General features: G+C 39.9%; 1 protein-coding gene across 3 annotated transcripts; it reads right to left on the bottom strand.

The window, feature by feature from the left end:
• Nucleotides 1-36,396: 36,396 nt before the first annotated feature.
• Nucleotides 36,397-120,248, bottom strand: TEAD2 (TEA domain transcription factor 2). Of its 3 annotated transcripts, XM_063436258.1 has the most exons (14): nt 119,784-120,248; nt 119,314-119,433; nt 85,388-85,662; nt 64,513-64,577; nt 57,127-57,189; nt 54,114-54,125; nt 48,090-48,224; nt 47,472-47,530; nt 46,792-46,856; nt 44,149-44,282; nt 42,616-42,789; nt 41,793-41,933; nt 40,824-40,976; nt 36,397-38,244 (listed from the first exon to the last, which is right to left on the bottom strand). In XM_063436258.1, exons 3-14 carry the CDS (start codon nt 85,587-85,589, stop codon nt 38,131-38,133), a joined length of 1,317 nt encoding a protein of 438 aa, XP_063292328.1. In that variant the 5' UTR covers nt 85,590-85,662; nt 119,314-119,433; nt 119,784-120,248; the 3' UTR covers nt 36,397-38,130. The 3 variants fall into 3 exon arrangements, with proteins under 3 accessions (XP_063292328.1, XP_063292330.1, XP_063292329.1); XM_063436260.1 differs by lacking the exon at nt 54,114-54,125; XM_063436259.1 differs by lacking the exon at nt 54,114-54,125 and having other exon boundaries at nt 48,090-48,231; nt 57,128-57,189.
• Between the last annotated feature and the right edge of the window lie 23,931 nt (nt 120,249-144,179).

Genomic DNA, 144,179 nt, shown 5'->3' with positions numbered 1-144,179 from the left:
GAAGAAATGACTGGTGGATGGTCAATATCATGAGTATCATCAGGTTCAAATTGCTTAGATAAGGCATCAGTCATGGTATTGTTATTGCCTGGTCTGTAAGGTATGATGTAATTAAAATAAGATAGAAAAAGGGACCATTTCGCTTGATGAGAAAAAATTACTTTGCCCTCACTTAAATAAAAAATTATTGTGATCTGTCAGTATGATCACCGGATCCTAAAGCCCTCTAACTCAATTATTTAAATGCTAGTGTGATAGCAATGAGTTCTCTGTTGCTAATATTATAGTTCTGTTCAGACTCAGATATTTGTTTTCTTTTAATAGAAACCACAAAGGTGCAATGCTTTATTAGGGGACTCTTTCTGTGACAGGCTCCTACCCCTATCTCAGAGGCATCCACTTCCAAAACAAAGGAAAGAGAAGAATCAGGATGTCTGAGTATAGGGGCAGTAACAAAGGCATCTTTAGGACTGAAAAGGCATTGATGGCTTCAAGAGTCAATTCAAGAGTCTTTAAGTTGGTAATTGGTGCAATAATAGTGGAAAACTCATTTATGGTAATAACTGGCAAAGCCAATGTATCTTTGTATTGCTCTCAAACCTTGAGGCAACAGCCATTCAAGCAAAGTAGAGAGTTTCTTTGAGTCCATGCAAAACCCAGAGGCAGAGTTACGTACCTCATGAAGTAAACCTCAGTTTGGTCAAACAGACACTTCTCTAATTTGCAGTGCTGGTAATACAAAATATTTTAACCCCTAGTATTGGCAAAATTCGGGATACCCAAATTCTGGGTAGACGGCATGTCGTTTTCCGGCTTGAAAGTTCCCAGAGTATGGGCAAGGGACCTGGAGCAAGGGAGCCATACCCCAGGAATTATCAAGTCAGAAAGCGACGTTTGTGTTTTTCTTAATTTCTTTGCTTTTTCTTTCCAACACTGCTAATTTTGTCCCTGCTTATTTTACTCCAATAAAGTTATTTAAACTTACCTGAAATTCCTCTTCTCCATTTTCCTACTTGGATCAATCATCGTGAAGAGTACACACCGTAGCCTATATAGGCATCCTAGAGCTTCCTATACAGAGCCTGGTACGCTCTTTACTGTGTGAGTTCTATTCCTTTGGGTGTTTTTTGGGTTTTTTTTATTTGTATTTTATTGTAGCACATAGGGAACTGTACAAAACAGTGAAAGGCATGTCATGCTACTTTTTGTGTGCATTTAAAAGAAAATTATGAACAGCGACAATTGTCATATGAAATATAAAATATAGCGCAGTGAGGCCGACGTGCATCTAAATGTTATCAGTTTAACAATGCATTTTTTAAGACAAGTAACCTGCACTCAGAGACATTCTGCTTTCAATGGGGGTGGGGGGGATGGGAGGGAGAAGAGGTGGTTGAATCTCAGGTGAGAGCAAGCATGTAAGAACACTTGGTGAAAAAAAACCATATAACATTAAAGTAGATTGTATAAGACTAGAGACACAATCTACAATATACGGTTAGTGATATGAGCATCCAAGATTTGGTTGGAAGGAATGTCTCTGTGCCAGAAACGGATCTCAAGTGCTGGCCAGGTTCGGTTTCACCGCTGTTGGCCTGGCTTTCAGGTAGAAGGGTCGGACATTACTCACGTCCCACATCTGGGTCGATGGTTGGGGGTTTGCATTGGGAGTCGATGTCTGCAGGGTCTCTGGTGTAAGCAGCCCCAGTGCCTTGAAGAATTTCCCTGCGTCCGACTGTTGCTGTATCTGAATTCTCCTCCTGTCGTGAAGCACAGTGAGTTTGCAGCCGGGACCCCAGCTCGTGATCTCTCAAGTGCTGGGTGACGGGACGTAAGAATTGCCACCATACCATGGTGGACCTAGTCAGGTCGTTAAAGAAGGTGAGGTCAGCACCTTCAAAGTGGTACAAAGGTGTGTCGCGGACAGCTGCTTGTATCAGCTGCTTACTTCGCAGAGTTTGGAAGCATATCAGCAAGTCCCTGTGAACCCCGTCTGGGACCTTAGCTGGATCCTGAAGTAACTTTCCATCAAGATTGCTTTCACTTTAGATGGTGATAGTATGCTGCTTAGCAGGCTGCGGATGTAATGAGGGATTTCGGATTCTGTGACGTCCTCAGGGACACTCCGAATCTTGAGGTTGCGCTGTCGCTTGGAATCTTCAAGCACTGCAATACTGCCCCCCATGAGGAGATTTGCTTGTTTGAGCTTGTCCATTTTGGACTGCTGAGCATCCTGCCGGCATTGCACAATGTCACTAGAGTCTTCCAGTGATTGCAGTCAAGCTGTGATGACCCCCAAGTCCTTCTGGACCATTGCTATGTCCGCGGCAAATAGGGTTTTCATTTCCCTTAGCAGGTTTTGAATGTCAGCTTTGCTTGCTGGCATTTTTTCCAGACTGAGGGTGATTCTTGCCCATGGCCCTCTGCATGTTGGGGTGTGAGATGTCTTCTGGTTCACTCTCTTCCGAAGCACAGTCAGAGTCCCCCCTCGCAGGCGCCATCTTGGTAGGCCGTGGTTGTCGAGTCACTCTGAGCAAAGTGCTATATATTGTGAAGAAGAGGCCACATCGAGTCTCCTGAGTTTAGTCTTTTTCCCCATAATGTCTGGCCGTCTTTTGGGTGTTTATCGGGCAGTTTTACTGATTTTGTGTTGGTAGAAATCAGTGCTCTCGCAGGAGCTCTTTGCATGTGCGTCTGCTTCGATCGCTGGCTAGCTCCACCCCCATTCCTTTGGTGTTTTATGAATGTTTTTTGTTTAATTTAAACAGAAAGCACTATGTATTACATAGGAGATTTTTTAAAATGTAAACCAACTTGATTCAGAAGTCCTATACAAGATTTTGGGAGGAGGAGTATGACTACAAGTATTAGAAGCCTCCATCATAACAGGCATTTGCTGAAGAGGAGGGCTTGACTTTGAGGAGACAAGTAAGCAGTGCGCTCCAAGAGAGTTTGAAGTGCTTGTGAAACTGGACCATACAGTGGTCCTATTATTTCTCGTTGGTTTCACAAGCTGCTAACTTTTGTCCCTAGCCTGCAGGGTCTATGTCCCTGTCTAATATCAAGATGCTATACACACATATGCTGAATGTGGGAAAGTAGACAGAGAATTGAATAAAGTATATTACCAGACCATAGAGTGGCCCGGCTTAACATAAAATAGAGTGGAATTGTGATTAATAGATTAGTCAAGGTAAGGGTTACAGAAATACAGAATATCAAACTCTAGCCAAGGTCAAGGTAACACAGGTACAGAAATACAGATATAATAGCCAAGGTAAAAACAGAAAATCAGATATAAGCAAATATAATGCTCTGATCGAGAACCGAGACAGAAATTATGACAGGGCAATGGAAATTGGGTCAAAGGCATGCAATGTCTGGTCCACATCTCTCCAGTGACCCCAAAAAGTGCAGAAACGAGTTCTCTAGAGTGACGTGGTCATTCGCAGACTGGAAGTGACAGGGAACATTTTGGATCTATTTATTGACGAACTTTGTGAGCAGCCAGTTTACATTATAATAAAGGGAAGCGGGCCACGTGTGCGATCTACCAGATCGAAGTGCATGGCATACAGGAGAAGACTGGAATGCATGTCAAGAGGGAGAAGAAATCTAAGCCTATGCTTTGCATGTTTATTTGTATGCAATATCCATAAATTGCATTAAAAATGGAAATCTAACCCTTTAAAGGGCTTTTTTATAGGTATGAGACTCAAAATTCGGTGCCAATGCTATTGCAGTGCATCTTCCATGATGAGAAAAGGTCATCAAGCCCTAGAAAATTGCTCAAAATAAATGGTTCGCTGTAGCAATTGTGACATTCCTAATAGTAAAAAACACCTCGAAGAAGTGGTTTAATGCATTGCAAGGAAGTGTTTTTCTTGTTTTTTATGTTTTCTATTTTAAACTCTGTTTTGCAATAATTTCACCTTAGGCATGACAGTGTGATAAATCGAAAACCTGAACAGCTTTCAACTCTTGATCATTATTCAAAAAAACAATAAATACCAGCAAGGAATTGAGTTACAATCAGATGATTATTTAGTGCCTGGGGATTAACACAGTCAGGTAATGCTCTGTTTCTAATGACTGCAGGTTTGTGTATCGCTAATCCTTTTTTTTTTTTTTTTTTTTTTTCAGGTTTGTAGTGATTCTAACAGCAAAAAGAAGCCAAAGCAAGATAATGTATACTTTGTGTTCAATGGCATGTAGGAGTAGAGGAATACTGCAGTAAACCTTGGAGAATGTCCTAACGAAGATTATAAAAATATTTTTAAAATTACTATCATCCTATCTTTGTATTTTCACCCAGTAAAAGAGAACTTTGCCATTAGTAAAATATATATTTCTTCAAAATACCAGCTGAATGTGTAATTTTAAAGATCAGATTTTTTTTTTAATTAACATATGGATGGACCTTTTACAACAAAAACATTGACGACCAGTTGCAGGAAAAAGAGGCATGAATTTCGACAGGTAATATTAATTTTCACATATCACAAACTCATATTTGTTTAATATAGGGGAAAAGAAAACATTATATAAAACAGTCAGAGAAGTGTCAGTCCCCGCTTAAGTAAAATAGTAAAGTCTTTTACTCAAATATTAAAGGGACACTATAGGCACCCAGGCCGTTTCACCTCATTGAAGTTGTCTGGGTACATTGCCCCTGTCCCCCTTAGTCCTGAAATTAAAACACTGCAGTTTTTTACATGATGTACCGTGTTTCCTGTTGACATCATTAAATTTGCCTAATCTTTGTCATGAAGGGGTTAACAGTGGTGTTTGTTGACTATAGAGTTTATTGGAGTTTTGGGTCACTCTAAACATTAGTTTCCCTATTACAGTCTCCGGGCTAAGCTGACAGTGGATTTTACACAAAAGCCCAGAAAGTCCCCCCAGTTTCTAATCACATCTGTTATCGAGAACCTTTTAATTGACCCACATAGCCTTCACATCAATGTGGTTTCTATTTAAGGTCACTGAAACACAACAGGCCTCTGGGCTTGCTGCTGACAGATGCACTCTAACAGGTTTTTCAGGCTAAACATACATCATGCAAGAAAACACGTATTGCTTCCTGTGCATTGCACAATGCCTTTAGCTTTACCTTTCTCGTTAATGTTGATTTTGAATGTCTTAACCCTTTGAGTGCCGCAGTGGTGATAGAAATTCTTCAATTAAGGTCGAAATTAATTCCAAAGGCCTGGACTACCAAATGAATGTTAACCAAGTGTTTTTCAAACTACAATTTAAACTGAAGTTACCATGAACCACTACCAGCAAATGGCTAGTTACAGATTGAGGAGCATTATGGGATTTGTAGTTCATTATCACTTGGTGAGCATAGGATAAATAGACAGACCTCCCAGCAGTTTCACATGTGTAAGGGCTGTGTTGATAAGGGCAGAGGAGCTCCAGAGTCTTGGCATTATTTATTCAAGGTCTTGGCTTTGTATACAATATATATAATCACAGGGACATGGCTTTACTCTGCGAAAAAGACCTTACAAATGCATATTTACCTGGTACTATCGAGGCCATAGAGTATCACGACAGGATGGCACAGCAGAAAAATAAAAAAACAGACCAACCAGAGGGAGAAATCCGCTTTATTCACAGCATAGCTGTCGGCATCGCCAAGATGGCAGGGAAGAAGAGGGAGAGGAAACCTTGCCGAAATTGATGTGAGCTGTAAGGAAGGATATCCAGGAACTGGGCTCCAGAACATCCCATGAGGAGTCAACAATGAGTGAATATGCGGAGACACACAATGGCCTAGCAGATCGACCTTGACAAAAGGTCGGAGAAAAACAATCTCTGGATGAGTACCAGAGCTGATTTTTGCCCAAGATTCACCTTCATATTAGGTGGGGTATTTCTGTTTGCTGGTGTCAGATATACCCCTGGACATTTTGCTTCTAGGGTACATAGAGCTCCATAAGTCCAATCACCTCCCCAGTACCAAATCACGCAATGTCCTTCTGAGACTGCACTTTAATGACACATATAACATATAGTTACAAAGCTGAAAATAGACAGAGATACATCATGATCAGTCTTTCTCACATCAGTTTTTGCTGTTGATCTAAAAGAAGGCAACAAAAACACAGTTTGAAGTGCTTCCAATGATGCAAAAAAATAGTTCTTGGCCTCAGAACGGCAGTCAGATCTCTCATCGGATCAAGAAGCTATAATTTCAAAATGATGTTGCTGAACATGTGTTTTTGCAAGTATTCATCCAGTTGCTGTTTAAAGCGGCACTGTCATGCCGAATCCCGTTTTTTTTTTAACCCCCCTCCCGCCTCCACTACATCCAATCGACCCCCTAGTCACCCCCAAATGCCCCTAAGCCCCCCACATTACCTCTTTTTAATTATTTATCTTCTGCCCCGATCTTTATTCAGGGCGCCGCCATCTTTGTGTGTTTAGGTGAAGTCCCTGTGGGACACGTCATCTACCCACACTACACAGACTGTGAGATTCCCACACATGCCCAGTGAAACACCTGGACATGCGAACGGGAATTTCATCTATTCATTCATTCATCAGACAGACGAATGAATGAATAGAAAAAATCAGATGAACAAACTAACACTGTGTATCAGTGTTAGTTTGTTCGTTCAGTTTATTACAAGGAGGGAGCTACCGGCGTGCAGCTCCCTCCTTGTAATATGTAACTATAGAAGCGGCAGGGAGCAGTGCTCCTCGCCACTTCCTAAGCCCCCCATGTCCCCCCTCACTCTATGGGGGTCAATATGACCCCCATAATAGGACAAGGGAGATTAAAATTTCCCCAATACCCCTACTCGCTATACCGCGAGTAGGGGCATGTCCACTAAACAGTGAGCAGCCTGTGGCTGCTCACTGTAAAAAAAAAAAAATGGTAATAAGGGGGGGACCTACTGTCCCACCCCCCCGGCCCCCACCCCTGCGTGGTGGGTGGGGGCCCTAATAAAACAATAAGGGGGGGGGGACCTTCTGTCTTCCCCCCCGGCCCCCACCCCTGAGCGGTGGGTGGGGGCCCTAATAAAAACAATAAGGGGGGGGACCTATTGTCCTCCCCCCCTGGCCCCCACCCCTGCGCGGTGGGTGGGGGCCCTAATAAAACAATAAGGGGGGGGGACCTATTGTCCTCCCCCCTGGCCCCCACCCCTGCGCGGTGGGTGGGGGCCCTAATAAAACAATAAGGGGGGGACCTATTGTCCTCCCCCCCTGGCCCCCACCCCTGCGCGGTGGGTGGGGGCCCTAATAAAACAATAAGGGGGGGGGACCTATTGTCCTCCCCCCCTGGCCCCCACCCCTGCGCGGTGGGTGGGGGCCCTAATAAAACAATAAGGGGGGGGACCTATTGTCCTCCCCCCCTGGCCCCCACCCCTGCGCGGTGGGTGGGGGCCCTAATAAAACAATAAGGGGGGGGGACCTATTGTCCTCCCCCCCTGGCCCCCACCCCTGCGCGGTGGGTGGGGGCCCTAATAAAACAATAAGGGGGGGGGACCTATTGTCCTCCCCCCCTGGCCCCCACCCCTGCGCGGTGGGTGGGGGCCCTAATAAAACAATAAGGGGGGGGACCTACTGTCCTCCCCCCCGGCCCCCACCCCTGAGCGGTGGGTGGGGGCCCTAATAAAACAATAAGGGGGGGGACCTATTGTCCTCCCCCCCTGGCCCCCACCCCTGCGCGGTGGGTGGGGGCCCTAATAAAATAATAAGGGGGGGGACCTATTGTCCTCCCCCCCTGGCCCCCACCCCTGCGCGGTGGGTGGGGGCCCTAATAAAACAATAAGGGGGGGGACCTACTGTCCTCCCCCCTGGCCCCCACCCCTGCGCGGTGGGTGGGGGCCCTAAATGACCACCCCCATCAAGGTGACTAGGGGTCCCAAGCCCCTAGTCACCCCCCACCCAAAACATTCTATCCCCTACCTACCCCCCTCACCCTAAAAATAGTGAGGGGGGAATAAAATAACTAACCTGTAAAAAAAAAAAATTAAACTTACCATTTGACGTCTTCTTTTTTCTAAATTCTTCTTACTTCAGCCCCCCAAAAGGCCAAATAAAAATCCATAAACCCGTCGCACTTTAAAAAAAAAACAACAAAAAAACGAGCGCAAACAAAAATTAATCCATCTTCACCCATGGAGGGCACGCCGCGTACTGAGCTCCGCAGGGCGGGTCAAGGCTTATAAAGCCTTGCCCCGCCCTGCAATTAGGCTTAGAACACAATGATTGGTTGGTTTAAGCCAATCAGAGTGCTCTGTGTCATTTTACACAGCGTGGGAAAATTCAAAAGAACTTTCCCACGCTGTGTAAAATGACAGATCACTGTGATTGGATGGTTTTCAAGCCATCCAATCACAGTGCTCTGTGTCATTTTACAAGCGTGGGAAAATTCCAAAGAACTTTCCCACGCTTGTAAAATGACAGATCACTGTGATTGGATGGATTTCAAGCCATCCAATCACAGTGCTCTGTGTCATTTTACACAGCGTGGGAAAATTGAACTTTCCCACGCTGTGTAAAATGACACAGAGCACTGTGATTGGATGGTTTGAAATCCATCCAATCACAGTGCTCTGTGTCATTTTACAAGCGTGGGAAAGTTCTTTGGAATTTTCCCACGCTTGTAAAATGACACAGAGCACTGTGATTGGATGGTTTGAAAACCATCCAATCACAGTGATCTGTCATTTTACACAGCGTGGGAAAGTTCTTTTGAATTTTCCCACGCTGTGTAAAATGACACAGAGCACTCTGATTGGCTTAAACCAACCAATCATTGTGTTCTAAGCCTAATTGCAGGGCGGGGCAAGGCTTTATAAGCCGTGACCCGCCCTGCGGAGCTCAGTACGCGGCGTGCCCTCCATGGGTGAAGATGGATTAATTTTTGTTTGCGCTCGTTTTTTTTTTTGTTTTTTTTTTTAAAGTGCGACGGGTTTATGGATTTTTATTTGGCCTTTTGGGGGGCTGAAGTAAGAAGAATTTAGAAAAAAGAAGACGTCAAATGGCAAGTTTAATTTTTTTTTTTTTTTACAGGTTAGTTATTTTATTCCCCCCTCACTATTTTTAGGGTGAGGGGGGTAGGTAGGGGATAGAATGTTTTGGGTGGGGGGTGACTAGGGGCTTGGGACCCCTAGTCACCTTGATGGGGGGGAGTTCATTTAGGGCCCCCACAGACCGCGCAGGGGTGGGGGCTAGGGGGGGAGGACAGTAGGTCCCCCCCCTTATTGTTTTATTAGGGCCCCCACCCACCGCTCAGGGGTGGGGGCCGGGGGGAGGACAGTAGGTCCCCCCTTATTGTTTTTATTAGGGCCCCCACCCACCGCGCAGGGGTGGGGGCCAGGGGGGGGAGGACAATAGGTCCCCCCCCTTATTGTTTTATTAGGGCCCCCACCCACCGCTTAGGGCTGGGGGCCGGGGGGGAGGACAGTAGGTTCCCCCCCCTTATTGTTTTTATTAGGGCCCCCACCCACCGCGCAGGGGTGGGGGCCAGGGGGGGAAGGACAATAGGTCCCCCCCCTTATTGTTTTATTAGGGCCCCCACTCACCGCTCAGGGGTGGGGGCCGGGGGGAGGACAGTAGGTCCCCCCCCCTATTGTTTTATTAGGGCCCCCACCCACCGCGCATGGGTGGGGGCCAGGGGGGAGGACAATAGGTCCCCCCCTTATTGTTTTATTAGGGCCCCCACCCACCGCTCAGGGGTGGGGGCCGGGGGGAGGACAGTAGGTCCCCCCCCCTTATTGTTTTATTAGGGCCCCCACCCACCGCGCAGGGGTGGGGGCTAGGGGGGGAGGACAGTAGGTCCCCCCCCCTTATTGTTTTATTAGGGCCCCCACCCACCGCTCAGGGGTGGGGGCCGGGGGGGAGGACAGTAGGTCCCCCCCCCTTATTGTTTTTATTAGGGCCCCCACCCACCGCGCAGGGGTGGGGGCCAGGGGGGGAGGACAATAGGTCCCCCCCCTTATTGTTTTATTAGGGCCCCCACCCACTGCTCAGGGGTGGGGGTCGGGGGGAGGACAGTAGGTCCCCCCCCCTTATTGTTTTTATTAGGGCCCCCACCCACCGCGCACGGGTGGGGGCCAGGGGGGGAAGGACAATAGGTCCCCCCCCTTATTGTTTTATTAGGGCCCCCACTCACCGCTCAGGGGTGGGGGCCGGGGGTGAGGACAGTAGGTCCCCCCCCCCTTATTGTTTTATTAGGGCCCCCACCCACCGCGCATGGGTGGGGGCCAGGGGGGAGGACAATAGGTACCCCCCTTATTGTTTTATTAGGGCCCCCACCCACCGCTCAGGGGTGGGGGCCGGGGGGGAGGACAGTAGGTCCCCCCCCCCCCCAATCTTTAACCCCCGCGCAGTGGAGGGGGGGTGTTTATTAGTTGTTTTTTTTTTGTTTTTTGTTTTTTACAGTGAGCAGCCACAGGCTGCTCACTGCTTACTAGACATGCCCCTACTCGCGGTATAGCGAGTAGGGGCATATTATTTACTAATACTAAGTAATCTTTACTTAGTATTAGTAAAGTTGGCTGAAAGACCAATTCAGGTCTTTCAGCCTTTTAGTAGATAGCTCCCTGATACCGTGGGAATTAGGGAGTTATCTACTAAGCGGCTGCAAGATGCAGCCGCGGCAATGAATAGGATCGGAGTTTCATTCATTAGAATGAAATTCCGATACAAACAAAGTACCGAATTGCATCCTAACACCAATGGAGAATTCTGTTAGGATGCAATTCGGCAGTTTTGCCGGCGTTCTGTCTAAGTGACAGGACGTTTGGCAATACTGACAGGAAGCATTGTGGGAACAGGGAGGAAAGCTAGGGATCATGGGAAAATTGCTCTGACCAGCGGAAATGAAGCACACTTTGCTCCTCCGCTGGTCAGAGCTGGTCAAGCGGAGGAATCCCATAAGACAAAGAGTCCCTACTTTGTCTTATGGTTTTAAAGAAAACTAAAGAAGACAGGAAGAAAAGAAGAACAGATCCTGAGAGAGGGGTAGAAGAGGAAGAGATTGAGGAAAGGTAAGTTCGGCATGTCAGTGCCGCTTTAACATCTGTACAGACTCTGATAAAACCACCTCTTCAGGGATAGAATTCCACATCCTTATCGTTCTTACTGTAAAAAACCCTACCCTTTGCCTTAGATTAAATCTCCTTTCTTCCAGTCTAAATGTGTGAACTTGTGTTCTGTGTATAGTCTTATGAATAGATTTCCAGACAATCGTATTAGCCTTAATTAATTTGTATAATGTTATCATATCCCCTCTGAGGTGCTGTTTTTCTAAACTAGAGAATTAAAGTGTTAACCTTTCTTCATAACTAAGATGTTCTGTTCCTAGTATTCATTTTGTTACGCATCTCTGCACTTTTTCTAGTGCCTTAATATCCTACTTTAGGGCAGGTGCCCAAAATTGCACCGCATATTCAAGGTGTGGTCTTACCATTGATGTATAAAGAGGTAAAATTATATTTTCATCCAGAGAATGAATGCCCCTCTTTATACACGACAATACCTTACTGGCCTTAGCAACTTCTGAATAACATTGCACATTGTTGCCTAGTTGTTGTCTATATTTTTTTCAAATCCTTTTTGCGTGTTGTTATCCCTAATCCACCACAATTTAGGGTGTTTAGTTTAAGGTAATTTAGTTACTCCAATCGCCATTGGAGGGAATGCCCGCCTGCCAACGTCAAGGCAGACCCCCTTAGGTGGGTCCTACACGGACCTTTCACCTTGCTTCCTTGAGCTTCTGGCAATGATATCTCTAATGAGACAGAGAGGTGTATATAGGGGTGTATATAAAAAATACACCTCTCTGTCTCATTAGAGATATCTTGATATTGGCATCAAACATTTTTTCATCATATTTTATCATTTTTTTTTATAGTAAATTTTATAACATGACAGGAGGCGAGTATTTGCTTAAGTCTCTCTTTACTAGAACTCCACAGCAGCACAGAAAAAACAACCAATCAGAAAAAAGTTAGGTACTATAAAACTCCCCTCCCCATGCATCATTTCCTCTTTCTTTGCTGCTCCGCACCAGTACAGGTCAGAGTACCACTGCCTCCTGCTTTAGTGGGTGGCTTTGGGATTTATTGCTTACATTCAGTTTTTTAGACTCTATTTTGTAGATTGCACTTGTTTAATTTGGTCATAGATATATTTATCTTCTGTAATCTATGTATTTTTTTTTTTCTTGTGAGATTTCTTCTTAGGTATTTATTTATTTATTTAATTTTCTGCCCTTGCTGGATTTTTTCCATCAGGGTGTTTTATATCTTGTGTGATTTATTTGTCCCCTGCAACTTCGCCTGTAGTTTCCTATATATTTGTGGGGGGTCTTTGGCTTCCTTGCTGCCTTTTTCTTGGGCTTGTGCCCCCCCTGCCCGTTTCCCTTGTATTGTGCATGCCGGTTTTTGTTCATGCTGGTGATTCCGCCTTTTTCTGGCGGTGTGTGTGCCGCTCGGGGCGTCAGGAGGCTTACTACATCTGCCTCCTTCGACCCCCGAGCTCCGGGACCGCGGATTTCATCTCCGGCGGTCCCATGTACTTTGCCGGCCGCGGGGGTACTCGCGTGCGCTTCCCGCTAGTACCCAGCGGCCGGATCTTCTTTCCCCACGTGGCCGCTCGCCGCGGCCGCCTCCGCCCGTGGACCTCGTGTGTCCGACCGGGCGGGGGAGAGTTCGACCGGGAGAGAGTGCTACCGCACCCCCCCCCCCCCCCCCCCCGTCGGTACTTTTCATTACCTTGCTTGTTGGAGGTCTACCTCCACCCAGTTGGGTTTTCCTACTGCATGTCAGTTTGTTCTTCATTAACTGACTACATGCAGTTTGTGTCATAGGGGACAATGTAGTGATTTTTTCCCTTGAGTTTTTATGTCCAGATAGATGTATGTCCTTGTATATATGTATTTATGTAGATTTGTGTGTGTGTGCATGTGTGTGTGTATAGATGTTTAGCTGTGTATATTTATATATATTATATATATATATTTATATATTTAGATTTCTTTTTCTGGGGGTTCATGCCTATAGGCAGTATACCATATACTGCTCTGTCTGTGACACAAAACTTATTTTACCACTGTAGGCGTACTTCATACGCTTACTTCCTATGGGGGCCTGTACCCTGCATGCACCATATCTACTGTATTAGTGGCCTACGTCTGGCCCATCATCGCATGGTACACCAGGACCTATTATGTCACTCTGATTACTGTGGGTTTAGCTGTCATGTATATCACGGATTGCTGACAGTTGCGTGAACAGTGTATATCACAATTGCTGTGAATTTTTCCTGACAGTCTACGTCACAGATCGCTGTGAGTTTTCTACAGCGTATATCACAGTTTTTCTGCGAGTTCGCTATCCGTGTGCTTCGCAGTATATATTTTTTATTTATTTTTGTATTTATTTAGGTATTTTTTTCTGGCCCAGTTATGAGGACTCAGATGAGTCTACTCTGGTTTGGATATCCTGTCCATGGCACATATAGACATGACTGGACCGGGCTCTGACTACCTGGTATGGGAGACCAGTCTACGCTGTTACTAAACAATTTAGTCAGGTCCTTGGGGAGAGCCATTGAGTTGGCTACTTAGCCCTACTCCTGGGAGTTTCCATGGTTACAATAGCCTTCAGGGATATGATGTTGCTAACCTATAAGGATGCTAAAACTTTTCAAACGGACCCGTGTGGGCAGGTGCTTACCGATTCACAGTTTTAGGGAAGTATCGCTCAGCGTATCTTACATTCATGGACGTGAGGATCACTGGTACAACTGCCGCGTCTACCCACTACAGCTGGAATACCACGGTTTGCCTGCTGGGCATTTAGGGGCTGCCGGTCCCGGTTCAGCTTACCCGCACGGCATTACACTGTCTAATAGGGTTGGTGTCTAAGGGTCCCATGTCACAAGTTGCCCTGAGGATCTGCAAATTTTAGGGACCTCTACCCGAACGCGGAGGTCCCCGTTGCTCATTCAGTACCCATTGTAAGCGCTACGGAATTGGAGGGCGCTATATAAATACAGGGCTATAATAATATCGTGGTATACACAACCCATTGATTGGCCTGCTATGTCAGTGCCCATAAGAATGGCCTGCTATGTCTGTGCCCATAAGAATGGCCTGCTACGTCTGTGCCCATAAGAATGGCCTGCTATGTCCGTGCCCATAAGAACGGCCTGCTATGTCTGTGCCCATAAGAACGGCCTGCTATGTCTGTGCCCATAAGAACGGCCTGCTATGTCTGTGCCCATAAGAATGGCCTGCTATGTCTGTGCCCATAAGAATGGCCTGCTATTGTCTGTGCCCATAAGAACGGCCTGCTGTTGTCTGTGCCCATAAGAACGGCCTGCTATTGTCTGTGCCCATAAGAACGGCCTGCTTTTGTCTGTGCCCATAAGAACGGCCTGCTATTGTCTGTGCCCATAAGAACGGCCTGCTATTGTCTGTGCCCATAAGAACGGCCTGCTATTGTCTGTGCCCATAAGAACGGCCTGCTATTGTCTGTGCCCATAAGAACGGCCTGCTATGTCTGTGCCCATAAGAACGGCTTGCTGTGTCTGTGCCCTTAAGTATGGCCTACTATGTCGGTGCCTTTTGCTTGGCCAACTATTCTGTATCCATTAGTTTGGCCTGTTGGGCCTGCTCTATCCCCTTCTGGCCGCAGGCCTGGGGGAATATCACTGAGGAGAAGCCAGTGCCCACCAGTGACATGGAAAGGGGCGGGTGTCCGGACAAGCACCATTATCATACTACCCAAGAGGACACCAATATACGGCCATCTGAATATGGTAGGTAGGGTGAAGGCCCTAAACCTCAGACCTGAAGGGCAAGTTTTCTTATTAAGACCCCGGACACACTTCCGCGGTTGCGCCAGTCCGGCGACGGCACTCCTCCGAGGAGAACTTTGCAAGGACAAGGACCGGTACTCAGACACCTTCAGGAGAACGCGGCGTTTTCCTTGTCTTTATCAACTACTCCGTATCTGTCTCCCGGTGTCCATATAACTATCGGTAGTTATTCCTGCGTAAGGTTAGCTCCTGGCCCTGTTCAGTGGGGCTTACTTGTCTTGCCTTCCGGCCTGCCTTTTGCCTTCTAGCCGAGATGGAATTTGCGTTCTACTCGCATCTACGTTTTTGTTGTCTTTTTCGTTTTCGTGACTTCCTTTTCCTTTCGCTCGGGTCGTCGAGAGGCCTGACTTGACCTCCTCCGACCTCCCGGGTGCTCGTGGATTGCGGAGAACGTCTCCAGCTTTCCTCAGACTACCAACGGTTCGCCTGGACCCCGCGCGCGCGCACGGGATCCGGACGGTCAGTTGATAGTTTTTTTCCCATCGTTTTCCCGTAGATTGCCCTCAGCCTTATGCTGATACTCGTATTTGGTGTACCCTTTAGTTGGTCACCCTGAGTCCCTAGGGACCCTAGCTTGGATCACAGGAGGGTGCGGCCCTCCATCTCTTCAATCCGAGAATATTTTATCTGCTGGAGCAGAGAGCGAACCCCTCTCAGAGACGTTACCGGACACTGATTTGTTATTAGAGGGCGCAGCCCCCCCTCAACCTCAGCCGGAGACTGAGCTGGATACAGGGGTCATGTTTGGAGGAAGCATTCTCATAGAGAGGAACGGTCACGGATGCTGACTCTACTGTTTGGTTATTTACGGGTGCGGCCCGCTCAGGCTATCAGCCGGACGTTAGCACGATATTTGATCACATTAGTAGAGGGCGCGGCTCTCTCATGCACTCGACGCTCTACGGTGCCATCCATTTGTTCATCACACAGGCTTGTACCTGTGCAAGACACCGATGTCTACAGGGAGGGGCGTCCCTCCTGCATTCAAGTAGTTCTGACGTCCGTGCTACTGATTTCGATATAGAGGACTGCCTGGTCATGCAAGATATCCATAGGTAGACTGGTTCCCTCTAGTCTATCTCCTGTAATGGAGGGATATTCTCACAGTGGTATAACGAGGGGTGACTCCCACTTGTTTATACACATTCCTGGAGATGGTACGGCTATCGGATGGAACTCAGGTATTATGTGAGTGCAGGTTTGGATATATTCTGCACCATAACTAGCAGAGGATTGCTTTCTGTTTTTGGATATCCGGACCATTGTGAACAACTGCTCAGACAGTTTCTCCCGTATTTAGGTGGCAGGAGATACGGGGACCTTCAGGGAGCAAACGGGCTCTACCTTGCTCGGGTAACAGGATTAAGGAGAGCCTTTTACCCGCTCTGAAGGTAAAAAGCCGTACGTATGGTTCACAGGGTACGACCGGAAACCCCCGTTTTGTCTTGACCTCCCCGGTCCTCAGATCTTGGGATAAGATGGCAGGTCTGCCCCGTCTCCTCGAAACGCATACCGGGTGATCAGGGTTCGGAGATGGAAGACCCTCCGTCTATACTCTAGTTATCCCTCACGGGAGCCATCTTGTTGGATTCGCGCTACCCTACTTTTCAACTATCATCGAGGAGACCTACGAGACCTTATGGTGGTACCTGGTATATCCGACTCTCACACAGACATCTTTCACTCTTGGACGAGGGCATTTCAGGATGAAAATCTGCGTTCCTGTTTGCACTTCCCATTCCTTTGAGGTTTTCTGGGATTCCCTATTCCCAGAATAGTCGACCACCGTTCCTCCACTCAAGTTCAGTTCGGAACCCTGAACGGACGTCTTCTGGAGCTTTTTCTCTACGGCGCCCGAAGTTTACACGGTCCGTTTGGACTATTGGAATCACTTTGTATACGGCTGGTCTGGCCACACTCTCATTGTGTGCGTTATGAATTTATGCTCGGATGAGTCACCCCACCGGGTAGGACAGGAAGGTACGAAGATCCTCCTCGGCTTCTATTGCGATTTTGGTGGTGGTCTTCGGTGCATTCCTTGAGATTGGAGATCTCCCTGCAAGGCCGCATCGCCGAATGGCCCTGGCACGATCGGTGGAACCGCCTTATGGGTCATGAGTTGAGACTTGGTGTCAGTTTTCTTCTCGCGACCCTAGGTCATAGAGCGGATTTTGAAGTTATACGACTACAGGAATGTGACTAATAGGTCAGCTTGCCAGCTCATGGACCGACTTCTAGGAAACAGTTTGCTACGCCTCGTACAATGGATTTACGGACGGAGGGTGCCTTTGTCCGTATTTGAGATACCTTGTCGGTTGGCATCTTCTTTGACCCGTCGGCTGTCATTTATCGTATTGGAATGTCCAGTTAGGATTACTCTGATATTTCCTGGAATAATTACCAGCGACACAAACAGCGTTGGATCGGTGAACTGAGCTTTCAAACAGCAAATACGAAGCCTCCTGTCATGTTATAAAATTGTAGATTATGCTAGCTTTAGTGTACCTATAATCTTAATTTTATTAATGACAGGAGGCGAGTATTTCCCACCCATTTTTGTCCCTCCCTTGTTTTATGTTATAGTTTAGATTATCAGGTAGGTATGCAACTCTGTTTGTTGTCTCTGCTACCTGTCGCTTGTTCCTTATGTCTGTTTTTTTCCATTAATAGGATTGGGATATTTACATATTAGGTTAATTTGGTTGCTACATTGGATATCTTCATGTTTATTCGGAGTACATTTCATTGGATAATCAACCTGTTCGATTCTGTTTTTTTATCTCGTTTCAGTTTACAGTCCATCTACACTATCGAGTTTGACGGTTACACTTGGATGGTGGACATCATTATATTCATCGTATCTAGGACTTCGTTTCTTCCCCATGATGTTTCTCTGCCTTTTATTCTGTTTTGTCGCAGCTTGAAAGAGGAAATGATGCATGGGGAGGGGAGTTTTATAGTACCTAACTTTTTTCTGATTGGTTGTTTTTTCTGTGCTGCTGTGGAGTTCTAGTAAAGAGAGACTTAAGCAAATACTCGCCTCCTGTCATTAATAAAATTAAGATTATAGGTACACTAAAGCTAGCATAATCTACAATTATATGATATGATGAAAATAATGGCATCTTTAAAAAGACCATTTAATGGTGAGACAAACGGTATATAATATATGTGGGTACAGTAAATGAGTAAGAGGGAAATTACAGTTAAACACAAACACCGCACAAAATATATTTTAAATACCTGGAATAATAACTGTTCCTCTTTCAACTAAGTAATCCCACTTAGAGTTGAAAGCGATATTTCTTATTCAGTTTCTAGTGTTTAAATACAGCGCGTTTCAAATTGTTATTAATAGTATTTTATCTGCTATGTAGTTCTTGTTACTTATGTGGTACTGTATATGCGGCATCTTGGGCAGGTGTGCTCTTTGCTATGCACTAGTTGCTAGATACCATAGTTTATTAATCCCCGTTTAGTACATATGATATGCACACTGTCTATAATGTGGACATCTTGTTTCCTTTTATCTATTTATCAACTGAGCTTTTACCTCTTTCCTTAGCTGGGAATTTTATGCCCATGTTTCCATCCAGTGGTCGCCAAAAGGTACAGTTGACTTCTCCATTATGTACTGGTAATTTCGTGGCTCAAGCTCTACCCTTCGGTGGAGTCCCAGACAAATGTTAGAACAAGTAGCGAACCTCTTGTGAGTGTTTGATCCATTTTCTAAACTATGAAAATGTAATCCCAAAATGTGTTTTGAACACTCCATTTAAAAGAAGCTCTGTCCTTTAAAAAAGCTTAGAAAGCACAGGCGGATGTTCTCTGCATTCAAGAAACGAACTTCACTGACTCCAACCAAACCTCTATAAGACCTGCTAATTTTTCTATTCAGTTTCATGCTACTACTAATGCCAAAAACAAGAGGAGCCCCTATCATTATTAGCAAGCAGATATCCCTTTCTCTTATTTTGTAAGTTAAGGGACCCTAAGGGAAAATACTTTTTCAAAGTTATCTCTATTAAAAACATTCTAAACTATACACACTAGTAAACATTTATGCCCCCAAACCAACCACTCAAACTTTTTCCATAAATTTTTCTAAATTTGTCTAGCATATAATTTGCTAATTTCTGGAGACTTTAATCACATTCAAGAACCCCAGTTAGATACATCTGAAATGTCAGGCACACTAGTAACCCACTTGAAAACTTAAAATGCAATTAAGGCTCTTTCAAAACCATTGCTCAAATATGAGTTATATGATGTATGGTGCTCACTTGATCCAGGGGTTAGAGAATACATCTGTTCGTCTCAAGTATTTAACTCCTAGCCTAGAATAGATAAGGTATCTAATGTGAGGTTCATATTTGCTACAGGTGTTGCATTGTACGAGTGGTTTAGTGTCATAGTCGGACCATGCTCCGGCACTCCTAAAACTAATTTTTTGTTTCTTTTATTGTACTTTGAAACAAATATGCACTATATATTTGTTTTTGTCTTTCACATATACAATGGAGAAGGCACTTCACATCCTAAAGCAGGGATTGTACTGCTCAAGCAGACCTCATTGGAGATATTTAATAGCTCTATTTTCTGTAAGTGCATCTCTTTTCCCTCCATATCCCATTTATAGAATATACTGCACTATATTATCCATTGTCCTAGTTCTCGTTGCATCTATAACCTGAGGTCACATCAAGGGCTCAAATCCTTCCCACCATTTTCTCCTATTTCTTCTGAAAAAAGAGACTTCGGCTTCAGTTGTCCGAGCTGCCAATTTCCATCTAGCAGTATTTTTTTAGCGCTGAACCTTACTATTTGTGTGCTTTTTATGAAGTTTGTGTTGTAATCATTATCTGTTAATGGAACCTTATGAACACAAAAATATCTGTAACAGCCTGGATTTATGTCCATATGCATAATGAGTCAATGGCACATTATGTGTGTCTACATCACAGTCAACCAATGGCAATCATATGTTTATATGCTTATATGTTTATATATTCCCATATACTTACATGTCTTATGCATATATTCCATGAGCTGTGGAAGTACCTAGTAAAGGAAACCACTTTTGGCTTATACTTTTAACCACTCCCCCCATCCCACGGTCCCCCTCGAGTCTACCTATTATTTGTATTTTAAGTTACCCAATGTTTGATTTGTCTTATTTTTGTTCATTCATCCTTTTGTTATTTTGTATTTTATATACAACATTGGACATTAAGCTTATCACCTATACTGTATTGTATCAGCATTCATTAAGATGTGTCGTCTATGTGTTGTATTTCTTATATGTAAAAATCAATAAAAATTCAAACTGATAAAACACCAGATATAATCAATTATGATGAGTAATGCCCGTGTGTGAGCATAATGACAGAGCTCTGCACAATCACAGACTTGTCCGTCTGGTTTCTAGGCACAGAATAAGCCAGCACTGACACGCACATGTTCCAGGCCTGTGAGCTCCCTTCACACCCCAGTCTATATCCTCTTAATTGTCAGAGGCAAAAGCTTGTAGTGGAAGCATGCAATTAGATTGCATTATCTCCTAAGTGCGTGCCTTGTGGATGACTTGTGCCATTGGGTCACAAAGTTTAATTAAGGGTACTTATTGTAATGTACGTGATGCATAGCCATGGCATGTAAAAACGCAATCATGTATAGTCTAGATTAGAGCAAGCAGCCCTCATATATGCTGATGCAATAGCTAATGCTCTTTTGCCTCCTTATAGGGTCTTACTGTTATTTTGTCTATACCTTGCTCTGTGCAAACAATGAATGCATATATGGTTGATCTATTTTATATTGTAAGCTCATTGGCGCAGGGCCCTCTCCATCTACTGTTTCAATGATGCTTTGTTAGAATTTAGTGTCCATTTTGTTTATCTATTGTACAGAGCTGCAGAATATGTTGGCGCTATATAATTGTAATTATGATTTGAGTTAGTAAGGCTGCATTTCCCTTTTTCGTGTAAGCCCAGAGTCATCACTGAACCTCCACCAGCATTGCAACAGACTCCTGCACAGCAGTGGAGGGAGACAGATATCATACACAGACCCACTGAAGGAGTTCAGTTAAAGGAACACTGTGGCAATATAAAATTTCAATCGATTGACGTGGTTATGGTACCTGGAGTCTGTGGATCTCTGGTCTTGCATCAGCTGAACCAGTGGCGTACACACAACCCATGGGGCCCCGGTGCGAAAACTGATCCGTGGGCCCCCCCCTTGCACTTACTGTGCGCAGGCCGGGGCTGCAACACATGGCGGCGGCACCTGGTCGCAGGGCTGCGACCCATTCGATCGCAGTATGTACGCCAGTGCATGCAGATACACATACACTTAAATGACCACTAAAGACATACAGATCACATCAGCTCAATGAAGTGGTCTGGGTGCCAGGTCCCTCTAGTTTTAACTAGGCATGTGCATGGGGAAAATTTTCGGTTCAGCATTGAATTTTCGCAATTCGGGACTTCGGCAATTCGGCACCTTAACACTTCGGAACTTCGGCAACTTCGGCACTTCAGCACTTTGGAACTTCGGCACTTCAGCCCTTCGGAACTTCGGCACTTCGGCAATTCGGCACTTCAGCAATTCGGACATTCAGAAGTACCCGAATGTCCGAATTGCCCGAAATTAGTCCGAATTCATATTCGGACCGAAACGAATTGCACATGTCTAGTTTTAACCCTGTTACTGAAAACATAGCAGTTTCAGAGAAACTGCTATGTATCACTGAGGGTTAATCCAGCCTCAAGTGGCTATCTCACTGACAGCCGCTAGAGGAGCTTCTGCGATTCTCACTGTGAAAATCAAAGTGAGAAGACGCTGAACGTCCATAGGAAAGCATTGAGTAATGCTTTCCTATGGGTGGTTTGAATGCGCGCGCGACTCTTGCTGCACATGCGCATTCGGAGCTGAGAGGCGGATCGGGCGGAGGGATCCCCAGCGCCAAGGGAGTCCAGCGCTGGAGAAAGGTAAGTGCTGAAGACACACACACACTCTCACGAACAGACGCATACACACTAGCTAACAGACACACACACTCTCACGAACAGACGCATACACACTAGCTAACAGACACACACATATACTGACAGACACACACTCAGTGACAGACATACATACACACTCACTGACAGACAAACACATACACACTCACTTACAAACACACACTCACTAACAGTCCCCAAACAGACTCACTAACAGACGCACACAAACTAACACACTCAGTAACACACACACAGTAACACACTCAATGACACACACAAACTAACACACTCACTGACACACACAAACTGACACACACTAACACACACACTGACACAAAAACTAACACTAACACACACACACTAACACTAACACACACACACTCTAACACTAACACACACAATCTAACACACACACTAACACTAACACACACACACACTAACACACACGTTTTTTTGTTTTTTAATTTCATCCCCCAGCCTCCCTACCTTTAGGAGAGCTGAGGTGATTCCCTGGGGTCCAGTGGTGCTGCTGGGCAGCCGGTTGGCTGGTGAACTTTACCTTCTCTGGAACGTCGACTCTTCGATGAGAGTCAAACAGCGTTCGACAATACGAACAACACTTTAAACTTGGTTATTTGCACGAACAGCCCTTGTTCGTGCATTCGAATGGAACTTAGTATTGGAAATAGACCGGCCCCCCAGCCAAATTCTCTGGAACTGTTTTGGGCATGAAATTATACGTGCGGTCGCTCAAAAGAGACTTCCATGGAACCTTTGAACCCCTGCTTTGATCTGGGTGATTTTTGGATATGTTGTTCGCCCAGATCAGAGCTATCCAGGGATGTATAATTTATGGGGATATGTTTGAGTTTTGGGGTGTTTCTGAACTTTGGGTACAAATTGAAATTTTCTGCCTGTGGATAATTAAGTTATTCCATTAGCTATCTTAATTATATCACAGGCAGAGGGGAGGGCTTGCTGACTGTATGTGGGAGTGTTACAGTACTAATTATTGTTCCCATTGGTTTATGTTCCTTGTGTCTGTGTTCCACCAGGTCTAGAGGCCTCTGGCCTGAAAATGTGTATAAAAGAAATGCCTTTGTGCTCACTAAACCAGACCTTCTTACCCTCAACTCACAGCCTCGTCTCGTGTTGTAGGGAACAGCTATGACTGCTATATCACTGCTAGCTCTTGTAAGAGCTCTCTTGGAGGAGAGGTACTTCCCACACAGTCCTGGATCCAGAGGTTGGACCAGGGTGGGAAGGAGACAGCAAGATCCCAACCAGGCTATGGCGGTTCGTGGAGTCTGCAGTGCTCATGGTGTCTGGTGTGGTGCTAATGGTCCTTGACAAGCACTAGGAGCATCTGTCGGTGGAGGTACCGAGCCAGGGCACAGGGAGCTCAGTCACAGTCAGGTCTCTTGTAGAATATTATTTGCACATTGTTTGGGGTAGCACTTTTCATGCACCTTTCTGCGGCATAAATTCATGATTTGTATCCATGAAAACCTGACAACCCTAATGGGACCTTTCTGATCATAATACAGAGAAAACTGACCAATGTGAGGGGCCATTCTACAGTGTTAACCTCACAAACCTAAACTGAGCTTTGACGCGTGGAGCTCAAACATGGCGTCCGTACTCATAGTCACACCATACGTTGAGAGGTCTAATAGTCAATCAAGGGATATCTGAGAAACTGTACCAGTGTATACAGCCTTCATATTATATAGATCATTATATATAGATTCCCATTGTTTTTCCATGATTAATGCACATGTTTCTTCTGTATGCCTGTCATCACTATTTGTCATCACTAAATGAGGAAGAAGAGTGACGGGACTAAAATTATGAATTCCTTATGTCCACCAAGGCATCAACCCCACAGCCTCTCTGACACCCCGACAACCCCAACCAGCAATGTCTTAGTACAAAAATAGCTCTCCTTTTAAAAGTTTATATACAATAACAGGTTATAAGCCAGGAGGATCAACACATGGAGAAGCTGAGGAATGATGAGGTGGAGACTTCACCAATAACTGTACATCATGGCCCAAATGAAAAAGATATATAGAAAAAGATCAAAAGCTAAAATAATACAACTCTACAAGGAGTATAAAATGCAAATTTGCAGCCTAGCTAACAATCAGATATACGACAGGGTGCCACCATGATGGAGAAGGCAGGTCGGGAAGAAGAGGAGAGTTACAAAAAACTTCTAAAATGGCTAGCATAAGTCACCATGAAATCGAGGTCACTAAATGCAGCAGTTGGATACCAGCCTTCTCCCACAAACTCGGATATTTGGGTAGAATTTAGTGCTGGTTTATGTTTGATTTGTGAACTTCGTCAAACATTTTCACAGACATAAAAAAAAAAAAAACTTTTTCATGTTTTTGATTTCTAAAATACGTGGCATTTATGAGAGAGAGGCCACTCAATGACCCCACTCTCACCCTTACTCTCCCATGACCCTTCCAAGACACAGAGATGAGCTATGGGTTCAGTGTTGGATATAGCTGTTCCAGAAACTAAATGGTCCACACATGTTCATAATACATGAGGCTTTGCTGTTCGTGGTCTGGTATATTTTTTTGCCAACCTTGGAGGCAACTCAAAATCCCTGGGTTGTGAAAAAAAATAGTTTTCTATATTGATCACAGGCAGACATACAGGGTTTCACAACTTTTTTTTTTATAATGCTAATAGCTGTTGAGTGTCTAATATTCTGTTTAGTTCTTGAAAGAAAAACATAATTTTAACATTTTCCCACATGTTCCTTATTATCTCTTTTCCTTTTCATAACTACAGCGTTTCCATTATCTCACAAAGCCCACACATAAAAAATTGTTTTAACCTCTTCATGACAGATGATGCTATAGCCCCGTGACCTGAATGGGTTAATGTGCATAATGTAATACTTCGCAAGCAATCAGACATGATTTACAAATAAAACAAAAAAATATAAAAAGGTCATTTCTGTTATCCCCATGTAAATCTTGAAAGTTGGAAACACAAACATTAAATTGTCCATTATCAATGCTGCCGCCCACTGAAACATTTCACCTCTTTGGGAAAAAAATCAATTTATACAAACATTAGTGGTGTGTGGCTCCGTGGTATCTGCAGTGTTCTCATGAACATGTAATAGCTTGCAGCTGTCTTAATCTCCATTATTTATCTAGATTAGCTTTGGTCATGTAGGATAGGAAGCAAAAACATTCAGAAGGACATGAGATCTGCTGTTTGGAACAAAACATGACTTTAAGTATTGGTGTTTTTTCACATAAAATGAGAAAGATTTAAATGAGATAAGCATGGTACCGTATGCAAGCTATGGAAGCATACAATAGCACCAGTTGCATTATCATCAAATGAGAGAGTAAAAAATTGGGGGTTTCCTTGAATGATGACCACTTAAAGCGGTACTTCCAGTGTACTATGCTTTTTTAAAATGTGCTGAAAATTTGAATAATACATTAAAAAAAATATGGTAAAAATGTACTATGTAAGGAGATCAGCACTCTCTATACATAACAAGCTATTGACTTGTCAAGGCTAAATAAAAACGAATGGTTTTGACACATATTATGGCCATCAATATGCTTAGCTTTCCAACTATACCAAAGTACTTAACGTCTGGCAGCTACAAGACCTATTTCATTTTATATATATATATAGGAGTTAAATCGGTATAGTTTAGAAATGTTAGGTAAACTTTTTCTCTTTTTTAAAAGAGAAAAATATTTAATGAAACTTGTGACGGTAGACACCATCATCAGGAGTTTCAGACAGATTATTTATGTAGGTCCCAGGACTATTCTTATGTCTTTCAAGTTATGCAGGGAGAGGAGAGTATTGTCCTGGAGACAGTCAGTCTCCCTCCCCAGAGGCAGTTTGGTTTACTGGTAGTTGAGAAAGTCGGTCTCACTCCCCAGCAGTAGCCAGAGCAACCGGGAATGGAGACAGTTAGTCTCCTTCCCCAGTGGCAGCCGGAGTAATGGAGGTTGGCGGACGCCCCCGACAGTGAGACAAGGAGATGCCAGGATGCAGCATTACACAGGAAGCTTCCAGGTTCGCTGGACATTTTGGAGTGGGTTCCCAGACTAACTCAGGCACAGACCGATTGGGGGTCAGGTATATGGTTAGTTTTCCCTTGGGGGGAAGATATATGACTGTAGTTACCATCACCAGAAGCTTCAGACACATTATTTATGTAGGTCCCTGGATTATTCTTATGTTTTAGTCACCCTGTGCCCATTTTAGGTGCAGGGTGTGTGTAAAATATTTAGTGTTTAGTGTTAAATGTTTTGTCTGCTCTCCTTTTCTGCTGAGGATTGCTACCAACTAAGTAGATTTAGTTATGGAGACTGTATTTTACAGCAATATGTACTACCTGAATAGCAAGGCTTGTTTATTTGCATATTCAGGTAGATTTGCATATTGCTAATTCTGCAGACAGGAGAGATATTTTGTGTTAAATATTGTCTTACGCGCACCTTTATAAATATGTTATTGTGTTATAATAAGTTGCTGTATGTTGTCTGCTATGATTTGGTTATTTATTGAAGTTGTCACAGCAATCTAAGTGTAATGACCATATGGGCTAGTCCCGGGTTAAAATAAAGTATTGCATGGCAGTACCATTTGGAATTTGGTGTTCTGGGTGGATTTATTAAAGATCCTGTTGGCTGGTTGCACGATCCTTCTAGCCCTGGGATAACTCAAGAGAGCTAGGCCTGAGATCCGCAAGTGCCTTTGTAAAGGCAATAGCAATCACTGTAAGCAGAAGGACCCCAGTCAGACTGGGACAGAAGCGCTCCAGGTTTCCCAGTTCTAGCTAGGAAGCAACCTTGGCGAAGGAACTCAGCTGTGATACAGGGAGCTCCATCATAAAACTTAATGACAAGTAGCATGAAAACAGAAAAATAAAAGACAATACAATTTGAAGACATGAATTGCGTTCAGCTTTTGTTCCAAGCTCCATAACCATGATCATCTGGTGCTAGCCCCACATGGCTTAGCTTTGGAAAGCCAATGAAAGCTCTAGATTTCTGGCTGAAGTAGTAGAGAGGGGAAGCTGTGCCAGGTGGAACCCAGTAACTAGTGTAGCTGTTCTAAAAGAGATTGACCACTTGCATTGGGGATGGCACCAGGACACCCCTGCATGGCGTGCTCCTTTGAAGGAGACCTATCATAGTTTTTTTTAAAGAAAAACCAATGAAACATATTATACATAAACATTTTTAGAGTGATATTAAAGGGGAAGTCTATGCACTAAACTATACTATACACTACACCAGGGCTCAAAGTTTCCCCTCACACCCGCGCATTTTGCAAGTGAAAATTAACCCAGGGCCCGAAACTATTGGAATCACTCTCAGTGATGTCAGAGTCGGAGTGATGTCATATTCTGGCTGGGGCATCACTGCGGTGCGCGCGAGGGAGCTGAGCAGGGAGAGTGCTCCTACATCAGTGCATGCCAGCCCTGGGGGGCCCTGAGGTGCCAAGCCGGCCAGCTCTCTGTTTTTTTGTCGCCCCTCTGAAAGTGCCATCCAAGGCAAATGCCTTGTCTGCCTCGTGCTAAATACAGTGCTGCCCAGCAGAGGGAACAGAAGTTATTTCTGCAGAGCACACTGCATAATACTGTCAGCAATGTGTCTCATGCCACCATATTTCTGTTATGCCTATTATTTCATATTGCTTGGAGTATGCTGTTAACTCTAGTTCCCTCATTTTGTTATTCATGCTCCTTGCATTAATAGGCATACATTTAATATTATCATTCTGTGAGTTTTTTTTATTATTATTACATACGTAATCTGTTCTGATCTTGCCCCCCCTTATCTCCACACCCCTTTGCTGAGGTAAAGGCCATCTTATCTTCATTTTGTAGACTTCTGTATCCATCCCCCCCACCACCACCACTAGTTTAAAATCTCATCCAACCTTCTAGCCATCCTGTCCCCCAGTACAGCAGACCCTCTTCCATGTTGGTACAATCCATCATGGCTATAAAGATTGTACCAAAGAGCAAAATGAGCCCAGTGCTCTAAAAAGGTCCTTCCTACACCATGACTTTAGCCATGCATTAACTTCTCTAATCTAAAAATGCACATTTGCACACATTAGAGGAGCGAGGGTAAGAGTTAGGCAAGGCAACTGTTGGTGACTATCTAATAAAGCCTAGCTAGTAGCTCATGACCTGGAAATTCGAGATGTGCACTACACTGTAGCTTAATGTTGCTGTTATGATCCAGCACGTTTTTATGTGTAGCTCCAAGCTGTTTTGGGTGGTCTTCCTTAACCCAAAGTCTCCCCATCTGCTGCCACATAGATTAGTAATATCCTCATACCTACATATGTCGATGACTGTGCATAGCTCAGATTCTGTCATATAGACTGAGCATCTCTACTGAACAGTATGCACACCTTTTAGAAGTGACGTTGGACCTGGCACCCATGGAAGCCAGGCACTATAATCACTTCAATTAAACAAAGGGATTATTCAACAAACAGTAAGGACGTAAGAGACCTTGACACTATGTTTGATGTTCAAAATTAGCTGGAAAGAGAGGAAGTAAAACTTATTATCCCAGTGGTAGCAGAAGTACAGGCTTTGGAAGACTGGAGAGCCATGGTTTGTCAAATCCATAACGACAATAAACTGCAGTGTTATGGTGGTTTTAGTATCCCTGTAATTATACTTTATATCTGTTTCTTGGAAACTTAGAATGTGACGGCAGATAAGAACCATTCGGCCCATCTAGTCTGCCCATAACTTCTTATTACTGTTCGATGTTCTGTAGGTGCTAAACTTGGAGACTAGCCATATATGAACCAAACAAACTTTGCAATCGATGAGCATGATTGCCCATGGTGCCAAATAAAAAAAGAGATCATAGATGGGGAAAAAAATGATTGATGGCGCATGGAAAACCACTAACTGTTGATTTTTTTTCACAGATCAAGTGGAAAGTCACCAATAGAAAAGAAAAAAAGGAGGAGAAGTAAAAAAAATCTACATATTGCCGTACAAAGATTCGCTCCCTTTTGGTTTGTCCGATTTGTTTTCCTGAACATTTTTTTTGCTAATAAAATTCAAACAAGCCAAACTGCCACATTGGCAAAATTCAGCTGTCCCGAATTTTTTTTTATTTTCGAACAAAGTGGTTCGGCCGAAACAATTTTTTTTACAATGCTCTAGTCTAGTTGGCACAGTAGATCCCCTGGAAGTTGGAGACAAAAAACATGGAGTTAAGGTGTACATGAAAAAAACTATGCAACAAAAAAAAAACAACAACAAAAAGCCATTGCAAACTTCAGTTTGCAGAATGGAAAGTATATAATACTGTAAACAAATAGGCCACATGCCAACGCATGCCATGTCTGTTGTAAGTCCAAATATCATCCACTGAACACTTTTTCTTGTGTTGAGCATTATACTGGAAGTATTATGTTACAGGAATGCTCCGTTTACTTGATGTTTTAGGATAAATCATGGCCAAAATAAATCTTTGAGGGAAATAATTCAACAAAATTGTCAATTTGTCCACTAGACCTAAACAAAAATAAAACGGAACATTGGAGTAAAGTTCCCAGGAAGAAAATACATGATATTGTGCAAGCCATTACATCATTTTACTTTGACACTTGGATTGTGAAATATATTTTATTTCTCCCATATGATCTTCCTTTTAAAAAAATATTGTGTCTTACATGTATCTACAGAATTCAATGCTCCAGACTAAAAAATGAGTTCAGGGAATTAGGACGCAAACTTCATAAGAAGAGGACCAAGGTAATATTTTCTTAACTATTACCTGTGCGTCGTACTGCAAAGGAAAGGCAACGGGAAATTAGAGAGGCCAATGCATGGCTGAAGTCTTGGTGTAGGAAGGAGGGTTTGGCACTGGTCTGCTTTTGTTCTTGGGTACAATCTTTATAGCCACGAGCTCCTGAATTGAAGAGGGTCTTTGTGGTGGCAGGGAGAATGGTTAGAAGGTTGGAGGAGGCTTTAAAATAGGATTGCGGGGCAGGGTCCTAGAAGTATAAATGTGATAGATATTATAAAAAGGACATGGAATTCAGCTAAGGTCCAGGTGGGTGGAAATGGACGTGGTAAGACTAGCAGACAGATTAAAAGGTATTAAAGACATATTCAGAGTTCAAGAAACAAATGGTAACTCTAAATGTTTGTTTGCTAATGCAAGAAGCTTGTGTAAGAAAATGGAGGGGCTTGAGATTTGGCATAAAAGGAGCAGTATGACATAATTGGGATTACGAGAAGTGGTGGGATGAAAAACTTGATTGGGCTATTAATTTGAATGGATATAAATTATTTAGAAAGGATAGAAAAACAAAAAGTGGGTGGCGTATTACTTTTTATTAAACCTTATTTGAAACAAAATGTTAAAGAAATTGTATGTGGTGATACAGATGAGAATTTGGAAGCCTTATGGGTATAAATATGCTTACAAAGAAACAGGGGGTATCAATTAATAGTAGGGATATGTTAAAAGCTCCAAAACATTAATACTCATGGGAAAGAGCAACTTCTATCTCAAATTAATGAGGTTGCACAACCAGGAGATTTTAATTATCTAGACACTGATTGGGTCAGAGGGACAAGTAGTACAGTTAAGGGCAGTGGCATACTAACAGAATGGTGGGAAGGGGAGTGCCACAAGAGCCGGTATAACCATAAAAAGAAACAGGCAGTCACCTAGGGCGCTTTGGCCCAGGGGGTGCAATCCTCCACCACCGCCCGCGCAACATGGAGGGAGATCAGCAGGCACAGAACGGGGGAGTGGAAGAGACACATAAAAGGGACTTAGGGAAAAGAGACACACAGAGGAATTGGGGAAAGAGACAGAGAGAGACTATGGGGGAATGAGACACACAGAGGGCCTGTGGGGGTGGTGAAAGACACACATTGGTGGTGTGGGGGGAGAAAGACACACAGAGTGGTTCGGGGGGAGAGAAACACAGAGGGGCTGGGTGAGAAAGACACACAGAGGGGCATTGGGGAGAGCCACACAACGAGGCATGGGGAGAGAGACACCAGAGGAGCAAGGAGGAGAGATACTCAGAAGGACTAGAGGTAGAAAGAGACACACTGAGGGGCTAGTGCCGAAAATAGATACGCACAGAGGGGCGGGGAGAAATGGACATCAAAAGGGGCTTGGGGGAGAAAGAGATGCACCCAGTGCTCTGTGCTGTGTGCTCTTTGTTGTGTACTGTGTGCTCTGTGCTGTGTATTGTGTGTTCTGTGCTTTGTACAGGTGGACCTTACTTTGCAAACTACGACGGCGCGCACTTACGACCAGCTCTCTAGCGTGGGGATTCAAGGGATTCCCCACGTTAGAGAGCTGGTGTATGTTCAGGGAATTTTCTCAAACATAGATTAGAGGGATTTCCTGTTCTGGTGCATATATCTACATAGAAAAGCGCAACAGAGCAGAGAATCCCTCCAATCTATGTTCGGGGAAATTCATCTAATCTATGTTTGGGGGAATCCATCTAATCTACGTTCGGGGAACGTTCCCCAAATATAGACCTGCACTGGTGCGCATGCACCTCGCTTACCGACCAATTCGTTTTACGACCGGGTTGTAAGAACATATTTAAAAAGGGTTTAAAAGTTCAACCTGGAAACTAAAGACCCGTGATCTTAACATCTGTGGTTGGGAAATTATTTGAAGGCTAGTAAGAGATAATATTCAAGAATTAATTCTGAACAATAATATCAATAGCAGGGATCAACATGGTTTTATGAAAGGCAGGCCATGCCAAGCAAACCCAATTGCATTCTATGAAGAAGTTGGCAGATATATAGATCCAGGTGATCCAGCAGATGTGATCTACTGGGATTTTTTCTAAGGCATTTGATACAATTCCGCACAAAAGATTACTAGTAAATCGGAAATCAGTTGAATTAGATAAAATATTGTGTCCTTGGATACAACACTGGCTTAAAAATAGAGTGCATAGAGTAGTTGTAAATGGAGTGCCTCATGGTTCTGTCCTGTGTCATTTGTTGGTGTTTGCATATGACACAAAACTAGGTAAGATAATACAGTCTGAATATGATATAACTTCACTAGAGAGGAATTTGGATACATTGGGGAACTGGGCAGGCAAGTGGCAGATAAGATTCAATACAGATAAATGTAAACTCATGCATTTTGGAATAAGGAACCCACAAGCCACTCATACATTAAAGGGGGTTGAGTAAGGGATAACAATAAATGAAAAGAACTTAGGAACAATTATAGATCACATACTAGGCAACAATATGCCACTCCGATCTTAGAATGCAAAACCTACTAAGGTGATTTTGTGCATAAAAAGGGGGATTCATGTAATCAAAATATAATTTTGCCTCTTTATAAATCAATGGTAAGAACTCACCTTGAATATGCAGTTCAAATTTGTGAACCCGTTTTAAAGTAGGATATTGCAGAACTAGGAAAAGTGCTGAGGTGTGGCTTTGTCACATTTAATACATTTTTTATACTACCATCAAGGAGTGATTTTCCATCTTTGGAATAACAGTCTTCTGAGACCATGATATGCCTAAATACCACTTCTAGTGTGTAAGTGTTACTTAATCTAGCGCAATAGATGGTCTTTTAACCCCTTAAGGACACATGACATGTCTGACACGTCATGATTCCATTTTATTCCAGAAGTTTGGTCCTTAAGGGGTTAAATCTGCACTTATTGTTTTATAATTTTTGTTTCCCACATGCCCTCTTTTGGAGTTTGAAGAATTCATATCAGCTCTATACCATCTTTATAAATTTTGACATGCCTACAATCAACTAATTTGTGTGAGTGCAACCTTGAATCGTAAATGTATATTAGTTTTGATATACTACCCTATGAGTTGTTTTATTTTCCCCTTCTGTAGATATTTTTTCTGTTTGATATAATTTATATGTATGTAAACAGGTTATTGATTCAAGGAGATATCTGATTGCCATTATGGAGTCAAGGAGGATTTTTTTTCCATTTTTTGTGGCACAATTGGAAATGTCTACAATTATTTTTATTTTGAGTAATTTTGAGTAATTCCACTAAATACAATTATCAGTATAGTGTTTACATTTTATATGACCCTAAAACGTACTACTCTGCATACCTGATTATACAATTGACTGTACATTAAAGCAATGTGGCTTTGTTACCTTTTGTCATTGTCAAATTGTAATTCTATAGAGTTACAAAAGTCTCATCAGACTTGTAGTGGACCTATTTTGCAAGGAGATATATCTCAGAAAATGTTGGATGTATTCTTTTTAGAAATATATGCTTTTAGAAAACAGTTAATTTCATGCTGTATGTTACACTTTTTCTAAGCAGTGTCCACAATCTGTAGTCTTTGACCTTATATATCAGGAGGTGATAAAAACATCTACTCTCCATGTTTGTAAAAAGCTTCAGCACAAGATGACGATTCTAGAGTTTTAAAGGGAATATATGGTACAACTTCAAGGTATAAAAATTAGTAACAAAAATTCCGTACATGCGTCATAAACAATATATGAGTTAACAAGTGTAATGCAAATTTAATTAACTGGACACATTACCCGATTGTTGTTTTTTTTTGTAAAATTTTATATACTAAGAAAAGTTTTGTTCACAATACAAACATGGGTATACATTAAAGTCCGTTGTTTTATTTCCTGTATACTATGGCTTTCACAAAGATCAGAGCAAACTACGCATTCTTGGAAAACCTATTCTGGATGCTGAGGGATGAAGGGGAAATGTAGTTTTGGGGATGTATGAGGTCCTTATTCACACCAATCAGTCATTCTTTCTTCCACTAACGTCTCCCCGTCACCCACTAGTCTTCTTTTAACCATACATAAGGCACACGGCCAGATTCCATATTCAATTATATTTCTGATAACAATTGTGATAAATGGTGATACAATCATTTGTACAGGATTATGTTTATCTGCATAACCGGTGATAAAAGTTGTGAAGTAATGGAAAAATAAAAATCTAACTAAAAACACTTTAAAGCCAAAATGTGTAGGTACACATTAATACCTTAGGAAGTAAGGTGGCATGCATTCTAGATTACATTGAATGTGGTGCTTCTGTAACTTTCATCAATATGGAAATCACATTTTTATTTTTTGCAATTTTCCCTACCATGTTGTTTCTGAAAGTTAAATAAATACTGAATATACTGTCTTCCAATACTTCTGAGAGTGTTAAATTAATTTGCATCAAAGGGTACTCAGAGCAAACCATAGTGTGCAAGTCATCTTAAAATGGTGCTCAAATATACTGCTGATGTGTACATAACCTGCTTATGTTAGAGAAAGAAAATTCTGAAAGTGTAATGTAAAATATTAGTCTGTATGTAGACATACTGTTTATACGTCCCAACATTTCAAATGGGCAAAGGGGGCCATTTTCATTTTAGAAGTGTGAGTGGGGGTGTGGCCAGGGCCACGGCTGCCCTGAGAAAATTTAGGTGACTTGCTAATAAAAATCGATGCCACTAAAATGTAATTTAGAATATATCTTATTTCACAGACTGATTTCTAAAGGCACATTACTGTGAGTATGATTGTTGTGGTGCTCTGTTATACACTTAGACACCCCAACAATATGGAGTTGCTAGACAAGAGGGACATTAGGATAGAAAGGAGGGGCAGTGGGATTTGGTCCCAGAGTAGGGAGTGTCCGTTCTAAATCGGGACACTTGGGAGTTATGATATTGGCTACTGCAGTAAATACAATACTGCTACTGCAGTAAATACAATTTCCAAGCTAAAACCAAGCATCTGTATTTCAAATTACATTGCAGGCTTTTATTGCAGACTGTAAATATGTCCTGAAATTTGCCATGAATTCTCTCCCACGTGGCTCAAGGCTCCTGTTAAATGGGCAGGAATGACCTGAATTAGTTTTTTCTTAGCAAGTTAAGGATTAGCACTGAGCAGGTGTATTTCCTATTGCAAAGGAATGCATATGGCTGGTAGGAAAGAAATTACATTAGCAATTTACTGCATAGTGGAAAGTGCCCATGGGAAAAAATATTCTCCCGATCATGTGGAAATCAACCCATTAAAAATGTCAAGATAGTGGCTTAACATTTGGTCTTATAAGGTTGTGCATTAGTCTTGATTCTACCTTAGTTGCAAATAGGACAAACAGATCAAATATTTTTTTTCAGGGATACCCACTAATTATCAGAATAAAAAAAAAATATGTTTAGGTTTTATTTTCACTTTAAGGTGAAAATGCATCCAGTACACTTCATCACAACTGTTAGCGCAAGTAAAAAAATATATATATATCAATATAGTCATTATGGCGCACAACTTTTATCTTCACATCCACTGACAGGCCTGGTTGTCAAGGCAACACAAAATTAAACATTTTTAAACAGTGAAACTGACAGGGTTAGTTGATTAACTACCTATTACCAAGATGTTGGCCTGTTAGGGACATTTTAAGACTAAGCTATGCACCCCAGATTTAACCACTAGAAACAAGTCCCCTGCCTCGGTACACATTTCTAAACATCCTTCTAGCCTCATAATTATATTTTCACGTTCTCTTCACATAACCATCCACCTTAACATGCACGCAATAAATAGGGGACCCTTAATGGGCATGTGTGACCTATATAACAGGAAGTAAATAAAGAGAATAAAATGGTGAAGTAAGTATAGTGGTAACCAACCAACATATAACAAAATGGTGGCTGCAAACAAACAGAACTAAAATTCTAAGCAGTGATCACAAGTAAAACTCTACAAATTAAACTTAAGGCCTGCTTTTTACATGGTTACAGTGGTATCTGAGTAGTAAATAGGGAACCTACTGTATTATTATTCATTATATTCAAGTAACCTGTATGAATGTAAAAACACTTTTAGGCCCTAAGGGCTTTCAATTGAGAGTCCGGGCCTAGCCAGTAAAGCCTAAATTATATTTAGACATGGTGCTAAACATCACTTTCGTTGTTTAACTAACAATTTTCATCTCCGGGGAGAAGTTTACTCTGGAAACTGTTAAAATATGAGTTTGCAATAAAATATATACTATGTAGGCTTAGAAATGAGTGCCTAATGCCCAGCAGACTGCTCTTGAATATGCTACACGAGACTTAAGCTGTGAAGACTGCAACTACAAATCCCATTCATTTCAGTTTGAGGAAGATAAAGTATCATTATTTTGTGAACATTATGTAGTCTTTTAAGTGCAATATGACATAAGGTGCTCCATGCACCCTTTTCCCACAATTTTCATTTTGGCATTTTTCAATATATCAAGCATAAAATTATATGGATGAACTTGTGATGTTGCCCTGTTGAGTTCTGCCAATTTGTCCCGGAAAGTATTCAACAGTGCAAAAATATATCATATATAATTTTTATTTTTTTTATATACTTTTTTTTTTTTGCCCTCAAGTCTTTCAAAAGATTTGATTTTTTTTATTTTATAAAAACCTGTAAGTTTGTAAATGTTCCAAATTTTATTTTATATAGCAGCAGATTGTATTTGAAATTTTTTTTGGTTTAATATTTACTTTGGCACTTTCTTTCGGGATACTACTGAAATATACCCACATACCAATGTCATTTGAAGCCACCATTTTGAATCCATTCTATACTTCCATTGAACAATAGATCGCTACAATGTCTTTGTGATTATGAGCTTAACACAGCATAACACATGATATTCCTCTGCTGAAATCCAATTTCGATATTGCTCCTTCCTTCCCCTCTCCATCAAAATACATACAGTAGTGTAAAGAGTAAGTCAGAGTCTCGTCTCTTGAATACTAATCCACCTCACTTGCTGCTCATCTTCTGGAGTGCTGGGATACACCATTGGCAGGACATGCAGACTGTGGGCAGTCAGCTAAGTACACTTTTTTCATTATTATTTTCATAATACAGTATCAAATCCACTCAAAAGCATATCAGCTTTTCAATACAAAAACTAAAAATGTTTGTCTTTTTCTTTCCACTTTCATTTTAGGCACTGAATGTGTGACAGAAGAGTGTGCATGTCAAGTCTCAAGACATTTTTTTATTCCCAATGATACGTGTCAATAGTCCAACAGGTCAAGGCATAAATTCTTCAGTGTTTTGTCTCATTGGCAAGTCTCTTCCTTCTTCTTTGCTTGCTTTTTATAAGAGAAACAAAATGACATGCTGCCACCAGATGGGAGCTTAGGACAGAGCCCCCTGGTTTATTCATCACAGAAAATCGACTGGAAGTAAAAACAGAATGCTCGTTGGTCTATTTTTCCTACAAGAAAAAGCATGGCTGAGGAACCCCATGACGGTGCCTAATTTTGTCTTCTCTCCAAGCTGAAAAAGAGGCTTCTTGGCAAGAAGGTTAACTACTCAACTAGCCAACATTACTCACATTATAAACACCTCCTGACCTTCAGATAACTTCACAAGTCCATAATGAAGAAGTACACCTGTTTGGCTTCTATCTCTAGTATACTTAAGGCCAAGGTGCATCAAAACGATAACACAGTAGGATTTGCTTTGCTCTACTCCCTGATAAGTTAATCTTGATATCTTAAGTCATTAAAAGCTGTCCACAAAACAAAGAGCACAGAGTGAGCCAGTGTAGAAATAAAATACAAAGAATACAAAAAAATATCACTGTGCAAGCCTACTTTTACCAAATAAAAGAAAAAAAAATAGTGGGCTACAAAGTAGTGATGATAGCTGGGATGTTTCTACCACAGAAAGTGCCGACATAACATTTCAGTGGAATCCAGTGAGCTACGGAAAAAAGCAACCTCTGGGTATAGGACAGGAATATCTCCGATGTTACCCAAAATTCCTTAGAATTAAAATAAAATATCGGAACCGTACCGTGAAGTGATGCACTTGGCAGCAACATATTGTAAAAGAGATTTTTTTTTTTTTAACCATTATGACTGATGTAGGTTTCTACATGGCTTCCCAGCTTGGAAATTGTTTCACACACACAAACATATATTTATATATAATATAGATATATATATATATTCCTTTTGGCTCAAAACATAACACAGAAAGGTTCTGTTAGGGTGAGGTCTTTGTGGTTTTGTGGCCCTTCCCCTTCCGTCCATGCATCGATTAAAGGGTCCCATCCCCTTTTTTATAGTCTCCTGTCCCGTGAAAGGTTGAGAGGTCTGGGGACAATGTGAGACGTATCCACCTTTTTCCCAAGCTCATAATAGCCAGTCCTACATGGCTTAGTAAAGGGGAAGGGAGAACTGCTTTTTAGCTCAGTCTTTGACCAGTCGATAGATGTGATGCTGAGCTCCATGTTCACTGGTTGACACTTCAAAGACGTATGCTATGCACAAAAGTAATTCCTGGGTTTCCCGATTTGTAACCACCTGTGCCAAAAAAATAGATAAATAAATATACGTCTTACATTGTACAGTAAAAAAAAAGTACGGTAACACTCTTTGCAAAACATTACTATCAAATCAATAAAATTAAACGGCAATAAAATATAATATGGTATATTAAGCATAAGTAATAGCAGACATGGGTTATAGTGTTCACTGAAAACAAATGAACATTTTCAGACCAGATCAGTAGTATTTAAGATGTGTCCCTTTAACATTACTCATTTTATAACTTCTCTTTTATTGCCCCACAAACAGATGATGCTTATTTGTTTTTATATATATTTCACAGCGCTCTACAATTATATAGAAAGGGGATCTATATATAGTTGAAGACCCTGCTCAAAAAAAGTTTACATTTATGAGCACTTGAGGTAGGCAGATATTTATGATATTTAGGCAGATATTTTAAACTGATTATCAGTCACAATGTTACCCCAAATCAGTTCCACTGGAGTAAGGCACACTATCAGAAATTGTTTCATTTTACCCTGCCATTATAAACTTATACATTTAAAAATATTTTTAAGCATTGTACGTATTTGATTTACGGCAAATGTCAACTTTCTGAAAGTTGTTTTCATTGCCAGTTAGCTTGCGTTTCGATCGTTTTGTTACTCTCACTGGCTACAAGAAAGAGAGCAGAATGGTTAAACAGATGTCCGTGAGTCAGGGGGCACACAATGTATCATCAAACAGATGTTCCTTATTAAATAATGCTAACAGATGGGAGTCTGAAAAGATCGGAACGGTTTTTCTTAGCACAGCAAGAGAGATACAGAGATCTAAACGCAAGCAATTTGAAAAGTAAACAACTTTATACATTTAAAGTTGTGCAACATCTGTGACTGTTATATCTATAATTTATTTTTCTCTTAAGAACAGTGTACAGTGATTTAGACCAAGCTCAAAGTTACATTGAATACTAAACATATCAACATTTTTATTTTAAAGGTCCACTCCAGAATACAATTTTTTTTTTAAAAAATCACTGTTTAGTAGATATACCCCGAACGAATACATGCATGCATTTTTATGCATGTACTCATTGGGGGTGTATATTAAAATAACTTGCAAAAGCTGCTGTTCTTAAGAAAAGCAGCCTTTGCAAGCACTCTCCCTTTTCCCTGGAAGAGATTTTCATTTTCACTAAGAAGCCTTTTGGCTCTCTAGGTACACATTTATAAGCAAGGAAAATTCAGTACTCCCCAACTATTAAGTATTTCAGCAAGCTGAAGGGCTTTATGGGTGTGGAGTTGTGAGAATATTTATGGGATAATAAATATTCAAAATTATATTTTATAAAAAATTATAAATAAATAAAATTATATTTGTAATTAATATCAAAAATCAATATTTTGTCACTGCATCCCCTTCAAGGGGAAAGAGTTTAAGAGTTTAAGAGAAAAAAAAAATTCTCTGTGTCTTTTACTTTCTGCTACTAGCAGGCAAAATGGAGTTACATTTGCTAAACAGTGACTTACAGGAACATATATCCACAAGATGCCTGACAGAATGTTCCTTTAAAGGACCACTATAGTGCCAGGAAAGCATACTCGTTTTCCTGGCACTATAGTGCCCTGAGGGTGCCCCCACCCTCAGGGACCCACTCCCGCCGGGCTCTAGGGGGAGGAAGGGGTTAAACTTACCTCTTTCACCAGCGCCGGGCGGGGAGCTTTCCTCCTCCTCTCCTTCTTCCTTGCGACGTCATCGGCTGAATGCGCATGCGCGGCAGGAGCCGCGCTCGCATTCAGCCGGTCGCATAGGAAAGCATTTACAATGCTTTCCTATGGACGCTTGCGTGCTCTCACTGTGATTTTCACAGTGAGAAGCACGCAAGCGCCTCTAGCGGCTGTCAATGAGACAGCCACTAGAGGTTTTGGAGGCTGGCTTAACCCTCAGTATAAACATAGCAGTTTCTCTGAAACTGCTATGTTTATAAAAAAAAAAGCGTTAATCCTAGAGGGACCTGGCACCCAGACCACCTCATTAAGCTGAAGTGGTCTGGGTGCCTAGAGTGGTCCTTTAAGAAGTGTTAAAGGGTATCAGTCACAACCCTGATTACACTATCAACACTTCTGGGAAATAATGCTATTGAACAAAACAAAGAAAATCACCTAGAACTGTGTTCACCTTTTTTCACATAAAGTTCTGTTTTCTTTTAAGTGTATATGAGAGATTTAGTAAATTACATCATGACTCCATACTGACAAGGCAAAGCTAGAGTAAATATTGCAAATCAGAAGGAGAAATAGAAACATTGTGTCGTTAATCCTCTTCTTTGTATGCTTTCTCTATGCTGACTGCCAGGTGCAAAGGACAGAGTTTATAACAATGACTAACAGGGGGCTAAGATGGTGGCACCCAGTTACTGGATAAAGAGGTGTGGATTTCTAAATTTTATTTTATTTTTCACACCTTACAAATACATGTTTATATGACTGTACAGCCACGTATGCAAATGAGCAGTTTCAAACTTAAATGACCAATCTGCATACTAGACCACATGCTGATGTCATAGAGGGAATGAAGTTAAAAAAAAATGGAGATGTCTTAATTTTTACCTGCAATATAGTGAAGTTTTCTAACACACTGTTCATCATGTATTTCTCCGGAAGCTGTTTCAGTTTGTGGATAAAGTTGATGAGATATTCACACATAGGAGAGCGATGGATTCGGTACAGGAAACGTCCATTTTCAAACCGCGCATACTCTGTCTGTGGACCATAAAAAAGATATTTAGATTTAATAAATTGTCTGAACTTTTCTATGTCATTTGTAACATTGTCTCATTTGTCTGTAGATTGTTGAGAAGGTCCTGAATTAAATTTTAGTAATAAACATTCAGATTAGAGATACATGAAGTTCCTTGAAAGCCACTCCAACTTTGCATGTTTTTGGGCGAAAGAGACAAGGTGCTTGGGGGAGACACACAGAGGGCCTGGGGAAGGGGAGAAAGGGACACACACACACAAATGAGCTGGGAGGGAGAAAGGAACACCCACAGGAACAGGGAGAGAAGAGACGCACAGAGTAGCTGGGGGGGAGGAGAAAGAGACACACATAGGGGCAGGGGAATGATAAAAAGAGACACACAGAGGGGTCAGGGGAAAAAGAGACACACAGAGGGGCTGGGGAGAAAGAGTCACACAGAGGGGCAGGGGAATGAGAGAAAGAGACACACAGAGGGGCTGGGGAGAAAGAGACAAAGTGGCTGGAGGGAGAAAGAGTCACACAAAGGGGGGTTAAGACACAAAAGGGAGTGGTAAGAGACACACAAGGGGGGAAATGAGGATAAGGTTGACTAAAAGGGGTGTAAGACACAGTGGGGGATATGGTACACTAAATGGATAAGACAATCAAAAGGGGGGAGGGGGGGATTGGAAAGCAAAATGCATATTTGTCTGTGTAGCCCATGGGTGTGGGCTGGTCTAACAAAATCTAGATCCTTGCATTTAAAACTTAAATGACCACTTAAGATTATACATTTGGCTTCTCCTGTGACAAGAACCCTTGTGATTGGTTGTGCTTACCTCTACTTTCTCTACCACTTGTTTCCCAAAGGAACAGACTTTGGAAGAGCAGGTTATGGTCATATTTTCAGGACTCTCATATTGGCTGCTGACACCATAGAATACACCTGGTTCATCCTGGATGCTCGTATTAAGGTCAGCCTAAAGAAATAGGAATAAAAAATAAATATATTAAGAAGGCTTTAATGTATGGATGTATTAGACTTATTTACCCTGGTGATAATTTAACTGATGAAATATGACTGCTAAAACGTAGATGTGATATATAGCTTGTGATACTAGCTATTTATCATACATTTGATACATTTTGTCAACTTATGTCATATTTCTTAAGGACTTTAGGAATGTAACCAAAAGCTTTCCGATGGGAAAGCATTGTGATTGGCTTTGATCATCAATTCTGATTATGTCATCCAAGGAGGCAGATCAGGGGCAGAGCCAGCACCAGCACACTGGAATAAAGGTAAACCTTTACTATATTTAGGAGGGCAATGGGGCTTGATACTGGTTTTTACCACTATAGGGTCAGGAATACATGTTTGTGTTCCTGACCGTATAGTGTTCCTGTAATTATCTAGTGGACCTCATTTGCAAGGATGGAAAATAAACAAATTGGGATGTATAATAGGGTCACATATTCTGGGGACATAAATTTACAAAATCCAAATGTATCTTCTTTTCTATATTTACTTGCATGACGGTGAGGCACAAAACACTCAAGCCAAAGGTAATTAAATTAAAAGTGGTTTACTTGTGTAGCACAAAGTCTACATAAATATAAAAAAAAGACAGAAAACATAAAACCAAAGAAAAAAATACATACCCAGAATTTGACCAGGAAGAAAGCATTGGGTGGACCCTTCTCATAAAGTTCTTTCAGGCCTCCCTTTTTCTCTGGAAACTTGTCATAGATCTGACGGACATCCACAGATTCCAACAGAGCATCACTATAGGAGGGATTTGACTGGCTGATGTGCACATACAGATGTTTGTTGTACTGTTAATGAAGAAGATGAATTTGTTACAAAAGGCTAAAAGATGGAAATGGGCCACAGTCTACAAAGAAGCACACAATAGTTATAAATTGTTCTTATAGGACAGGGATAGGCAATCTTCGACACTCAAGATGTTGTGAACTATGCGGTGGTCTCAAGCATTAAGGAAGATGTAGTTGCCAACCACTGTCATATGTATTTGCCAATAGGTACTTGTTCTTAAACTAGTGCTTCTGTTACTAGGTGGACTTGCGCATGGGCAAACAGCGTGCTTCGTCCAAATTTATTTAAAAATTCACCCATATAGAATTTTGTCCAGAGGTTCGGTTTGTCAAATTACGCATTCCCAAATTTTTCTTAATTCAGCTGTTTATTAATCAACTATTTTAATTGCCACCCTTATGTGGGATTGACACATTTTATCCTGCAATACACATACACACAATAAAAAGAAGAAAACTAAAAACAGTGTGTTCAATGTTGCAGTTGGTATATTACCATGCTAACAATAAAACAACAATACCAAAAATACAAGTGATAAACGTAAAGGGGTTTCCTAACTTGGCAAAGTTCCCTATTCCTAAACTCTCTAACACAAAACCTCTTAACAGTTAAAGCCCTAGCGATTATCTCGAAGTTTCAAATCCTGAACTGTGAAATTTTGTTTTTAAAAATCTTGATAAAGTGCATGTTAGCACCAAATGTGTGTTGCTGTGGCTGTATTATATTTTGAAATGCATGTGCTTGGGAAATGAAAAAAAAGTGACTTGACAGAATGAGCACTGGATCATATTTCTTTGATGGATTGTTCTTTATGAGCTTACTATGCTATATAAGTGATACGGAGAGGGGGACACTGTTTGCAACTCAAACAGTCATCTTAGCTATGACGTTGTCCTCTACATTATAAGGAAGAGGTACAGACTGTTCGGTAATATATATTTTCAAACAATATTTTTTTTTTTTTTAGAAATGCCTGGACCTATTTTTGCCCGTCTAGCACCATTAATATATGTACTCTAATAGCTTAGGGGGTTACAACAATATGTGGTTTTAACCTTTGCAGCAAAAATACATTAAAACCATTTTAATCAAACATCTGTTCTTAAATGTAAAATCTACTTTGCCCTTTGCTAAGTCGGTCAACAGTTGTCAGAGATGAATGAAGGCTCCTCAGCAGTAATGGATGGTTTTTGTTACTTCAGATGCGGCGTAACCTAGTAACTTCGCTTATAAGAGTGTTGCCATTAACAAATTTAGCTATCACTCCTTGATAGCAAGAGCCATGTCTAGAAACCATTATGTTTCATTTTGTCTGAACCATGCAACTGCCAACTGTCGATCTGCTAGGTGGCACTTACCGTATCTGGTTCTCCTTGTTGTTCCATAAAAGCCAAAAATTCAACCAAGCGCAATTTTGGAGTGCCGATCGAACGACCTTGCCAAGCAGGCCCTGTAGGCACAGGGGAGAGACTGGCAGGGCTAGCATTATAACCTTGATTCAAAATAGAACAGAATATTCAATTTAGGAAATATCACTTGAAGCGAAAGAAGTTTGACAGCAATTAGACAAGATTAAAGATTATAACAATTAGGTACATGTTTTGGGGGTGAAAATTCTTAATCACGTTAACTCTAACTTATTTCCAAAGTCCCAATTACAATTTTTAATAGTTGTTGTGTAGGCGATAAAAATGTTAGCTTAGAGTAAAGATGTTCAGTGAATGTTTAATGTATATGCTAACACCTTCAGTAAACGTAACATTCCCAATAAAAGCAAAAATATATAGATGGATAGATAGATTAGATAAATAGACATACCCTGAGTATTAAATTTGTAAAATGTTACATTTGAAACAGTGCAATGCATAGGTTTGGTTACAATTAGTTGTGCTAGTTTTAATGAATAATCGTTATTTTATTAGATATTTGCTTCATTTGCTTTTAACTGAAATTTATTCTTTCATATTGAGTGCACCTACAAATATTAAATATCCTTTTTTTTTTTTAAAGGATAGGGCTTTATTTTGATATTCATTTTACATATATATATATATATATACACACTTATAAACGTATCATTTAGTACGGTTAAAATATAGAAAAAGTTAAATGTTCACAAGTTTGTGTGTGATATATTTTCGCAACTAGCACAGCCAAAGAAAAATACATTAAAATAGATTCATATATTTATCCGGATATTAGTACTGCTCTAATGCCTTAAGTTTTGCATTTAGTTTAAGTTGGACAGATACTACACTGAACAAAATTATAAACGCAACACTTTTGTTTTTGCCCCCATTTTTCATGAGCTGATCAATAAAATGCACCTGTGTTCGTTGTCTATAACATACGCCTGCCCATACCATAACCCCACCATGGGCCACTCGATCCACAATGTTGACATCAGCAAACCGCTCACCCACACAACACCATACACGCTGTCTGCCATCTGCCCTGTACAGTGAAAACTGGGATTTATCCATGAAGAGAACACTCGGTATTTATCCGTAAAGAGAACAAGTCGGTGTGGTTACACATGGTCTGCGGTTGTTAGGCCGGTTGGATGTACTGCCAAATTCTCTGAAACGCCTTTAGAGATGGCTTATGGTTTCGAAATGAACATTCAATTCACGGGCAAAAGCTCTGGATGACGTTCCTGCAGTCAGCATGCCAATTGCATGCTCCCTCAAAACTTGCGACATCTGTGGCATTGTGCTGTGTGATAAAACTGCACATTTTAGAGTGGCCTTTTATTGTGGCCAGCCTAAGGCACACCTGTGCAATAATCATGCTGTCTAATCAGCATCTTGATATGCCACACCTGTGAGGTGGATGGTTTATCTCGGCAAAGAAGAAGTGCTCACTAACACAGATTTAGACAGATTTGTGAACAATATTTGAGAGAAATACGCCTTTTGTGTACATAGAATAATGCTTCGATCTTTGAGTTCAGCTCATAAAAAATGGGGGCAAAAACAAGTGTTGCGTTTATAATTTTGTTTAGTGTAGTATCTGTCCCACTAAAACTAAATTCAAAACTTAAAGGACCACTATAGGCACCCAGACCACTTCAGTTAAATGAAGTGGTCTGGGTGCCAGGTCCACCTAGGATTAACCCTTTCGGCAGAGAAACTGCTATGTTTACCTATGGGTTAATCCAGCCTCTAGTGGCTGTCTCATTGACAGACGCTAGAGGCGCTTCCGCGCTTCTTACTGTGATTTTCACAGTGAGAAGACACCAGCGTTCATAGGAAAGCATTGAAAATGCTTTCCTATGAGACTGGCTGAATGTGCCCGCGGCTCTTGCCGCGCATGCGCATTCAGCTGATGACAGGGAAAGGAGGAGGAGAGTCTTCAGCACCAAGGGAGCCCGGCGCTGGAGAAAGGTAAGTGTTTAACCCCTTCTTCTCCATCCAGCCCGGCGGGAGTGGGACCCTGAGGGTGGGGACCCTCAGGGCACTATAGTGCCAGGAAAACGAGTATGTTTTCCTGGCACTATAGTGGTCCTTTAAGGCATTGGAGTATTACTAAATTCAGGATTACTAAATTCAGGATACATATATGAATCTATTTTAATGTATTTTTCTTTGGCTGTGCAAGTTGCGAAAATATATCACACACAAATTTGTGAACATTTAAGTTTTGCCCCTTTTTATATATATAATGAACATCAAAATAAAGTCCTATCCTTTAAAAAAAGGATATTTAATATGTGTAGGTGCACTCAATAGGAAAGAAGAAAATTTCAGTTAAAAAAGTTCTTATGAAGTCTTATGAAGCAAATATCTAATAAAATAAAGATTATTCATAAAAACTAGAACAACTAATTGTAACCAAACCTATGCACTGTACTATTTTCATCTAATTTTGTGAATGAGATTCTTGTTCATTGTTCCGATAACTTGTTAAACGTAGCAATAATTACAAATGAAGACAATGAAAGCGGAGAAGAAAGAAAATAACAAGTAAATCATAAAATACACGGAGATCGCTGTTTATACCTGGTACGGCAGGAAGAGGGGGAGCAGGCTGCATGGGGTATGGAGGCTGAGAAAACGGCTTAATGCTAAAGAAAATAATACAACAAAACAAAAATGAGATAATGGACACAAATAAGGTGGAAAGATTCACCTTTCATTCCTTTTCCCTTGAAGCAGTTTATGTGATCAGAAAGAGAGAGAGAGAGAGATTGGAAAATATAAAACATATTTACAGCTGAAAACCTTTTTAACCATTAATAAACAAAAACTTAGAACAAAACGCACTAATATTTAAATTTCATAAATGACTAATAAGTTAAAATCAATGCAAATGCAATGCAATGAAATGGAGTGACTGCTGTTGCAAAGGCTTACGGCCTAGTTCAGAAATCCCAAACCAGCACTGTCTCAGAACATCTCCCAGAAAATAAATTAGACAAGCTCATAATGTTTAATAATGCCAACATTTACACAACAATTAACAAATGGTGCCTATTAAGAAAAACAAAGTATACAGAAAAATAGGCGTTGACTGATCTTGTGTAAAACAAAATTATGACAAATCTATATTACAGAATTCTAATGTATTGATGATGACAATGTAAATGCAATAGATGACCATTACACCTTATAAAACAAGCCAGATGGAAATAGTGAGGGTGTCATATGATATTGTAAGAAGAAAGATGATAAATACTTACTCCTGTGGCGGTCGTGGCTGACCAGGTCCATCTGACCAGAACTGGAAAAGCTCTGTGGCCTTTATAAAATAGAAATAAAATAAATATTTTTTATATCCACCTTGAGGGGGAAAGAATTCTATTTTTTAACTGGAGTTTTGGGGTAACTATTCTACAAATCCTGAAACCCAACAAGTTCCCAAGAATGGTTATTGTTTGTGCATTTTCCATGTACTATCTGTATCTATACAATCTATATTTAATGACATATATTTTTATTTAAGGGCATAAGAAGTCATTTGACAGAAGTGTATGCTAAATAGCTATTTCCAACGATCACTAGTGTAAACACTTTGGAGGACACAAACTGCAATTACAACTAGAATAAACATCTCGATTGCACACTGATCGCATAATGGCAGTTCTCACAAATGGTGGCAAGTGTGGTTGTAAAAGAGCTGTATTAATAATAAACATTTTCTATTAAAATAAGACTCAAAGCACTTAAACTGCAACAATCAAACTACTTAAACTATTCTACATTTAGATTTATTACATCTTTATTTTGGTCGTAGTTAAATTTAAAAAAAAAACTAATACAGTCAGAAACAGAATAAATTGAGCATGACTGGTACCTACCCCTGGAGTGGGTTGGAATTGGGGTTGTGGGATTCTGGGTACCCCCAACTTATTTTGAATTGCTGTGGCTGATACGAGTTGCGCTGAAGACATCGCGGCCATACTCTGTAGAGCTTTATCTTTTGCAACCTGATCCTGGAACAACAGTGCCAAGACAAGAGTACCTAAGTATCCATCTCGTAACATAGTACAAAAAAAGGTAAAACCAGAAGCAACGTGTTTGCTTAAAAGACGGTTCATCGCCAACCTCCACCGAATATTCTTTACAATATAAATTATTTACATCTTGTAACTCACACATTTAACCGGAATTTTGGTCAACTGCAGAATGTTTTAGACTACATTTCAGATGATACTGGAGATTAATTGAGCATCATGGGAAATGCAGTCCAAAAATGTGTGCAGTGCCATCAGGCGATAAAATGTAACACACGTGGATATATAATATAACTTGTAATATAACTTGTCAATAATTATCGAAAAAAAATCTTATTTTAGACTTTTGGGTTTACCAAGATTCTAAAAAGAAAAATTAAAACACATTTTAGATATATGTCTGTAGTGAGCTCATCACAGCTGACCAAATAGTGACCCCATAGTTATATTATGGGGAAAGCGTGGGCGCAGGGGGGTGCAGCTTATAGCATTATGATCTGCAATGGTGAGCTCTATATTCGTAGACAAATACATTTGTTTGAACAATAAAATAGTTATTTTAACAACATGGAGAGAAAAAAAAAGATTCCACAAGACTGGAGCATTTTTTTGAAAACTCCCCTTTGACACTCTGAATACAAGCTCATCAAGCATGTGAATACATAAAACATTGTGAATGTCAACAGAAATTTAGACGAAAATTACAAAGACTCATAGGGTTATAGAGATTCCTATGGCTACCGGTGATGAAATGCAATTCTTTTAATCTAGTTAACGATTCAAGTAAAACAAATCACTGTCCTGTCTGTTACATGTGGGATTTCTGCACAACAGGGAAGCTATGGGTTGTGCCACAAACAATTTTCTTTTTGACTTACACTGTATTCCGTCTGGGCAATCCTGACACAGCCAGAGCATCGTAATTTGACCTCGATTCATTTTTTTTAATACGTTTTTCAAATGATTGAAATCTGTTAGAAAAACTTTCCAACTCATTTATCTGCAGAAGTCACCATTAAAGTTTATGGAAATTGATGTAGATAAATTATTTTGAAAGTTTGTTCTAAGAGATCTCAATTATTTGAAATGCTTATCCCAAAATATTAAATCAAGTCTATGTCGTCCTACACTTGCACCATGGTATGGAGGGATCCAAGGCCCTCCAACAATTTCTGGGTCCTGTCCCTCTAACCCGATTTAGTTCCCTGGTGTAACGCATTCGGTTACACAAGGGAAGGGTCATCACGGTGCATCATTAGATGTGCTTGATCTGTGAACAGGAATTAGGACATGGCGAGAGAGCACTTCAGCAGTTTTCTCAATAAGGTCCTGCAGGCTCGGGCTGGTCAGAAAGGTCACTAGTCATCTCCTCTCTCAGGCTATCCACCCTTCCCGATCTGCATACTTCCCAATGTTGGGTATTATACGAATACCTAAACACACATGCATTTAAATGCCATTTTGTTGTAGATGTCTAAGCGCGGAGCATCATGGTGCTGCGGAAGTGAGTGTTTTTTTTTTTTTTAACTAACCTTTACTACACTTCTCTCTCCAGGAAGCACGTCAAAAGTATATAATGGGGTGAGGGAATAAGGAATTGTCACTTTCAGAGAAGTGACAATTCTCCTTTAATGCCCAAAGGCCAACACGGTAAATCAATAAACTATAGCAGAAAGTTGTAAAACAAAAGGTAAGGTAATTTTCCAGGCCAAGCTAACAAAATTACTATATAGAAATGTATTTTATGACATAATGGAACGAATACCACCACCACTAATAGAAGCTACATGATGCACTCTCTTCAGATAATTATCTTTAAAATACTTCTTTAACATCTATAAATCTAACATTGTGTGACATCACATGGAATGTAGTTTGACTCCACAATATTCTAAAACAATCTTTGCCGCTGGTTGATTTAGAAAATATTGGTAACTCGTCATACCACCACTTCAGGGAATGACAGATATTTATTAATATTGGACACTTTGTTCCTTATACAGAATTAAGCAATTTCTTGTGAAGAAATATATGCTACACCCTTACAATGTGTTTTATTTTTTTTAAATTAATTCCAGCATTAAGTTAGACATCTGCCGTGGTGGAACAGTATAGACCACAGTACGCTCAACTGAGCATTTTGCTTGCCAGATTGCAATCAAAAGCATATATGGAACTGTATATTAGATTAATAATACTGTTGGCATGGATCTGGCCGGTCGAGTAACCCAAAATGTTTGTGAACTACATTTCCCATGATGCTTAGTCAACCTTATGATGGCTGAGCACAATGATTAACATTGGAAGATTGAAATTCCTACGAGAAAAGCCTCCAAACAGCCTTCACCCAGAATGATAAAAACATTTGTGCATTTTGTGCTCCGTGTTTTATACTCTGAATTCTTTGCTGATTACTCTTTGCCTGACTGTTCTTATTCTCTGGACCTCATTTAAGATGCAGAAGAAGATCAGGTGGCCTACATGTTACAAACTGCAGCGTTCTGGTACCAGCAAATATTAACATTCTTAAACAGGTGTTCTCTCTTCTTTGTCTCACCCAGGACAAATCTCAAACTCAGAATCCAGTAGTTGCCTCTCAGCAGAGATGAGGAGCCATATTGGGTCCAGGATCCCTTGTTAAACAAACAAGTCTACACCTGTAATATAAGGACAGCCTACAATGGCTGTACCACTCAGTCTTGTTTACATTCCTGTGCACTGTGTACAGCTAGAGCGCCTGAATAAACTACTTGCGTTACTTTGTTTCTTTTACCATGCAATTACAAAATGTATACTATACAAAAATTGAATCATGAGTTATTTTGCCTCATTTAGATTTCAAACCTTGACTCCTACGTTGAACATTCACCTGTGGGTTTTGGACTTGAGCATCCATTTATCTTAATATTTCTTAAATTGCAATTGTAGGTCAGGCTTGGTTTCTGGATTCTGATATTTTACCCTGGATCTCAGGGTTGGATTCTTTTAGTAGTGTCAGGGTTTACTCTGCTACTCAATCACAGTTTTCCCAAAGACTTCAAAGGAGGAATTTCTATTCAGTGCAGGGTAAACCTTAGTCTGCTAAGATAATTCAGTCCTTTGTGAGATCCTTATATCTATGTCTCAATAATTCTAAGGTCGTTTATAACAAACCCCAGGACTTAACTTTTAAGGGCAATTTCATGAATTTCATGAATGATATTTATACATTTCTACTCTAATCCTCTACTAGGCCCATCTATTTGTATAGTGGTCCAACACATTTGTGGTCCAGTCTCATACTCATTTTGCACAGAACTACTCCGTAAAGAACTACAGGAAAAGTGGGTATTTTCATGCAAATTATTCTCTATAATTCCCAGGTGTAGCAACTTTGGGTCATAAAATGACTGTGCTCTCGGCCTGATACAAAGTGCAGACTTTATGTTATGGATAATTAATGTATAGAAGTCCTTGCACTTTGACAGCTAACTTTTTTCAAACTTTATTACTACAATAAATGTTGTAAAATGAAACATATCAAGTTAGAACAAGATGGGAAGGAACTTGTGGGATGAAGTTTATATCCAAGTGCACAAAGTCATTTCAAATGTTTGAATTAACCAGGGAAGACGCACTTTGCTAATAGCATTTCACAAACCATCGTGAAGTCTACAGACCCCACATCCTTTAACACGATTGTAAGATAGTAACAAATTCCCCATATGTTAAATGAAAATCTATACTTTGCCGTTGCAGGTAACTTTTCCTAGTGTAGCACAGTAGCAGACAAAATTATCATTCCATACTGAAGCCATTTTCCCCTTTTTTTTTCTAGTCTGGAATTCCAGCAAAATCTTTTCGTGTGATAGTAGTATCTTTTTATCTTAGATATGTGGTGTAGTGGATTACTTTCTCTATTTTAGTATATTAGCAGATTTTCTGTTCCAAGTGTAGGGTAGTATAATAATAAGTTTTCCTAGCGCAGGGATAGTAGATCTCCTTCAACCTGAAGTAGGATTGCAACAGAATTATACCTCCAAACACTTCAAATGGACAAAGGAGGACACTTTAATTTTAGGGGTTGTGAGTGGGGTTGTGGCCAGATAGTAGGATATTTATTTTTCTCTGTTATCAGCAATAGAATATTTTTCTCTGGTATATGATTGTGTCTAATTAGAAGTAGAAGATACATTTTCCCAAACTGTATTTTTCTATAGTGCAAAGAGAAACTCATTAACTTTTTTCCCTACATGAATGTTCTTCCTTCAAAGCCACCGACAAAAATGTTGATTACCATTACTAGGAATGGCATGATATGAAACACTGTGAGGGCTGTTCGCTAACCAGGGTTAGGCAACCTCTGGCACTCCAGATGTTGTGGACTACATCTCCCATAATGCCCTTAGAGCCCCAAAGCTGGCAAGGCATCATTCCATAACATCTGAAATGCCGGAGGCTGTCTCCCTCTGCGCTAAATCATGAATTGTCTTAAATTCATGAGAAAATTGCTAATTTTAGAAAAAAATACTGTTAAATTGGTACAATTCTCTACTCAGCTACATTCCAGGTCCACGTTGGCCTAGAATTAACAGTTTCCTTATGAATTCCCGTCAATTCCTGGTTAAGTGATCTTGAGTATGATTTGTACAAATTGGGTTTTTAGTTAGGAAAATTTAAAAAAGACAACTAACAACAAGTCAACTAACAACTAAGACGTGTTACATTGTTTGAAACCACTAAATGCCACAAAAATTACATGAGTTAGGATAATGGTATCTATAATACAACCTACTTCCTTGTACGGAAGAAGCATTTGTTTTACTGGAAAAGGACAGGGACATGCAAATGAAATGTCGCTGTGCTGCATCACAGGTGATTTTAATCGCTAGAAGAATAACTGATTGATCGAAATACTGGGGAGCTTTGTAAAAAAGCTAAACCTGACATTCTTTTAATGAACGACAAAACAACAAATAAAAAAAAGATTCACTCTTGTGTCTTGAGAACTGTGGCAAAAATATATTGTTCTCTTATCATGACCCTCAAGAAGACTTTTACGAATTAAAGAGATATTTAATTGTGTCATGCCATTGCCATCAGTATTCATTTAGAGATATATTCTGTTTTGCTACATAAACAACTATTTTACCCGCTGATCAATAGGAATATTTAAAATAATGGCAATTTAATGTTACGTTATTAACACTAGTTTAAACTTGTTAAATCAGGGGTTCCAATGAATTATTCCAGTGGAACCCTTTAAAATACTATACCAACATTGTGGAACCCCAAATTTTTTTTGTGCCACAGCGCAAACCTTTTATATCCAAGTGCACAAAGTCATTTCAAATGTTTGAATTAACCAGGGAAGACGCACTTTGCTAATAGCATTTCACAAACCATCATGAAGTCTACAGACCCCACATCCTTTTATAATTCTTTTATAGAATTGCGTCACCCGACCGGGCCCCTGTACAGCGAAAATACCAATCGGGTGGCCCTAGGGCCCCCCCAAAGGCAAATTGCGGCCGAACTCCATTTTTGTTCTTGCGGGATCCCAGGGTCCTGCGGAACACTAATTGGAAAATGCTATGTTAAATGCATCACCTGCCAGACAAGCTCCCTACTTGAGACTTCCAAATTGTGCTTTTCTAAGCTCCCTAACCATTACAGCTTATTGTAGCAGTTATTGTGCAAAGATTCTTTGGGCTTCGTCTACCTGGTTTGCGTCAAAAATTTTTTGATAAAAAGGCTCTCTGCTGGTGTCTAAAGCCTGGTCTCTTTGCTGCAGTTATAGTGCCTATTGTGACCCTTTGAACATGTTCACAAATTCAATACATGGTTATGTCATAAATAAAGAGATTAGAATTACAAGCACCAACTTACCATGTTCATAGCCTGGACACAAACAGATTGTCATCCAGAGCGGAGAACAGGAAAGTTGCAATCCCGCAGGGAAGGAATAAAAAGGGAGCAAAGTGGTGAATGCAGGGTGTGATGGAAGAATAAGTAGCAAAAGGGAAATCGATATATATGGGTAGAAGGATATAAAAATTGAGAAAGAGGGAAGGGAGTGGAAATAAGAATCAAATCAACAATGCATGTATTTATTATGAACAACAAATATACAAAAAAATGGATATATTATAGGAATGGAAAAGAAAGACATGAGGAAAAAATAGATGATGAAAAAAAAAAATTATATTAAAGGCCAGCAAAAACCAACTCATGAAAAGCATCATACATAGTCAGACTGAGTACGTCAAGGCCAGTAATGGCTAACTCGTGGCATATTCTAACTAATGTGGGCTATGTTTTCTCACACTGAATTTTGTCTTTCCTCAACTAAACAAAATTGCCAACTGAGCTTCATGAATAAGACAGTCTACATGCCAATGGAAAATGTCCTTTTATAAAGCACGCAAGATGCTCCAACGTGGAAATAATCACTCAATGGCTGCTATAAAATCCTGTCCACCCTCAGACGAGCAGGTCTGCAGCTTTATTTGTCTCTGAAACATAGTCCACAGCAGCTAAAGTCAAGAGTTAGCCATCAATGATCTAGGAGTGTCTGAAAAAAGACCCCAAATTTTTTTTGGGAAAAAAAAAAAAAGACATTCATCAATAGAGCATACATAATTCTAATATTTCTTGAGCCCACAACGCCAATAGTTTTTTATTTATCTTTTGCTGGTAGATGTATATGCTATCATGGATATGCTTGTAAAAAAATGGCAATTAAGGCTCATTACTTGTTTAAACGAGTTTTTAAATCTGAATCCAACACCAATTTAGGATTCTGAGTTCCAATGCATGCTGGCAAATTACACTATGGGCAATGTTCTACGCTCAAAAGAGAGTTCAAGGAACACTCCAAGCCTCATAACCACTGCAACGTACAAGGTTATGAAGACAGGAAGTTTTTTTGTGTGACTTCTAAAACAATAGAAAAGTATCAAGGCACTTGCGGCACCATAGCAACTACAGCGAGCTGTAGAAATTATGTTGCTTAGAGTGTTCCCTTAAATCTAAATCTATGATTAAACATATTTTGAAAACGTGAGTTTAAAGTCTGAACAACTTTGGATGCTCTATTGATTAGAGAATTTGTTTTATGAAACAGGTTAATTTCAAGAGCTTGATTAAGCAATTTGTGGCCAAGCAGAGATAAAAAAAAAAAAAAAAAAGCTCAATGAGGTGGGTTATCGCTGGTTATATCCCTTTAACATAGTCATAAATGTGAATGCAGGTACAATAATTAGTACGTACAGGAAACAAACAAACAAAAATTGATTTTAAAGACACAGGATGATATAATACAGATCTGCTTTCTGGCTAGGACTGTGATACATTGCCAATAGGATATGTGTTAACAGGCGAAGCGAGATTGTTAATATAGGAAGAGTAATTGCCAATCCACTACTGTCAAAACATAAAGGTGTTTATGGCTGTGCAGTGATTTATAACATCTTGGAACATACGCCAAGCAAAAAGCAAATCATTACAGGAGCCAGTAGTCAGTGAGAAAGTCAGCCTAGAACAGACTTAATGGGTTTTACAGCAGGATGAGAAAATGAACAGCAATAGGACTGTAGCTGTAGAACCAACAATTAAATTTCATAATTTTAAATTATTACAAAGAATATTTTAAATTAAATGGCACAGACTAAATTTGGATGACGAAAACAGGCACTGTGCTATAACCATAGTTTAAAAAAAAAAAAATATTCTATAATATAATAATTAATAATAAAGAGGAAGAACCTAGTGTTCCATGGGTGCCGGTGGGGTCCCAAATATTAATCATAAAAGGTGAGCTATACTTCTCTCGAGTCTTTAAGATATACTGATCAAAATTATGTAGATTCAATGTCATCTGTTCGTATCTATCTATCTATCTATCTATCTATCTATCTATCTGTCTGTCTGTCTGTCTGTCTATCTATCTATCTGTCTACTCACCTACCCATCCTTTACATACTTTTGCATGCTACACCATATTTTTGCCAACCCTGAGTAGTCATTAGTATTATATAAAAACAAATGAATAATCAACAGAACCAACCAGATTTACATGTAGCTCTCCTTTTTATAAAATCCACTCTTCATCCCACCCATGAGTGAGCATAAAAAGTTACATTGAACTTTTCAAGATACAATAACTGCATACCTTGACTCACTAGACCTATCCAAAGGCACAGAATGAGAGCAGATAAATGAATGGGGAATAATAATAAACCCTGTTTTTTTTAAATGTTTTATCACTATGGTGTTTTTTTTTTTTATTAAAAACAAACAGAAAATAATGGATGTATTGTGTTCAGTCGTTCCCCAATGCTTGGGAGACAAGGGCTTCACAATATGGTTCCTTAAAACATAACCCCCGCCCAGAAATCTATAGCAACATATATGACCAGAAGAAGTCCCAATGTAGTGATCATATGTGTCTTTGTTTACATATTATCTCTCTCTCTCTCTCTCATACACATTGCAGAAAACGACACTATATCTTACTATATCACTGTATATATATATATAAGAAATAAAATAAACTATTGGATTGTAACTGGATATCGCATTAAGGCTGAAGATAGGGGAAACTGCAAGTGTGTTGAAAAAATTTGTTGAAATTTTAATTTTGAGTCACTGCTTCCCTTTAACGTAAATAGCAATCAGTCTCACCAACCCAATGTTCATACAATTTGGATTGCAATAGATTCATTGGTATATGGGTTCACTGCTGCCAACTGGCTACAGTAACAGGTTTCCTAATCCTGCCTGGAACAGACACGTAGCTATGAAATGCAGGCAAGACAGGAAGCGAGCCTGGAAGGGAGAAGACAGCCGCAAGCAGAGAAGCAAAGCTAGCAGCTTCCAGAGAGGCAGCTCCGGTACTTACCTTCAGCTTGGACTGGATCTCACGGGACTTCCTCCGTGCTAGAACCTGGATGTGACTAGACACCTGGAGAAGACAAGGAAACAGCACACGAACATTAACAGCACGCGCACACAATACACATATTTACTATTGCAATTATAAAGTTGAGGCTGCAAAACCAGAAGTTAACTGCCCTTGAATTACAAGGATATTAGAAGTACATAGGGACATAGGTGTGCGTTTTTCTCTACAACACATTGTTACTATACACAGACACATGGAAATGGGACAAAACTTTAGTAAAGGATAAGATTTGTATATTTAAGGAAAGGCAGATAGTTTTTTTCTATGTAGATATGCTAAAAATGTATTGAAGGTGCATGTACCTCAACTTTCACTCCCTGAATTAATATACTACATTTTTACTGCATTACTTCCAGAGACCACTGGGTGGCAACCTATCATCAGCTAAATCGTGGAAGTACAACAAAGAATTCCAACTGGAATACAGGCTAATTTATACATATCAATCACCTGGTTATTATAGTTCCCTATACACAATCGGTGATACATTAGCACCAGCAAAGACTGCCTCAGCAGCTCAAATAAGATCGCTGTAAATGCCAAGGGGTCAACCATACCAGACTCTATTTAATCTGACTACAGGAATACCCCACTTTTAAGTACACAATGGGACCAGAGCATGTATGTAAAACGAAAATGTACTTAAAGTGAAGCAGAACTTTTTTTCACTTCCCAATGCATGCACTGCATTGCAATGGTAACTTACATGCATAACTGATACTGCAATGGCAGATTTCCAGTGATTTATGTAGTGATTTCCAGTGAGCTTTTATTCAGTTAAAACAAACAGTAAAAAGAAAAATCTCATTCCAGATTGTACCATTTATCTTTAATGTTTTACTCATCTGACAATCTTAAACTGGGAGGAAAATTTAAATAAACCCTGCCCACTGGGCCATTTTCTGTCAATACACTGCCAATTTGTATTTGTTAGCTTAGTTGCACACTTTGTTTAGAAACTCCTCTTCATCACTTTAAGCATTTATGGTTTAACATTGAATCCTCAGAATTGTGGCTAAGCTGCAAAGTTATAGAAAATGGCAGGGTAAACCCTTTCACTGGATGGCAGCTGATTGCAGAATATGGGCAGACAAAATATGTTCAGCTAGGAGTAGTCATTATATATTTGAGATGATTAACCTGTGCAATGTCAGAAGGTGTGAAAAGTTCTTGCCCCAAAGACACTGACCGGAGCTGCTCTAGGTGAGCATAGAACCTTTCATTTACTGTTCACTCGCAGACAGAAGAGGCGCGGGATTGTCTGTACTCGTGAGGCACCTTTACGTACACTGGTGGGAATGTCTGTACTCACAAGTGTACTTAAAGTGAGTGTATGTAAAGCGGGGTATGTATGTATAAAGCAATCTAACGGCACATTAGATTAAAATAAATCGTGTTCCCAGGGTGGCACAGCTCATCTTCATGTTAAATATGGAAGCAATTTACTCTTTGTGGGTGCAATCTATCTCACCATCCAGAAATAAGAGAAAATGTAACTAATTCTGCATTTACAACAGGCAAGGAGTCAGAACAAAATTGAAAGTATTCTTGTTGAAAATATTTAAGATTATTGTTAATTTAATTCTTTAACATGGCGCTAAATAGCATTTTCCCCATAAACTCCACATTGTATAAGAACTGACTGCCTTGATCAATACTTTGTATTAGTCTTCTATTACTGAAAGTAATTATGATTCACTCTGTTTAAACAGGATAAAGTCATTTCCTGTTTCGAAGAGATGTTTTATTATAATTTGTTTCGGGAATAAACAAAACTTCATGCAGACTATTCTTGCTAGTGTTTGTTTAAAGTGTCTATTTACTAAATAGAGAGTTTGAGAGGCTCCACTTTGAAGGTATCAGGTGACGAGTTGAGGTAGGATTGTGCTGTGTGTGAGGGTGTTGTGTGTTTGTGAAAGTGTGGTTAGTGTACTGTGTGTGTGAGAAAGCTGTGTGTGGGTGCTGTATGTGTACTGTATGTGTGTGGTTGCTGTGTGGGTGCTGTTTGTGTGAGGGTGCTGTATTTCTGTAGGTGCTGTTTGTGTGTGGGTGCTGTATGTGTGTGTGTTCTGTATGTTTGGAGGGATTGTGGAGGTGGGGGCAGATTAGTAAATATCCCCCCTCCCTTCGTACCTTATGTAGGGAGGGGGGATCCTTGCTGCCATGTGCCATCCCTGGTGGTCCAGTGGAGAGTTAACTCTAGCCTGCGGGCTGCGGGGCTAGAGTTAACTCTCGCGAGATCTGGGCGTTGCCATGGCAACGCTAAGATATCGCGAGAGGAACCTGGCGGAGCTGCTGTCTGGAGTTCCCCGGGTCCTCTCCTGCCTCCCTCCATGCTGCTGTGGGCCGGTGAGGTAGATCTTTGATCTCCCTGCCGGCCCATGGAGGCTTAGAGCAGAGCCGGCACTCAGATAGCGCCGGTTCTGTGTGAGCCGACAGGGGAGAATAAAGTCCTGGGGAATAAAGTGTGGGAACTCTCCCAAGATTCCCCCCACCAAAAAAAATAATATACACTCCAATGCGTTTGTGTGTGTATATATATATATATATATATATATATGTGCACACACACACACACTGACACGCATACTCAGACACACACACATTCAGACACACACACTCATACATTCACAGACAAACATACACACACACACATTCACATACACTGACACACACTCATACATTCACAGACACCCATACATACATTCACAGACACACATATACACACACATTCATATACACACACACATTCACAGACACATACACTGACACACACTCATACATTCACAGACACCCATACATACATTCACAGACACACATATACACACACATTCATATACACACACACATTCACAGACACATACACTGACACACACTCATACATTCACAGACACCCATACATACATTCACAGACACACATATACACACACACATTCACAGACACATACACTGACACACACTCATACATTCACAGACACCCATACATACATTCACAGACACACATATACACACACATTCATATACACACACACATTCACAGACACTGACACACACTCATACATTCACAGACACCCATACATACATTCACAGACACATATACACACACATTCATATACACACACACATTCACAGACACATACACTGACACACACTCATACATTCACAGACACCCATACATACATTCACAGACACATATACACACACATTCATATACACACATACACACAAATTATTATTTTTTTATTAAAAAATGTCCACCCAGCCTCCCTACCTGGAGTGCTGGCGTGGACTTGTCCCTGGGATCCAGTGGGTCGGGCGCCTGTCTTTATCTCAGCCGCGGCGAGGGAGCTGTGTGCTCTCTGCTCCCTCTCACCGCGCGGGCTGTCTGCTGTAGCTGGGAGCCGGAATATGACGTCATATTCCGGCTCCGGCATCAGCAAACGGCGCGCGGCGAGAGGAAGCAGAGAGCACACAGCTCCCTCGCCGCGGCTGAGATAAAGACAGGCGCCCGACCGGGGCGGGGGTTTGGGGTCCATCACCTCTTGCCCCCCCCCCCCATCACAGTGGGAGGAAGGGGGGCAATTGGGGGCGCTGAGTGCCTGCAGGAACGGTGTTCCTGCTCATAAAAAGTGCAGGAACTCCGTTCCTGCAGGACTTAATCCATAGGCGTGCCGCGGGGATTAGGGTGTGCCCAGGCACACCCGGCACACCCCGTGCGCACGCCTATGTGCTTTTATGACCGACTTTGACCCCCCCCCCCAGACTAATGGTGAATGCAGAGACTATCACGGTTATTCACTAAAGTGAGAACTGTGGGTAATTCAAAGTAAATTTCAAAATTAAGACCAAAATAATTTTCATAGTGAGCTATGCTTCCAGTTTGGCTCTTTGGCTCCAACCCCCCAAAATAAATTAATTTATGTCTGTGTTGGAATTCCACTAAAATTGACTTTGCAGCAATCACCATTGCCAGCGGCAGAGTCACCATGAGCTGCTCTAAATTTAAAAATGACTTACATTTTTCGACAATTCTCACCTTAGTGAATAATCCGCTATGTGAAAAAGGAGGGGCTGGGAAGAGGAACACAAGACAGGAACTATCTTTACAGGCCTGGCAAATGAGTGACCTGTCTGGATCAGAGCAGTAGTTTGACATGTTAGGACTGAAGTATTTTTTGAAGAAGTAGGAATATTAGGAATATTTTAAACCCTGGGTTTTAACCAGGGCATGGACTGTGAAGCAGTCCACTACCAAACATTAAAAACGACACTTGGATTTTGAAGATCACTTAATGTATCGCACAGTATTTTGGGCTGTGATATAACAAACATTGAATGGACACTATTGAAATCTGAGAAATGCATTCCAGCAGAGTTGGTAAAGGAAATTACAAATGCTTGCAGTAGACAATGCTGGTTTAGTTTTAGTACTGAGTGATCAGCCTGTGTGTACTGGTTCTCCTCTGTCACAAATCTATTTTCTACTAAAAGATGAATAACATAAATCATTAAAGCGTCACTGTAATTACTATAACCATTTAATCTAATAAAGGTACCTGGCCACCCACAGCCCGGCCCCTACTGCGTGTGTGGCTAAGGCAGAGATACACACTTCCTTGTAGTCAGACAAATTCATACCAGCAAAGGGAGCTCTAACAGGCTAAAAGCAGTCAGCCTACATTTTCAGCCAAACACAGCCGTCCATTGCTTCCCATGTATATTCTTTATTATTAGCCAAATCAGCATAGAGGGGATGGTTCCCAGGCTCTCTTGTTTAGCATTAAAACATAAACACATTAAAAACAGCCGAATAAAAGGATGGCACCAGGGAACTCCTAACACTATAACCACTTCAAAGAGATGAAGCAGATACAGTGCCTACAGTGTCCTTTTAAACACATTCAAAACACACATTAAAATGTTAAATGTCTTTTTTTTTTTTTTTTAACACGTTGGCTCCTGGGAGTCAATATCTGTTTCCCTATAGTTTTGTTATTTTAGAAAAGCATAAAATCTGATCCCAAAATTCTTCGAAATTAAACAAGTACGACTTTGCAGCATATTAATAGAGGAAGAACAGCAACTCCTGGATAGTCTTAAGAAAAAATTTTGGCCGAATTAAACAACAACAAAAAAGTAGTTCATACGGAATGTGTTTAGATACAGTGCCAAAACAGGCAGCAATCCCTCATTGTGATATGGATGAAGGAGCAGGAAGTAAGCAGTCTTTTGTATCTAGGAACCCGTAACTCTGCAAAACATGGAATATGATCCGCTACCATGTAAATAAGTGATCGCTGAGCACAGACGTCAGCTGCCTTGAGCAATCGTTACACTTTAACAATTGGTCTACAGCCATTTACTATAACAGAATGTGGACTGGGTTTGTGTACTGCTCTGAGCCCATGAATACTGCCTGGGCCAGCCAGCCTGCTCTAGGTAACTATTGTTCAAGAAAACTGCAGTACTGCGGTCCCCAAACAGGTGGGACTGTGCAGTTATTAATGATAAACACCTTGATACAAACACATGCAATATAAATAAATAGAACTAAATCTTCCTAATGGCAGATCAGTTAAAAGACAGAAAAAAAACTAAATGTTATCTACTTTATGTTTATTAATTTATTGATCAATATGTGATTTTTTTTTTTAATGAAATACAAGGGTAGACAGTGAGATTCTGCACTTGGGGGCGAAGGCTGTACACACAGTTAAATTAGTCGATCAATGTTATCTGCGTGGAATGCTCATCAACAGGACTAGTATTTTTATGATGTGGTCTGTAGGGAGTGTTTCCTTGCCATGAGAACTTGGAAGTGTTAGTTAAGCAAAGTTCCCATGGATGGGGGCAAAGCAGCAAACAGTATATTTTGTCTATTATATAACTGGCATGTGGGCTACACATGTGGGTATCAAGCAGTAAATGCCCAGGTGGTTAAACACTGGCTTTAATATATAAACCTGAGCGGAAACAGTACTGGGTGCTATATAAGATTAATTTTTAGAAATCACTCAACAAATGGTCAGTGAATATAGATCAACATTTCAGTCCAAGGTCTGGTCATTAAACAAGGTCTATAAGCTCAGGATGCATATTTTTTCCAATAATAAACATTGCTGACTTTCATTAGATACATTGCATGTGTTTTATCTATTATTTATTTGGGTATATTGGTATTGTACAGATAAATAAAGGCTGTATGTTGCTGCACTGTGACAGACAGAGGAGTTAGATACTAAGAAAGCAATTTTACTCTGTTGGGTACGAAATAAACAAGAACAAAGCTTTGTGGTAAAGGGGACGTGGGAAATGTATTTAAAGTAAAATTTGCATTGTTCCCAGTGACACTGCAGGCAGAACATTTCCCACAGAGTTACGAGGCCCCTCACTTCCCATATCACTTTTTCCTGATTGTTTATCTGCGACACATCACCAGTCCACCCATCCAGCTATCTACTTCTATATTTTATTTGGTGCTAATAACCTCCCTAAACTCACTAATCACATGGACAACTAATGAGTTTGTATTAATGTGAAGAGGTGTCAATTCGTGGATACAGGCACCCAAACGTGCTCATTTTATTAAGTATTAGGGCACTGCTCTTAGATTGTGTTTACCAGTCTTTAATTTCCATCAAAGGTAACATAGTGTTCTGCAAGGAATATGTCTCTGAGCCATAGACCTAGTATGAGGAATGCGTGCTCCGGATGACTTGTGGCAAGGGCACAGGAGAAGTGAGGTCCATGCTAAAGGGTTCAAAGTCGGAATGTAGGAAGACACTAATAAACAGTAAAGAGTTATTAATTCACCAGTCATCCGCCACACTTCAGGAGTGAATACAAACTTCAGACTGACCATCCCTGGGGCCATTATTTATTCTCTGGTGGAACATTTCGTGGGTACAGGGCTATTCACCCATCTTTAAATTGATCATCTCCTTATCTTTAGTATTTAAAACCACAGGCTGTCTCCAGGAAAATGACAAAGAATCCAGAAACTGACCCTGTTTGCTCCATGGGAATACCAGCTGCATGACACTGATAAGACCCAAACACATCTAAAGGTTTAGACGTTTATAAATTTTGGCAGATCACATAGTGTTTACATGATGGGCTTTCTTTATGGTATGGCGATGAGTGTAATGATTGTTCTTTGCAATTTCAAAATGTTATCTGTATGCTAAGTTATGAGATGTTCTACTGAAGTTAAAAGTTTCTAAAAAAAAAAAAATACAAAAAAATTCAAACTTCAGGTATTATCCGACTCGACTTATTATTGATCAGACTTCTAAACTAGCATATATTATCCACTGTCCTCACCTGCTTTCTTGTGCGCGTCTTGCCTGTCCGAAGTTTTATGTATCTGGCAATCAGTTCGTTCCGACCTGCAAAACAAACAGACAATGATGGAAGGTCTGTAAAAAAAATAAGCTAAAATTCTAGACATTTTCATGTTTGTATTTTTGTGTGTGATGAGGTATAATCTTTATGTCTTAAACAGGAAAAAATATTGAGAAGGCAACACTTAAAGAATCCCTAAATACATTTTAGCAGAGTACTACTGTTTTTTTTGTTGTTGTTGTTTTGTTAGATAGTCTCTAAATGCCCGCACAAGTTAGCCTGGATTTTGGGAGAAAATCTGAAAAAAGTTATCAAAAAAACTAGCAAATCAAGATATTGCAAAGGCAATAATGAATGCAATGCATATACTGATGTTTGCTGTTTTCTGAGCTGGGGACAAATAGACTGGATTTTTGCCATTTGCATAGAACAGTGAAAGTATAAAAAAATTGGAGATGATAAGGATATTTTATTTTATATATCATTTTGATTATTATTATTGCCATTTATATAGCGCCAACAGATTCCGTACAATAGCGCTTTACAATATTATGAGAGGGGGGAATGTAACTATAAATAGGACAATTACAAGAAAACTTTCAGGAAGGATAAGTTGAAGAGGACCCTGCTCAAACGAGCTTACAGTCTATATATTAATACATATTATGTGTATATATTTTATATATATATTTACATTTCTATTCTGCAGTTTTACAGTTAAAATATTTTAAAGTAGGTCTTCTCACTGAAGTGTGACTTATCAAAGTACTATTTTAAGTTAATTCAAACTGAAATTCAAATTTTAGGTTGAAATAGGCAAACTATAAACAACTTACTTTTCTATATTTAGCAAACAAACAAAAGTGGAAACCACCCAGAATAGGTACGTATAAATGTTAAAATAATACAGTTCTTTAGTGTATATACTTTGTTATACAGTTCTTTAGTGTATATACTTTGTTTTTTGTTTCATACTTTTCTATATTTGTCTACTTTGTCCTAAAATTTGAAATTCATTTAGAATTTATTTCGAACTCCTGACAACTCACTTAGCTTCGTAAATAACTTTGCGTAAAATAATTTTACTTGTAAAACAAAGATCAATGTCCCACGTGTTACAAAACCTTGTATTCTAATAGTAATTAAAACAAACAAAAAAAACCCCAAAAAAATCGTAGGAACTAAACACTATTATCACCAGTCCCACTAATGGTAGGTCTCATTAAGAGCTTTGTTTTGGTGTATATACCTCTTTGTGGTTGGCTGAATTTGAATGGACTGCTGATTTAAAGATACAAGGTATACACAGACATACTTTTGATCTGGCAGAGCTCTTGGGGATTGGTGGAGTTACACGGAGAAAGGAGATCTTGGTACTAAATTAGGGGAGGTAAGTTAAATGGCAGCAGAATGTTTCACTCCAAACAAACTGATGTATTGATGTTCACTTGTTAAGTTAATGCAAGAACCACTTACTGCCTTTTGCAAAAGCTCAATTGTGTAGGTCAGGGAGGTTATGTGTTTCCAAAACACCTTTCCTCCCATCCCTGGGGCTGAGATAATGTGTTATCTTTTGTTATCTGGCAGGGAGACATAGAGGGGCTGTGGGCAGATAGGGTGGCGAAAGACGCACCTGGGGTTTGTTTGTTTTTTTTTCAGTCAAATTGTTATAATAATTATTTTATTATAATCAATTTCTCCTTAAGGCCACTCACGGTAATTTGGCTCAAAGATAAAGAAATAGCAGCTGATTTGCAGAGGTAACTATGACTCCAATTTATCAGTACTCATTTTATTGACCTTTAAATGATTAGTGGTTCCATCCTGGTGGGAAATGAACCTGTGAACCCAAGGTTTGGAAAAAAAAAACATCACTTGGTACCAACTGAGCTATTCCATCACAGCAGCTAGTAAATCTGAAGATTTGTTTACTAATAAGGTATAACCAAAAGAATACCGGTTTTTAAAATGGAGTGTTTATATGTTTGTTATATTATTTTTGAACATCACTGTTTGCTCTATTGGAATTGTATAGAAAATAAAGCTAAATAAGTAACAAAAAGAAAAACAACACTAAACAATATAAAAAGACAAATAGAGGACTTTGAGATAACACTTATAAAATTCATAAGCAAGGCTATCTACATTCCTCTAGAATGTAAGCTCATTGAGCAGGGCCCTCCACCTCTCTGTTCCTGTACGTCAAGTTGTCTGGTTACAATTAAATGTCTGTTAGTCCACCCTTTGTACAGCGCTACGGAATCTGATGGCGCTATGTTAATAATAAAATAATAATAAAACACGGCCTTAGGCAAGATTTTCAGCTCAAAACATTACACTTGAATTTAAATTTGAAACGTAATAATGTATTTTTATTGTGGTCCTTAATAACAGTGTAATGGATAAAATCATTGATACCCTATTTCAAGAAGAAATGTCACTCCCAAGTAGTTTTACTATGCCCAAAAAAATCACATCATTTAGATTTAAGCCCTGGTGACCATTTAGGGAATAAAAAAGGTAGTTCACATAAGTTTTCTGCACAAAAAAACAAAACAAAACAAAAAAGTCACAACTAGCGCTCACTCGACCAAACTGAAGCTTATTCAGCCACCCGAAAAGGAAAACAAAGCAGGAGGGAAAGGTTAAGCAAAAATTTCCAACGCGTTTTGGACCTCCCGGTCCTTCAAATATAAGAAACTAAAGGAACTTACCATGTCTTCTTCGCAGCTTCAGTCTCTGCGCTTCCGACCTGCCTCCTTTTCTGAGATCATTGAGATCAATTATCTCAGCCAATCCAGAGAGTTCCCATAGGAAAGCATTGGGAGTTGAGTTTTGTGATGGAGCGCTTCTAACTTTTTTGTTTAATTTATACATTAATGCTGAATTCTACAACCAACGAAGCCATCCAAAAGGGCCAAAATGTATGATTTTATATAATTTTATAATGTGTCATTGTGGAGCAACTTGTTTGTAATCCTGTTCTATTGCAATTCCACAACATTTGTAACCAAAAAAATCATAAAAAATATTAAATACAATTCTACAGTAATGGCAGCAAGGTTATCTGCAGGCACCCCTTGGGGCCCGTTCTTGTTAACACTCTTATGTGACTAATGTGAAGACGTACTGTCAAGTGAGCAACTCTCCACTATTAGAATTATTTTAAGCAGATTACTACACAATAGGGGAATTCCTGGATATATAGAAATGCCCCATCCAACCACACTAGAGGAGTCTGGCTCCCCCTCATGAAGACACTAACAGGATTATTCACTAAAGTGAGGATTCAAAGTGAATTTAAAATGTAAGGTCAAATAGCCAAACTGGAAAAATCCTTTAATTCAGTCATGCTTTCAGTTTTGCTACTTTGGCCTTAAATTTGAAGTTCACTTTGAATTCTCACTTTAGGTAATAACCCAGCCAATCTCCAAAAAAAATTAAAAAAAAAATAAAAAAAAATAATAATAATAAAAAAAATATATATATATATATAAAGAGAATGGCCTTGCAACCGGTGCTCGATAGCCCTAAAATATGTATACTGGATAAGAAATATCAGCACTCCCAGGTTCCACAAAATGATTCACACAATACAGCAATAGGTCAGCGCTAATTAACAAACAATATGTAGGAGGGCAGCATCCCTAATGAAGGGAATCCCTCCAAACCGTTCAATAAAACAAATGAGTAGTGCATTAGCCTGGAACTCTGCACCGGATAGGAAAATGGCCACAGCCCAGCTAAACTTTACATGATGATTACTCGTGCTGTGTACATCCAATCTGGGTGCTTTAGGGACATTTTTCTCAAGGGAACTAGGTCTATCCGTGGATGTATAAGTTGACGATATACTGATAGAGAATTAAGTATTGAGGTAAGGTTACTGTGTAAGGTGTCCTGTTGTCTGGAAGCTAATTAAATCATTACCAGTTAATTGCGTTATCCCAGGGAGGGAATCCATTGTCACCGTTGATGAACCCCCGTTATGATCGTCCCTATAAAACCCCTTCACTAAGTGTCGTCTAGTGTTTGGGGAGAGGGCTATAGTCACTTCACTGCTTTTTAGAGAGAGACCGTTGACATAGGTACTCAGCCGGAGCACTGGAACTCTTTCACATATATATGAAATTTTACAGGTTTTTTTTTTTTTAAATTATCATAATGCCATTCATATCATAGACTTACTATCTATGTGGAGCCCTGATTTTTTTTGATTTTTTTTATGTTCTGATGTATAGTCAATATACTATAATATAAATATGGCTGTCGGAAAAAAGACGCATCTCTTTTACGGCTGAGTGGATGGAAGTGACATAAACCACGTCACATGTGCAACCACATGCCAGACACACTACTCCCTCCCGTCCTGGCAACAACATGTTTGCTGGCATTGCCAAGCACTTATTCATTAAAATGTGAATCATCGGGAATTCAAAGTGAATTTCAAATCTTAAAACACAACAGCCAAAATAAAAACATAGCTAACCTAAATAATATTTACATTTGCCATTTTGGACCTTAAAACGACACTATCATCCCCTCCAACTCCCCCCTGCAATATTAGTATTTCATAAATATAAAAATCATTGAAATTCCAACTCAGTCAAGAGATATACTGAGATATTTCCTCTGCTTGACGCTTCTAAACACTGGGTGGAGCTACCGCCATCTAGAAGTGTCAATCCTCGCAGGTGTCACCAGTGATGACAATGCCACGATGATGATGACTGCCCCCCCTTTACCTGCCCCCCTCGGCCATCGGACCTCCAGCAATTATGCCATCGTTGGGTGTCTTTGCGAATTCTGCAAAGTCTCTAGACAATGACAGTGCCGCTTTAAATATCGAAAAACATTTTTTAGAAAAACCTAATATCCAATTCGGAAACGTTATGGATTATTTTTTCAACTCTGGTATTGTGACTGTAATCTTACAAAACCGTTCTCAACTCACTGGTTAGTGAATATGGCCCTAATTAATGCTCAATTTAGGAAGACACTTTTTATTATTTTTCTTGGGTCGGTAGTATAGAATAGTGAGACATTGTTGGGTGCCATTCTTGATATTGTGTTAGTAAGCAGACACACACTGTGCCAACTGAAGCTCCCATAATTGCAGACTGGTATGCCAATAGACAAAGCCCCCTACTTGATTAAAATATGGTACAGATGAATTTTTACAGTTGATAAACTGGTGTTGTGCCACTTTGCATGACAGATGCACTTCAAGAAACCCGGCTCATAGTGAGTTGTATTTTAAACACAGCTTCTGAAAGTTTTGCATTTATAGATTGCATTCTAAAGATGATAATCACAGCCCGTGTACCCGCCACCAATCCGTGGAAGTGAAATACTGTTGCAGCTGTATCTCAACTCCTGAATAGATGTCTGAATCAACTGTTAGGTCACACAGTAAAAGTACATCTGTTTCTCCCTGTCCGATCCCCCCAGATCCCCCCTGCCCCAGCCTGCCGCAAGCGTGAAAAAAAAAAGTAAAAGGGAGGCCTGCAGGGCAAACATCACCCTGAATGGAACAAGTCACAGCACGTCAGTGACCAAATATAGGAATAAGCAAGACAGTGGAGCAGTTAAATGCCAAATCTACAATGGAGAAGCAATAATCAGCAACACGGTAATCCATGTGTAGTTGAAGTTGTATTAAATCTTCTATGGTGCCAGAAAGAAAACGTTTAATAATAAAAAAAAAAAATCTTTTCGTTTGGAAAAATTACTGAATGTATTGATACTAAAAAAGGACATATAGTTGCTTTGACATGTCAAAGCCTTGGCTAACCTGAAAATTATTTTTATTATCGTTCATATAGAGCTAACATATTCCACAACGTCTTACAGATTTACAATGGGAGCACTTAACATAAAATGTATGACAAATGAATGCGAATAGATATAAATAGTTGGTGTGCTATAGATTCCTTTACTCTTGTCCAGGCTCAGGATAATTATCGCTTGGTAACATATTCTGAAATAGTTCTGAATATTTGCTTCTGTATTTACTGTATTACTTTGGTAATCCAAAAAGTTCCGTCTTTTCTGGGTCCCAAAAACTTTTTATTTACCAAATAAATAAATGAAGCCTAAATTCATAAATTCACGATCATATTGAGTTCAATGCATGATTCATATTTTAAACGATCAGTACAGGTAGAAATTATTTACCATCGAAATAGTGATGTAAACTATTGTCTGCTTTAATAGTCTGGGGGTCAATCAATGTTTGTGTCAAGGTCGCAGAAACCACTCGGACTTGAGCCCAAAGCAAAACTTGAAAACCCCTAACTAACTATACTAGTTAGCTTTCTTTTAAGAAACTGCTTTGTGTAAAATTTCAGATCATTCTGAGCTAAAGAGTCGTAAATCCGGGACTTCAACCCCAAAGCCACCACACTAGCAACATCTATGTGTGCTGGCATGCTGTGCCTCTACACAATAAGAAGGTTATAAAACATGCTGCAAATTAAATCTGTAGGGTTGTGGCTCTCAATTCAGTTCTTAAGGTACACCGATGTTAACAGTGTGCAATTTTCCTTATTCTAAGAGTAATGAGAAATGCCTATATTTTTTACTATCGTTGTGCCTTGACGCCTGGGGTGGAAACTTCTGCTCCAAAATCCTGACTAAGGACCAAAATTGTGAAACTATGTCATGCCATTTTTTAGGGAATCCCCATTAGTTATATACTGTAATGAGTGCGACAGTACTTTCCCAAGTGAATTTGAGACTCCTAGAACACTGAGAATAGCCAATTGAAAGTGCTCTGGAAATGCATTTTAAGATTACGGTAAGTAAATTAAAATTGAAGATTAGGTCACTGAGCTTATTTTACAGCTGAGCAATGGGAAATCCCAAGTAAATTATATATACAAAGTGTGGGTCCTTGAAAAAAAAAAAGGTACTATCGCAGTAAGGTCTGAATTTTTATGTAAACCCCTCCATCTGGCTCTTGTTGGCCATCAAAAGCCATTATTCTTTACTAGCCACAATAGCTGGACAACAGCTGGAGAGCTGAAGGCTTTAATACGCTGATGGCTAACCCCAGCACTGCAGATGTTGCTGGACTACAATTCCCACGGTGCACCAGGTTTCTGAAATGCAAGGCTCGAACATCTGCAGTGCTAAAGTTAACTATTACGGCTTTAATGCAGGCGTCTTGGGTCATAAATAATTCATAACATATTTGAGAACCTGTAGGGGTACTGCATTGTGACATTTCACCCTGTGTATATATATCTCATCATTTATTTATTTTTTAATACAGGACTATATGACAGGCTGTTACATCACCAAAATTCACAGTTTAGTGAAGGAACCCTTTAAAAAGTCTGATCGGAGAGTAATGCGTTAAAACGATAATAGGCGATACAGGGCAGGCTGTTTGTTCTCTTTTACTGAGCAGAGTGTAAAACAGGTTCAGTTGAAGTGTTGCTCTTTCTCAATAATAGGTTTATTATGCCTGAAGCAAATGTCAGGGAACAGCTTCCCCATGTGTAATGTTCTTCAAATCCAAGACAGGTGGTAAAAAAAGACAACTGTCCAGCGCTTTAACATACAGAGCGTTTATCCGGTTAGTCTATTGGGAGAACACAAGTCATTTCGTTTTTTTTGTTTAGCATGTGATCACTTAAATTCACTCAGACTGGCAAAGTCAAAATTGTAGTCTTCTAGTGATCAGGGAGTGGTTTCGCACGCACACATCAGGTTTAACAAGGAAACGTCCTCTTTCCCCAGTGTTTGAAAAAAAAAAAAAAAAGTTACGAGCATGAATCATATCTCCCGCTAAAAGTATCTGCAATCTGTTTTTTCAATAACTGGATTTTAACCCACATGTTGCCAACAGCAGAAAAAGTACACATAAAGCTAATTTTGCACATACATGTGCAAACTTCTATCTCTCTTGTACATTTGTCTACCTACTAAAACTGTCTACTTGTCTACCTACATACTAAACCTGTCTAATTGTCTATCTATCTACCTACCTACCTGTCCATTTTTCAATCTACCAACTTACCTGTCTATCGTTTTCCTAAACAAAGTTCTTCAGAAATATATTTTTCTTACATTGAAGAGGATGGAATTTTCTGTTTCATTTAGTTCGTTAACCCCCGCTGGGTCACCTGGATGCCTTATTAACATCTAAATATGGTATTTTGAAGCGTGAAGAAGCTTCCTGCCCAATTATAAAAGTGTCCTCGGACAAATACAGACACTGCCCAAGGCCAATGTTCCTTTACAATCACTGAGAAATTATGTAGAATAGCAAGTCTATACTTGTTCTCTCTTTCTGGTCCTTAGAAAAAGTGGGTGGACTCAGCAAGTGGCTTAGTCAACAACGAAAGGGGGAAAAAATGTAAGACATACATTTAAAAGTAAAAGTTTGCTATACAGATTAATACAGATTAATATCGCTGGTCCGGTCATTAGTTTGAATTGGTGCTATGATTGAATAGAATTCAGGAGCTGTGACCAATTTACTTGCTCAGTTTATTTACAAAACTAGACTTGTTATAAAATGAACAAGGGAATTGCAAATTTAGACCAACAGAGTTATTTACTAAAGTAGGAATTAAAACCGAATCTCAAATTTGAGGTCAGAATAGCCGAACGTTGGTGTACATGTGTTTTAACTCACATCCTTTTCAAAATAATCATTAATCCGTTTACCTGCGACCAAACTCATTTTATTGCTGGTACATGAAATGCTGTCCAAGCCTGAAGCTACACTTGTATTACAGAATCTAATCCAATTATTTTCAGGATGCCTGTGAGGAAAGAAGTTTGGATTTCTTTTTATAAACTTTCTATTGGAACCGACTCGTTAGCGAAATTTATATTTAAATATCATCTGATTTTTTATTTTTTTTTACTTCTAGATTCAGGCAGGTATTTTTCAGACATCATAATAAATGGAAGATATATTACAGGTGCCCTGCATGACATTTATATTTACAAAAAAAAACGTGAGTTAGAACAGATGTGGCGGGTGCCTTCCACATAACGTTTGTTTGCCAAAAGGCTTTACTGTGCCTTTAAGTCCCGACTCTACCAGCTGGAAACAAAATCTGTTAAACAAGACAGTTGTGGAGGAGTCAGTGGGTGGAAAAAAAAAAAGAAAGGGTGGAGTGATACAGTGGCTGAGGAGGGAAAGATTGAAATCTAAGCACAGTCCTGCCTTAGTGTTAAAGGAAACTACAGAAAAGCTTGACAGCTGCTTGAGGGTCAAAGGTCGGCGCTTGTGCATTCATGGGCTCAACAGTTTGAAGGCAGCACCTGCCGGCTTTAGGGTGTGTCTAGGATTTTCACTGCGGCATGGCCAATGTGGCTACGAGCGGGAAGCAAGGAAATAGCAATTTAAAAAAAAAAAAAGGGAGTGTTAAAAAGATATTTGAAAGAAACCAAAAGACAGATCAGTAAAGTGCCGAGGGCAAGACGGTGTCATTGCCTATTTTATAAAACCATGCGAGGCAAACAAACAACGTAAAAACAGATTAAAAAAAAAAAAAAAAAAGATTTTGTTAGGCCAAAACTTCTTGCTATGAATATTAACAAGTTATAGTTGTGGTGGAAACAATCTCCAGGGGGTGTGGAGGCTACGATCTGCTGTACACATGGGGCTCATTAACTAAATAGTAAATTGTCAGTGTCTTACCAAATTTGATCCAAAAATGTTTAAAAAACTTGACAAAGGACCCATTCGGAGGGTGATTCCCACTCTTTGGTGTAAATTTAGGTTCTGAAAGCACATTTTAGAGGACAGGTCCCCCATATTCATATAAATAGAGGCTGATTGCACTGCTATGTATAACCACATTCAAATCAAGGGAACAAAGTGAAAAAAAATCCTAGACTTATCGTGAAGGAGAAGACAAAGCTTGCAATTTGAACATGGTTCTGATTACTAGTGAGCAGAGCTTGAAATTTCAACATAGGCCTGTTTACTAGTGAACAGAGCTTGCAATTTGAACATAGGTTTGTTTCCTAGTGAGCAGAGCTTGAAATTTGAACATAGGTTTGTTTCCTAGTGAGCAGAGCTTGAAATTTGAACATAGGTTTGTTTCCTAGTAAGCAGAGCATGAAATTTGATCATGGGCCTGTTTACTAGTGAGCAGAGCTTGCAATTTAAACATGGGCCTGTTTACTAGTGAGCAGAGCTTGCAATTTGAACATGGGTCTGTTTACTAGTGAGCAGAGCTTGCAGATTGAACATGGGCCTGTTTACTAGTGAGCAGAGCTTGAAATTTGAACATAGGCCTGTTTCCTAGTGAGCAGAGCTTGAAATTTGAACATGGGCCTGTTTACTAGTGAGCAGAGCTTGCAATTTAAACATGGGCCTGTTTACTAGTGAGCAGAGCTTGTAATTTGAACATGGGTCTGTTTCCTAGTGAGCAGAGCTTGCAAATTGAACATGGTTATGTTTCCTAGTGAGCAGAGCTTGCAGTTTGAACATGGGCCTCTTTACTAGTGAGCAGAGCTTGCAGTTTGAACATGGGCCTCTTTACTAGTGAGCAGAGCTTGCAAGGTCAAGGCCTGGTGGAGAACGAGTGGTGCAGCAACTACTGGGGTCAAACCAGCATCTACGGATCAAACCCAGTCAGTCTGCAGCTATGAAAACTTGTTTTCTTTAAGTCATGTTTTCATTAATTGGTTCAGATAAACAATGGCTAGATTCTCTTAGCAACACTAGGATATGATCTGCTTATCGAACAGCAGTTTCTCAGTTGAAGTCTATTGAAAGATTAGAACTCAAAATGAAAAGTAAACTCTTACTCAGCTAAAATAATCCAGTTCCTATGTAAACAGGCAGGTTTATAATTGCACTTATTACAGTTGCTAATGAGTGACTGCTGGGGCTATTTCTGTGGTGTCCAACTTCCCAAGATTACAAGAAAAAAATTATCCAATAGTACAGCATGGGTACAACGGCATTTAATCTGGGATTAATTTGTGAATTGTTCAAGAATTCTTTTCTAAACAATTCCTGAGCTAGTCGGACCTATCAAGGGGCTAATGATGATTGTTAGGTCTCTGTTTGAAGCCAGTTGGGATAATTTCACAGAGATTTCAAACTGAGATTTCTATCCTCAGAATCTCTGACAATTTAATTTAAATATTTGCCTTTGTCCTCCCCAACACACTGGAAATTATTCACTATACTTTAAGTTGTAACAGACTGAAATCCAAGCTGCAAAATTTAGGCAAAAAAAGCTATTTCTAGGAAAATTAACTATATCCACAGACGTAACAAAACTGCTTTAGAACTGGGAAACCCAGGTTCGAATCCCAATATTTTACTCCCTTTTGCAAGCGCAATGGGGGTCTCCTCCATCCAACCTCCTTGGCTGAGATCATCAGTTAGGAGGCTAAAGCGCACGAGCGGCAAAATGCTGCGATGCGCCAATCAGCATCTCCTCATTGAAACCATATATCTGTATGGGGAGCGTTCAGAGTCTCCATGAAGAGCACGGAGATGCTGAACGCCAGCGCTGCACAATGTGCAGCACTGACCCAGGAAGCACCTATAATGTCCGCTTGAGTGACTGTCACTAGAGGTGTTCCTAGACAGCAATGTAAGCACCATTTCACTGAAAACTACATTAAGAAGGTGACAAAATGAATTTAAATATATTACTGCCACCATACGAAGATGATATTAGCTAGAAGCACTGCCGTGACTCGATTACAAAACATAACAAAGCAAGCACACTTGAGCATTCCACAGAGAAATTAAAGAATTGTTGTTGGACAGTGTGAGCAGCCAACAAGACAAGCTCACTGCCAAACCTCTCTCTCAGGAGGCTGACTGTGACTAAAACAAGGAAAACGTGAATTTGTGAACAGCAAAGATGTGTTAATATAATTTTCACCTTCTGAATCTACATAATACTACAGACTATATCCAGGGCCAGTAGGAAGTTGCCTGTAGGTACCTGTCTACAAGGGGTACCTACTCTGGGTACAAATGGATATTTTGTTCATTTTTAGACATTTTAATAAACTTTTTCATTTTTCTAAATTAAAATAGTATGAGTAAGAGACGTCCTTCCCAGCTATCCTGTATGTCTTCCAAAACATGAATCAAGCAGCAACGAACAGGATTTTTGGGGGAAGAAGGATGTCTAAGACATTTGTGCCTACAGGGGTTGTAAATCCAACAATGGTTACATCCCATACTTGGTAAAAGACTGTGAGCATGGTGGCATCGTAACTCTCTTCTAAATTGTCTTTAACCCCTTAAAGACCAAACTTCTGGAATAAAAGGGAATCATGACATGTCACACATGTCATGTGTCCTTAAGGGGTTAAACAAGTGGGAGCCTGATGTTACCCTGTTAAAAATAAGTTTATTTCAGCAATATGGCCAAATCATTAAATGGAGAAGCCAAAAGATTTCAGAGTGAGCTAATAAACAGCTTCTTGCATCTAAGACATATCATTTCTCAACAAGATGATAGATCATATATTGATCAGCCCAGTCTCAATCATTCCAGTAAAGTGAGCGAACTAAAGGTTCCAACAATGAAATCCAAGTTATGGGAATAAATACTAAAATTCACTGCCAGAATTAAATTTATACACAGCCCATAGACCATCAGGGCACATGAAAAAAACATGGAGGGGGAGCAGAGATATACCTACCTAACACTGTCTCTTCTCAATGCTACCAAGTTTTTTCAATTGCTAATTAGTGTCATCCAGGAGCTGTGTCATGATATGAACATGTGCAAGGGTACAAAAACGGTGGTCCGTGGAAGATAGAGGGATTTTACATAGATTCTTGTGCATACACAACATTTTTTTGAATAAGCTTTTAAAATTATTTAATAACTAGAAAAAATGTTCTGATATATATATATTTTTTTTTTGCGTACTGATAGATACTTAAATAAGAATCATCAGCAGATACAGCCATAAACACAGTGAACAGCCAGAGAACATTATGGCCACGATTTAATAAGCTGTCCAAATGATTCCATACTGTTAGAAAATTATAACAAATTACTTATTTACAGAAGTCACCACTAAAGACTATGGGAATGTTTGTGGATGCGTTTTTCTAACAGTACTGAATCATCTATAAACCACAGGCGATTGTTAAAGAAAATTTGTATTCTATGCACCTTGACTATTGCAGTATATTTTAGTGGTTATGGTGAAAGTTTTAATAATTAATCATAATTGCTAATTGAAATACCATAACCACAAATGCACAGCTTGTATATTATGATGCAAAGGAAATGACGGGTGCCAGGAGCCAACAGATCATATGATGTAACAAGGTGCAGAAAGTTCAGAAAATCGTGAAATGATTGAGTACACAAAGTGGATCAGTGAAACGGCCTACAAACATGTCTGGACCAGGATAAACACTGACCATGTTTAGAACAGAGGTATGCTACCCTGCAAAAAGGAGGTCAAAGTTCAGCAGTGGAATTGTGTATGTCAGTGAGTGGTGCTCTGATAGTCTACTCAATCTAACGATTTTCAAAAATGACTCCTGTACAAGTCATAGGGTGAGTTAAGAACTTGAGTAGTCTGACCCAAAAACATGCTAAGCAAGATCTGGCTATATAATGTGACTAAATCCCAGTTTTATATATTTGTAATAGGTGTTTTTATGTATATTATATGTGCTGATTCAGCACTGTGCAGTAATATTTATAATTATTGGTGACTTTAACAGCAAATCAATGGCTATGTTATATATTGTAAGCTTGTTTGAGAAGGGTCCTCTTCAACCTATTGTTCCTGTAACATTTCTTAATTGTTTCATTTATTGTTAAATGTCCGCCTCTATAGTATTGTAAAACACTGCAGGATAAGTTGGCGAAATATAAATGCCAATAATAAAAAATATATATAATTGTTATCATAATTTTATACATCAGTATATCCATTTCTTTCTGCACTCCATGATATACTATAAATTATAAATTTACGTATATTTATTATTATTAAAGGGCATATTCTGTTCCTTTCCTAAATAATTATGTTCTGCAACGTAAAAGATTTAAATGAACCAAGTTTCAACTATAGAGTGCTAGAACGTAGTTCGATTTTATCAAAGGCTATAGCACCAACAGAAGAGTTCTATTTTACAGTTATAAAGTATGTTCCATAATTAAGCATATTATAGTTTTGTAAACCCTTCGTGACCGAAAGAAAAAAGTAACAGTTTGCCAGCTTTTGACGGTTACCCACGCAAACTTGTGCAGTGTTTGCCATTATTATGCAGCTCTGGGTGTACTTTACAAGGTCATTATGACGAGCACAATCCAAAGCAACATGGATCCATCTGTGACCGAGCAATGATATGCATGTTCTCTTTCTCACTCACTTCTGTCCCCATCCATCTTCCAACCTTTCCATATGAAGCTTCTTAGTGTAAGCGCCCATCTGGAAGCCACATGTGTTGCTCATTGCAAAGCAATTCTGTGAATTTGAGCAAATGTAGCTGGGTATGCTGGAATTAATGCTATTCAAACCAGTGGAGAGATGCTCATGGAAAGGCATTCTGGACATCTACTGATCTCCAAGTAACAGATTTGATAAATAGCTCATCTTCAAATATCATAATCCCAACTTATGACTCCAAGGAGGAGGAGATAATGGGCAAACCATTTGGAAAGAGACGAAGGGAATAAATAAGAATATTCAGAATAAACAGATTATTTTATGTTTTAGTGTGTTGTTTTTTTTACTTGTTTTGCATGCTTATTGGGCTGCTATAATTACCTATATTATATTTTTTATAAAAATGAAAATATAAAGAAAATACAGGTTATTGTAATAGGTATTGTGCCTGGAATTGGTCTCTGCAAAATTACCTTTAATATCCATATACATTTATCTAATATTAGCACAGGCCACCACAGGTAGAACATATTCCCTATTCAATCATCCAAGAACGTTGTAGCAAACTAGGCAAGGAACAGTGAGAATAACACAGCTCACGCAAACAAGGCTGACCATACAAGTGCTTGGATGGCTGAATGAGGAAGCTAGATTAACCCGCTTGATATCAGAGGATAAGGGGGTGGAGCTTGGTCACTGTAGATTTAATTAAACCAGAACATACAACTGAATTTCTAAGTAGGCTTACAGGAACAGCTTCCTAGCATCTTAACCGCTACATTAAGCTATAGCAAATATGCAGCTGGAGTGGTTCTTCAACTAGTAGTGTTGGTGCAGACACTTTATAAATAAATAATAATCTCCAGGGAAATAGTGTAGTATTATAGTGTAGAGCATATAAACAAATACATTAAATTGAAGGACTAAAACAAACAAAACACGTCTCCACAATCAGACATCCTTCAAGGAAAAACAAAGTAAATAGTTCATTTTAAGTGATAATTTTTTGTAGCAGGAAAAAAAAAATCATTAGCTAATGTAAAACTTCAAGTTAATGTATAAACAGTTAATGTATAGGCAGCAGAGATGTACATATCTAAGACATGCCATGATTAATAATACTGTATATACAAGGCTCATTTCCTGGACCTAGATTCTGTAACCAAAGCTCACTCTTACTGTGTACAAGATTACAATGCTCTCCTGCAATTTGTAATATCTTTGTTTGGGAAGTAATTATGTAATACTTTGAGACACTGTTTCAGAACAATGTAATCAGGAATTGTGATAAAGATTGCAAAACACTGCTTGTTGATCTTGATCCAAAGAAAAGCTGAAAGGTAGGCTTTGCAATTAGGGAATTATTTACTAAACAGTGCGTATAGCAGGCTGCGCACTTGAAAAATCTTGGCAAAAGTTGAAAGAAATTCTCAGTTGATGATATTTTTCACTCCAGCTATTTTTGTCTGTAATTAATTGTCAACTCCCTTGTTAGTGAACAAGACTGCTAGACATATTGTACATGTATTTGACCAGGCACAACTTTATTCTTTACAATTGTTCCCCCTAATCACCTTTTTAGACCAGTACATGTCAAAGAAAACAGTTTACATAGGAACAAAAGATATAGAATTAAATGCAAAATCTAGGGTGTTTTTAGACGTTTACTTTGCTTAACTATTTCATTGTAAATTTGCTGATTTTTTACAAAAAATGCTTTGAGGGAACAATACCCTGTACTATACTTTAGAACACTGATTCCTGTACCAGTCCTCAGAATTCTCCAGCATTGCATATTTTATCAATATCACTACAGTAACAGAATTCAGAAATCCATAAACCCAGGACTATGTGGTGTAACACTGCAAACACTCACAAACAAGGCCCTTTATTGCATAGAAAGGTCTGCGGGCTGTCAGTTTAGTTTGTGTCTCTACAGTACATCTGCACCATGTTTTTTAATGTACTCAGAATTGAAGCAAAAAAAGAAAGCTAAAACGTGTCGCAGACATAGGCAACCTTTGGCACTCCTGATGTTTTGGACTACACCTCCCATGATGCATTGCCAGCATTATGGGTGTAAGAGCATTATGGGGGATGTAGTCCACAACATCTGGAGTGCCGAAGGTTGCCTATCCCTGGACTCTAGAGCAACTGACTACAAAGAGAATTACTGTGAGCGTTCGTACTAAACAGGAGGCATAATACATGTCCGAAAGACCTATACACAGCGAAATCAACAACAAAAAATGCCTTTTCAGACATTTTTGAAGAAAATGCCATCACGGTGGTGCACAATGGGAAACGGTTAATTAATTGTAGCAAAATTATAGTGGAACAAAGGACGACACCAATAGCTGTGGAAGGTTGTTAAAATTTTTATAAGAATATACAATCAAAGTTTCAGAAGTTAAACGCTGAATACAGGTTAAATTAACCCTTCCACGAGTTAGGGTGGAGTGTTCTGGGCTAGTGTTGAACGGTAGATGCCAACGGGTTAATAGTAGCAATCTTCTTTAATGACAGTAGGATAGGACAAAAGGTGAGATAGAAACTCATCTGACTTGTAAAAACTTCAGCTAGAGACACAAGCTGGATGTAGCACTGAAAGAGTTAAAGTAGTGTGGGCTTTTACATTTAGACTAGAGTTGTCTTGTAATAGATCAGGTCTGTGTGTGCTGTAACCACCCTCCCCCCCTTCATCCCCCACTCAACCTATCCCTCCAAACACACTAGAGCTTGTCCTGCCAGGCTCCTGGATCAGATTTCATATTCCACCCCCAGTTCCCCCTCCTCCTCTACCCCCCCTCCAGACTTACTCCCCCTCCTCCTCCCCCCTGCTGGTGTCTTCTTTCCTTGTGACCTTGCAGAGGCTTGATTTACTGGAATCAGGGACCCCCTAGAAAGGCAGAGAGAGGGAGCGGAAGGGTGGGAGGAGAGAGAGGGTATTACACAACAAAAGCAAACTGCAGGCCTCTCCCAGCCAGACACCAATAAACAGTCCCTCCAGTGCCGGGTATTATCCTGGCCAGGTGGAGTGCATTTAGCTGGGCAGGCAGAGGCCAGGATGTAGTGCCTTCCAAATTAAAGGGGAGTTGGCAATAAAGCTGGAAACTTGAAAAAAACAAGGTTTAGCTGGGTCATGATCTTGTTCATTTGCTCAGGCCAAGGATGGTTGGAGTGGGAGTACCATAGGATGGCAGAGAGGCCATTTGTTGAAGTGGGGGTAGGGGTGGATTAAGTGTGGACAATGAAGACTGCTGTGCTGGCAATGTCACTAAACTTTGTTTGAGGTATGGCACAAGAAACAGCTTTGGGATTTCAGACAAGAGCGAGCACAAAGGGCAAAAAACACGCTGAAAGTATAACAATGAAACAGAGGCAAGGCAACAAGTGAGAAGAGGACAGGGGGGGGGGGGGGGAGAGTGCCTACCCTAGGGGTGGGGTGGTGGGGGATAAGTATTGTCAGCCTGAAAAGCGAAAGATTGGCTCTGCAGCAGAGCTAAGAGTGAACAGATGAGATTTTGAAAACTTAGTTGTTATTGTTTAATGAGAGATCTTTGGTTTGCCTGGCTAAAGAACAAAACGAGAAGCTGCAAGCTGTACATGTCAAGAGAGCCAACATATACATCTATCATTCAAAGCGTACAGCATGCAAATGAATAAATAAATAATACAATGAAATGTACACGTTTTAACGTTGCAATGCGTGTTACTGTTGTTGTTTTTTTCTGTCTTTGATGTGCCATGTTTGTCCTATTAAGGATTCATTCATCTGAAATTTCTGTACACAAGGAGTTATTTTGTCTATGCAAGAACCACCCCTATGCCGTTTTCGAGAAGAGGCACTACCACTAACTAGCCAAACCTCCATGGGTGCAAGCCTGCGGGCAGACACTGCGTCTTGCTCACACATTACAAATTACTGGAATTTTAACACGGGTTCTAAAGGACCCCAACACCCACTGGTGGCACAGGGCGTTGTGACATTGTGCCACCTCTCCCAAGGATTTCTGTTTTTATTATATCCCAAGTTCAACTTAATGCAAGGGTTGCTGTGATACAATAGATGATGAGCATTGCATTTGGATCCAAGTAAGAATATGAAACCCTTTACAATGTTGCATGTCAAGGTCATCAATGCCTGAACCCAAAAGACGTTATGTCAGCACAAATTGTACAGCTTATTTAGGTTTGATAAACAAACCCATACAGCCTGCACCTTATTAAAGGAAAACTAAAGTTTTGAGAATACAAACCTGTATTCCTAATGCTATTGTGTTCTCTTTATTTAGATTCAGAGCCCCCCTAAATCTAAATAAAAATGGGTAAAAAAGGTTTTACTTGTATTTTTTCCAAACCACCGTGATCCATGCAGCCACTTGATCTGCTTCTGTGACATCACACAGAGGCTTCTAAATGTACAATCCAATATTTATAGAGTAGCATTGGGGTCTGAAAGACGTGCTCCAACAGTAGGTTAGCGGTGAGAACCAAATCTCACCGCTGCTGACCCTGCCTCCATTGTTGAGATCATCAAAGTCACAGTACAGCATTGGGAGGCATTTGTGGCAAAACACCCCGCTGGCCAATCAGCATCTCCTCATAGTGATGCATGAACCAATGCATATCTATGGGTAACGTTCAGCATCTGAATGCCAGTGCTGCACACTGTGCAGCACAGACTAGGAAGTACCTCAAGTGGCCACCTGAGTGACTGCGGCAACAGGTGTTCCAAGGCAGCAATGTAAACACTACCTTTTCTCTGAAAAGGCAGCATTTACACTGCTCAGGCTGAAGGGGCAGGCTATAGACACCACAACCACTACATTAAGCTATAATGGTTCTGGTGACTATAGTGCCCCCTCAATGTACAAAAAAACAAACATACAGCATACTTATTTTACAGTTTTTAACTGTATAAGAGGAAAGCAAAAAATAAATGACTCTGACATGTGTCCACTATATAAAAAGATCCTCTTTTGGCATCTCACTATTTTTGTTTTGTCTACATGTAACCTTGCGGTCAATGAGACAGCTTGTAATATGTCTGGGTGATGGCAAAATCATTCTCTAGACTCCCCTATCAATAATCTCCCTTGCCTCTTATTGGTAGAAGCAAACACGTGAAGTATCCAAAATTATTCCTACATCCCATTCCAGGGAAATGTCACGCTGAGTGTCAAACCACACTGTATTTAACAAAAAGATAAATTTTGATCAGATAGTCCATTTATGTAACCTAGATCTGGCGGTAAGGCATTCACAATCCGAGCAAGATTGTTTTAGTTACAAGAGCAGAAAGGATGTAGAGATAAGAATTTAAAACTGAGCCTTTAAGAACATTATTCACACAAGCTTGATAGAATAGCTATACATTCTTCATGGACATCCTCTGCAAATGTAATCTTAATTTAAATAAATATAGTGTGGTTAAAAATGTACCTTGAACTTTCACTAGAATTCAAATTTTATACCTAAAATCAAATATATATATATATATATATATAACATTTTCTACATACATATACATGTCACATATAAACCAGCACAAAAATATAAAAAATCCTATAGCGAGTGATTATGCACTAAAAGGTATGTGTGAGACTCAGCACTTAACAAGTAATTGTAAACTGCCTCCCGCCCCTCTGAACCGGACAAATTCTGCAGAACAAGTCACTTTGTGAAACAGATTGCGGTCCCACGCAAAAAAATGAAACCAGGTAAACAAAACAATCAAGTAGCTGTAATTCTCATACAACTTTCAGACTTAAAGACTGCATTCCCTACTGGGTAGGAAAGTACAGGTGAACTTGCCCAGGGGGTGTATCTATTATTAATGCAACAGGTGCAAAACCTCAGGTCCCAGAAGCCCTCAGGGCTCCGCTTCTTCCTGCAGAAGGTGTAGATAGAATATTACTAGAGTTGACACATACACATATCTCAGAACTCTTGAGAAGTTTACCAAGAACTTCAGGGCTTTACATTCAAGGTCAGAGATTCCTCTTCCATGGTTAACATTAATTAAAGGGACACTCCAGGTACCAAAACAACTTAAAGGGATACTTTAGTGTAAGAAATACAAAGCTGTATTAATTACACTATAGTTCCCTCAAGCCGCAAACCCCCACCCATCCCCCGGTGCTCAGAAAGGGTTAATACACCCTTTCTCTACTCACCCGAATTCAGCGCTGATCTCACTCGGCTCTGGGTCGGCGCTCCTAGTGAACTCTCTAGTGAAAGTTCCAATAGAGAACTGAAACGTTGATCTACTACTGGCAGATGCCTGAATAAAAGCTAAGTTTTTTCACAATATATTTCTTTGAAGTCCTTGGAGTGCTATCATTACTACATTTCTATTATTTGGCTGTTAAGCACCGGGCTCTAACTCCCTATCCTGGAGTGAAAGCAATTGGAACTTTATATATATATATACACACACAATGTAAACATTTTAACAAACAAGAAGAAAAAACGGATTGCTTACCATACATCTTGCCTTCATCTGATAAGATAATTTTGCGTCTTCCGCATGGTGGGTAAATGGCCAGTGCTTCCTGAAAGCTTTGCTCGATATCTGGGCTCCATACACCTTCTGCATCATTGTCCAAACTCTTTTCCATGGAATCACCAAGATCACCTGTGCTTTCTGCTGGACTGCCAGCCTCGCTCCATCCATTGGGGTCCATTTTTTCTTTGTGCGTAGGAGGGAAAGGAGAGGCTCCTCCAAGCCTCAACCTGTGGCGGCTGACTCAGAAAACACTAGAAAGAAAAAAAGAAAGAAAGAAATCTAAATTAAAACTATTGATGTGGAAAAGTAAGTAAAAATGATGGAAGGGAGATACTAGCCCAACCATAGAAATGTAATATTTACTTGTTTTAACGTGTATTGCTGATTTATTTTAGCAAACCAAAGTAGCAGTGAGTGGCCATCTTGTCTACCTAACAAAAACAATGATTTTGTTTCTAACCTTTAATGATGTAAATACTTTTATAAAAAAAAAAATAATACTAATAAAAAAAAACCTGAATTACAAGCTTTGTTTTGTGGCTAATTTGTCATCTTGGGTGGTCAAGGCACATTAACTAGTTCAGTGAAGTTCTTCTCCAGAAGTCCACCTAAGGCCCTCTTTTGTGGAGATAATACACAGACCAGGTGACACTTGAGATGTTGAAGTGTGACCAGCGGTGCCAAATGGGCAGCAGGAAAAACATTTGCACAACAAATGGCCCGATGATAATCAAGTCATGTGACATCTCTTTTGACAGACGGCTAGAAATAAGTAAACCCTTCAGAAATCTTTCCTGCCTGTATGTTAGCGCTTATACAATCATTGCTTAAATTATATTGCTATTACCACATCTTCTCTGAATCATGTAGTTGGCCTCTGATAAGGGTTTACTTTTATTACCGTATTTCGCATCCATCTGTCTATCTATGCTAATTGTTTGGATAATTTCATGATCGTAGGTCTATCTACCTTGCGTGATTCTAATGTCTGTTGTTTTCAGTGATCTGTGTTTGTGCTACAGATCGACAGATGAATATACACACACACACACAAAAATCCTTGCAACTCATATTTGTGGGTTTTTCTCTTGTATGTATAATTATTACATTCGTATTTCATTACAGATTTTTTTTTTCATTTACCTATATTTTTAGTTTTGCCCTTTCTTCGTTTTGCTCTATACCAAAAATCATAAACATGTGCGTCCTTTGCATAAATCACAAGAATTAATAAATAATATGCTAGGATAAATATATGCATATATTTTTGCACACCAATGCGCATGCATTTCTTTTCCTTGCTGTCTGCATGTGTATGAATATAAAAATATGCTATCATTAAAAAGTTATCAAGAGATTACACCAGATTTTATTTATTATTGTACTGGCTGCCATGCTTAAAAAAAATGTATGTATAATAAAAATAAACATCAGTTATATGGTTTGCTTTTACTTGCTACGCCTTTTTGATGTCATCTCGGTTTTGTGAAACAAATGTTGGCATATGTCTCATTCTGTGATGCCAAACCCATCAGTTTATGATGAGAGTATTTACCAAGTTAGGAGTTGCAAAACAGTCTGTACGTTGTCTGCAAGTTCACTTACAGAAGACTAATCCAGCTACACATGTTAACTTTTAACCTTTAGTAAATGACAGCCAGGGCTGTTTTACAACTTTGGTTAAGTGCTTTATGCGTTTAATCTTAACTGTTTTGGTATAAAAATAAAAATCGTTAATCCTCCAGAGTTTATAGCAAATAGCCTATTCTGCTGACGTTTCACACTGCTCTGTGTGTTGTGACAATCGCAACTAAATGATCGCCACTAATGCCACGAGCTAATCCACGGTACGACCGCCAACAGCAGAAATCAGACCGGTTATCCCTTGTGTTGTGTCGAGCATACCTTTGGCACAAAAAGGGTTTATAACAAAGCAGGGGCGCTAATATAAATAAAAGATAAAGGAGGGGGGAAAGTGGTGTTCTATGCCAGTCTGTACCACTCTTTTGGTTAGCGAACTAAAATACCATGGCTGACAAAGCATTATGTGAGTTATAGGGCAGGAAGCGGCAGAAGAGCTTATACAGGTTGGCATTTGCAGAAGACAGAATATATATTTGCACATATAGGGAGTGAAAATTCACAAAGCACCCAGGTGAGACATTCTGAATGTTCATGAAAATATGCCGCTCTCTGAGATACTTGCTTGGCCTGTACGCCCAGCCCTCGCACAGTATACTAACTCTTACTGCTACTGATAAATGCATATCCCCTTCCCCCCAAAAACCATCACAAACTGACGTTTTACACTAAACAGGCCCCGGCAGATGAGTGCGGTAGAACTGCTCTGTGCTATACTTACAAATTGTTATGTTCTAGAAAATTTAAATTGTGAAATATAGGGCAATGTAGCTTTAGAGTTAGAAAATTCAGCCCGTTTCCAGTTTGGTAAATTTAATATAAATTTTGTAGTTCCAATGGTGACAGACCACAATTTACTGTGTAGTGAATTAACCGCTCTGGCTTACTCATTGTTTCATGGGCGCTCACTCTGAGCTAGAAGCAAATTCATTGTGATAATACATGATTTTTAAAATGTGTTAAGAAGCATCATTTAATGATATATAGCATTTTCTGCCAGTACTTGATGAGCTATAGCTCCCATTATCAAGATGAGAGGCTATGGATTGTGGGGAAAACGAAATAGAACCAACACCCAGCGAGCTGCAGTTACTAACCCTGACCTAGAGCTATGTTAAAATGAGTAAAAAAAAATCCCCAGAGACTGTAATAACCAAACAGAATTAAAGGATTAAGTAGTTGCACCCTAATCCAATGGTGAGCCCATAAGCATTGCCTCGAGGACCCTTCCAAGGAACACAAAGTCCCTTCACATCCACCAAAAAGACATAATTTAAAACATCAGACATCATGATTATCTAAAATAATTGTATCTGGTACACCTAATGTGTTAACCAGGGGTGAGGGAGTAGGACTGGCATCATTATCTACCTGATGGGAACAGGGGAGAACGTGTGATTGCCACAACATAAAAACGTTAAAACATATCACACAAAATAATTGCCTATTTAAAATAGAGATGTTTCTAAAACAAACATATTCTTTACAAAAATATTGAAGAAAGAAGGAATTTCAAGTTAAAGAGAGTAGCTTGTATATTTATTCACTAAACCATACCTCCCAAGTGTCTCTGTTTAGGAGAGATAGTCCCTATTTTGTCCCAAATACATCTATTCCTCTTTTCTATCCTAATGTCCCTCTTTTTTAAATTCAGAATCACGTTTCTTGCTAATATCCACACACGTTCTGCCAACAGCAACAAACCCAAAGTGAAACAAAATTACAAAAAAACAATGACAGTAATTTTTCAGTGTCCCTCCCTCACAATGCCGCCGGCCAGTTGTCCCTACATTGTTGGTGGGCAGTCTTTGGATACAAGGACAGGTCGACCTCTCCTACAGAGCAGAACTCTCGCCGTGCCAGACTGCAGCAGGTGTGACATGAGCTCTTGTCATTTGAGACGTTGGCACGCGTAGGCCGTAACATCCCTTTCAATAGAGCACTGAGTCTAGGGGCTGTAAAAACCTGCATCGCATATCACAGGACACAGAAGAAAATAAACCGGGAAGGAAAGTGACCTTAGTATACTTAGAAGAAATGTTGTTGAAAACAAACAGCTGAAACCCCAAGATATCAATGCAAGCTGGATGTGTTGACCTTGGTGAACTTTGCAATATTTTGTATTTTCTTTTTTTTTTAACCTAAACAAAAGCGTGTATGGGTCAATCACTCCGGCAGAGTTATTTGCTAAACTGACATTTGACGGAATTATACATTTTAAACATGAAATTAGGAAAAATTCTGTCTATTTTGGCTAAGATGTACAATTTAAGGATTTATAATCCCAATTTTAGAGTGGAGCGTGTAAGTTTGCAGTGTAATTGCAAAACACGTTCTGCTGCTTACAAACACTCATACAAAGACTTCGAAGGACGATTGTTCTTCTGGTTCCTGCTTTATACAGGTCATCCAGAGTCAAACTCATCTCCCTTTTCCTGCAGGGAAATCAAGAATCCCACCCCAGCCAGACAGTTGCCTACTGTGTTTTTATTTGATTACAATAACTTACAGTACTTGGTATAACAATGCAATCACCTTGCATATAGCGGCAGTAATAGCAATACAAAATAATGTATTCTAATGTTATTTAAATATATCAAACACATTCCCTTGCTGCATGCCAAAACAACCAAAATCATGGTTTACAAAACACAGCACAGAGCATGTGGGACACACAAAACAATCCTGCATGGGTCAGGTGAGTTTCAGACGCCTTCTAGGTTCCCTATCTGCGGAGCGTTTCACCTATAAATCTGTGTTCTCCAAAACAAGAGTCTGCACAAAAGCCAAGTTATCCAGGAAAACATTCCTTGTAGATTACTCTCTTCTTAACCCCGTGAGGACCGCAACCATATGTGACCTATTGTGGAGAGTCTTTTTTTCTTTCTTTAATTAATATTGGGATTTACAAAGTTCCAACATATTCCATGGCGCTGAACAACAGGTATACAAACAAAAAATCTGACAAACAAGTTAAGTTAAACAGAAATAAAAACTTGAAGAAGGCCTACTCAGATATGCTTGAAACTATTAACAAAACTATTAGAACAAGTTTACTTTTACCCACGGGCGTAGGGCAAACATCCTCTGCCCCCCACCCGATAATGCCCTTCTTTTGATTACAAATTGTTTTTCAACCCCTAATCATTTAGGTTTATTCTCGCCTTTACTATTTACCTTTGTTATAAATATAGTAAGTTAGTTTTAGTTAACAGACAATCATTAAAAGTGGACAATATAATTACTGAATAAGCCTTAATCAGACATGCAAGTTCATTAATGAAATCAATTTTAGCAGTAAAATGTAAAATCAAAACAAAGTAGAGGGCTCAATCCAGTTCTGCTAGTTGCAATTTTTCTTTCGATTCAGCAATCAGCACAAGTCACTGATCAGTGAATAAATGTATAGTTTAATATTTGATGAATCCCTCAATTTGCACTCTTTGGAACATTCTCTGGCGTTTTTCAGAAAAAGAACACAAGAGAACAAAAGCTAAGGTGACATGATAGGAATCCTATAATAGGACTGTCTAGCCAGATCCAGGGCTATTGGGAGGTATGCACTGTGTTTTTATAACTTACATTTCCAAATATTAGAATCCCCTAAAGGTTATTTGGCAGAGTTGTGACTTCAATGTGTTAAGGAGTTAGACAGCATTCTTGGGCTGGTATAAATCCCATTGAGAAAATCTGTAAGCACTGTATCACTGAATAGTTCTACAGCACATTCCACAATTGGTAACAAACGCTGTCACAGCTTGCCAAATTCTTAGTGACTGATTGCTTTGCTGGTTATAAAGAAATTACAGCAGTCACATCCTGGACAGTGACATAGAAAAAGTTAAATTGGAATATTAACTTCACTGCCACAAGAGAACAATTGGCTTTTATTACGGCGTGTTTTTGATTTAGCAAAATGATTTGAGACTCTGAAAATCATCACCATTATTTTTATTAAAGGTAAATTCAAGCAGAAATCAAACTAAAACTGCTCAATTGAAGTTCGACATTCAGAGATTCATCCAGAGACTAATAGAAAGAAAAGCCGTACAATCAGCTGCAGTGGTTATGGTGCTTGGAGTGACCTTTTAATTTATATATTGTCATCAAATTTTGTAACGTTGGAGACACTGAGCAAGGGAAAATTATCAATATTATTCACTAAGGTAATAATCAAATTTAAGGCCAAAATAGCAGAACTCCAAACATTCTCCAAATCAGCTATGCTTCACGTTCAGCTACTTTGGCCTTAAATATCAGTCACTTTAAATTCACTTTGAATTTCTCGACACTTCTACCTTCAGTTTGTTTTGACACACAAACACAAAACAGCTGTAGTAGGTGCAACTTCCATGATGCTCTGCCAGTTCTACAGCAACTAGGTAGCTACACCCCATTCTAAAGTGTATGTAGTTACGGTTAACTCTGACAAAAGATAAATATGGCATAAATAGTTTTTTATGTAGAGTATAAAAAATTCTATGTATTGGAGCCCTTTATGGCAATCAAGGAAAGTAGTATAATAAACACAACTAAACACAACCTATAGAATGTAAGCTCGTTTGAGCAGGGTCCTCTTCAACCTATTGTTCCTGTAAGTTTATTTGTAACTGTCCTATTTATAGTTAAATCCCCCTCTCATAATATTGTAAAGCGCTACGGAATCTGTTGGCGCTATATAAATGGCAATAATAAATAAATAAATAAATAAGAACAATAATCAACAATCGTTGATCATGCGATTATGTCATTATGGTCCAGAAATTGAAAAACGTCTTAGTTTGCTACCAATATACTGTTATAGAACGGTTCCACTTGATTTGTGGACACAGGGCGTTTTGCAAGGTCAGTAAGAAATAAACAAGAGTTGGTTTTATTTAAAAGATCGCTTTAGCAGATGTGGAGGATCTACAATTTTTTAGACACTGACCATGATGTAACTTTTCTGGTGCATTCTGATTGGGTGAGAATATCAAAAGCGTCACTTCTTCTCACTCGAGTAACAGACATCTCGTAAATTTTTTACACGTTTGTGATTATATCTCTGCATACTTTTTCATACAAATATCAATTTATATTTATGTACAAATGACCCTTTCACACTAGATGTTACATCTAATTATTGAAATTCTTTAGTTCTTCAACCAGGAATTGAAATTTTTAGGCTTAGACAGCTGAGCAGGTAAATAGTGGAATTTAACCATATTTGCTAATTCTGCTATTTTGGTCTAGAATTTGCATATCTCTAGTTCATTCTCCATAATTCCCGGTTTTAATGAATAATCCACAGTTTTGGAATGGCTTTAGAGATTTTCTAAACTCTTGTTTCCAGTAGTTTTTCTAAACTACTTTCCATTTTCAGTCGACAGCTGGACACAGTCTGTTCTCAGCATGGTGGAAGACAGGGAGGAGGGGGTAAGTGCGTTGGGGAGGAAGGATTAATCTGTAATAAACTTACAGCAACTACAAAAAAAAAGTTAAAATATAAAAAAGTTGTTTTGGAACTATTACTGTCCTTACATAAGAAAGCATTTAGTGATCTATTGCAAGATATCAGCACCCTTAAAAAGTCTCCTTTCTTTGTATCCTCTCCTTGTCCTCTTGTTTGTCCTCCTCCATCCCCCACGCCATCAGCCTGTCAAGCAGTTCTGATACGCCAGGCCTCCTGTTATCCAATCTTAGCTTCAGAACAGGTGGACTTGCTTTTTCTGAGGCAGCTGCTTTTAGTGAGGAGCAGAGGGGTCTGGAGATGGATGGGGAGATTAGTGAAGATGCAAGGTGTAGAGCAGCAGAGGCAGTGGAAACTGGCGTGGGTAGAAATAGGAATGGCGAAGGATGAAGAAAGAGTGGGTGGCTACATATTATAGCTCACAAGTAATGAAAGCCTAATTATAAGCGAGTTAAAATTAAGGGATCGGGTTGGTCCCTTTACTCATATATGACATGACCTCAGGTGCTAAAACCATAAAAAGAAGTTGCTGCAGCACGTCTTCAGGATTATTTACTAAAATGAGAATTATCAGGAATTCAAAGCGAATTGCAAATTTAAGGCCAACATAGTGAAACTGGACACAAACTTTAGCTTAATTAAGCAGTTTTGGTGTATAGATCATGCATCTGAAGTCTCACTACTCAATGCACTGCCATTTAGGAGTTAAATCACTTTTATTTATGTTTATGCAGCCCTAGCCACACCTCCCCAGGCTGTAAATGACCCAGCCTGCATGACAAAAATGGTTTTAATTTTTAATCAGATGTAATTTACTTTAATAGTTTTTATGACCTGCTCTGTAAATTGAACTTTAATGACAAACAGGAGGCTCCTGCAGGGTCTAGCAAGCTATTAACTGTGCACGAGATAAGAAATTCTAAACTAAACAGAATTTGCAATAAAGGAAGTGTAAACATTAGATGTCTCTTTACAGGAAGTGTTTAGGAAGGCTGTGTAAGTTGCATGCAGGAAGGTGTGCCTAGAGCTGCATGTACAAAGTGATTTAACTCCTAAATGGCAGTGAATTAAGCAGAGAGACTACAGGGGCAGACATGATCTATACACTTTTTTTTCCAACTTCTAAAAGTTTGTTGAGAAGAGAGGTTTTTATGAGAAGTCTCCCTTAAAGCCATGTTTATCTTTCATGCCAATTCATGAGACATAGTGTTTCTATAATTCTTTTTTTTTTTTTTTTTATAATTTTTATTTATAGAAACAGATACTGTATAGAGTGCAATTTGTATAGTTTTCCTTTTACGGATATGACTCTCATTCTTGGCTACATTGAGCAGAGAGTTCATTTCAAGGCAAATACTTATTTTCTGTATAAGTCTTAAACGTATATTCTACATTAACCCTGTGTGTGAAACAGATGCACCTAATACACCCGAATAACTACATTAATGGACAAGTAAATGGCAAAGTTGTTTGACTTTATAAAATCAAAGTAATTTTTAGCACAGTAGTTGCTATGTAAACCCTACATAATTAATAAATACTTACCTATATACAAATTAGGTTGATACTACTTAGCTAAAACAATAATGTCACTATGACAAGTGGTCTGTAAACCAGTTGACGAAGTAATAAGTCCAGTAACTAAAACTCAATAGAATTTGAGCCACCTCAATCTTGGGTCAGAACAATATATAAAAGTTGTATTCACAGAATAGTTTGGCAGTTGACCGAACACAGCAGAATTAGCCTCATAAATTTAAAAAGGGAGTCCGCATTGGGCTGAACTCTGTGGAAAATGTGATAGAATCCTACAAGTTAAAAAAACAGGAGTAGTTTCACAAACGTTTCAAATCATTTTACAGAAACAGTTTTGGAGAAGGGCAACATAATATGCGTGTGAAAGTTGTTTTGACATGTTTTGGTTTTTCTAAATATCTCCTGTTTCCAGGTTACTGCGAAGTCTAAAAGTGTAAATATTTCGTCTGATGGCATCTAAAATCCCAGAAAAACTCAAAAAGTTAAAAGGAACACTCTGAGCAGGAGAGCAACTTATGCTTATTACACAGGTTATGGTGCAAGAAGGTCCCCTGTACCTGTCTGAGATATCAGAGGAGGAAAATATGCTTGTTCCTCAGCCCATACATATACTTGTATGGTACAAGCACACCATGTGAGCAGGGTGTCAATTACTTTAGATACTCATAGAAGAATTATTATTTTGACTTTAATTGTATTTATTTTACCGTTTTACTGCAATATCTTTCTACTACTTTAGAAAAAAAGAATGGGGCCACATCTTTCTTTGATTATCCCTTTAATAAACTCGCAATGTTTCCTTTTACGCACAAAACTAGATTCTTAAAAAATACACCAGAATGGTGATGTGACCAAATAAACTACAACTATTATTCAGGAAGCAGAGTCCGTTTAAAAAGTAGGGAGTGAGAAGAGTCTGAGTATAAACAATGTTTTTCAGGAATTTCCCAACAAAGTATTTTTCATCAGACACTTACAAGTTAGCTACTTCTTGTGTGGAAGAAGAACAAGTAAGCAGCAAACTGTCTGATTGTCTCATATTTCTGCTTCTTTGGTCCCAGGCCGCTCTTTCCTGCCAAATCTTTGCTTTATTTTTCTCTCATTTTAACTTTCAGGGCTTCTCTTTCCTCTGTGCACCGAGCTGTCAAACATTATAAACAATAAAGTTTCCATGCCAAATATATTCAAGGTTTAGACTGTCTATGGCATTTTTTTTTTTTTTTGCTCTGTTCACTTGGACTGGTTATATGTATTATGAAACTGCTAACATTACCGTATCTCCTTGGTAACATTTCTGATCCTATAAAACCATACTACACATCCAGCCGTCAGACTGCAATACTGAGTAGGCATTGTTTTTAGTTTCTCTGTAAGGATTGTGGACTGCTGTACTAATGAATAGATTGTAGTTGCAACAAATGAAATTTTTTAAAGGAACCAATTAAAGTTAGGAATACAAGCTTGCATTCCTAGTGCTATACTGTTATCCCCTTTATTTAGATTCAGTGCCCCACCTATATCTAAAAAAAAATTGAGGAGAATAAAGAAACAATATTTTTTTCCAGGGCCGAGATCCAGTTCTTGCAGCCGCTCGTCCTGCCTCCTGCGAAGTCACACCAAGGCGTCTAGCAGTCCAATCAAATGCTCCTCACAGAGGACGAGGTTGAATTGTTTCTCACATCAGAAGCGCCTCTAGTGGCTGTCAGGTAGACAGCCACTAGAGGTATATATAACCCTACAATGTAAGCATTACCATAACTACTTTACACTGCAGGTTTGAAAATAAAAGGCCACTGCACCCTGACCACTTAACTGAAATTAAGTGGTCTGGGTGCCATTAACAGGCCATTAATCGGAAGGGTTTTTTGCTCTTCCATAAAACACTTTAAAAATGCTTTGAACCTTGTTTTGATTTTTTTTTAAATTACTCTTAAATAGAACTTAAATATTTCTAAAAAAGTTGACATTGCATTTCCTATTCTCTGCGCTGTGCAACGCTGAGAGCTAACAAGACCAATTCTGGTCATCAACATCAGTATAGATAGAGTGAGATCGGCCATGTTTGCTGGAAGAATATCTGTGAGAGAGAGCATGAAATTGCCTATGGAAGGGTTCTCCTGTTCACCTCAGTCACTCAATCCTGGGCCACCTGCATAGAGGTCTGTGCGCAAGAATTGATTGATAAAGAAGCATTTTTTGTTATTGCAAGAATTGATTGACAGGCAGGGAAGGGAACATATTTTTTTAAATATATATATATATTGTTTAAAATCTATACATTTGTTTGCAGTTGTGCCCTTACAATGTAATTTGTATGCTCTTTCAGTAAAGCATTAGTCAGTGCGCTCAGCTGTTTAAGGGTTTCCCACCTTGTTTTGTCTTTACAGCAGAGTTTTCTTTTAAAAGTTCAATAAGTAAAAGTTCAATAGAAAGCTTCTACAAATATGATAAACACATCTGGACAATTCCACAGAACTCCTGATCACTCTTCATTTAGATAAAAAAAAAAGACATGAAAGTTTCCAGTAAAAGACATGAAAGTTTGATAAAGTAATTTATAAGGGATTAACTGAATGTTGAAAAGGAGGGGAAGGAGCAGAAAAGGAAAACGTTGCATGTGCACGCACGCTGGTCATAAACTCTAAAAACAAAATCTACTTTACTCAAGGTAATTATAACAGAGAGAGGCTAAATTGTTATTTTTATTATGTAACCCCACATCATTTTGTATCGCTGTGCAATAGGTAAACAAAACAAATCAGATAGATACATTTTAAGAGGAAGGGGGCTGGATACTGTCCATTTAAATACCATGGTCGGCAATAAGAGAATAAATTATACACTAAACGCTGAGCAAACAGTCTAGGTAAGTGAAGTCACACGTTAAATATTTCACTTGGCAATGTCACTATGTTGAGTAGTTCAGTAGTGTTTAGGATTTGATAAATGTTGAAAACACTAAGATTCTTGGGTGACGGACAATTTCAGGAACAAACGTTCCAATTAAGTTTTCAAGGCCTTCCTTCCTAAAGGGAACCTATCTAAACAGTTTTCTCGAAGAATGTGTAGCAGAATCTTGTAGCAGTATAGCAAGGCAGTGTATAGACAAGGACGGTTTACTGCCAATGTCAACAAGAACTGCCATAATTACTTAAAATAACTTAAATGTGGCACTTTCACTTTTGAATACATATCAAAACATCACGTAGACTTGATAAATATTTTAAAGTAACTTCAATGTAATCAATTACAGATATAACATTCTTTAAACGTGTTTTTCCAACCAAAAAACTTGTTTTTTCATAAAACACTGGTTTTGGTTAGAGTAACCTTTTTTTGCAGTGATCCTTCCCCACATGCATAAAAAAGTTAAGAAAAAAATCTAAAACGCCCTCTTTTACACGTATGTTCTCCCCTGAACCCAATCATATCTTCCTTGGCTGATGTCACTCACCCTTGCCAGATAGTTAAGGAGGTCAAGGAGGGCAGACTGAGGGGAGAACAGGGGCACCCCAGGTGTGGGGCCATGCCACCACCAAATGCCATCTTTCCACAGAATTGATGCTAGCCTGGCCAAAACCTTTGTTCCAGGCTGGCTAATGGCTCCCCATGATGCTACCAAAGAGCAGAGGGGTTAATCTACATATGAGCTGTGTTCCTTACTGAATTGCTCCACATAATGACTCATATCACTGAAGTGGTCATGGTGCTTTGAGTAAATGCTTAAATTGTTGGGAATTAACCAGACTATTATTTTATTATTCAATTTTAGATAAAATATGAATTAGAAACATAACTTTTCCCACCTCAGCCATTTTTGCTTGGATTTTTCATTTCTAGTATTTTTAATACTATGTTTACTTATCCCTAAATGTAACAAATATGTATTTGTAAAGTGTAAAAAGAAAATGAAATGTCAAAATATAGCCCTAATCCTCACCTATTGATAATTTGACAGTTGCAACTTGCATATTAGCATCATCAATTTCATCATATTTGGAATGCACCGATATGCTGAGCGTTTCAATTGCCATTTAAAAATAAAATAATATGCAATGTTAATTTACAATAAGAACTAAAATATACATTACTAGTGAAAAAATGTCTATTTCCAAGGCACGTGAAATAATCTTGTTACAATCTTACTAGCAATAAATTTTAGAGATTAAATGATATTGTCCTTTTCTATATTATAACTCAATAATGTACAGTTCCTCTTCTGGGCATGTGGTATCTCCGAGGTTTATCTGACCCTCTCAGACTTGCAGATAAGAAACTAGAATGATTATTTACTAAAGGACACATTCGGAAGCTCAAATTCGAATGAAGCTATAATCAGCAAACCAGGATCTAATATTTTATGCACACTGTGCATTATTCAGATACAGTGTACATATATCATCGTTTATTATACACATTAAAGGGACAATATAGTCACCAAAACAACTTTAATTTAATGAAGCAGTGTTGGTGTATAGAACATGCCCCTGCCGCCTCACTGCTCAATTATCTGTCATTTAGGAGTTAAATCGCTTTGTTTATGAACCCTAGGCACACCTCCCTGCATGTGACTTGCACAGCCTTCCTACACACTTCCTGTAAAGAGTCATCTAAAGTTTATCCTTTCTTTATTGCAAGTTCTGTTTAATTTAGATTTTCTTATCCCCTGTTATGTTAATACCTTGCTAGACCCTGCAAGAGCCTCTTGTATGTGATTAAAGTTCAATTTACAGAGCAAGAGATAAAACTGTTTAAGATAAATTACATCTGATTGAAAGTGAAACCATTTTTTTTTCATGCAGGCTGTGCCAATCATAGCCAGGGGAGGTGTGGCAAGGGCTGCATAAACAGAAACAAAGTGATTTAACTCCTAAATGGCAGTGAATTGAGCAGTAAAACCTGAGAGGCACGATCTACACTAAAACTGCTCCATTAAGCTAAAGTTGTTTAGATGACTATAGTGTTCCTTCAATACAAACAATACATATCTAAAAACAAACAAAACTAGACACAGACACATTTTAAATTTGCCTTATATATTTTTTTCCAATAATTCTGCTGTATATATATTATTTGCAAGCAATAAATAAAGTTATTTTTTTTTTTTTTTTTTTTTTTTTTAAATTCTTTATTTTTGTAGTGCATAAGCTGGTAACAGGTTGTTGCGAGGTACCCCAAAGGCATTCCTCCAACGCATAAAAGACATTTGAAACATACAGGTACATGCAAAATCAAGCACAATTTTTATATTTAGAGACAGTTTAGGTAGTTAAAGGTAGGTGATACTTTGCTAGACGCCCTACTCATTTTAAAGTAGAGGAAAACGTGCTGGGCAACGTGCCCCTTTTTATGGTAAATTATATCATGCTAGACAACTTTTCTTTGTCATTAAAAAGAATACAATATAGAAATATAGGATGTAACAAGTTAGATAATTTGTACCTTTTAAAAGTAGAATGTGATATGCTAGGCAATTCGCACATGTTTATCGTTGGATATAACATGTTAGACTACTTGCACATTTTCCTGTTTGCATTGTGAAGTAAATAGGCAAGATGGCTCTGAAGTGTTAACTCATTATCTGCTTATACAATTGTGCCTAAGTAGGTCAGAAACTAGTAAGTAGGTGAGCTTATTACAACATTATATACGATTTAGTCAGGCTAAGTAACTGGTGGGGAATAGAGATTAAATATAACAAAATGAATGTATGCATGCTGGTCAGGTCAAGATGGTTGCAAGCTATCTGTTGGTAGATAAGGCTGGCTGTAATGCGAGCGTGCTTGTGTCGTGCCACATCCCAAGATGGCCATGCCGTAAAACTGAAAAAGCGTGACTTTCATAGGGTTGGTTGCCTATGTGATAAGACCTCGTTAGAGGACACGATGTGGATGCCCCTGATCACCTTCTGTCATTACAACAGCATTTATAGCAGGGTAACGTAGAGGCCAAATTAAAAATTAAAAATTAAGGCTAAATTAAAAGTGAGCCAGTGGGAACATTCAAACAGTAGGGGTTTAACTGCTATGATATGTGTGAGGCATAGCATCTCGTGGTTCCATCCACTGCGCAGCATGGAACTCACGGTTACTGCGGGTAAGTCCTGAATGTTCATCCAACGCCTGAAGCGTGGAGGGCATTGCTGGCGTGATGGCCCTCATCAGATCCCCTGGGCATGGTCTCTCTGCAATAGGGGCCAGCTCCATGTCCAGTCCGAAGTGTCTGCTGCCGCTCCGGTCCTTGCTTTGTGGCTGTGTCGGCTGGGAGCTGGGTCTTGCTGTGCTGGGTGCTGGGAGGGAGGCTGGATGAAGCCTTATTAGGTGCCGCTTTCGTGGAGGACTCTCTCGTGTGTGGTCGCCAGCGGGCACCTGTGTTGCCGTCTGCTCCCTGTGTTGCCGTTTGCAGTCTTCGTAGCTGTCGGGATGCTGTATTGGGGTCACGTGTGGGATATCCCCCCAGGCAGCGCCGAACCGCCGGGCGGATCCACTTCGCCGCCACTTTCACCGCTTGTCGGAAGGGCTGACTCTTGGCTTTACACCTCGCCCAAAGGTACTTGCAGAGCTGTTCAAAAAACACTATAGTGTGTTTGGGAGGTTTGTGCATCTTGCACCTTGTTCTGCGTTGCTTCTGCGCCGCCATTTTAGCTTGGACCTGGTGGTCCCTTGCGGGCAGGGCTTGTGCCGCTCGGGTAGTTTGCTTCATGGGGCTAGTCGACCCCTGCGAGGACCGGGATATCCCCCGCCGGTCCAGAGGGGGGGGTAGCAGGGCTGCAGTGTGTCTACGCTTGGGTGCTCGTTCAGAGCCGGGAGGTCGGCCATCTCCCCCGGGCCCCAGACTCCGCTTAGGTGTAGGCCGCATGGCTGGATCGGCTTTATCTGTGACGCACCGGTGCCGGGCCGGTATCGTTCAGTTGCTCTCGTCGTGCTGTGCTCGTTTTTGGTCACCGTTTGCCGTTGGTGCTTGTGGGTCGCCCGATCGTGGCTTTCTTGTGCCGGACTTGGCTGGAGCTCCTAAGGCGTGCGACCGGCCATGTTTGCTGCCAGGCCCCGCCCCCAATAAAGTTATTTTAATTAACCACTGCAGAGCCAGTGACATGTGAAGAATATTGCAAATAGCAAGGAATTTGTGTAACCCTGGTCCTGAAGGGGTTAAGCATGTGCTGGCTGTAATAACATTGGCTGAGCCAGGTAATAATGTTTATAAGATTTGCTAATCAGCACAGGGGTAGCTCAGAAGGTAACACTGATTGTGTCAAAGAACAACTGGCCCTATTCTCCTGCCAGCTTTTTATCTATAAGTGCATAGATAATAATTATCACGTGACATGAATTGATTGTACCCAACTGGGAGAGTTCTACTTTGAAGGTAAAAAAAAAAATGTTCACTTGCATGAGTTAAAAAAGTTATTAATTTACTCAGAGCTCTGCCCTGAATCAGGCACTTTCTGTACTGAATTAACATAGTTATATAGGCTGAAAAGGACTTGTGTCCCTCAAGTTCAGCTTTTACATTGCACCCTGTCATACCTGCCAAACAAATTATGTAGTTTTTCCTATCTTACAATAGGCAGAATAGTGATTTTTCACACATTAAACAATAAAGATTTCAAGTCGGTTAAGAAAAAACTAAATGTTTGTTAAGTGAAAATATGTTATACAAATAATATATCATTTTGACGAACTACAGCCTTTTATCTACTACTATTTTTGTTTTTATAACTTCTGTCAAAAGATTATTCAGTAAACCGACACAGATTTAGCAAAGTAATACTTTATGAACTTAGACCTATGTGAACGAACATGTGGTATTATTTGCTGGGGGTGACGAAACCATTATTAGGAAGGTAGGCATTGGAAAATTTTATGGGCCAAAGAATTAAAGAACCACTCCAGGATGCATAAAAACTTTATCTCAATGAAGTTGTTATGGTGTCTTGAGGATCTGAGTGCCACCTCTGCTTATAGGATTAAACCGTTTTCAAATTGTTTAACCCCTAAGTTTTCCTGATGGCATGCAGATTTGATAAAAACTGGTTGCAGTTTCTTTTTCTTTTTTTTTTATAATAATAATAATAATAATATATTTTTACTGAGGGAAAAAGTAACAAATGAACATTATACAATAGTCAATCACAACGCGAAGTTGCAATTTTTGTACAATAAAGATCAGAGGAACAAGACTTTATCTGACACTATACCAGCCTATAGGGCAGCAGGTAAAGATGATACCTCAGTCTGTTAACAATTACTTAAACTTTAGAAATATAACTACATACAAGAAGCATATGTTAACCAATAAAAGACATGGTAAAAAACAAAACAAAAAAACAATATGGCATACACAGTAGCTTGACATAACACATACAGGGCCCACCATCATTTTGAAGGGAAGTGAAAGGCAAATGAAAGGAGGGGCGAGGGCATAACACCCAACATTTTAGATAAACAAAAAGAGGGACAGTTTCATTTTAGGGTTGCGAGTGGGGGTGTGGCCAGAGGCAGACTTACTAAAAAGATTTATGCAATTAAAATGTAATTTAAAACAGGAACAATGTATCTTATTTACACAGACTGATTTCTAAACACAGCTATTGTAGTTTAAAGACCCCTTACTGTAGTATTATCGCTGTGGACCCCTGTTACACACTCAGACACGGAAACAATATGTAGCTTCTATAAAAGAGGGACAGAGGGATAGAAAAGGACAGAGCCTGACCCAGCGCCGAGGGACATCGGTGCTGGATTCAGGTAAGTCACTGAAGGGGTTTTAACCCTTCGGCAACATGGGATGGGGGTGGGAGGGAGAGTTGCACAGGAAAACGAATATGTTTTCCTGGCACTGGAGAGTCCCTTTAAACATACCCTACGATTTCTACTCTGCAGTGGGAACATTAAACCCCTTTTAATCAAGCAGAATCAGGTTTCACTCCCTTTCATTATTATATTAACTTTTTTCTTTTTGCCTTTCTTTGTACGTTTCCCCTTTTTTTTATTCTGTTATCCTTCAGAGCCATATCTGTTCTCCTTCTAGAACTGAAGGAGAAAACATGTTTATAAAAGTAGGTCATGTGTAGATTGTTCCTCGGTGGCTGATGACAATATAAAGGTGTAAACTGCATTGCTTAAACAAACACTCCAACATATATATTTTTTATTATTATTATTTATTATGTGTATTCCTCAATATATTAAAACATTAGAATGCTTTACATAAAGAAGTATAGGAGGCAAGCTGCGCGAGCAAGGCAATCGCCACGATCTTCCAATCCAATGCTTCTCATACTTTACATGCTGACGCAGGACATAAAATAGATTCAGAAATTAAACCTATTTTAACCAGAAGCCCCTAATGGATGTCTGTCTGATAGCCACTAGAGGTGTGCAAACTGCAAAAATAGTACTGTTTATCAGGAAAGCACTGATTTCACCTGCAAGACTCCAGGGGCAGTATCTACCCCCCAAAATTACTTCCTTAAGATAAATCCATTCTGGATTAGACTCTTCCTTTAATTAGAGGAGATAAGTGAGTCAGGTAGCACATATTGACTTGTACACAGAGAGAGCAGATTCAGTAAGAAAAGGAGTAAAGTCTATGAGCCAAGAGAAAAAAAACAAAAACCTAAATCACTGCTGTGTTTGTACAGGCTATCTTACAGGAGGCTTTGGAGAGCCAGGAAGTGGTTACTGATTGGAATCTCTGTGTCTTTCAAAGTATAGCTGAAGAGGATAAGTGCATGAGTGCGCTTCTTTCTGAATACAACTAGGTTTTACAAAGCAACGTGTCTCGCAGTCTATTACGAAATCCTATAGGATCAGAGGCAGAATGGGAGCAGTATTTCTTTTTGTTTCGTTATTTATGAAAGGTCATTAGGTCTTTGCTAATAACACTAGTAGTCTGAAGTGCTGGGTTATATATATCTGGTTAAATTGTAAATCTGACATTTAACAATTCACACTGCACAACAACAGCACAGTACACAGTGCCATGGAACAGGGGAACCGCCAGCTCACACGGACTCAATTTCGGATCTCTGCTAAAGCCCCCCAGGGATCTTAGGTCAGAGCTGATTGAGGTGGCATAGTTGTCCCCGCTTCCCTTAAGGACACATGATTCCTTTTTATTCCAGAAGTTGTGTCCTTAAGGGGTTAAAGAATATGAAAAGTTGCCAATTGTTAAAATTCACTTTTAGGGTGTTTTGGCCACTTGTATATAGGCTCTTCATTGGAAGAGCTTCACTTTTCAAACAGATTGTTTGTATCGAAGGCACAGTTTTCTTTGGGATGCTGTTTTTTTTGTTTTTTTTTAAATCACTTCAACTGCTTCCAAAAACCTTACAGTTCATTGGTGATTTTTAGAAGGAGACATGATCAAAAACAAACTTAATTTTCTTTTTTTTCTTTTTCATTAGTCACAGTGGATTATTGAAAGCAAAAATCAGTAAAAACATACATGAATATGAATTCATGATTAGCCATAACACTTTCAGTGATTTAAAACCGTCCGTCCCCCCGTCTCCCCCCTGCCTTAAAATGAACTGTAAAGGTTAGATCTTCTAAGACCCTCTCAGCAAATCAGTGACTCCCCATTTAATAAACTGGCTTGGAAAGAAACGTACCTTTCTTAAGCCAGTTTTGTGAATTGGGAGTCATTGATTTTTCTGGGATCGTCAACTGACTGCTCTCAGCCAATCAGCAGTGCCCCTGCCCGGCGGCCCATCAACGCTGGAGCTCCAGGGTCCACCTGGCACTATAACAACTTCGTTTGGTTGAAGTTGTTTTGGTGCCGGAGAGTGTCCCTTTAAATTATCCAAAGTGAAGAGGGGAGTTATCAGTACAACATAAATAAATTTGATAACTTTCTGTTGATAGAGGTGATCTGTTTACAGTACAAGAAATCCTGCTCTTCTTAAATTTTAGGACTATGACTCCTTGCAGAGATTATAGAGCTATCAAAGTCACCCCTCCCCCACACACTGCTTTTAAATTTCAGATTGCGATGGAAATCTAGGCCCTGTGTGTTGGGAATACAGAGATTATAAATGACGTAGACTGTGCAGGAACTACCTGGCCAGGCTGAAAACACACTGAACTCACAAGGAGGACAGTGTTGCTAAGCAATGGATTGTGTGTCACTTCCTGCGTGATTCATTCATGTTTGGAAGAACAATGCAAGGATATGAGGTGGAGTTTTAAGTGCACATGACTTGGGAGTCAGGAGTTGCTGGCTGTGATCCTGGCTGTATTTCCAGCAGCAAATCCTGTTAATGCAAGCTTTATTGCTTTACCAATGAAAACTGGGACAGCAATTGTATTTCACAGCCAGAGCTGCCTGCAGAGCATTGCATCCAAGTCCTAGACTCCTGGTGCAATGCACTGCAGGCATCTTTCATTCCGAACATATCATTTTAGTACCAGACTTTTTATACTTTCATTTAATTTAGACTAAAACCCCCATCATGCACCACCAGCTTCAGGAAACCTTTAATATACAATATGCTGTGACCTTCTCTTATAGTAGGCAAGCTTTTAGCAACCGCTGGCAACATCTCGTGTCATGCTCATAAACTGCTGGACACATAGTAGCTGTAGTGCCATATATTTTTGTAGTATCATTTTGGTGTTAATATTGATGTATTGTAGAGAGTGTGCACAGATATGGGCTCCCGAAGCATGATGAGAGCCACAGTTTACATCTGCTGGAATGAGTGAAGGGTTTATACATTTCTCCTCTTCCACCTACTTGGTGAAAGGGCCTTCAGTTCTAAATGTTTTTTGTAGCTGGGGTACTGCTAGTCAATATGGCTAGCTATTAAAGATCTCATCACTAAACAACAGTAACTAAAGGGAGTTAAGCTCACGATAAACATTATATACAATAAGGAAGAAAAGGTAATCATTCTACGCCCTGCCCCGAGTAAATTGTTAAAATAGTAAATCGTTAATTTACATTGTAGAGTAAATGTTCTCAACCCTTACATTATGTAAAGTGAAAAAAAAAAAGATCTTAAAATACGTCTCCAGACTAATTAAGCCAGACCCCACCCAACCTAGACCCAGGGCTCAATGAGATTGTTATCTCTTAGAATGACAGAAGTCTAAACATCCTCTACTTTCTAGGAGTGGCCATACAGCACATCTGGACTTGCCCTGCCTTACCGACCCCCCTAGGGGTGAAGGAAAGGGGGGATGGGGAGAGAATAGCCTATCTAGCCAAAGGGTACACATCCCCTTGGGAGAGCAAAAGGACAAAACAATATCAAGCAATCTCCAACTTACAAAAAAATTACAGCAGTGGTGCCCGAAAGGTAGATCCCCAGATGTTGTAGAACTACAACCCCCATGATGCTTTGCATGCCTTTAGAATGACAATGCATCATGGAAGCTGTAGTTTTAAAACATCCGGGGATCTAACTTTTGGGCACCCATGAACTACAGTATTAAATCGTTCTGATCTTTGCCTTGACATAGAGGTCATAATTCCTCTTCCGACATCACTCAAGGGTGGAAATAACTGTACAATGTACGACGTAGTAGAATTTTGTAGCCTGCCCAAAATCAATAGTTTGTTGTTATGTATATAAAAATCATACCGTCAAAGCAAATAGGAATTTACTTTAAAATTTTGACTCAGAAATATCACTCTTCTTATAGTAATAATGTAAAGGTAACCATATTAAAAAGAACTGCAATGTCATAATGATATTGTGTTCTGTAGTGGTTATGGTACTTGAAATATTCTAACACTTATCACCAGTTGAAAAAACAACAAAAGCAGACCAGATTCCACTTTAAACATCCAGTGTTCCATTCACAAATTATACGTTCAGCTACACTTTATTCAAACTGTGAAAACTTTATTCAGATGAGACTAGCCAAGCCACATATTTCATTTCACTGAAATGAATCTCTAATGGTTTCCGAGACCATGTATAAATGAACGGTTGCTGTAAAAAGGGAACCTTCTGCCAAAAAAATAATCCAAGAGATCTTTTATCCTATCCCTGTTAAATTTCAAGTTCTTGTTGAAGATATTTCAGAACCTAACTAGTGGCAAACTATTCTATAGGGATCCAAATAGCTGTCAACAGAATCTATATATTGGAGGCAAACTTGGCTCAGTTTCAAAAGGCAGAGAAATAAAATTCTGCAGAAAGGATTTTACATATTGAAACGGACAAAAAAAAAAAGGATCAGACTTCTACTGTTCTTATATGTTCTTATATGTTCCCACGGTATGTTTTTATCCAATAGTCCCATTTAATGAATACAGGGTCCATGCACCCAGGGCCTTATGGGATTTGTAGTCCATCAACATATGACAACTATATCCATTGTCTTTCAGCTGGGTCACATTCTCACAACTCCTTTGTTATACCTGATTTTAGCAACTAGAAACACATAAATGTATTTCCTGCAAGTCACACTTTCTTGAATAAGCATTACCTTTTGGTTTTATTATCCACCAGTGTTATTCACTAAACTAGAATTATAGAGCAGTAAATCAGTATAACAAAATGTACGCTGAAATAGCCATCTACAGCAAGAAACTAAAGTAAGAAACTAAAGTATGAATTCAAAGCTTAAGGCCAGATTCACCAAACTGAAAGTATAGTTAAAAGGACACTATAGTCACCAGAACTACAGCTTAATGTAGTTGTTCTGGTGAGTATAATCACCTGGTGAGTTGTTCTGGTGAGTATAATCACCTCCAAGAGGCCACTCCTCAGATGGCCACTGGAGGTGCTTCCTGGCTCAGTGCTGCACAGTAGGCAGCTCTGCCGTTGAGCGTCCCCATGCTCTGCACGGAAACGCTGAATTTTCCTCTTAGAGATGCACTGATTCGATGCATCTCTATGAGGAGGCGCTATTTGGCCAAAACAGCGTTTGGCCCTGCCCCCTTGCTGATATTAGCCAACCCATGCTTTCCTTGTGGGAAAGCATGGGATTGGCTAAAAATCGGCAATTCTGATTATGTCACCAAGGGTGCGGGGCCAGTGCCGGCAGTGGCTGCTCTCAGCTTACTGACTGCTCCACATATACAGTATGCGCCATCTGTAGAATGGGCTATTTATTTCATGGATCATTGCAAGGTACAAGTGACTTGAAAGGCACATATTGTACAAAAACTTGGGAGATGAGGAGAGAAGTACAGATCAATCTTCTGATATTTGGCAATGAAAGAGCCGGCACATGTTTGCAAAACTCTGCAGACAAGGACAGAGAGCCTGCTTGCACTATAACCTGCAACCCATAACCTGTAATGATCAGCATTTATGATGGTGCTTGGAGTGTCCCTTTAATTAATACAAAACTTTTTGTTCACTGTTTGTAACTTTGTAAAACACTCCTATCTCTTATGAGAGCATTACTCATTCATTTTGGCGGTCCTGGCACTTATACCAGCTTCACCTTTCAACGTTAGCATCATGCTTGAATGGCACCAGAGTGTGTAAACACCTAAACTAAGCAGCAAAGATGGGTTTTGCAAGGATTACCTAGATTTAAACCGTCAACTGTATGAGGAAGTCAAACAAGTGAACCAGAATTTCAGGTGCAACCTGCTCTGTGATTTCATAAATACAGAGCAAAAAAGAAGATTAAATCTAATGGTGAGACCTTTTTTTTCTGTACATATGAAAAAGCAGTAAATAAATAATTTTAAACTAATGACAATAACACTGTAATATAAAAAGAAAATCTAAATCCACACAGCAAGCCAAAAATACTGGATGGACTAAGTGTCGGTCTCCAATATTATTGAACATACCTTCCAAGTGTCTGTTATAGAGGGACAGTCCTGCTTTGAATCCAAATCCCTCTATCACTTTTACTTAACCTGCTTTCTAGAAACCCATACAGCGTGAACTGTTGGAAATGCAAGTGAATTCCCATTGAGTAAAAATCAAATAATACTCTGAGTAATGTTTTTTTTTAACTACAATTAATGTGGGTCTTGTAAATAAAATAAGAAAAATATACATATGCATACATACATAAGTATTTTTTTTTTTAATTAATATTTTTTTATTAAAATGGGGGTTGGCAACATGAACAATGGCGCTGGGGGTTCTGTTTTAGCCCTTTCTCTAACAGAGACGGTTCTCTTTTTCCTCCCCAGGCTGTTCTGATCTCTAACTTGTATCTCCAGTTTTTAACGTCACCCTTAGGCTTTGAGTGATCTCTCCTACCTGTCTATCGGCAGATCTTGGTGAGATTGCTGATTTAAACTCTCCTGCCTCCTCCACCCACACACATTGCTAATCTTTTGCTAATTTTACTTTTCCCACAGTAATTTTTTAATCTTTCAGTTGCGAGCTCACTGATTAAGCAATAGCTCTCTGTACATTAATAATTCAGAAAACATATTTCCTCTTCAAAACTATGTATAATGTATGTAAAACTGTACAAGGGAGGGGTGGGGGGTTTCTACTAGTTATAGATTACCGGTATCTGTTAGTTAACTAGTATATTAAATTCACAACCGAGGTTGCCTATAGACCAGTGACGGTCAAGCAGCTGAAATGCTGACAATGCATCATGGGAGATTAAAGGAACAGTCCAAGTACCATAACCACTATATAAAACTGTAGCAGTGCACTGGTGTCACCCCATTGTAAGTTGCCTAACCATTTTGGAACAGCTAGACTTCTTAAATGGGGTCTGCAAGGCACCGCTCCCCACCTCCATTACTAACAGCAGAAGCCAGAAGCAAGTTTATCATTCTCAGCCAACAAGCTAAGCCTTGAGCTTTAGAGCTTAGCTCAGAAGAGCTAACGGAAGCTCCTGCTTAGAATGTTCCTGCTATTCAACATTAGTAATGGACCTCAGGTAAGACGTTAAACTGTTAAAAAAAAAGTTTTGCTACTTAAACTGGGGAAACGCCAGAGCCATTATGACAACATAATCATTATGGTAAGAGTGTTCCTTTAATTTCTGGTAAGGATGTCCTTTTTGGCTAACACTTGCTTGCTTGAACACGGCACTCATCACATATTTTTATATATATAAATGTTTTTTTCTAACTTGTATGTCTTGGTTAGGAACAATAGAGATTACTATGACACTTCATATATATAATCATAACACTATTTAAATCCATAACGAGTGGATAATAAACATTACTAAGGGTTTTTAGTCACTCAGTTGTGAATCATGGTGACCTGACACATGAGTTTAAGCTAATTCTATCCAACTGATAAATACCAGAGTCAAAGAATGTTTGCAACGCAGGTATGTTGGCCTACAATTTAGATTTTAATTAACTTCAATTCACTGGTTAGTGAATAGAATTCTTACTAGAAAAGGTCTCAATATAATAAGCTTTCCAATGATTCAATACTTTTTGATAAAACGTTTCAAATGATTTATTAACACAAGTCACCATGAGGTCTGTAGATGGTTTTGTAGATAAATAATTTGGAAGGTTTTTTTTCTAACAATATTGAACCATTCGGAAAGCATATTAAATCAATGCATTTAAAAGCTGGTGGCCATGTGTTGCGTTTTTTGACTGCATATAAATGTTTTATTTATATAAAGCAATTGTCTTATCTTGACCTGCTAGATAAAACTAACAAGAGCTTATCTTACTGCCTTCTGGCAAACAATAGAGTCTGGATCTTAATCCTCCATCTCACTACAGATGTTTTTTAGGGAAAGTACCTAATAATCAAGCCCTAAGCTAAATTAAAGCAGGAAGTACAGTGAGGTTTAAGAGAAGTGGCCAGTTGGATGGTCGAAAAGCAATGTTATCAGTAGCACATAAGTACCAAGAGGTGACTCACATAGATACCCTGTCAGCGCATGTACTGAGATGCCAAACAGGGTCATGCGCAGATTGTGGATGCAATCCTTATCCAGTCCCTATGATGATTGGGTTCAGGGCTCTACACAGGTGGGACCCTATCCGGGCCACTGTAAAATGTTCCTGTCCTAATGTGTTTTACACCCCACCTCCTATAGAATGTAAGCTCGATTGAGCAGGGTCCTCTTCAACCTATTGTTCCCGTAAGTTTATTTGTAATTGTCCTATTTATAGTTAAATCCCACTCTCATAATATTGTAAAGCGCTACGGAATCTGTTGGCGCTATATAAATGGCAATAAGAAGAAGAAGAATGTGTTATTGTACTCTGAAAATAATTAAAATGAAGTTCTGACATATGTATGCATTATAAACCCATTTTTCAATTCACAGTTCCTTTAAATGGAAAAGAAAAAACAGTTGAATCATAACACAAGTAGATAAAACTGTACTGGGAATGTATGTTCCAAACATCTAAAAATGGAATAATGCAGTAATGTTTACATCTCTCTTAAATTAGTGATACTAGCCTTAACACTCCATATATTTTCAAACTGGCTTTACAGCAGCTCTCTCACCAGCTACAGTCTTTGTACACCCTGCTGTGCTGGGTGTTTTAATATACAATGCCCTTTTCGTCTCACTAGTGACCATTGGGGGAAATGCTAAGCTGGACGGCAGTAGCACTTTTCAGATTCGCCTTTTGTTAAGCGTACTAGTCCCTATTTTGTCTTAGTATTTCTTTTGACAGCTTTGGAATTCCAGTGAAATTCCAACATAGTCGATATATATTTCATAAAGATTGTATCTTTATGATATAATGAAATAATAATTTTGGAGAGAGGGTAACAGAGCCACTCTAAACAGATGTATGTTACATTGCTAAAAGACAATGTTGCCAAACTCTCTTCCAGAAAATAAACTATTCTAGTAATGCCTGCATCACTGCCAAAATAGCTCACTTTATACGAATCAGCATACATAGGCTGTTTCTGTACATTGGGTAATGTAGATCCTAATATTATGCCTAAGGCAGTACGATGTAAACTGGTTAAATGATTTCAAAGCAAAACATTCATTTCATCTGACAGCACACAATGCATTGATAGCACCAAGTAAAAATCTAAATAATAGTACAAGTGAAACAGTGTAACTTTTAAAGTGAACTTCAATGCACCAAAGGTGCAAGAATGCATCTAACAAAAAAAAGAACATTTAGTAAAAAAAATGTGTAGATTTTATATATATGTAGAAAACCCGCACATGCAGAGATCTCACTGCTAGCGGCGAAGGTGTTAACTAGGCCAATCCCAATCATGATATTTGTCTAGGGTTTAAGATGCACTTTGTATTTATTTAACAGAATCACCTCAAAGAATAGCTTTTTATTTTCACCACAGAGATTGGTCTATTTTATGCAGATGGTGTAAATATGTGTTGAGCTTCTGTGTGGCCCCTGCTATTGAAAGGGTAGGGTGTTCACAGTGTCATAATACGCAAATTGTTGTGTATATATGTTTAGCCCCGTGAACTGCCAGCAATAAACAGGAAAGGAGGGATAGTTAAATCTCCCCAATCATTCAGCAGACTTGTGGGCAGCCCTGTTTGCTTCAGGTTGCTTTGTTTTAACAGATTTACAACAAACAACAGCTTGCAATGCAGTTTTACTTGCCCAATTAATTTAATGCATGCATGAGTTGCTTAGAGCATTTTTTTACTTATTTATTTACGAATGTGTCTTGCTAGGAATACAACAGTGAGATTTCTCATATATATCACAATTAAACACAAGCACTTGTATACTGGTATAATAGATTATGACTGATTGTAGCAAGAGATCTGGTAAAGGTGTACGTGAGCAAATAAAATCGGTATGGGCAAATTAAGGCTAAAATTGCTGATTTAAAAAAATTATGCAACTCAAAAAAAGCACAGCCTGTCTACTTTAGCTGAAATTTTGCGATTCAGGTTTATTTCTCTAAAATTTGGTGACCAATAAATATTCTTGCTTGTGTTTGAGGGGATAATGGCAGATTTTTTTCCCAGATGTTACATTGGTGGAGATTTTATGTTTTTTGTTTCATGTTAGCGGCGCTCTGCATGAGAAATCAGCTAGACCCACTTACAGTAACAGGTAACAGTAAGTAAAGTGACAGAAATAGCCGTGAGGCTGCAGGAGCCGTAGGGAGTTAAGGTAAACATGCTGCTCAGGTAATACAGGAACTTTCCAGAAATTAGGTTATGAACCAGGTAGAGAAAGGTGTAAGGCACATCTAGATTCAGTCAGTTTAGTTATTTAGCATACTCTAAAGATAGGCTTTGTAGTCTCACCAAAGTACAGAGCAGCTTGCAAGAAGTTTGACATACTGACACTACAAAGAAATAAAAAATAAAGCTTATACACTATAGGCACAAGAACAACCTTAGCTTAATGAAGCAGTTTCAGTGTCTGGATCATGCCCCTGCAGTCTCATTGCTCAGTTTACTGCAATCCACAAGTTAAATTGCTTTGAAAATGAAACCATTTGCTGTGTCAATCAGATATTAACTTGCTTTAGAATGTACTGCACCATACATTGAACTTTAATCACACACAGGCGACTCCTGTAGGGTCAAGAAAGCTATTACTAGAGGACGAGATAATACATTCTAAGTTTAAACATTAAATATTTATTTTCAGGAAGTGTTTAGGAAGGTTGTGCAAGTCACATGCAGGGAGGTGTGACTAGAGCTGCTTAAAGAAAGTGATTTAACTTCTAAATGTCATAAAAAAGCGTGAGAGCATGAAAAATAGGTCAATTATCTTTACAGATATTCTAGGATACCTGTCCACTAAGAACACCTTGTGAGCGAGTCAGCTGGTTAAGCCAGCACTACAATGGGGGTTAGTTATCTCTACTAAGGAATACAGAATGTTCAAAATCACAACATATCTAATCAGGTTCAAATTCAAAATAACAAATCCTACTGCAAAATTAAATGAATCGAAACTAAGTAAAGCAAGCTTAGAAACAGAAACCGGTTTATCAACTTATGAGAATGGCAAACAAACTTAGTAGGGTATCACAATAACTGAGATAAAGGATTATAGCCAGGGCTCAAAGAGGAAAGAGAGATGTGTGTCATTATTTACAAAAGGGTTAAGAGCCCAACCGAGAGGACATTGTTTCCTACACATTTCGAGTAATGCTTTTTAAGACAGAGATACACAGTTCTGTAAAGCTCCAAAATGCATTTGGACTATAATAAAGTGTGATGAATACCATATTATAAGATCTTATCATTAAGGGTTTGTGTTGAGCACAATTCAACTTTTAAGTGGTGATTTTCAACATATCACCTAGAATCTTACAGCATACTCAATAAAACAGTGATAATTGGTGTACACGTATTGGGGACTGCACACGCCAATAAGGGAGCAATACCAATGCGATGATCCAGTAGGGAAAGTCAAACTCCAAACATACACTGGAAAATAGCACACAAAAAAACCCAGAGGGTTTCCTCAGAAAGGGAGACTTTACTGAGGAACAATGTATCATCTGCCTTTCTGAGGAAAACTCTGGGTGTGTTTTTTTGTTGTTGCTAGTAACTAATCATAATTGCCAACTGACTAGTACTGGATTAAGTACACCGCTTTTACAGTGCAGTTACAGTGCCAACACTAGCCATCTCTAAAAAGAATCTAGGCTGACTTTGGAAGGTCATGCCAAAGTAGCTTGGTGAGTTCCCACGTCACTAAGAAGCCAAGGGGAAAGTCTATACCATTGTCTGGCAACCATCAGCACTCAAGATGTTTTAGACTACATTTCCACCACATCTGGAGTGCTATAGGCTGCCTACCCCTGGTCTATACTGTGATGACAAAGTGGACAGTGAATTTGCCAAGACTTGTCTGCCACGTTGGCCTCTAGATTACCCAAGCTATCCTGCTGTGGCTGCTTAAGTCTCACAGTTTATTGAAAAGAGTCCTTTAACTCTTTGGTTTTCAATACCGTTGCGCTATTATCCCTAGACATGTGTGATGCATTTTGTGCTAATGTGTGATTACATGCACTACTAAGAAGAATACATTATAATAATACACAAACATGATATAAATATACACACCATACATAAAAACATACTTTCTAAATGAGCTGGCTTATTTATATTCATATTAACCCTTATGAAGATCAACACAAACATTCTATGTAGTGACTCAGCATGTTTGTTGATCAACTGGTTCTAAATTAAAGTCCTTATAGAAACTATTACTTAACAAGTACCACACTGAATCATCTCTGCTAAGGCTGGGCTAATAATACTGCTGCTACAGACTAGCACATCGGTTGCCCAAATAAATTCAGCTATTGCTACTGACTATGCACCTGATATCCATTTGGTTTATGTATACACAAAACCGACACTAAAATACATCTTTTCAATTTAAATATATTTTTTTAAATTTTTCCAGATACCTCTGTTTTTAAAGTTAAGAAAACTGCCAAGTTTTTATTGCAGTTAGAACTCCAGGAATTAAAGTGCCAGCTTTATGGGTCAGTAACTCATAGATTTATTAATAAGTCCATTGACAAATATTATTTTTTTTTAAACTAAATATGTTTTAAAGTTAAAAAGGCTTAAAAACATTGCTTTCTGGAGAAGAATACTGTGCTTGCTACCGATGGCTTAGAATCTTAGGAGTTATTCATTATAAGTAGAGTAGCTTCCATTTTTAGATCAATGTGATGAATGAATAATCTTCTCAATTGCCTGGGAGAAACATGTGTCAATAAAATTAATTTTAGAGAAAACCCACAAGTTAATATGTTGGGTATTCACTAAAAAATACCCCAGCCCGTTTCAGGGACTTGAGTATTACATATATCATGTGCTCTGGAGCTGGGAACCAGGTGAGTCCAATGAAAACGACGATGACAGCTTTTGCCAGCAGTTTGTCTTGACGGTAACTTGGCACCGAGATAGGACAGTGGCTTTATTTAAGATCCTGACCTAAGTCTCCTTGAAAATCAATGATCTAACCCTGGCAACTTGAAAGCTGCTTGTATAAAACTGAACACAAAGGACTTCCTTAACTCTGTGTTTTAAGTGTTCAAATCCATTTTTAAATCATTTGATGGTATAAAAAAAACTCGTGCCATATCAAATAGCCAATGGTGTTTCCCAGGAATGCAGTAACAAAGAAGAATGCGAGTTTCATTCTACAAGAATGTCACATAGTAAAAAAAAAAAAAATAAAAATTCACTGAATGAAATGCAAACGGAGAACAACACTGTCAAAAACGATCAATCTAATTCATTAATGTTTAGCCTGATTTTAAAGAATAGGGAAAGGCAACGAACGCATGTATGTCAAATCAGAAAAACTGTTGCAATCTTACTACAAGCAATACATGCTTTATAATCGCATATCTGACAACAGTGTGTAAAGCCGTCTGGCCAGTGTATTCACAATAAACTGGCACTCTGTGTACTGTTTTCTTATCTACAGTGCTTGGAGTTGCTCTAAAAGTACACACTGCTCTCAGGAATCAACAATCACAGCTACACAATTTCCTCTTTTTAGCAAGACATTTTAGATACACACTCACATGCATGCAAACCCATTGATCACCTCTGTTTAACAGAAATAGCAGCAGATTCCTTACAAACACCTGTGAGCAGGGTAGTCGGGCATTTGTATACTTTTTAAACTACAAATCTAGTGAAAGTTCTAAAAATGGAATGTTTGGTTCTATGCAAACTTTTAGCACTCCTTCTGTACGATTGAAAGACAAGAGATACTGTATACGCTAGTACTTCACATTCCCAGAATACTTCTGAAATGAATGAGGGAAATAAAGTGAAAATGTGATATTCTGCAAAGATTTTTTGCCTTAATTTCATTTGCTTCAAATACATCCTACACATAACTTTCATTTTTACCTTTGCTTCCTGTTTTTTTTTCTTTTTTTTTTTTATTGTAAAATGTTCTGTACTGACAGGGTTAATAAGTGTTACAGTGTCACTCACTGGTCAGAAATTAAGTGAATTCAAATTTTTATAACAAAGCAGCCGAACTAAAATCACAGCTTTTCCAAATTCAGCTATCATAACCTGAAAGTTGAAATTCACTTTTAATCCATACTTTAGTAGAGCCTAAATTATTACTGATCTAATTGTGGTGTGTGGCACTCATTTGTGAGACTACCATGAGATATGGTAGGTTTATTATATTATAACTACAGCTCTCTCAACCCCCCAATACACGCACACTGTATTATTTTTACTATCTTATTATTTATATAGCGCCAGCAAATTGCAAAGCGCTGTACAATGGGATTACATTGCATGCTCAGTTACATGTTACTAAGCACAGCCTATGCAACTAAACTTTAAAGTTATTCAAAATCCGTTACAGAGCTATTCACTATAGAGAGAATTCAAAGTGAGTTGCAAATTTTTAGATCAGAAAATCTGAACTTGAAGCATTACAGACTTGAGGAATTTTTCCAATTCAGTTATGTGACCTTACAATTGAAATTTACTTAGAATTCCTGACATTTTTTACTCTAGTTAATAATCCTAACAATCTTTATTTATACCAGTCAACTATATTAGATAATGCATTACTGTACAAAACCAAAATAACAGAGCAACAATAAAGTATCAAACTAGATTATATTAAAAACAAAAAGGAATGTGTTTATTTTACTGTAAACTCGTGTTCACTAAATTATGAATAGGGGGTGAACGGAATCCTTAATTTGAAAATGTCAGGTCAAAATAACAAATCTACAAAAAATCATATACATATTGAGAACATTGAATTTTAAATTTGAAGTTGAATAGTTATTTATTAAACTATGTATGTAGTAAATTAAAATCAGCTATGTTTGTGTTCATTGTGCCATTGAGATTTTAAATCTGCTTCTATTTGGAGTTTAATGAATAACTATGTGAGCAAGTAATAAATATTTTTTTTTCATTAAAACTATCTATTTTATGCAAGGTCCAGTCAACCCCCAAACTAAACTGGCACACCTCCCGACCACCACCACCCCCCCCCCCCCCCCCCCCCCTTCCATATATTCAATCTGAGCAATTATTTTTACAACAATTCCCACATAATAGTTGGGGGGAGGTGCGGGGGGAGATCAAAACAATAATTATACCTTTAAATGCTGTGTTGGGGAATACATGTAACCATTCCTGAGTCAGGCTAGTGCTGGGTACTCACAGGGTTAAAAAAGTACATAAAAGAGTCTAGAGGCCATTGTAAGGCTATTTCTGCCTGCATCAGGTTAAATCATTACAGATTTGTTTACTGCCAAACACAGTGAAAAGAAAGAGAGGAAAAAGGCTTTTCCTGCTGTATTTGCACACTGGTACTACAAAATAAATACAGGCAGAGTGCACAGCCTGTATGGTAGATCTGCACAGGACAGCTGAACAAAGAGAGCAAACTTTGAAAGGCTACACTGTTCCCTCCTTATCTGCCCCTCTCCCTCCTTTTTTATTCCCCCTCCCCTCCTTCTGCCTTTCCATCCCAGCTCCCATTTCACACAAGCTGTTCAGCAACAGTTAGGCAATATGGCATCTCTATGAAACCCAGATACCAGCTTCCCTGCCCACAGCAAAACAAGGGCACCCTGTCTCCCCTAGCCTTAGGGCAATATATAAATATTATATCTAATACACACACACATTATCACAACACTAACATACAAACACACACACACACACACATATACATTCACATTAACACAACAATAACAAACAAGCATATATACATACATTCAGATTAACACAACAAACACACATATCCATACAAAATAAAAAACACTTTAAAAAAAAAAAAAAAAAAGGATGTAATATCTAAGCTATTTGCTGTGACAATACATCATAGCATAGAATGCATGTTCACCACAAACTAATTCAGGAAAACTAATTTCCTTATTGTTTTTTTTTTTTATATTGTTTTACATAATACACCAGCTAATCTGCTGAGGGAGGGGGTAAAGCTAATATTTATTTATCAATTTGTTATGTAAATATTATTTACGTGCGACCACCCCTCCCCCTCCCTCACACACACCCGATTTAAAAATGGAACGTTCAAAAAGAAATAGTTCGAATATGTGAGTGGACTAAAAAAAAAACATGGCGGCTTACAGTAGAACTTAGAGGGCAAGTAGATCTAAACTTGTAACAAATTCAAGATTGATTGTAAACTCCATGATTTCCCCCCGCGCGCCGGTTAAATTGTGCTGAGCTCAGCAGTAAGGTGGAAAAACAAAGAAATCAGAGCTCTAAAGCAGCCCAGAGCAGAGCTTTTTTTTTTTCTGGGTGTGAAAATAAATCATTAAAATAAGATTTTTTATTTTTTTTTCAACTATATAACGAAACACAATAAATATAATTGTTTATCAAGAAACTAACAGCAACAGAATAATATATATATTTATATATAAAAAAAAAGTTTTACTTACAGAGAAGAGAACTCCTCTCACAACGAAAAATAGGGTCACAGACACAGGAGGTCTTTAATAGTTTGATCTTCAAAGATTTTGCTTGTACCCCAAGGGTGAACACTAACTTGATCTCAGGATCTGGGAGAAAAAACAAAGCACAGGAGAATATATGATCCATTATCCACCTCTAAGTAGGAGTAAAGAGAATCACAGACCACGAAGTTCTACCAAAAAGGAGAGAAATGTTACAAAAAGTTTTTTAAAACAAAAAGCCCCTTCAGGGATCTTGGAGAGGACTGAGAGAAAACCCAGTAGTTATCCTCTTCTCCAGCGCAATCCAAGCTCAAAGTGATCAGGAACAGAGAAAGGAACCCAAAAAATGCCAAACATGCCAGAAACGACAAGGATTTCAAGCTCCCAGATCCTGTGATAGACAGACAGGGAGAGAGAGTGAAAAAAGCACATATCTGAAGTTTTTCTGTGCTTACCTTGCCAGTAGTCCAAATGTGCAGAGTTTTAACATTGTAACATACAGGGTAATTCTATTGGGGTATTCTAAGAACCCAGCAGCCTAGACAAGAATGGGGGGTGAGAGGGGGGGGGGGGGTGAGGGGGGTATAGAATATGCAGCTCTGGTCAGTACTTTGTAAGGGAAAGACTTGTATTTTTTTTCTTTTCTTTCTTTTTTTTGGGGCAGCACTGAGAGGGATTGTCTCTGCCCCCTCCTCCTGTGTGTGATATGAAGGTCAGGTGAGGATGAGGAGGACTCTCTGGCTAGCCCTGCTGCTGTTGTTGGTGGTGGTGCTGGTGGTGGTAGTTGGGAAGCTGGCTTGGTATTTTGGAAAGGTGACAGCTTTTCAGAGGAATCTCTGGAATGAAAGAGGAATGAAATTAGCTCAGTGAGTCAGTTGCAGTTCAGGGGAGGAGCATGAAAGGAGTGGAGCTCAAATGAGTCCAAAGCTCCTCCTCATGTCTGCTCTTCTATGGCTGCCTTGCCACCGATCATTGTGTAACAAGTTGTAAAACCGGGACGGAGGAGAAGGTCTCTGAAAACGGTGGGAAAGAAGACAAAAAACCTCAGTGGATCATATAACTCCTATGGATTTACAGGAATGGGTGCTGTAATCAGCGCAGCTCAACACAACTAGAAATACTTGAAGGAAAAGACCTCAGCTTCTGCAGAAGCTCTTGGTAAAAAAAAGAGCTGACACTTTTTATTGGTGGTAGTGGAGTGGGTTTAATGGCATGTAGTAAAACCAGTAGATAGCCTCTGTTCAAGGAGGCCATCTTGACTGTGACTCATTAATGAATTCTTATTGAGGATGAAATCATTACACTCTCAGTCCTGTAAATTGATGTGGCACCAGGTATGAGGTATTTACATTAAACTCGTGTAGTTAATTTTTTTTTAACCCTTTAAGGACCAAACTTCTGGAATAAAAGGGAATCATGACATTTCACACATGTCATGTGTCCTCAAGGGGTTAATAGTCTAAAAAAAACCAAAAAACGTGATGTACAATTGATGGCAATATATTGGCAGGTTAGAGTGGTCGTAACGTCATGGAACCGGGAAACTCACTTTCAAATCTCAGTCAGATCACTTTAACGATGTGTCACTTGGTCAAGACTATATATATAAAAAACAAAAAATCTGGTAAAAATGTAACAATAAACAAAGTGCACATAGAAATACAAAAGTGTTGCCGAGTTGACTGAAATACCTCCGTAAGTTCCAAATAAAACGCAAGCACCACAAGAAAGTGTCTCTGGCGCAAACAGATTTGCAAAATAAGTAGTGACAAAATGTCACTTATCTTTATGATATATGGTGTATTCAATGTATATGGGAGCAATTCCAGGTAAGTTTTTTTTTACACGACAGGTTCACTTTAATGACCAGGGTTCTTCCATTAGCATCTCTCAGGGTCATTATCGTGAAAAGAAGGAGGGATGGCCATCCAAGGATTTAAAGCGGCACATTGACTTCTGAGTATTTCACAAATATGTAATCGTTGTGAATTAAACATATTGACTTTCTTGGGATTTCATTGAAATTCCAATGCAATTAAATGTGATATAAGACAGTTTAGAGACTATTTTATGGTCCAAAGTTGCCAAAACTTGACAAAATGCAAAACGTCCAAGGGAAGTTTTTGTCCATTTCTTCAGCCATCACTAGTGTTATCAATAGGGAAACGGCTTTTCTCTTGCTTTGCTGGAAACTTTATCGAATTCTGTTTTGTACTGTCCTAAATGTGTCAGAACACAAGTGACGCTGCCCCCGGTGGACAAAGCGCGAGGAGAAAAGATGGCGCCCACAAGACCTTCAAGTAATTATATCTGTGTTCATCTCTCCTTGGCAACCATACACCAAGAGGTGCATTTCACTTTTAAGAGTCTTTATGAAACATGCACAGACCTCTCAATGTGACAGAGCTACTGTAAACATTGGGCAGAAATTGCATTTCTGATAAAGAAAATTCTAAAAGTGAAGTAAAAAAAAAACAATAACTTGTGTTTTCCATTGGAATTTCTCTACTTTTGGAGCAAAAATGACACCAACAAAGACTAAATATTAAATGGACACTATAGTGACCAGAACAACTACAGCTTAATGTAGTTGTTCTGGTGAGTATAATAGTTCCCTTCAGGCTTTTTTCATGCAAAAGGCAGTGTTTACATTGCCCAAAGGGGCACCTCCAAATGGCCACTCCTTAGATGGCCACTACAGGGGCTTCCTTGCTCAGGGCTGCACAGTAGGCAGCCCTGCCGTTCAGCATCCCCACACTCTGCATGGAGACGCTGAATTTTCTATGAGGAGGTCCTGATTGGCAAAAATGGCATTTGGCCCGCCCCTGTGCCGGTTTTAGCCAATCTGGGTTGGCTAAAAATCGGCCATTTTGATGATGTCACAAAGGGGCGGAGCCAGCTCCTGGAAATAAGGTGAGTTTTAAACTTTTATGGGTGGGCTAAGAGGGGGCCAGCCACCTACACGGTGGGTTTAGCACTATAGGGTCAGGAATATATGTTTATGTTCCTGAACCTATATTGATCCTTTAATTTAGTTTTTCCGTAATAATACACATTTTAACAATTTTGTTTTTCAAAATTCACAAAAAATGCCAAAAATAATCAAGTATATGGATTTTATTTTGGCCTTTTCTGGGGCTGAAGAAAATAAGACTTAGAAGACTACTGATGGTAGGTATACTTTTTTAATTGTACAGGATTAGTTTAAAGGGAAACTCCAGTGCCAGAAAAACGATCCGTTTTTCTGGCACTGGAGGGTCCCTCTCCCTCCCACCCACCAATCCCCGGTTACTGAAGGGGTGAAAACCCCTTCAGTCACTTACCTGGGACAGCGGCGATGTCCCTCGCCGCTGTCTCCGCCTCCGCGACGCTCCTCCCAGTGATTACGTCGGCCGGTGGGCGAGACTAATCTCGCTCACCGGCCGAGGAGACCTAATGCGCATGCGCGGAAATTCCGCGCATGCGCATTACGTCTCCCCATAGGAAAGCATTGAAAAATCATTTCAATGCTTTCCTATGGGGTTTTGAGCGACGCTGGAGGTCCTCACACAGCATGATAGACAGCCACTAGAGGTGGAGTTAACCCTGCAATGTAAATATTGCAGTTTATGAAAAACTGCAATAATTACACTTGCAGGGTTAAGGGTAGTGGGAGTTGGCACCCAGACCACTCCAATGAGCAGAAGTGGTCTGGGTGCCTGGAGTGTCCCTTTAAAGGACCACCTCACTATTCTTAGGGTATGGGGGGAGGTAGGGTTCATGTAAAGGGGTTGGCTTACGGCTTGGAAACCCCTAACCACCCAGGGGGGTGAGCAATGGCATGTCCACCCTCTCCCTGAATTTATTATTAGAGCCTCCATACACCACCCACGGGTCGGGAACATTAGTTTTACCCATACTAAATAAGTAGCAGACTAAAGATGGGCTGGGGGTTTTATTGGGATATCCCAACCATTTTTTAATAGCCCCCACCCACTAGTCACATGTGTGGGCAGGGAATAGACAATAATATATAGGTAGTGATCTGTCCACCCCTCATGTTTTAATGTAAAGACCTCCACCCAAGTTGCCCAAGTTGCCCACAGCAGGGGACTATGTCCCCCCTCCCCTGATGTCTTTACAGGCCTTTCTAGTGAAAATGCAGCAATGGCTGCTTAATCACTCATTTAAACTATTTATCAGATATGGCAGGTAGGTTTAAAAAAACCTGTAAAATCTATACTTTCTTTAAAAAAAATTCCTAAATGTTTTGATTTTCAATTCACAGTGTATGTCCAACAAGGCACAGGATAAAATGCCACAGCATACAATTTCATTTAACCCCTACCACAGGGCTCAAACTTTTCACATGCCACTAGCCTTTGGCGACTTAAAATCTGCCCTGGCAATTACAAATTAAGCCGTGATGAGTGGGTAATAAACCCTCCAGTTTGCAGTGGCGAGTAACGAGTAAGGTTTGGCTGGTGGAGTAGGACTTTACATTTTTTGCCCCGCTGTATACTAACAAACGTGCAGGCACCATAAAAATGCGTGCATCTTTACAGAACTTTGAAAGAAAGGCCCGGGACAGCATGCACTCACATGCATACCTACCACTTCTGGTGTCCAGAGAATACTTACCTCTACAGCACTACTCTCCCCAGTAAAAACTGCCATCTAATTTAATGGGGTGAGGGACAGAGAGATTGTAACTTCAAAGAAGTGACAGTTCCACTTTAAATATGACACATAAGTAAATTACGAATCCCCTGCTTATTCACATAGTAATTTAGGATATGCACTCCATAGAAGTCTCCACTACCTTTTACAGGCTCTCTTGTATATTTCCATGACAGGAACTGTGATATGGCTCCAACCTCTACTATTCAAAAAAAAGTTTAAAAAAATATATATATTCAAAACGGCAAGTGTTCTGCAGCTTAGTGTGTCCATTAGTTACATTAATGTCTTTGCTCAGTGCAACTCTTATAGATTTGTATGGTACCATGGTTTGTATAAGTAACACTGACTGGTGAAAAAGTTATCCAGCTACATTCTTGATGTGCCCAAGTGAGCAGCAAGAAAGATGAGCCAATGAAAACTGCAAATTATGGGGAGATTTATTTATGTTCTACAGAAAAAAACAACACTAAAGTTTGAAGTTTCCTTAGAATGCTAGTTTCCTATCCCATAATCCTCTGCTCTCCGTGTTTCTACGATGTCTGCTCATTGGCTTTGTTCATCCCTGTTCACAGATTAACCTGAGTATTGAACTACATATCCCATAAAGTCCCGCTGAGCATGCGTTTATAGGATTTGTTTAGTGCTCCCATTGACACTGTTATCTTTTTTCCACCTTTGGTCAACATCAACATGTCAAAAGGTCAAAGAGGCACACATTTAGGAGCTGTGGCAAGAACATTTTGTATGAAATGACATAATGATAACCAGTTATGTAAATATAAGGTACAATGTAGTCACCATAACATTTCTTATGCTTCTTTAACCCCCTTAACCCCTTCAGGACCAGCCTGTTTTGGCCATGTTGTACATTAAGGACCGGCTCTGTTAACACTTTTGTGGTGTTTGTGTTTAGCTGTAAGTTATATATCGTTTTTTTTTCAGGACAAAAAGGGCTTTCTTTACATACCATTATTTGTATCATGTCATATAATTTACTTTAAAAAAATTATAAATTATGGTGAAAAATTGAAAAAAAAAAAAAACATGTTTTTTGACTTTTGCTTGAAAAATCTTTTACTTACCAACGAAAGCTAATGAAAAAAAAATGCTAAATAGATTCAAAATTTTGTCCTGAGTTTAAAAACACCCAGTGTTTACGTGCTTTTTTGCTTTTTTTTTTGCAAGTTATAGGGCTATAAGTACAAATAGGAAATTGCTGTTTCAAAATATATATTTTTAAAATGTATCAATAGTGACATTGTAACACTATTATCTGTCATAAATCTCTGAATCACACCCCACATGTACATATTTTTTTAAAGTAGACAACACAGGGTATTTAATATGGGGTATGTGCAGTCTTTTTTAGTAGCCATTTAGTCACAAACACTGGCCAAAGTTAGCGTTCATATTTGTTTGTGTGTGAAAAAAGTAAAAAACTAAATTGAACGCTAATTTTGGCCTGTGTTTGTGACTAAGTGGCTACTAAAAAAGACTGGACATACCCCATTTGCAATACCTTGTGTTGTCCTCTTTTGCAAATGGTATGCCATCATGAGGGTAATTCTCATTCCTGGGCTACCATACGCTCTCAAAGGCAACATAACCAACCTGGCAATTTTCAATGTAAAAATATTTGACCCTTATATTTGACCCTGTAACTTTCCAAAAACTCTATAAAGCCTGTACATGGGGGGTACTGTTATACTCAGGAGACTTTGCTGAACACAAATATTAGTGTTTAAAAACAGTAAAACGTATCACAACAATTATATCATCAGTAAAAGTGCTGTTTGTGTGTGAAAAATGCAAAAAAAAAGTCACTTTTCACTGACAATATCATCACTGTCATATATTTTACTATTTTGAATCACTAATATTTGTGTTCAGTGAAGTCTCCCGAGTAAAACAGTACCCACCATGTACAGTTTTTTTTGGTGTCCTGGAAAGTTAGAGGGTTAAATATAGGGCTTGCGAGCCAAAGTCTCTGGACTTTCTGCCTGGGTTGTCGGGCAGGTCCCTCAGATTGTAATTAGTAAAATGACTTAATTATGTAAAAATATTATATAAATATAATTGTAGAATTTAAATATATATGTATGTATATATATATATATATATATATATATATATATATATATAATTTGTATATATTTTTATTTATATATAGCTGTCTCTCTCTCTCTCTCTATATATATATATGTATTTATAAAGTCATTCTAAATGTATTTTGAATTTAATATAAATGTTTATTAATATTAAAATACAGTTAGAACAAATTAACACTGGTATATACATTTTTTACATTTATTTAATTTTTTTGTCATTTTTAAAAAATGTATTTATTGATTATTATTTTATTTTATATATATATAATTATAATTATATATATATATATATATATATATATATTCATTCTAAGTGTAATTTTAATATTAATATATATATATATATATATATCATTATATATATTAATATTAAAATACACTTTAATTAATAAAGTATTTATGTTTAAATAAAAGTACTTAGATCATATATATATATATGTGTGTATATCTATATATATATATATATATATATATATATGATCTAAGTACTTTTTATTTAATTTAAAAACTGTTTACTAACTTTTAAAAACTTTTTTTACAGGCATGAGGGGAACTGCCTGATAGTTCAGGCAGGCCCCCTGCAGGCACAGCATAAGCCGGCTATTCTGGCCATGTGATCGCGAGGACCCCGCAATCACATGGCTGGAGGCAGTGGCGTACATACCAGGGTCGCAGGGGTCGCGGCTGCGACCAGGCCCGGCCCACCAGGGGGCCCGGCCGCCCCTGCGACCCGGTATGTACCCACAGGGCCAGCCTCTTCTGCTGGGGGGCCCAGGAGCCGGCCACCTCCGGGCCCCCCGAGGCTGGCCCTGCTGTCACCCGGCTGGCGGGCGCGCGAGGGAGCACTGTCCCCTGAGTGCTCCCTCTTCAGCTCCCTCGCGCACCGCACTGAAACCGGAGCCGGAAGATGACGTCATCTTCCGGCTCCGGTATCAGTACGCGGCGCGCGAGGGAGCTGAAGAGGGAGCACCCAGGGGACAGTGCTCCCTCGCGCGCCCGCCAGCCGGGTGACAGCAGGGCCAGCAACACCACTGGACCCCAGGGAATCCCCCCAGCTCTCACACAGGTAAGGAGGCTGGGGGGATTAAATTTAAAAAAAAACAGAAAAAACGTGTGTGTGTGTTTAGTGAGTGTGTTAGTGAGTGTGTGTGAGTGTGTGTTAGTGAGTGTGTTAGTGTTAGTGAGTGTGTTAGTGTTAGTGAGTGTGTGTGTGTTAGTGTTAGTGAGTGTGTTAGTGAGAGTGGTAGTGAGTGAGTGTGTTAGTGAGAGTGTTAGTGAGAGTGTTAGTGAGAGTGTTAGTGAGTGTGTTAATGTGAGTGTGTTAGTGTTAGTGAGTGTGTTAGTGAGAGTGTGAGTGAGTGTGTTAGTGTTAGTGAGTGTGTTAGTGAGTGTGTTAGTGTTAGTGAGTGTGTTAGTGAGTGTGTTAATGTGAGTGTGTTAGTGAGTGTGTGAGTGTTAGTGAGTGAGTGAGTGTGTGTGTTAGTGAGTGTGTTAGTGTGAGTGTGTTAGTGTGAGTGTGTTAGTGTTAGTGTGAGTGTGTTAGTGTGAGTGTGTTAGTGTGAGTGTGTTAGTGTGAGTGTGTTAGTGTGAGTGTGTTAGTGTGAGTGATTGTGTTAGTGAGTGTGTTAGTGAGTGTGTTAGTGTGAGTGATTGTGTTAGTGAGTGTGTTAGTGAGTGTGTTAGTGAGTGTGTTAGTGTTAGTGAGTGTGTTAGTGTGTGTTAGTGTTAGTTTGTGTGTGTGTTAGTGAGTGAGTGTGTGTTAGTGAGTGTGTGTTAGTGAGTGTGTGTTAGTGAGTGTGTGTTAGTGAGTGTGTGTTAGTGAGTGTGTTAGTGAGTGTGTTAGTGTGAGTGATTGTGTTAGTGAGTGTGTTAGTTTTAGAGTGTGTTAGTGTTAGTGTGTGTGTCTGTTACTGAGTATGTTTGTGTGCGTCTGTCACTGAGTGTGTGTCTGTCAGTAAATGTGTGCGTCTGTTCATGAGAGTGTGTGTGTGTGTGTCTAAAGCACTTACCTTTCTCCAGCGCCGGGCTCCCTTGGCGCTGGGGATCTCTCCGTCCCGATCCGCCTCTCAGCTCTGAATGCACATGCGTGGCAAGAGCCACGCGCGCATTCAAACCGCCCATATAGGAAAGCATTACTCAATGCTTTCCTATGGACGTTCAGCGTCTTCTCACTGTGATTTTCACAGTGAGAATCGCAGAAAATCCTCTAGCGGCTGTCAATGAGACAGCCACTAGAGATGGATTAACCCTCAGTGAAACATAGCAGTTTCTCTGAAACTGCTATGTTTTCAGCTGCAGGGTTAAAACTAAAGAGACCTGGCACCCAGACCACTTCATTGAGCTGATTTGATCTGGGTGTCTGTAGTGGTCCTTTAAGTGTATGTGTTTATGCATGCACTGGCGTACATACCGCGGTCGCACGGGTCGCAGCCCTGCGACCAGGTGCCCGCCCGCCATGTGTTGCGGCCCCAGCCCGCGCGGGGGGGGGCCCACAGATCAGGTTTTCGCACCGGGGCCCCATGGGTTGTGTGTATGCCACTGGCTGGAGGGGGCCAGATCGGGCATAGGGGGTCTGACTGAGCTCCCAGGCAGACCCCAGGATCGCGACTGCCGGCGTGGGAACTGCGGGGACCCGGTAAGTAGTAAGGACAGCAGGGACATTCTATGCCGTCCGCCGACATTTAGGACCACCCCAAAAAGGACAGCATAGAACGCCCGCCGTCCTTAAGGGGTTAAAGGAACACTATAGTCACCTAAACAACTTTAGTTTAATGAAGCAGTTTTAGTGTATAGATCATGCCTCTCAGGTTTTACTGCTCAATTCACTACCATTTAGGAGTTAAATCACTTTGTTTCTGTTTATGCAGCCCTTGCCACACCTCCCCTGGTTATGATTGACAGAGCCTGCATGAAAAAACCCATAAATTTTTACTTACCGTAAATTTCTTTTTCCTGAAGATTAGAGGCAGTGCTTTACCAATGGGATTTCTAATCTGGAGGGAAAAAACAGGCAGGCAATTATCCAAATTTTTTAACACCCTCCCCCTAATTGAATCCTTTCCTTTAAATCCAAACTCACCTTGAACAACCCCAGAAAATACACAAGCCAAGTACCTGCAAATCTCTGAGTTTATTAGAAAAAAGGGGGGGGGGGATATATAGCACTGCCTCAAATTTTCAGGAAAAAGAAATTTACGGTAAGTAAAAATTTATGTTTTTCCCTTCAGATTAGAGGCAGTGCTTTACCAATGGGATATGACAGAGCAATTCCTAAGGGCGGGATTTATTTCACCACTGCTTTAGGCACCTTACGCCCAAAAGCTGCATCTTCTGAGGCCAGTATGTCTAACCTGTAATGTTTCAAGAATGTATGCAGTGAAGACCAAGTAGCCGCTGAACAAATCTGAGAAGGTGTAGCTGCCGCTCGCAGAGCCCAGGACGTAGATATAGCTCTAGTTGAATGGGCCTTTATGGGTCCTGCAATTTCCGCGCCACTTGTGGAATAAGCCAAAAGAATACACTCCTTCAGCCATCTAGCCAGCGAACTCTTTGAAGCCTTCATACCCTTCCTTGTGCCATTGACCAAGACAAAAAGACTGTTATCCCTCCTAAAGGATTCAGTAGATTTAAGATATTGCATAAGACATCTCTTCACGTCTAGGCAGTGAAATTTTCTTTCTAAGGTATTAGAAGGATTTTGACAAAAAGTAGGCAAAATAACTTCTTGGTTGATGTTAGAAGAAGTCAGAACCTTAGGGATAAACGAGGGGTCGAGCTTTAAAACCACCTTGTCTTGATGAAAAACCAAAAATGGAAAATTCGCCCGAAGAGCTTGGATTTCACCCACTCTCTTGGCTGATGTGATTGCCACCAAAAATACGTTTTTTAACGATATAATCTTCAGAGACGCCTCCTCTATCGGTTCAAAGGGTGGCTCACAAAGAGCGGATAAGACTAAATTTAGATCCCAGGGTGGACAGGTTTCCCTGATGTTGGGAACCAAATTGGCCAGAGCCCTGAAGAACCTTGATATCAGAATGTTTGAGGCTAAACATCTGAAAGAAAAGAAACTGATCGCAGAAACTTGTAATTTTAACGAAGCTGGCTTTAAACCCTTTGCAAATCCCATCTGAAAGAATTTGAAAATCTTCTGCATGGAGGCTGAAACAGGGTTCACTTTAAACCTACAACACCACTGACAAAATTTCTTCCAAATCCTGGAGTAAATTTTAGACGTAGATTCTTTGTTAGTAGCTAATAACATTTTTATAACCTCAGGATCTAGACCTTTACTCTCTAAAATCTGGAGTTCAGATACCAAGACATCAACTGGAATCTCTGAAGGGTTGGAAGAGGCACCATGGCGTGTTCTAAAATTTCTTCTGATAGAGGAAGTTTCCAAAAAGTGGCCCCTGGTACATTTAGAAGAACCGAAAACCAACTTAGTCTTGGCCACCAGGGAAGGATTATGATAATCCTTACTTTTCCAACTTGATCTTTTGAAGCACTCTGGGAATAAGAACTACTGGTGGGAAGATATATGCAAGGTTGAACTTCCATGGCACTGACAGAGCATCTATGATATCTGGATTGTCTGCAGGGTTCAGAGATGCAAAACGTCTTGTCTTCCTGTTTGTCCTGGAGGCCATAAGGTCTATTTCTGGACAACCGAAGCGGACTGTAATAAGCTTGAAAATTCTGCACGAAAGGGACCAATCTGTTTGCTTCAAGTGATGACGGCTCGTGGCGTCTGCTAATACGTTGAATTTTCCTAAAATGTGAACTGCTGAGATTGATCGAAGGTGAACTTCTGACCATAGCATGATTTTGAACATAGACTTCGCAACTTCGTTGATCTTGTACCTCCTTGTTTGTTCAAAAACGCCACTGTCGTTCGATTGTCTGAACGTATCTGAATATGCTGATCTTTTATCAGGAACTGAAATGCCAAGAAAGCCATCCACACGGCCTTCAATTTCTTGAAATTTGAGGAAGTTCTCGCATCCTTTTCTAGCCAACACCCTTGCTTCTTTAGGTCTCCCAAATGGGCCCCCCAGCCTAGTGCCGAGGCGTCTGTAGTTATTATTCTGAAGGACTTCATTTGGAATGAAAGACCTGTTTGCAGGAATCGAGATGAGGTCCACCAATGAAGACTCCTCAACGTTAGATTGTTGAATTTCATGAGCCCGTCCAGGCCGTCTGTCTGTCGATTCCAGACTTGTAGAATGTTTCTCTGAAGAGGCCTCATTCTGGCTTTTGCCCAACCGACTGCAGGGATCGAAGCTGTAAAAAGACCCAGTAAACTCATTGCTTCTCTGACTGAAAAAACACCTTTTTCCCTGAGTTTCTGAATTGATTGTGTTATCTTTAGCTTCTTCTCTTCCGGCAGGAAAATCTTCATAGAGATTGAGTCCAAAATTAGACCTAAGAACTGAATCCTTTGAACCGGCACTAATTCCGACTTGCTGAAATTTATTAGCCAGACATGCGTTTGAAGAGCTTGGAGAGCTGTACAAAGGTCTAATTTTAGTTGTTCTTGTGACTCTGCAATCAAAAGCCAGTCGTCCAAATAAGGGATGACATAAATCCCCAAACCTCTTAGGTATGCTGAGATGACTACTAGCAGCTTTGTGAATACCCTGGGTGCAGATGACAGGCCGAATGGCAGGGCCTTGAATTGGTAATGCCTGGTTACCGATTGGATGCAGATCGCAAATCTTAGAAGCCTTTTGCTGGATTCTGCTATGGGCACGTGAAGATAGGCGTCTTTTAAATCCAGGGACGCAAACCAATTTCTTGGTTGAATAAGAAGTGTAGCTGATATTATTGTTTCCATCCGGAACTTCTTTTTTATAATACACCTGTTTACGGCTTTTAGGTCTAATATGGGTCTGAAAGAGCCATCTGGTTTTGGCACCAAAAATAGCCTTGAATAAGTGCCTTGATGTCTTTCTCTTAGAGGAACCTCTTCCACAACTCTTTTCTGTAGGAGTCTTGATACTTCTTGCATCAAAGTTTTCTCTGTTTCTGGAGAATGAACCTTGGAACATAAGAACATATTCTTTGGGGTATTTGACAGTTCCAGAGCGTACCCGCACTTTATTACTGAGAGAATCCAGCGATCTGATGTTGTCCTTTCCCAGTGATTTAGAAAGTGCATCAATCTTCCTCCCACTGGCCTGGCGTCACAACATGTTATTTCTCTTGTCCGTGAATCTTTCTTTCTTCCTATAATCGAAAACCCTCTTTTGTTGACCCCTGTAGTTGTTCCTGCGAAAGGAACTTCTAAATGAGGAATGAGTCCCCGATTTACGGTTCCAAAACTGTTTCTTATGGGATTCAGGCAAAGCCTTCCTGCCTTCCATCATTTGTTTTAACAGATCATCCAATTTAGAGCCGAATAGTCTTCCAGATTCAAAAGGTAAGTCACATAAGGAATTTTTTGATGCTGCGTCAGCTGACCAGTTCCTAAGCCAAAGTGCTCTTCAAGCTACTGTCGTAAGACCCAAATTCTTAGCAGATAGTTTCAGACTTTCTGAAGAAGCATCTACCAAAAAATCTGCCGACATTTTGATATTTTTTAACAGCTTTACTGGATCTTCCTTAGTTTCTCCTGCATAAACCTTCTCTAGTTCTTCTAGCCACTGTTTTTGGGCTTTAGCCACGGATGTTCCTGCAATAAGAGCTTTAGCTTGGGCCGCTGATGAGACAAACACCTTCTTTAAGGATGAGTCCATGCGCTTTTCCATGACATCCCTTAGCCCACTCGAGTCCCCAATAGGTAACGTAGTTTTCTTTCCTATTTGTGCAATAGGAACGTCCACTACAGGGACTGTATCCAACTGGCAGTCCTGGTCCGATTCTATGGAAAAAAGTGTTTTAAAATGTTTTGAAATAAAAGGTTTGTGGCCTGGGAACTTCCATTCTCTTAAAACCAACTCCTTAAGCTGTGGGTGTAAAGGGAAAACTTTAGTCTTTTTTCCTGACACCCCATTCTTCAAAATGCTCTGCACTTCCTTTATTAGTTTCCCAATGGCCTCCTCTGGAAATGCAAATTCCTCATCCGATGAATCACTACCGGAATCCTCACTACCGGAATCCTCACCAGAATCAGAAGCACAAGTACCTGAGCTTGTATCTGAATCTTCCCATGATCTCAGTCTTTTCTTTGAATGCTTTACTATCTGTAAATTCTGGGCAACCGAAGCCTGGACTGTCTGTATAGCTGCCGACTGCATATCCACAAAAGATTGCTGCATACTCTGCTGTAACCAGCTGAGAAATGTGGACATTTCAGATTTTTTCGCTTCCTCTGAAGCTTCTTTAGAACATAGCGAGCAAAGCTTCTTTTTATAACCATCTGGCATAGGTTGGCAACACACAGAGCAACTTAAATGCTTGGCTTTTGATGTACATTTCCCCTTTTCTGATGATTTATCCGGAATCTCAGGATTAGACATACTGAGGAAAGAAAAGAAAGGGAAAAAATAAAATTAAAAATTAATTATTATTTTTTCCCTTTAAGATTCAGGCTATAGCCATTTAAAATAAAAGCTACAATGTCTTACCTTAAATGGCCTCACAGTGTGTTGGAGGGCAGGTGAGAAACACACTTGCAAAAGTTCTGAGAGCTCCTGGCAAACAGAGGTTGCTGCTGGTAAGTTGCTCCTTTAAGTCCTGTCAGCCACTGAACCAAAACACTTCCTAAACACTTCCTGTAAAGAGTCATCTAAAGTTTATCCTTTCTTTATTGCATGTTCTGTTTAATTTAGATTTTCTTATCCCCGCTATGTTAATAGCTTGGTAGACACTGCAAGAGTCTCCTGTATGTGATTAAAGTTCAAATGACATAGCAAGAGATAAAATTATTTAAGATAAATTACATCTGATTGAAAGTGAAACCATTTTTTTTTTTTATTGAATTTGATTGGTCAACTTAAAAACTTTGATTGTTTAAAAAAATGTAGGAAGGTCCTCACAGTCATTAATAGCTGCTTATCCTGCTCAGACTGAGCACTTAATATGAAGTCTCTGGATTTAGCTGGAAAATGGAAATTTAAGACTACAACCTTGATTGTTGTATAAGAGGTGATAGGCCAGAAAGTGCCTGAGAAAATGACTCACCGTTAGTGAAAATGTTCTCTTGAACACAACTGATAAGGAAGTTCCTTAGGCATGTTTGATTTTGCAACACAAATTGCCTCTGGATTCATCTGTGACTATTTAAGCCATTCTAAAGGCTGGCAAAGCATTATGACGGTTATAGTTCTAAAACATCTTGGGATATGCCTTTTGTCCAGAATTTCTACCAATTCTTCCCTGCTCAACTACTGGGATAGAGCTTGGCAGGCATAAGAGAGGAGGTTGCCTGTGGGGTGATCCTGCCACTGAAAGGGATGAGTCCACCCCTCTCGGGATTAGCAAGGATGAGAGACAGGCTGGCCCCTCAAGGCAGACCATGCAAAGAGCCAATTCCTGGCAGATTTGAACTGTTAAGTGGATTTCAAAATGTGGTCCCCAGGACCTATTTTTGATGTGTTAGTATCCCAAAATGCAGGACTGTCCAGGCAAATTTAGGACTATTGGCACCTATGTTCGGTCTAAGATGTTCCTGATCTGCAGCTATACCTTTTGTCTTTATTTTCAGGTCCGTTGTGTCTTCATCAGTCGCTGCTATGTGGTCAGTAACTGCTGCAAGATCTTCATGCATGATTGACAAGCACTTCTGAAAGACGTTACCCTTATGTCTTTCAAAAATGCTTTGTTGTTAGTTTACTCACTGGCATCTGGCAACTTTGAGCCGAGGGCTGATTATACAGCCTGAAGAGAAGGGGAAACAGGTCTAGCTTGTTGAGTTCTTCAAGCTCAAGGTCTTTAAATTATTTTCTTACCCATTGCTCTTGTGGAAATGGCAGGTGTCAGTGTAATAAAATAACAAAATATCAGTCATTTTGTGCGAATTGTCCATGGAGTTCAAACAAGATGTATACATTATGTAGAACGGTCATTACTTTGGACACTCTAACCCATTAAGGATGGAGGAAATCTGACCAAACCAATACAAAACCTAGAAATTGAGCTATATGTTTGTTTAACCAACCATAATTTACCTTTTTCATATTAAGTGCACCCATGCTTACTATATATCATTTTGTTCAGGCTTTCATTTCACATCTATATATATTTGTGTTCGGGGCAATAATGCCATAGGATTAATAGTGAAACATAACATAGTTGAGAATACAAAAATGTAAGTAATACCAGTCGTTTGTGGTGTGCCGGAACCGACAAATGCAGTAGGCCTGTAATAAAGAGGGCCAACCTTAAAGGGTGTTGTGAAAAGAGGGTTATGTGGTGGGAGGGGAAAATCACCAGACCCATGACTGTGTGAGAGAAAGGGTAAGAGGCCCTTTTAAATTGGAACCAAGTCCCTCCCACAGCTACAGGCTAAGCCTTAAATTTGTGTTCGGGGCAATAATGCCGTAGGATTAATAGTGAAACATAACATAGTTGAGAATACAAATAGTAAAGTAATGCCAGTCGGTTGTGGTGTGCCGGAACCAACAAATGCAGTAGGCCTGTAATAAAGAGGGCAAAAAGGAAGTGTACCAACAAAATTTATTCATACTACAACCCATGTACATTATCACTTGGATATGTCATTAAACGCTTGACGTACCTCTTGAACTGGTTGGGGTATGTATATGTTGTGTAGATGGATGTTTCCCAGCGTCCCATAGTCCAGATGACATGGGCCGGGATGTTATTGCTAGATGCAGAGGATGCTGCCCCCCATACGAAAAGAGTGGCCTGAGAAGTAGGTTGCGTTAAGGCCAAATGTAGTTAACAGCATGCGGACATAGAGCATGAATATGACAGTGGTGAGTATAGTACCGTGTGGCTCCAATAAAGGTTGGTGTGAATGTTTTGCGTTGAGCTAAGAAAATTGACCAGTGTTTCCACCGGGCAACTTTGATTGGGCATAGGATAGTAGGGTATGTCAACCGTGTACCCCATCTCGCTAGTTAGGAGCGAGTGAAAGGACATAGTGACACTAGTAATTTGTGGATATGGCACCTTTAAGGTAATCCGTGGAGGCGAGGTTGATGGCTGTGAAATCTCTTGGCTGTAGGAGCCATAAAACCCAGGTATTCAGTATGATTACCATGTTAGTGAGGGGTTTGAAAGATGACGACTCTAAAGGGTGAGCTAAGAAGTGGAACAATTTACTGTAGATAGGTAGTCTTAAGCGGGTAATATTGTCAGGTATTTTTGGATTCCGTTGAGTATGGCCTTAATCTGGTAAGGTGGTAGGAATCCTATTTTGTCGAGCTATTGTGTCAGCATATGATGTTGGATACCTGTTAGGTAGAGCTTAGTGGTGCTAAATGACAATTTTAAATTGAGGTGGCAAAAGGAAGTGAAACCTAACATGGATTTCATAGCACTTAACCTGTACGTGATAATCGGTAGTGAACTTATTGAAAATGCCAAGCCCTATCCTAAGATTCCTAGTGTTTGCAGATAGTGACAGGTGGTTGAGAATCCCAGTGTGTGATAACCAGACAATTAATCCAGTAACATATTCTGGAATGGAGGGACGAGAGTGGCCAGCAGGGAAGCTGTAGGTAGAGTCGTGTGAAAAGCATGAAAGCGGAATGAGATAGGTGGCCTGCCCAGAAAGGACCCCAAGCAATTGCTGCTACCACTATTGGATATAAACTTGAATAGGGTAGATGGTTAGGTGAAAACTGGTATTTTCTGAACCTCTGTGATCCATGAGCCCCAGAGCCATTGACTGCCACAGCTGGCAGTGAAACCAGAGTTGGCTGCTGCATCTGTCCAGAGGGTTAGAGAATTAGCCGATATAGGGGGGATGAACATGTTTCCCGTTCCATGTAGTCAAGAAAGTGTGCCACGTGAGTAAGTCGGAAGTTGCGTGTGGTCTAGGGAGATGTGGGTACTGTCTGAATAAAGGTCAGGAAATAACTCAGAAGTCGTGAAATGAAGGATCTACCTTGTGGGATTATCCTCATGGCAAAATTGAGCCAGCCCAGCAGAGACTGTAACTCCTTGCGGTTGCAGGAGCCTAACCGGAAGTACCGATCTATACTTTTGAGGATGCGCTCAATCCCATCATGTGGAAGATAGAACTGCATTGCCAGCGAATACAATTGGATCCCCAAGAAGTGTACACCGGTGTCTGGACCTTCCTTCCACTGTGGAGACCGGTATACCCAGGAACCCAAAAAGACTGATCACCGCAGTAAGACTATTGGGGGGGGGGGGAGTTGTCTTTAATTGTGAGGAAATCGTCTAGGTAATGAATGATTGTTTGGCATCTGCATACATTTGGCATCTGCATAGGGTTTGGCATCCGCATAGGGTTTCTGCGAAAATATCAAAAATCTTGGACCCGAAAATTAAGGCGGGAAAATAGTATAGAGCCCTCCACTCAATACCGTGCAGATTTTAAAAGTGATAGGTGAATGGGAAGTAATTTGAACGCATTAACCATATCAGTCTTACTGAGCCAAGCTCCTACCCCTGTAGCAAGAAATGGTCCAGATAGCTTTCTCAATTGTAGAGTTTGTAAGGAGAACTTGATAAAGGGGATGAGGGTATATGAGACTAGGTACTGTCTCATAGGTCAAATAGGTCAAATTATAGGTCAAATTATTATTCTGTGCTTGTGTGAGGATTACCCCGGGACTACCCCAAAAGGGTTTGTCCTCCAAGATGTGAAAGGTGGGGAACTTAAAAGGGCCCAAAACGAAACCCTGATCTAACTCCATTTTATCAATAAGTCAACCGTCTCTGTAACTCCTAGTGCCGTTCGCAAGTTCTTGCAGTCCCGCGTACCAGATGGTATGTGACAAATACCTGTGTGAAAACCCCTGTGATAGCCTATGGATAAGAAAATTGACCAAATGCTGTGATGGGAGATTACGTAACAGTTCAGCCCAAATATAATATTTACACATGTGAAGTAAGGTTTAGGGAACATTTATGAGGACTTGGTATGGGCTCTGAAAAAATAAGAGCAGACATGCAACAATCTGCAGGGGCTGAAGCCACAGGTGCCAGTATTAAACTTGTTGTAATTCTGGAACTTACTGAAAAAAAGTTATGTTCCGCTCCAGCTTGTCTTTAAGACCTTCTCAAATCTAGTGGTGGTATATGGGACTGAATGCCCCTGGAACCTTTGTTTGTGGAATGGGAAGTGGACGCGCACCCTGCATAAGCCGGTGTCCGAAGAACTGCAAAATTTCTGCAGAAATAACTCAGTATCTTGTTTGCTCCAATCTGCACTGAGATTAAACTGAGCCAGAGCTGCAGACACCCTTGCCGCCAGGTCCACCAGCTTGTGCCTATGCGCATCCAGTCCCTGCCCCCCCCCCCTCAAGGAAATATGAGTACAGCACGTCCCTATATACAGCAACAGCCAAGACCAATTCTGGGAACACCTGAACCATCCCCATATGTATAGGTCCTATTCTCGATGACATCCAGGTTGGCATTCAGGAGTGAAACAAGATTAACATCCTTGCGCTCCAGGATGTCCTTCTGAGACTAGGCGGGACCACATGTGATGTTTAATGACTGGTGGAACATTTGGTGAAAACAAAGATTACCTGGTGGAGAGGGTGAAGTTCCAACCGGGAAAGTATTGGTAGATCTAGCGATTACCATAGGGGAGCTACCGGATCCCACTCTGGAAGGATATGGGACATTCTAAAATATGACATCATAATTAGTGGGGACCCACATGAGTACTGGCTGGCTATCTAGTGCCAAGTGGCAAAACGATTACACTAAAGAAAGTGGCAGGTGAGGCCCTACTAATTGCCAAGCGGCTTGAGAGGCTCTATCTATGCGTTGGCCCGAGTGGTTTTGTGGCCACCGAACGTTAGCCTCTCGGTGAAAATTAAAGCATAAAATACAATGGGAGTGACAGGTAAAGCCCTCTCTATGCAACCATGCAAGGCGGCTAACTATGCGTTGGCCCGAGGGGCGTATATCTCAGAGTATGAGGATGGGTGTTGGCCTCGCGGGACCACTAACAAAAGGCATAGAGGCCTGAAAATACTTATTAATGACCATCTAGAACCCTATAAGCCAGTAAAATTCTAGCTGAAAAAGGTAATGATTTGTGAAATGCTATGTGGTAACATGATGTACCTGAGACTGTAAAACTGAAGTAGATAGTACTTCTGGAGTAATAAGGTATGGGGTAGGGTAACCTGACAGTCATCTACTGATGAGAAACGTACAGTAAAGATGGAGTTGTAGAAATAACATGGGGCCAGATCATGGACCCCCAATAAATTAAGATAACCTACCCGAATGCCAGGTATGAGGTATAATGAGTCAATGCTACCCCGTAATGCAGTATACCACGTGACAGAGAACTGGTCGATCACAGTATATGGTCTAATAACAATGTAAACTGCAATACTAGTATATATCGCAAGTAAACAGGATGTAACCCACCTAGTTAATAATATGAAACCTATGAAATTTAGAAAACCCTGAAACAGTGTACAAACCTTTAAACCGAACCTGGGGTCATAAGTGATGAGATACGTAGGTATTGACAGAGCTATAACGTTGACACAATAAACCTTACTTAACAATTCAATACCATAGCAATACTTTAAGGATTTAACATGGATACAAATAAAAAAGAGAAAAGAAAGAGGGAGAGAGAAAAAAAATTGACAGCTCTTTAGTAGCTGTTAGGGGCCCCCGCGTGTAACTTGATAGTGTATAAGGCGTTCGTGAGAAAGCGTGCAAAATGCTCTGACACTTCAATTGGAATCACTAGAATAACTGTTCGTCTGTAACAGTGCGAAAGCATGCGAAGTGGAGCCTAAACATATGAAAGAAGCCGAACTGGGACCTTTGTTCGTGAGTTTAACAAAATCCCGAAAGCTCCCCTGTATTATGCATATAACCCGGCTTTCGTGCTTAAAACCCCGAACGCCGCAGAAAGAAACAAATTAACATGCGAACGGGTAAGTAACTAAATAGACCCAAATCGAGATGACGCCGTGGGATGCGACAGAGGCATGATGGCTGGGCCTATACCTTACGGTTCAGCAGACAACGTCTGGGTCAGTCTCCTTTAAGCTGGAGCAGGAAGTGGGCTGGAAACGGTCAGTGAGAAGAGTGGGTGTGACGAACTGAGCCTCATCACGTGTTCTTGGAGGAGCCTGCTGGCCAGCCTCTTACCAAAAGACCATGGGCCCTTTAAAAAAACCTAAGTGAACAGACTTGGTTCGTTTTTTGGGCATGCGACCATGCGTAGCGGTCGGTCAAATTATGACTTCCATGAAATTCCTGAATCCCTGAACTGATCTGGGTGATTTTTGGATATGTTGGTCACCCAGATCAGGGCTATCAGAGGATGTAACTTTTGTGGGCATTTTGTGTGTTTAAAGTATTTGGGGGGTTTTGTAAAAATGGGTGTTTTGTGCCTGGAGATAATTGAGTTTAATACAGTGCTTGACTCAAGTGTCTCCCAGGCATAGGGGAGGGATTTACCTATTTTGTATGGGAGTGTCCTGGACCTGAGAGCCAATGTAATTGTGTATGTGATTTTACTGTAGTTAATTCTCAGGTCCAGAGGGGAGTGCCCCTTGCATGGGGACCTGCATATAAGACCAGTTATGGCTGCCATTAAAAAGACTCGTTTTACCCTTCATGAAGTCTAGGCTCATGTTTGGGGGATTGGAGAGCCATATTCACTAAGGGAATTGCTATAACCACTATACTCCCTTGGATCACAACGATTGCTCTTGTAAGAGCAGCCTGCTTCGCTCTCTGGACTAGGAGAGGTCTACCCACTGGAATATGGATCCTGGTCTTGGGTCCAGGGTGGGTGGAGGACAGCGAGACCCCAACCAAGCTGCAGCGGTTTGTGGGGTTTACGGTGGTTATGGTGTTCCAGAGCGGTGCTTATGGTACTCAAGGATTACTAGGAAGCAGTAATTGATGGAGGTGGTCAGGCAGTCCGTCACAGTGGGGATCAGTGCAGACTTGGCCCTGTTGACTATGAATCCCAGAGATTCCAACAGGTGTACCTTATATGTTGTAATAGGAGGTTGTTCGTCCTGCAGAACAGGAGGATGTCGTCCAAGTATATAATTCATGGGATCCCTCGTGCTCTGAGATGGGCCACTCCTGGTTTTAGCATCCGTGAAACACCACTGTGCAGAGCTGAGACCAAAAGGGAGGCAAGTGAACTGCCACGGGATGCCGTGCCATAGGATCCAAAGGAAAGGATGACTGTCTTCGTGGATTGTGATTGACAGGTATGCGTCTTTGAGGTCCAGATGCGTAAACCAGTCCTCTTCTTGTAGTAGGTCTCGGAGGAGATGGATTTCCTCCATCTTGAATTGACGGTATTGTAACATATTCTTCCTCACCTTGCAGTCTCTGCACCCAGCGGCCGTGCGTCTGCATGACTGACACTTGCGGCATATTAATGGACACCGGCCACTGTGGATCCACGGCAAAATATACCCCCACGTCTGCTCACATGATTGATGACGTCGGCGTGCTGCGCCATGCGCGCACATTTTGGGGTCAAAGAGTGATTTCAGCCAATCAGAATAGTAAAGCAGGTATTTAAACCTAAAAATACCTTTCCTCATGGCTCTGTTGTAATGTCAGGATTACAGTATGATCCAGCACGTAGAACTGTGTAACACAGGAGACTAATAGGTAACGTATACTGGGCCTTAGAATGGCCAGACTCACGTACCAGACAATAGTCAGGAATAGCCGAGGTCAGTGATACCAGAAAACAGAGAAGTCAAAATCAATGCCAAAGTCAAATAACCAGAATAACCAGAATAAGGAACTCACAATGAGGGAAGGTATTTTTAGGTTTAAATATCTCCTTTACTATTCTGATTGGCTGAAATCGCTCTTTGACCCCAAAACGTGCACGCGCGGCGTGCGCATGACGTCACGTGCACGCCGATGTCGTCAATCATGTACGTGGACATGGGGGTATATTTTGCCGTGGATCCCCAGTGGCCGGCGTCCATTAACATGCCCAAGTGTCAGTCATACAGACGCACGGCCGCTGGGTGCAGAAACTGCAAGGTGAGGAAGAATATGTGTACGTTTAGATCCCTTAGATTGATCAATGGTCTGAATTCGCCGTTTTTCTTGCGAACGAGGAACATGTTGCTGATGAAACCCTCTCGTCCGAATGTGGGCTGGATTGCGCCTTTCGTGCGTAATTTGCGGAGCTATAATTCTATGAGATGAGCGTCCGTGGCTGAGAGGCATAGGGGACGAGGGGGGTGCTTTTGTGTAGGGAACGTTCGATGTGATAACCCTTGACGGTCTGCAACACCCATGCATCTGTAGACAGTTTTTCCCAATTCTGGAAAAAAAGAGAAATACGGTTTGCGGTAACGGTTAAAGTAGGCACATGTAAAAGATGGTCTCTTAACTGTGGGGAATCTTGCGCGGGCGTGTTTGCACCCTCCGCGACCTCTGTTCACTCCCTGGTAGTAGGGGTATTGTTGCTGTGCACCCACTTCTGGGTAGAATGGTTGTGGGTTACCTGTACAGGGGCCCGATGGTCAAAATCGTCTTTTGGCATGGCCCCTTTGCCGACCAGCCCTAGAAAAAACACCCCTGGTGGGGTTGCCTCTAAAGACCCCACGCATGGAGGTACGGTGCTTTACTTAGAGAGGTGAACACGTTTACGTGTTTGTTTAGTTCCTTCATAAAGGCCTCTCCAAACAGTTTTCCCTGTGCCTGTGGGCCTAGCTCTTTTGCCCCAAGATCCGCCAGTTTAGGGTCGATGCGGTAGAGTGCTGCACGGGGCCTTTCAGCCGAGAGGGCCGCATTGGTATTGCTGATAACACAAAACCCTCTTTGGGTCCATTCTCACTCCCAGCCTAATGGCGTGTGATAATAAGCAGACTCTTATTATGATCACTGGGGCTCACCCAGGAAAATCGGAATTGCAAATACCGATTCCGTTCAGCAGCACTCTGGGTATTACCCAAATGGGGGCTCACCCCTTGCCAGAATACAAGGATAAACCTGACTGGCAGTCCCACTCCCTAGGGGTATAACACCAACCTGACCAGGTCCCTGACAGTTTGCACAGCACAGATTGAAAGCAAAAAAACGAAAATCAGCGAGAGTCTACAGTAGTAATGATGAGAGCAAACTCCGTGTCTAACACACCAACAAGATGGCCACCACGGGTCTCGCGATAGCGAGGCTAAAATGGTGCTAAAAAGCCAGCAGAATGTATACATGGGAAACATACAGAGAGATTACGCAAATGGACCATTTATGTAAAATTACCGACCGCTGATAACTGTTAGTATGCAAGTGGAATAACCTCGTGAACGGCCAGTTCGTGCACAAACTACCGAATGCCTATGCAGAGTAATAGGCGCAAACTGTTAAAAAAACGCAAACAGCCCGTTCTCGTCTACACACAGGAATCAATAGAGTTCCCTGCCCGAAAACATTGAAATCAATGCAAACGGCGTGGGAAACCCAAGGAAAGTGGCAAATATAGCCACGGGTGGGGGGGCGGAGGGTAGGGCCACCTCAGGGAAGAGAAGGCCAGGGAATAAAGGGAAAGAAAATCCCAATAAGAAAAGGAAAGAAACACAGTCTCACTAGATAGGTGCAGATAAAGGACAGCCCCCCCCCCCCCCGTCCTTCCACCAGAAAGGAAATATAGCAATCACATACAATAGGTTCAGTTAAAATAGAAACAGTGAACCAGTACTCTGACCTGACTTGTGACGGAGCAGCAAATAAAGAGGAAGTGATGCGGATATGCTTTCCCTTATATACACTCTGACTGTGTTCTGATTGGTTCTTTATTTCACCTGTTTTTTCTTTGCTGCTATGGAGTTAGTAAAGAAAGTTTATGCAAAATATGAAGCCTCCTTTAATGTGGTAAAATTAATAAAATAACATAATTATGTCAAAATAATACATAAATAGGGGGCGGGGCCTAACTGCAGAGCTGTGCAGACGCTCATCTCAGCAGCTCCTGCTGAACTTGGCACCTAAAGCCGAATTTCA

The sequence above is a fragment of the Pelobates fuscus genome, chromosome 11 (assembly GCF_036172605.1).
Source record: "Pelobates fuscus isolate aPelFus1 chromosome 11, aPelFus1.pri, whole genome shotgun sequence".
In the NCBI taxonomy this organism is placed as follows: Eukaryota; Metazoa; Chordata; class Amphibia; order Anura; family Pelobatidae; genus Pelobates; species Pelobates fuscus.
This window is presented reverse-complemented; position numbering and strand designations above follow the sequence as displayed.

Bases quoted from the DNA above. Each gene is read 5' to 3' on its own strand.
- TEAD2 (XM_063436258.1), bottom strand. From the start codon at position 85,589: ATGGACCCCAATGGATGGAGCGAGGCTGGCAGTCCAGCAGAAAGCACA. The intron at 47,531-48,089 runs GTAGGTACCAGT...TATTTTATAAAG, and splicing joins AATTCCAACCCACTCCAGGG to GCCACAGAGCTTTTCCAGTT. The intron at 42,790-44,148 runs GTAAGTGCCACC...CTTCATTAACAG, and splicing joins AACAAGGAGAACCAGATACG to TACAACAAACATCTGTATGT.